Raw genomic sequence first — 144,179 nt, forward strand, 5'->3', positions numbered from 1 at the left:
CCCTGAGGGGCCCCCGTGTTGAGGATCAGTGTGGTAGATGTGGTGTTTCCTACCCTTACTACCTGGAGGTGGCCCGTCAGGACATCCAGATGCAGATGGAGGTGTTTAGTCCCAGGGTCCTTAGCTTAGTGATGAGCTTTGTGGGCATTATGGTGTTGAACGCTGAGCTGTAGTCAATGAACAGCATTCTTACATAGGTGTTCCTTTTGTCCAGGTGGGATTCAATCTTAGTCCTGTATTGACACTTTGCTGTTTGATGGTTTGTCTGAGGGCATAGTAGGATATTTTTATACACGTCCGGATTAGTGTCCCGCTCCTCTAGCCTTTAGTTCGGTGCGGATGTTGCCTGTAATCCATGGCTTCTGGTTGGGATATGTGCATACGGTCACTGTGGGGACGACGTCGTCAATGCACTTCTTGATAAAGCCGGTGATTGAGGTGGTATATTCCTCAATGCCGTTGGATGAATCCTGGAACGTATTCCAGTCTGTGCTAGCAAAACCAGTCCTGTAGCATTATTATTTTATTTCAGCTTTTATTTAACCAGGTAGGCCAGTTGAGAACAAGTTCTCATTTACAACTGCGACCTGGCCAAGATCAAGCAAAGCGGTGCGACACAAACAACAACAGAGTTACACATGGGATAAACAAACATGGTCAATAACACAAATGCAAATGTAGTAAGATTAGGGAGGTAAGGCAATATATAGGCCGTAGTGGTGAAATAATTACAATTTAGCATTTAAACACTGGAGTGATAGATGTGCAGAAGATGCATGTGCGAATAGAGATACTGGGGTGCAAAAGAGCAACAACAAAAAATACCAATATGGGGGTGAGGTAGTTGGGTGGGCTATTTACAGATGGGCTGTGCACAGGTGCAAGGATCGGTAAGCTGCTCTGACAACTGATGCTTAAAGCTAGTGAGGGAGATGTAAGTCTCCAGCTTCAGTGATTTTGCCATTTCAATCCAGTCATTGGAAGCAGAGAACTGGAACGAAAGGCGGCCAAAGTATGGCTATGGCTTTGGCTTTGGGGATGACCTGTGAAATATACCTGCTGGAGCGCATGCTACGGGTGAGTGCTGCTATGGTGACCAGTGAGCTGAGATAAGGCGGGGCTTTACCTAGCAAAGACTTGTTGATGACCTGGAGCCAATGGGTTTGGCTACGAATATGAAGCGAGGGCCAGCCAACGAGAGCATACAGGTCGCAGTGGTGGGTAGTATATGGGGCTTTGATGACAAAACGGATGGCACTGTGGTAGACTACATCCAGTTTGCTGGGTAGAGTGTTGGAGGCTATTTTGTAAATGATATCGTCAAAGTCAAGGATCGGTAGGATAGTCAGTTTTACGAGGGTATGTTTGGCAGCATGAGTGAAGGATGCTTTGTTGTGAAATAGGAAGCTGATTCTAGATTTAATTTTGGATTGGAGATGCTTAATGTGAGTCTGGAAGGAGAGTTTACAGTCTAACCAGACACCTAGAATATGTGGACAACTACAAATACCTAAGTCAGAACCGTCCAGAGTGGTGACGATAGACGGGTGGGCGGGTGTTGGCAGCGATCGGTTGAAGAGCATGCATTTAGTTTTACTTGCATTTAAGAGCAGTTGGAGGCCATGGAAGGAGTGTTGTATGGCATTGAAGCTCGACTGGAGGTTTGTTAACACTGTCCAAAGTAGGGCCAGAAGTATACAGAATGGCGTCATCTGCGTAGAGGTGGATCAGAGAATAACCAGCAGCAAGAGCAACATCATTGATGTATACAGAGAAAAGAGTCGGCTTGAGCATCCATGTCATCTGACCACTTCCGTAATGAGCGAGTCACTGGTACTTCCTGCTTTAGCTTTTGCTTGTAAGCAGCAATCAGGAGGATATAATTATGGTCAGATTTGCCAAATGGAGGCCGAGGGAGAGCTTTGTACTCGTCCCTTTGTGTGGAGTAAAGATGGTCTTGATTTTTTTTACGCTGGTTGCATTTGTGACATGCTGGTAGAAATGAGGTAAAACTGATTTAAGTTTGCCTGTCACTAGGAGCGGCACTTCTGGATGAGCATTTTTTAGTTTGCTTATGGCATTTTACAGCTCGTTGAGTGCGGTCTTCGTGCCAGCATCGATTTGTGGTGGTAAATAGACGGCTATATAGATGAGAACTCTCTTGGTAGATAATTTGGTCTGCAGTTTATCATGAGGTACTCTACCTCAGGCAAGCAATACCTCGAGACTTCCTTTATTATTAGACATTGCGCACAAGCTGTTATTGACAAATAGGCACACACCACCACCCCTTGTCTTACCGGACTTGGCTGTTCTGTCCTACCGATGCATGGAAAACTCAGCCAACTATATTATCCGTGTCGTTGTTCAGCCACGACTCTGTGAAACATAAGATATTACAGTGTTTAATGTTCTGTTGGTAGGATAGTCAATAGCGGAGCTGATCCAGTTTATTCTCCAGTGATTGCACATTGGCAAATTTAACGGAGGTTGGAGGCGGGATACACACAGGCCGACGAATTCTTACAAGGCACCCGGATCTGCGTCCCCTGTATCCGTCTTTTCTTCATGCGAATGACAGGGATTTGGGCCTGGTCCGGGAGCAAAAGTATATCTTTCGCGTCAGACTTATTCAAGAAAAAATCTTCATCCAGTTTGAGGTGAGTAATCGCTGTTCTGATATCCATAAGCTCTTTTCGGTCATAAGAGACGGTAGCAGCAACATTATGTACAAAATAAGTTAAAAACATTGCACAAAAACACAAAATAGCAGAATTGGTTAGGAGCCCGTAAAACGGAAGCTATCCCCTCGGCACCATTATTATTTGTCATAAAAATGTTGTTTGGCATCATAACTGTCTGGTTGAATAATGAGTGTCTGGTCCTGTCCAAGTTGTCAATACTGCCTCTGGGTAGACATTTTTCCTCAGACACAGATCTAGGAGCAGCTAACCATTCCTCAGTCATAACTTCATCCAATTCCTCAATGCTGTAGATCAGAATTCTGAAAAGGTACTAAATACTACTGCACAGATATGAACTGGTGATTCACACCCATTGTTATTAAGAAAGCTTTTTTTAATGCACTGGCAATGAGATGACTTATTTAATTGTTTTTGTGACTTCACATGTCAGTGTTGTGAAATATTTACATTTTGTATAATAAATACAAATGTATATGCAACAAGTATTAGTGTCAAGTGATTTGAAGTGTACTATTGTGTTTAATTAATTTAATCATTCTTTGTGATATATATGTGTGGGTTTTAATTTTTTTGCAAGAAACCACGTCTCCTGTTCCCAGACCAATGTGATTGTTTTGAATGCATTCTGTCATGATACAAATGTGTAAAGATCAAGTCTGGTTAATTTGCATACGTACAGTTTTCTGATTTTGAAGAATGGAGGCAGGACTCCAGTCCAAATACTCCTGTCTTCCCCATTCACAGCCACCCCTGGTAGACCAATCACAATCACAGCGGTCTCTTCCTTGCCTCTGTCCAACACCACACCTTGTAAAGGTATGAGTACACCTACTTAACCAGGAAATATTCCCATTTATAAGCACAGACACTCCTAGAGAAACAGAAAGTATCTCTTTATACTCAGCTGCTCAGTCTGGTAGTGTCAGATCCAACATGGCAAAATCCAAGGATTCCATCAGTTGTCCCATCTGTCTGGATCTACTGAAGGATCCTTTGGGTATTCCCTGTGGACACAGCTACTGTATGGGCTGTATTAAGGACTGCTTTGATCAGGATGATCATAAGGGTATCTACAGCTTTCCCCAGTGCAGACAGACATTCATCCCAAGGCCTGTTCTGAACAGAAACCCTCTGCTGGCTGAATTGGTAGAGAATCTGAAGAAGACACGACTCCAAGCTGCTCATCCTGTTCACTATTATGCTGGACCTGGAGATGTGGCCTGTGACTCCTGTACTGGGAGAAACTCAAAGCTGTCAAGTCCTGTCTGGTATGTCTGGCCCACACTCTTTCTCCCACTCACACACACATACACACGCACAATACCTGCTCACTCACTCATACTCTTTCCCTTCCATGAGTCCTACCACCTACTCTTGGTTTCATGTTGTTTTGTTGACATTTTTGTTTGTTTCTTCTCTAGAATTGTAAAGTGACTTTGGGTCCTTGAAAAGCCCTATATAAGTAGCTTGTATTATTATTGTTATTATTCATGTTATTATCAATATCGTTGTTGTTGTCATAGTCATCATCATATTAATATTATCACTGTCATCATTGTTATAATTATTGTTATTCTGATTATTATTATTATTCAGGGATGCAAACTGGTGAAGACCCAAAAAGGTGACCGTTTTTTTTTGTTGCACTGAAACATGCAAAAAAATCCCTGCTAGGAGGAAATGCAGGGTTTAACTAATTAAACAACAAAGAATATGATCTACATGATCAGTCTGTGTGTAGAAATAAGTGGTTCATGTGATCCTAACTCGGCTAAAAAAATGTAAAGAAAGCAATTTATTTGTTGCTTAGACTTTACTGAGAAAAAAACAATACACTTATATTGCAGTTAGCCATGAGAGCCTTTATAATAGAATTTATAACACACACATATATAAATATTGCACTTATTTTTGCTCTATTATAGTGGCCACTATAGTAGACATCAATCAAGTGCACAATGCTACATGTGTGCAAAAATAACGTTCACTGAGTAAAATGTTTTATAATCCTCACTCACAAGTGTTACTGTCAAGTCCAACACAACAAAAGCAATATTTTTGGGCTACACTGCACATTATTACATTGTACACTTTCTGCCTGTGGACATCTGTCCTACAATGTGCCAGGAGAGCAAGATACCCTTTGTTGGCATAATTGATCTCTTTCAGACAGAGAGTACACCTGGCATATCCCTTTTTATCCACTGTATTTTAAAGGTGAGAAATAGGGAAAGTATGTGGTGTTCCTTTCACCTCAATAGTGACATCCAGCTTAAACCAGGCCCAGCTCCAGCTACACTTGTTTAACAAGCATGCCTCATTTTCACCTAATTCTCTCATTCTGAAAATGAACCACATACTGTAGAGGGAAAACATTAATTCACAGATAGTAACGTTAGCTAGTTAATTAACATTTCACACAGATTGCCAGGGTCCAGTAAGCAACTAACGTGTTATAACTTGAGGAACGGCAAGGAGTCATATGACGTTACCAGTTAATACTATACCGAATTGGTTTGGTTACTAACATTTGCTCATCTGATGTTGTAACGTTAGCTAGCTAACTAACATTACAGTAGCTGTCTGACATTATTAGTCAGATAAGTTTCTCACCATAAACTCAATTATTTGATCAGTTAAGTTGGCTATTGTTGCTCAACATTTCTCTGGCTAGCTAACAGATAATTTGATCCAGCTAGCAAGATACTTAACAATGCTAACAATACTTGTTCCACCACACTTTCTCCCTCATCTCACACTTTACAAATGCCAGTTGTTTTTTTCGGTTACAGTTCATGAAGTACGCTTCATCACTTTCTCGCCCCCATCTGCATAGTCAGGCTTCTCCCCTACCTCTTTGTTATCGTTCAGGGGACGCGCTGCTGTAAGTTAACTGGCAAACTGCCTTTCTACTCTCCCGCTGTCTTTCCAGAGCACGTGCTGATGTGGTAACGAGCAAATTGGTTGTCTCTTCTCTCTTCAGTCACGTGCTGCATTCTGTTGTTATGTGAACGATTGGCAAACAGCAAGTATTGCTCCAAACGCACATCACTCGTTCGCATACAGCCAGTATTGATCCAAAGCCCCTCGCCCAAGAATTTCTCATCGGATCTACACAAATCACGTAGGTCACCTATTTTGGATTCAAAACGGCAAATTTCGCCGAAAGGTGACTAGATTGCATCCCTGATTATTGTGTTTCTCTACAGAGGCAGCTGAGGGAGACACAGCAGAAATTCAAACATAGAATCCAGATGAGAGAGAAAGAGATTCAGGAGGTGAGACAGGCTGTGAAGTCTCTCAAGGTGAGTGTTGTTGACCATTACGTGGATTCACTTAACAGATAATCCTCAGTAAAAGGATTTACAGTCCATTCAGGAAGTTTTCAGACCCCTTGACTTTTTCCACATTTTGTTAAGTTACAGCCTTATTCTAAAATGTATTTAATTGTTAGTTTTTCTCATCAATCTACACACACAATACCCCATAATGACAAAGCAACAAAAAAAATGTGGACCCTTTACTCAGTACTTTGTTGAAGCACCTTTGGCAGCGATTACAGCCTCGAGTATTTTAGGGTATGACGCTACAAGCTTGGCACACCTGTATTTGGGGAGTTTCTTCCGTTCTTCTCTGCAGATCCTCTCAAGCTCTATCAGTTTGGATGGGGAGCATCGCTGCACCACTATTTTCAGGTCTCTCCAGAGATGTTAAATCGGGTTCAAGTCCGGGCTCTGGCTGGGCCACTCAAGGACATTCAGAGACTTGCCCCGAAGCTACTCCTGCATTGTCTTGGCTGTGTTCTTAGGGTTGTTGTCCTGTTGGAAGGTGTACGTTCAAGCTCTGGAGCAGGTTTTCCTTAAGGATCTCTCTGTACTTGGCTCCGTTCATCTTTCCCTCGATTCTGACTAGTGTCCCTGTCGTTGAAAAACATCCGCACAGCATGATGCTGCCACCACCATGCTTCCCCGTAGGGATGGTACCAGGTTTCCTCCAGACGTGACACTTGGCATTCAGGCCAAAGAGTTCAATCTTAGTTTCATCAGACCAGAGAATCTTGTTTCTCATGGTCTGAGAGTCTTTAGGTGCCTTTTGGCAAACTCCAAGCATGCTGTCATGTGCATTTTACTGAGCATTGGCTTCCGTCTGGCCACTCTATCATAAAGGCCTAATTGGGGGAGTACCGCAGAGATGGTTGTCCTACTATAACCTGTTAGGGATAGGGGGCAGTATTTACACGGCCGGATAAAAAACGTACCCGATTTAATCTGGTTATTACTACTGCCCAGAAACTAGAATATGCATATAATTATTGGCTTTGGATAGAAAACACCCTAAAGTTTCTAAAACTGTTTCAATGGTGTCTGTGAGTATAACAGAACTCATATGGCAGGCAAAAACCTGAGATTCCTTACAGGAAGTGACCTGTCTGACAATTTCTTGGGCTTCTTGACTCTCTTTATTGAAAACTTAGGATCTCTGCTGTAACGTGACACTTCGAACGGCTCCCATAGGCTCTCAGAAGGCGGGAAAAAGCTGAATGATGTCTTTGCAGCCCCTGGCTGAAAAACATTAGCGCCTTTGGTAAGTGGTCTATCAGAGGACAATGAGACTGAGGCGCGTTCACGAGGCGACCCCATGTTTTTATTTTCTCTCTCTTTGAACTAAAACAGGGTTTCCCGGTCGGAATATTATCGCTTTTTTACGAGAAAAATGGCATAAAAATTGATTTTAAACAGCGGTTGACATGCTTCGAAGTACGGTAATGGAATATTTCGATTTTCTTTGTCACGAAACGCGTCGGGCGCGTCACCCTTCTTTACCCTTCGGATAGTGTCTTGAACGCACGAACAAAACAGAGGATATTTGAACATAACTATGGATTATTTTGAACCAAACCAACATTTGTTATTGAAGTAGAAGTCCTGGGAGTGCATTCTGACGAAGAACAGCAAAGGTAATCAAACTTTTCTAATAGTAAATCTGACTTTGGTGAGGGCTAAACTTGGTGGGTGTCTAAATAGCTAGCCCGTGATGGCTGGGCTATCTACTCAGAATATTGCAAAATGTGCTTTCACCGAAAAGCTATTTTAAAATCGGACATACGATTGCATAAAGGAGTTCTGTATCTATAATTCTTAAAATAATTGTTATGTTTTTTGTGAACGTTTATCGTGAGTAATTTAGAAAATTCACCAGAAGTTTGCGGTGGGTATGCTAGTTCTGAACGTCACATGCTAATGTAAAAAGCTGGTTTTTGATATAAATATGAACTTGATTGAACAAAACATGCATGTATTGTATAACATAATGTCCTAGGATTGTCATCTGATGAAGATCATCAAAGGTTAGTGCTGCATTTAGCTGTGGTTTGGGTTTATGTGACATTATATGCTAGCTTGAAAAATGGGTGTCTGATTATTTCTGGCTGGGTACTCTGCTGACATAATCTAATGTTTTGCTTTCGTTGTAAAGCCTTTTTGAAATCGGACAGTGTGGTTAGATTAACGAGAGTCTTGTCTTTAAAATGGTGTAAAATAGTCATATGTTTGAGAAATTGAAGTAATAGCATTTCTAAGGTATTTGAATAATGCGCCACGGGATTCCACTGGCTGTTGAGTAGGTGGGACGATTTTGTCCCACCTAGCCCAGAGAGGATAAGTTCTCCCATCTCCACAGAGGAACTTTGGAGCTCTGTCAGAGTGACCATCTGGTTCTTGGTCACCTCCCTGACCAAGGTCCTTCTCCCCTGATTTCTCAGTTTGGCCAGCTCTAGGAAGAGTCTTGGTGGTTCCAAACTTCTTCCCTTTAAGAATAATGGAGGCCACTGTGTTCTTGGGCACCTTCAATGCTGCATTTTTTTTGGTACTGTGCTTCAACACAAGCCTGTCTGAGTCTGATAGAAAAATTATATATTTACCTGATTTGTTGGATATTTAGCAATTATTTACTTAACTAATACTGTAGTAAGACATTTCTTTCCTTCATTCTGAGTGAACTGAGAGCAGTTTTCTGAAGCTAGGGCTGGCAACTGATTAAGCGATGGCTAGGTGAAAACCTACAGCTGGCATTCCATAGATAAGATGTCGTGGGTGTCACAGAGAGAGAGAGAGAGCCTAGAGGAACATAACAAAGGCCTCAGTATTCCTAATCTTCCTGGCATCTGGGGGACAGCATCAGAGGCAGATGACCAGAGGATGAACCCAAAGTGGCTTATGGTGCCCCCAATCTATATGGGGGGGGGGCGTTGAACCAGCTATGACTGAGCAATCTTGTTATGAGGTATATAAGGAATAGCATGGTCTGTAAAGGATAGATTGTTGGGCTGATGGTTTCATTATTGCAATAAGGTGATTTGTATTTATTTTTTACTAGGATTTTTTGTGAAAAACTGAGTTTTTAAATGTATTTGGCTAAGGTGTATGTGAACTTCCGACTTCAACTGTATGTTTATGTCATGATCGATGTGGACCAGTCCACACACACACACACACACACACACACACACACACACACACACACACACACACACACACACACACACACACACACACATGCCATGTAACTAGCCATGATCAATGTGGACCAGCGGCATTTGATGTTTAATGTCTCCTTAGTGGAAAAAAGTCCATTGTTCCACCTCCTGAACCAAAGACCAGAGAGGAGTTCTTGGAATGGGAGTAAAATGTGCATGTTCATTTGATGATACAGCAGGAGCAATACAAGGATATACCATCTATAGAAGAGACAGGAATGCTTATGGGGGAGGTGTTACTGAATATATTCAAATAAATATCCCTGTAATGCATAGAGAATATCTAATGTCAAGTGTTTTTAAAGTGTTGTGGTTGCAGGTTCACCTGGCACATCTAAAACCTTTTCTTTTGGGATGTTGCTTTCGGCCACCAAGCGCTAACATTCAGTATCTAAATAGTATGGGTGAAATGCTTGATATTGTATGTGATGTAAACAGAGGTCTACTTTCTTGGGGACCTGAATATTGACTGGTTTTCATCAAGCTGTCCGCTCAATAGGAACCTTCTCACTGTAACCAATGCCTGTAATCTGGTTCAGGTTATTAATCAACCTACAGTACCAGGGTGTTTACAAACACCACAGGAACAAGATCATCCACATGTATCTATCACACTTTCACTAATACTGTAGAACTTTTCTCTACAACTGTATCCATACCCAATAGATGCAGTGGTCACAATATAGTGGCTATATCCAGGAAAGCCAGAGTTCCAAAAGCTGGGCCTAAGTGTGTTTTATTTTTTTGTTTTTATTTCACCTTTATTTAACCAGGTAGGCTAGTTGAGAACGAGTTCTCATTTACAACTGCGACCTGGCCAAGATAAAGCAAAGCAGTGCGACACAAACACAGTTACACATGGAATAAACAAACATACAGTCGATAATACAATAGAAAAAGTCTATATACAGTGTGTGCAAATGAGGTAGGATAAGGGAGGTAAGGCAATAAATAGGCCATAGTGACGAGATTATTACAATATAGCAATTAAACACTGGAGGGATAGATGTGCAGACGATGAGTGTGCAAGTAGAGAGACTGGGGTGCAAAGGAGAAAGATAACAGTATGGGGATTAGGTAGTTGGATGGGCTATTTACAGATGAGCTATGTACAGGTGCAGTTATCTGTGAGCTGCTCTGACAACTGATGCTTAATGTTAGAGAGGGAGATATGACTCCAGCTTCAGTGATTTTTGCAATTCGTTCCAGTCATAGGCAGCAGAGAACTGGAAGGAAAGGCGGCCAAAGGACGTGTTGATTTTGGGGATGACCAGTGAAATATATCTGCTGGAGCGTGTGCTACGGGTGGGTGTTACTATGGTGACCAGTGAGCTGAGATAAGGCGGGGCTTTACCTAGCAAAGACTTATAGATGACCTGGAGCCAGTGGGTTTGGCAACGAATATGTAGTGAGGGCCAGCCAACGAGAGCATACAGGTCGCAGTGGTGGGTAGTATATGGGGATTGGTAGGATAGTCAGTTTTACGAGGGTATGTTTGGCACCATGAGTGAAGGAGGCTTTGTTGCGAAATAGGAAGCCGATTCTAGATTTAATTTTGGATTAGAGATGCTTAATGCGAGTCGATGTGGGAGAGGTGGAAAAAAATATTGTTATCGATGGTACTGAGGTTACTGAGGATGGTAGCTGACTCTATAGCCACTCCTATCTGTCATCTTTATTCTAAGCCTAGAGGAAAGTCTTTGTCTTCAGGCCTGGAGGGAAGCCAAAGTCATTCCGCTACCCAAGATTGGTAAAGCGGCCTTTACTGATTCTAACAGCAGACCTTGCTGTCAGCTCTTAGCAAACTGTTGGGATTTTGTTTTTAAATCAAATACAACACTATTTCTCCGTAAACAAATAAACAACAGACTTTCAGCATGCTTATAGAGAAGGGCATTCAATATGTACTGCACTGACACAAATGACTGATGATTGGTTGAAAGAAATTGATAAGAAGATTGTGTGAGCTGTACTGTTATATTTCAGTACAGCCTTTGATATTATTGTCCATAACCTGTTGTTGAGAAAACATATATGCTATGGATTTTCAACCTCTGCCATATCGTGGATTCAGAGCTATCTGTCTAATCAAACTCATAGGGTTTCTTTCATGGAGGCTTCTCTAATGTCAAACGTGTAAAGTTTGGTGTAACTCAGGACAGCTCTCTAGGCCCTCTACTCTTTGCTATTTTTACCAATGACCTGCCACTGGCAATAAACAAAGCATTTGTGTCCATGTATGCTGATGATTCAACTATATAGGTATCAGCAACCACATCTAATGAAGTCACTGAAACCCTTAACAAAGAGTTGAACTCTGTTTGGAATGGGTGGCCAGTAATAAACTGGTTCTGAACATCTCTAAAACTGAGAGAATTGTATTTGGTACAAATCATTTCCAAAGTTCTAGACCTCAGCTGAATCAGGTAATGAATGGTGTGGCTGTTGAACAAGTTAAGGTTAGAATGTGTTCTTAATTGACTTGCCTAGTTAAATAAATGTTAAATCTAAAATAAAAATACCTTAGATTGTAAACTGTCATGGTCAAAACATAGATTCAATGGTTGCAAAGATGGGGAGAAGTCTGTCGTAATAAAAATATGCTCTGCTTTTTTTTAACAGCAACCTGGTTTCAAAAACAAATCAACACCTCACGGTACAACAATAGGAAAACTATTTGATCAGGTGTAAAGATATGTGTCGTCAAGTTGCCGTTTGTTTTACACAGAGGAAAGCACTCCTTAACTGTCCACAGAGGTGTCTACTCTCACACATACAACCCTGCTCCCTCTCAGTCCTGTTTGCTTGAGTTGATACAGGACTCAAAATAGCCTGTACTGTGAATATGTGGCTCTGGGTTGAAGTTGCCCTTAGGTACAGATCTAGGATCAGTGTTCCCGCCTCAAATCGTAACGTTGACCGTTACAGAGAAAAAACACTTGATCTTAGATCAGTGTTAGATCAGCCTTTAAATGGCATCAGATCGAGGCTCTGCATCTGACCTCGTCCTCCTAGACCTTAGTGCTGCTTTTGATACCATCGATCACCACATTCTTTTGGAGAGATTGGAAACCCAAATTGGTCTACACGGACAAGTTCTGGCCTGGTTTAGATCTTATCTGTCGGAAAGATATCAGTTTGTCTCTGTGGATGGTTTGTCCTCTGACAAATCAACTGTAAATTTCGGTGTTCCTCAAGGCTCCGTTTTAGGACCACTATTGTTTTCCTGTGTTTCAGACTTAAGGAAGTGGATGGCGGAAAATGTTCTACTTTTAAACTCGGACAAAACAGATATGCTTGTTCTAGGTCCCAAGAAACAAAGAGATCTTCTGTTGAATCTGACAATTAATCTTGATGGTTGTACAGTCATCTCAAATAAAACTGTGAAGGACCTTGGCGCTACTCTGGACCCTGATCTCTCTCTTGACGAACATATGAAGAATGTTTCAAGGACAGCTTTTTTCCATCTACGTAACATTGCAAAAATCAGAAATTTTCTGTCAAAAAATGATGCAGAAAAATGTATCCATGCTTTTGTCACTTCTAGGTTAGACTACTGCAATGCTCTACTTTCCGGCTACCCGGATAAAGCACTAAATAAACTTCAGTTAGTGCTAAACATGGCTGCTAGAATCTTGACAAGAACCAAAACATTTGATCATATTACTCCAGTTCTAGCCTCTCTACACTGGCTTCCTGTTAACCTCTTACATCTAGATGTTCCGCTAGCGGAACACCTGCTCCAATATCCAATGATGGGCGTGGCGTGAAATACAAATTCCTCTAAAATCCGAAAACTTCCATTTTTCAAACATATGACTATTTTACAGCATTTTAAAGACAAGACTCTCGTTAATCTAACCACACTGTCCGATTTCAAAAAGGCTTTACAGCGAAAGCAAAACATTAGATTATGTCAGCAGAGTACCCAGCCAGAAATAATCAGACACCCATTTTTCAAGCTAGCATATAATGTCACAAAAACCCAGAAGACAGCTAAATGCAGCACTAACCTTTGATGATCTTCATCAGATGACACACCTAGGACATTATGTTATACAATACATGCATGTTTTGTTCAATCAAGTTCCTATTTATTTCAAAAAACAGCTTTTTACATTAGCATGTGACGTTCAGAACCAGCAAACTTCCGGGGAATTTACTAACAATTTACTAAATTACTCACGATAAACGTTCACAAAAAGCATAACAATTATTTTAAGAATTATAGATACAGAACTCCTCTATGCACTCGATGTCCGATTTTAAAATAGCTTTTTGGTGAAAGCACATTTTGCAATATTCTAAGTACATAGCCCAGCCATCACGGGCTAGCTATTTAGACACCCGGCAAGTTTAGCCTTAGATTTACAATAAGAAAAATGTTATTACCTTTCCTGTTCTTCGTCAGAATGCACTCCCAGGACTTCTACTTCAATAACAAATGTTGGTTTGGTCCCAAATAATCCATCGTTATATCCAAATAGCGGCGTTTTGTTCGTGCGTTCTAGACACTATCCGAAATGGTAAATCAGGTTTGCGCGCATGGCGCATTTCGTGACAAAAAATGTCTAAATATTCCATTACCGTACTTCGAAGCATGTCAACCGCTTTTTAAAATCAATTTTTATGCAATTTATCTCGTAAAAAAGCGATAATATTCCGACCGGGAATCTGCGTTTCGGTAAATAGAGGGAAAAACAGAAAGACGGGGGCGGCCAGTGCACGAGCCTAAGCCCTTTGTCCTCTGATAGACCACTTAGCAAAAGCGCTCGTGTGTTTCAGCCAGGGCTTTGAATTACGTCATTCAGCTTTTTCCCGGGCTCTGAGCGCCCATGGAAGCCGTAGGAAGTGTCACGTAAGAGCAGAGATCCTTTGTAATGGATAGAGATAATCAAGAAGGGGAAGAAATGGTCAGACAGGGTACTTCCTGTACAGAATCTTCTCAGGTTTTGGCCTGCCAAATGAGTTCTGTTATACTCACAGACACCATTCAAACAGTTTTAGAAACTTTGGAGTGTTTTCTATCCAAAGCTAATAATTATATGCATATTCTAGTTTCTGGGCAGGAGTAATAATCAGATTAAATCGGGTACGTTTTTTATCCAGCCGTGAAATTACTGCCCCCTAGCCATAACAGGTTAAGGCAAGGGCTGATTTCAAGGTTTTATTGCTAACCTACAAAGCATTACATGGGCTTGCTCCTACCTATCTTTCCGATCCTGCCGTACATACCTACATGTATGCTTCGGTCACAAGACGCAGGCCTCCTTACTGTCCCTAGAATTTCAAAGCAAACAGCTGGAGGCAGGACTTTCTCCTATAGAGCTCATTTTCCATGGAATGGCCTGCCTATCCGTGTGAGAGACGCAGACTTGGTCTCAACCTTTAAGTCTTTATTGAAGACTCATCTCTTCAGTAGGTCCTATGATTGAGTGTAGTTTGGCCCAGGAGTGTGAAGGTGAACAGAAAGGCACTGGAGCAACGAACCATCCTTGCTGTCTCTGCCTGGCCGGTTCCCCTCTCTCCACTGGAATTCTCTGCCTCTAACCTTATTACAGGGGCTGAGTCACTGGCTTACTGGTGCTCTTCCATGCTGTCCCTAGGAGGGGTGCGTCACTTGAGTGGGTTGAGTCACTGATGTGATCTTCCTGTCCGGTTTGGCGCCCCCCTTGGGTTGTGCCGTGGCGGAGATCTTTGTGGGCTATACTCGGCCTCGTCTCAGGATGGTAAGTTGGTGGTTGAAGATATTCCTCTAGTGGTGTGGGGGCTGTGCTTTGGCAAAGTGGGTGGGGTTATATCCTGCCTGTTTGGACCTGTCCGGGGGTATCGTCGGACGGGGCCACAGTGTCTCCCGACCCCTCCTGTCTCAGCCTCCAGTATTTATGCTGCAGTAGTTTATGTGTCGGGGGGCTAGGGTCAGTCTGTTATATCTGGAGTATTTTTCCTGTCTTATCCGGTGTCCTGTGTGAATTTAAGTGCGCTCTCTCTAATTCTCTCTTTCTCTTTTTCTCTCTCTCTTTCTTTCTCTCTTTCTTTATTTCTTTCTTTCTCTCTCTCGGAGGACCTGAGCCTTAGGACCATGCCTCAGGACTACCTGGCCTGATGACTCTTTGCTGTCCCCAGTCCACCTGGCCGTGCTGCTGCTCCAGTTTCAACTGTTTTGCCTGAGGCTATGGAACCCTGACCTGTTCACAGGACAGGCTGTTTTCAACTCTCGAGAGACAGCAGGAGCGGTAGAGGTACTCTGAATGATCGGCTATGAAAAGCCAACTGACATTTACTCCTGAGGTGCTGACCTGTTGCACACTCGACAACCACTGTGATTATTATTATTTGACCCTGCTGGTCATCTATGAACATTTAAACATCTTGGTCATGTTCTGTAATAATCTCCAACCGGCACAGCCAGAAGAAGACTGGCCACCCCTCATAGCCTGGTTCCTCTCTAGGTTTCTTCCTAGGTTCTGGCCTTTCTAGGGAGTTTTTCCTAGCCACCCGTGCTTCTACACCTGAATTGCTTGCTGTTTGGGGTTTTAGGCTGGGTTTCTGTACAGCACTTTGTGACATCAGCTCATGTAAGAAGGGCTTTATAAATACAATTGATTGATTGATTCACTGTTTAGGGGCAATTTCACCTTACTCTGTGAAGTGAATAATGTGACAAATAGACAGTCTGGTTATGTTTAAAGGAGGAATGAATCTATTTATTATGTTCCTGAAAATGTATTATTTATTTACAGACAATTCAAAATAAAAGGATCATAGTACTCACTTTAAATCTAAAGGTATCACATCGCAAAAAAACAATGTAGCAAATTAACTAGTGCATTTCTGCAATTCTGAACTGTAACTGTTTGTCTACTTCTGGTGGTGAGATACAAAACTGCAGTCTTCTCCATCATGACGTTTTTGGAATGCATAGCGACTGTGTGATTGAATAATATGTCTCTGAGCCTGTCCAATGTGTTTTCCTCAGGCACAGATTTAAGATCAGCTAACCATTCCTCTATCCTAACCTTGGTGGCAGGTAGCGTAGTGGTTAGACCGTTGGGCCAGTAACCGAAAGGTCAGCTCGGGGATTCAATCGAGCAACAAGGTGAACATCTGTCGTTCTTCCCCTGAACAAGGCAGTTAACCCACTGTTCCCCGGTAGGCCGTCATTATGAATAAGATTTTTTTCTTAACTGACTTGCCTAGTTCAATACAGGTAAAAAAAAACATTAGGGGGGGATTCACAAAACGGATCTTATATCAGGGTCTAGGTAAAGGTTCCTCCTATTCCTCTATCCTGATTATCAGAATTCTGAAAAGGTACTAAATACTACTGCATTGATATGAACTGGTGATTCAAACACATTGTAATTAAGAAGAAAGCTTTTTTGAATGCCCTGGCAATGTACTGTAAGATGTATAATGGTTTATTTGTTTATTTTTTATGACTTCACATGGCAGTGTTGTTCAATAAAAAAATTGTATAATATGTCTAATTGATTTAATCATTCTTTGCCATGGGTTTTCATCTTCAGCAAGAAACCATGTATCCTGTTCCCAGACCAATGTGATTGCTTTGAATGCATTCTGTCATGATACAAATCTGTAAAGATCAAGACTGGACTCGTCTTCCCCTTTCATAGCCACCACTATTTGTCCAAACACAATCACAGCTCTCTGTGAAAGCAGGATCAATGTGTTAGCCAGCTAACAGTCCTAAATATCCTGAGATAAATCCAACTTTAAAAAAAATATACAGTTGAAGTTGAAAGTTTACATACACTTAGGTTGGAGTCATTAAAACTTGTTTTTCAACCACTCCACAAATTTCTTGTTAACAAACTATAGTTTTGGCAAGTCGGTTAGGACAACTACTTTGTGCATGACACAAGTATTGTTTCCAACAATTTTTTACAGACAGATTATTTCAATTATAATTCACTGTATCACAATTCCAGTGGGTCATACATTATGTTGACTGTGCCTTTACACATCTTGGAAAATTCCAGAAAATGATGTCATGGCTTTAGAAGCTTCTGATAGCCTAATTGACATCATTTGAGTCAATTGGAGGTGTACCTGTGGATGTATTTCAAGGCCTACCTTCAAGCTCAGTGCCTCTATGCTTGACATCATGGGAAAATCAAAAGAAATCAGCAAAGACCTCAGAAACAAAATTGTAGACCTCCACAAGTCTGGTTCATCCTTCAGAGCAATTTCCAAACGCCTGAAGGTACCACGTTCATCTGTACAAACAATAGTACGCAAGTATGAACACCATGGGACCAGGCAGCCGTCATACCGCTCAGGAAGGAGACGCATTCTGTCTCCTAGAGATGAACGTACTTTGGTGTGAAATGTACAAATCAATCCCAGAACAACAGCAAAGGACCTTGTGAAGATGCTGGAGGAAACGGGTACAAAAGTATCTATATCCACAGTAAAACGAGTTCTATATCGACATAACCTGAAAGGCCGCTCAGCAAGGAAGAAGTCACTGCTCCAAAACCGCCATAAAAAAGCCAGACTATGGTTTGCAACTGCACATGAGGACAAAGATCGTACTTTTTGGAGAAATGTCCTCTGGTCTGATGAAACAAAAATAGAACTGTTTGGCCATAATGACCATCGTTATGTTTGGAGGAAAAAGGGAGAGGCTTGCAGGCCGAAGAACACCAACCCAAACATGAAACACGGGGGTTGCAGCATCATGTTGTGGGGGTGCTTTGCTGCAGGAGGGACTGGTGCACAAAATAGATGGCATCAGGAGGTAGGAAAATGATGTGGATATATTGAAGCAACAACCTTAAAGGTCCTCACCATTGCCCTTGATTCTAAGCAATGTTGTGCTGCTATTTTTATTGACTTGGCCACAGCTTTTGATACGGTAGACCATTCCATTCTGGTGGGCCGGCTAAGGAGTATTGGTGTCTCTGAGGGGTTTTTGGCCTGGTTTGCTAACTACCTCTCTCAAAGAGTGCAGTGTATAAAGTCAGAAAATCTGCTGTCTCAGCCACTGTCTGTCACCAAGGGAGTACCCCAAGGCTCAATCCTAGGCCCCATGCTTTTCTCAATTTATATCAACAACATAGTTCAGGCAGTAGGAAGCTCTCTCATCTACTTAAATGCAGATGACACAGTCTTATACTCAGCTGGCTCCTCCCCGGATTTTGTGTTAAATTCTCTACAACAAAGTTTTCTTAGTGTGCAACAAGCTTTCTCTACCCTTAACCTTGTTCTGAACACCTCCAAAACAAAGGTTATGTTGTTTGGTAAGAAGAATGCCCCTCTCTCCATAAGTGTGATTACTACCTCTGACGGTTTAGAGCTTGAGGTAGTCACCTCATACAAGTACTTGGGAGTATGGCTAGACGTTACACTGTCCTTCTCTCAGCACATACCAAAGCTGCAGGCTAAAGTTAAATCAAGACTTGGTTTCCTCTATCGTAATCGCTCCTCTTTCACCCCAGCTGCCAAACTAACCCTGATTCAGATGACCATCCTACCCATGCTAGATAACGGAGACATCATTTATAGATCGGCAGGTAAGGGTGGTCTCGAGCGGCTAGATGTTATTTACCATTCGGCCATCAGATTTGCCACCAATGCTCCTTATAGGACACATCACTGCACTCTATACTCCTCTGTAAACTGGTCATCTCTGTATACCCGTCGCAAGACCCACTGGTTAATGCTTATTTATAAAACCCTCTTAGGCCTCACTCCCCCCCCATCTGAGATATCTACTGCAGCCTTCATCCTCCACATACAACACCCGTTCTGCCAGTCACATTCTGTTAAAGGTCCCGAAAGCACACACATCCCTGGGTCGCTTGTCTTATCAGTTCGCTGCAGCTAGCGACTGGAACGAGCTGCAACAAACACTCAAACTGGACAGTTTTATATCCATCTCTTCATTCAAAGACTCAATCATGGACACTCCTATTGACAGTTGTGGCTGCTTTGAGTGATGTATTGTTGTCTCTACCTTCTTGCCCTTTGTGCTGTTGTCTGAGCCCAATAATGTTTGTACCATGTTTTGTGCTGCTACCATGTTGATTAATTAGTTACTTAAAAATCATGCAGTGTGATTTTCTGGATTTTTGTTTTAGATTCCGTCTCTCACCGTTGAAGTGTACCTATGATAAAAATTACAGACCTCTACATGTTTTGTAAGTAGGAAACACTGCCAATTTTGAAGGTTATCAAATATACTGCTCAAAAAAATAAAGGGAACACTTAAACAACACAATGTAACTCCAAGTCAATCACACTTCTGTGAAATCAAACTGTCCACTTAGGAAGCAACACTGATTGACAATACATTTCACATGCTGTTGTGCAAATGGAATAGACAACAGGTGGAAATTATAGGCAATTAGCAAGACACCCCCAATAAAGGAGTGGTTCTGCAGGTGGTGACCACAGACCACTTCTCAGTTCCTATGCTTCCTGGCTGATGTTTTGGTCACTTTTGAATGCTGGCGGTGCTTTCACTCTAGTGGTAGCATGAGACGGAGTCTACAAGCCACACAAGTGGCTCAGGTAGTGCAGCTCATCCAGGATGGCACATTAATGCGAGCTGTGGCAAGAAGGTTTGCTGTGTTTGTCAGCGTAGTGTCCAGAGCATGGAGGCGCTACCAGGAGACAGGCCAGTACATCAGGAGATGTGGAGGAGGCCGTAGGAGGGCAACAACCCAGCAGCAGGACCGCTACCTCCGCCTTTGTGCAAGGAGGAGCAGGAGGAGTACTGCCAGAGCCCTGCAAAATGACCTCCAGCAGGCCACAAATGTGCATGTCTGCTCAAACGGTCAGAAACAGACTCCATGAGGGTGGTATGAGGGCCCGACGTCCACAGGTGGGGGTTGTGCTTACAACCCAACACCGTGCAGGACGTTTGGCATTTGCCAGAGAACACCAAGATTGGCAAATTCGCCACTGGCGCGCTGTGCTCTTCACAGATGAAAGCAGGTTCACACTGAGCACATGTGACAGACGTGACAGAGTCTGGAGACGCCGTGGAGAACATTCTGCTGCCTGTAACATCCTCCAGCATGACCGGTTTGGCGGTGGGTCAGTCATAGTGTGGGGTGGCATTTCTTTGGGGGGCCGCACAGCCCTCCATGTGCTCGCCAGAGGTAGCCTGACTGCCATTAGTTACCGAGATGAGATCCTCAGACCCCTTGTGAGACCATATGCTGGTGTGGTTGGCCCTGGGTTCCTCCTAATGCAAGACAATGCTAGACCTCATGTGGCTGGAGTGTGTCAGCAGTTCCTGCAAGAGGAAGGCATTGATGCTATGGACTAGCCCGCCCGTTCCCCAGACCTGAATCCAATTGAGCACATCTGGGACATCATGTCTTGCTCCATCCACCAACGCCACGTTGCACCACAGACTGTCCAGGAGTTGGCGGATGCTTTAGTCCTGGTCTGGGAGGAGATCCCTCAAGAGCCCATCCGCCACCTCATCAGGAGCATGCCCAGGGATTGTAGGGAGGTCATACAGGCACGTGGAGGCCACACACACTACTGAGCTTCATTTTGACTTGTTTTAAGGACATTACATCAAAGTTGGATCAGCCTGTAGTGTGGTTTTACACTTTAATTTTGAGTGTGACTCCAAATCCAGACCTCCATGGGTTGATAAATTGGATTTCCATTGATTATTTTTGTGTGATTTTGTTGTCAGCACATTCGACTATGTAAAGAAAAAAGTATTTAATAAGATTATTTCATTCATTCAGATCTAGGATGTGTTATTTTAGTGTTCCCTTTATTTTTTTGAGCAGTGTACTTGTTCTCCCCACTGTATATATATTGTTTTTTAACCCAGTCCCCACAGGAGGCCTTTTGGTAGGCCGTCATTGTAAATAAGAATTTGTTCTTAACCAAACCCATATGTCCAAGTTTTATGTCCAACAGGTGAATTACAGGAGAAGGTGATTCACTCAATCCAACCAGGAGACTGGGTGTGGATCCAGTCCCTGAGGAGAAAAAACTGGAAGCAGCCCCGTTGGGAAGGCCCATACCAGGTTCTGTTAACTGATTTGCCTAGTTAAATAAAGCAGCTCAATATTCGGTACTAAAAATATTTACTTGGATCTACATTATGGATACAGTTCCGCGTAATGGATACAGATTGTTTTAGATGACATTACCTTCTTACTTAAATCACTGTTGCTACCCATAGTATAGAATTGAGAAATAAATTGTCAAAAACGTGTCTTATTCAGACCTCTGTCCCAAATGTATTTATTGTTCCACAGGAAGCTTATTTAACAGATGACTTAAACACGAGAGCAGTTTACCAGGCTTTGATGCTCAATCCCTGTTTGTCATGTGACCTTATATTGAAACATTTACTTCTTTAAATTACTAAGACATTGCATTATTAGAATTCTAACTGAAAGCCGATTACCATTCACTTTGTTACTTTCACTGGTCTCCATATCTGTTTCTTTCAACTAGGACTCCCTTCTTCCCAGTAGGAAGACCTCAATCACTACTGCTAATACACCCGGATCACTCTCAAACAATGTTCTGCTTTTCCCCCAATTGCAAGGTTTAAAACAAAACAACACAAACATGATAACTTTCTCCATACTGGAAGGCACTGTTTTCATTTTAGTCTACCCTAACAATGTTACTCTATATATGTATTTCAAATTTCTGTTGGATATTCACTTTCTGCTTCCACTTATTAAACGTCTATTATTTTAAGATTAGCATGTAATACTTAGGAGGGATCAATATGTATTAACGGGGTTGGCACTGTCTGACAGTCCCCTGTAGATGGTGATCACGGTCCATAATAAGTCTGGCACCTGAGACAGCACAGACAGGGAAACAGATGCAGTTTCCATTTTGCAAGTTGTATATTATTATTTTTTCGATTGTTACTTCATCAGATCTCTAGTAATCCATTATACTCAATATTCTGTTACTTTATCTCTAGTAACCATTATACATTTGTGTTACATCACAAATTCCTCTACACAAGTGTTCTGTTCATACAGGTGTTTGAATATTCACTCTAATGTTCGATTTAACAGCATATTCGGAAATAGTACTTTCTCCTTTCATATATCCACATACATTATACCATCAAACTCCACTGAGTCATGTTATCCTCATGTAATCTAAAGTCATGTTACCCTCAGACATGTTATCCTCATTACTAATGAGACGTGTGATCATGTTATCCTCTAATGAGACATGTTATCTTCATTACTAATTAGACATGTTATTCTCAGAAACATGTTACCCTTGTATGAGATCTCTGAGACATGTTATCCTCTACCTGTAGATCCGACGGGCGGTGGTGGACAGAACCGTAAATAACGTTATAGATTTAAAAACTCAGCTCACACAGAACTGGTTGGGGTATTCATTCACCTCTTTCGCATATGAGCTAGTCCCCTGACAGCTCTCATTCACTCAGTGATTTATAGCTACATTTCAATCTCTTATTATCCAATTTTCAATCAGTAGTTTAAATCCAAATTTCTATCTTAATAGTTCTAATTTCAATCAGCTTAATATGTCATATCTCACAATCACACAACTTTCAAATCCACATTCACTTAGTACTATTCCCAAACACACTCTGCAATCTCCTTATTACCCCATGTGGATCTTCAACGATTCTCTTGTCGTTACTTGCTATGCACCATATGCATCTTAAATGGTTCTCTTGCCACTACTTCCTATACATTTAAATAACACCCCGTGTTCAAAAACACCTTGTGTTATTTTGCAGTGGCTGCAGGCCACGTAGACATTTCTTATAAATGCTTACAGACAGCTGTCAGCGGGGCTTTCCATGTGGTGTCAGGAAAATAACCTCACTCTCAATGTAAACAAAACAAAGAAGATGATCGTGGACTTCAGGAAACAACAGAGTGAGCACCCCCCTATCCACATCGATGGGACAGTAGTGGAGAAGGTGGAAAGTTAAGTTCCTCGGCAAATACATCACGGACAAACTGAAATGGTCCACCCACACAGACAGCATGGTGAAGAAGGCGCAACAGTGTCTCTTCAACCTCAGGAGGCTGAAGAAATTTGGCTTGTCACCTAAAACTCTCACAAACTTTTACAGATGCACAATCGAGAGCATCCTGTTGGGCTGTATCACCGCCTGGTACGGCAACTGCTCCGCCCACAACTGTAAGGCTCTCCAGAGGGTAGTGAGGTCTGCACAACACATCACCGTGGGCAAACTACCTGCCCTCCAGGACACCTACACCACCCGATATCACAGGAAGGCCAAAAAGATCATCAAGGACAACAACCACCCGAGCCACTGCCTGTTCACCCCGCTATCATCCAGAAGTCGAGGTCAGTACAGGTGCATCAAAGCTGGGACCGAGAGACTGAAAAACAGCTTCTATCTCAAGGCCATCAGACTGTTAAACAGCCATCATTAACATTGAGTGGCTGCTGCCAACATACTGACTCAAATCTCTAGCCACTTAATAATTAAAAAGTGTATGTAATAAATGTATCACTAGTCACTTTAAACAATGCCACTTTATGTAATGTTTACATACCCTACATTATTCATCTCATATGTATATACTGTACTCTATACCATCTACTGCATCTTGCCGATGCCATTCGGCCATTGCTCATCCATATATTTATATGTACATATTCTTATTAATTCCTTTACACTTGTGTGTATAAGGTAGTTGTTGTGAAATTGTTAGATTACTTCTTAGACATTACTGCATGGTCAGAACTAGAAGCACAAGCATTTCGCTACACTCGCATTAACATCTGCTAACCATGTGTATGTGACCAATAACATTTTATTTGATTTGATTACTGTTACGCCCTCACTCTAGTCTTCCCTTAGACTAGTGAATAGACTTCTCATACATTCTTAATTACGTCTTAATTCGATTTTTTACCATTTATTTATATTTTTATACAGATTGATTAAAATTCATTTAAATGTCGTCCCTTAATTGTTTGCGGATGACGTCTCCTCCTGGGCAAGTCACAGTCAGGGTCTGGGCGGGTCTCGTTGTCTTTTGGTCAGATGGGAATTTCCCTCACACTTCATAAAATGCGCCACCGGTTTTCCTCGCAGACCCCCACTGGAAAGCTCCGCAGGTAGAATCAATCATTCTGTTCATTGACATCAAATTGCTGTGGAAATTCTTACACATGGGACACTCAGAGTCAATCTTGTATGAATCATTGTTTATTATCAGCATGCTGAAGAGGTTCCAACCAACTCAATGCACACATGTCGATCAGGAGCGCTATCAGGGCAGTCCCGTTAGTTCTCTTATATGCAGACAAGTTATATTTGCATGATTTAGCTTATTCGTTCATAATTAATTCATCACTAACGTTTGCTTCATTCATGTGACTGACCAGTACTGGGTCATGCATGTGACAGACCAATACCTCATGCGGCTTCTTCTCTCTAAGCTGAGACATTGAAACAGATATCTGTCGTTCTCAAAACAAGGGTCTGGACGTACTGCCAAACTGCAGATACTGATAGTGAGGGTTCGTTCAGTCAGTCACTTGCATAAACACAGAAAACGGTTATTAGAAAAGCACAAATATAGAACACAGAAATTGGTAAATAGAAAAGAACCAGCATAAAATGTTCCATCACAGTTATTTCAGTTTTTATACATTTGCAAAAATTTCTTAACTTTTTTCGCTTTGTCATTTTGTGTAGATTGCTTTGGAGAACATTTCATCCATTTTAGAATAAGGCTGTAATGTAATGAAATGTGGAAAAAGTCTGAATACTCTCCGAATACACTGTACTTTATGTAGGTCTAAAACACAGGTCTAATACATGTACTGTATGTCTAAATACACAGGTCTAATACATGTACTGTAGACCTAAAACACAGGTCTAAAACACGTACTGTAGGTCTAATACATGTACTCTAGGTCTAAAACACAGGTCTAATACCTTGTCTTGAGTGACTTGTGTTTCACTTTAATTAATATGAATCAATACATGAATCAAAGGACAGCGAAGAGAGCTTCTTTACATGCCAAACTAGTTGGGGGCAACCTCTAGGAAGGGCAGGCTGCTTTATTCACCAGGAAATCAACGTTACCAACAGCCTCCCATAGTGCCTCCTCTGTGGCCCCCCAGTTCCCTGGGTCCACACACACTGGCCTGATTGATGGACACTGCAGGCAACAACCAGAACCAGACATCAGAACCAATCACACAGAGAGAACGGACCACCAGAACCAATCACACAGAGAGAACGGACAGCAGGAGAATCACCACAACGAATCTCTCATCTCTCGTCATGGAGCGGAGCAGAAACAATGGGCCAGGGAGATGAAGAGAGCAGCGGGGAAACTAGTCAGCCTCTGGTATGTGTATAGGGCTGGTAGAGAGGAGGTCCTATAGAGGGACAATAGAGCAAGCAACGGGTGGTGCAGGGGGTGGGGTACCTCCAGCAGAATGCTGTCCAGGTCAGCCTGCGTGCTTGTGACAGCCATGACCTCTGCCCCGCAGTGCGCCAGAGCGAGTGCCGTGGCCTGCCGATGCCTGTGTGAAAATATCCATAAACACAATGCCCATTATTCACCGGAGCTCTCTGTGTGACGGCCAACCTGACACACACATTCCATTCGTCTATAAGCTCTTCGGCCACACAGACACACACACACTGTAATTAAGGCAGCGAGTCTTTCAGGACACACTGGATGTCTCTTAGTTTGTGCTCAAAACAAGATGGAGAAGTTTGGTTTACTTATTGTAAGTGCATTTGGAGGTGTTGTTGCTGCAAACCAGACGGTGTCACTATCTTTACATGTGGTGAAAGTTGTCTTACTTTTTCATGCTCCCGCTTACCTGCAAAATATATTTCCATGGTTCTTCAGATCTTCACGGTGAATTTACGGGTCCGGGTCCTCTGAATTCAGCTAAATGTTGCACAAAAGGGAGCACAAAGGGTGAGAGACAATGTATCGTGCAACACAAGAGACAATCTCCCAATGGAGAAAGATACTACAGGCCCTCCTCACTTTCAAATTGTTAGAAATGTTGCATTCAAGTAAATAATCTTCATTCTAATTGTTTTATGAACAGTGCAACATCTATTGAGATCTAAAAAGTAATTGACCCAGTCTTTCCTTGCGGATGTGGTGTGTAGGGAGAGTGGACAGCAAGAAGTTCAGTTTAGGACCAGTCCTCTCGCATGAATAAAAAAGATAATGGTTACTATTCTTAGTTGAAGCACTTACATAACAGATTATTCAACAAACATCAAATTAGCTAAATATTACAATAGAATAGATATACATTGTAAAGTCTATTGTAAGATTCAACACACATTTTGGGTGGGTTTAGATTTTAGATAAAATTATTTTGCCCCCTTATATCTAATAGTCGAGTTAGCCAAAGAAGACACCGATGATAATTATTCATGCTGCTTCACATATCATTTTCAATTTCCCCAGTCTCTCAAGGCAGGCAGGGATCATGCACCAGCAGCCAGTTGAGTCATTGTTGTGTTGGGGTCTATGTCATAAAGATTGATAGAGGACTCATCTTTATATTTGTGATATTAAAGCACATGTGACAGCATGGGCAGCGCCATTGAGACTACAACCCATAGGAATCCCCACTCTGTTGACTATTTTGAAGGTCCTGAACAGTAATTCTGGCTAACTACCAGGAAATTGGAAAAGACAGGCTGAGTTGGCAGGTAGCTTATAGTCATGAGCTCGCCTTGACAGCTCTTTGAAACTCCTATGTAAAGAAATGTGGTTGCAGTGTTGGAGTATAATCATCTCAAGCGAATGTGGTGATACACAGAGCATCTCAAACAACATTGAAATTGCATCAATGACATATTTTATTATCTCCCGTTTAGCTTGTGATGCAGTTCACAACATCACTGACATGCCCCCCCATTTTGTTCCATGCTGGCTGAAGACCTAGCTAGCCAGAAACTAGCTAAACACAAAATACAGATGAAAGGGGAAACATAGAAGTATCTTTACCATAGATGAATAGGGCAAATCTTTAATAATACTGAACAAAAATATAAAAACGCAACATTTTCAACAATTGTACCGAGTTACAGTTCATATAAGGAAATCAGTCAATTGAAATTAATTAGGCCCTAATCTATGGATTTGAAATGACTTGGCAGGGGCACAGCCATTGGTGGGCAGAGGCCCACCCACTTGGGAGCCAGGCCAGCCACCAAGACAGCTGATGAAACTGAGGAGTATTTCTGTCTGTAATAAAGCCCTTTTGTGAGGAAAAACTCATTCTGATCAGCTAGGCCCTGCTCCCCAGTGGGTGGGCCTATGCCCTCCCAGGCCCACCAATGACTGTGCCCCTGCCCAGTCATTTGAAATCCATAGATTAGGGTCTAATTAATTTCAATTGACTGATTTCCTTATATGAACTGTAACTCAGTACAATTCCCACTGGGGAGCAGGGCCTAGCTGATCAGAATGAGTTTTTCCTCACAAAAGGGCATTATTACAGACAGAAATACTCCTCAGTTTCATCAGCTGTCTTGGTGGCTGGTCTCAGATGATCCCACAGGTGAATAAGCCAGATGTGGAGGTCCTGGGCTGGCGTGGTTATAATTGTGAGGCCAGTTGGACGTACTGCCAAATTCTCTAAAACTACGTTGGAGGCGGCTTATGGTAGAGAAATGAACATTCACTTCTCTGGCAACAGCTCTGGTGGACATTCCTGCAGTCAGCATGCCAATTGCACACTCCTGCAAAACTTGAGACATCTGTGGCATTGTGTTGTGTGGCAAAACTGCACATTTTAGAGTGGCCTTTGTCCCAGCACAAGGTGCACCTGTGTAATGATCATGCTGTTTAATCAACTTCTTGATATGCCACGTCTGTCAGGCTGATGGATTATCTTGACAAAGGAGAAATGCTCACTAACAGAGATGTAAACAAATTTGTGCAAAAACAATTGAGAGAAATACGCTTTTGTGCGTATGGAAAATTTCTGGGATCTTGATTTTAGTTCATAAAACATGGGACCAACGCTTTACATGTTGCGTTTATATTTTTGTTCAGTATATATTTGCTGACACCCCACAGTCAAATTTTGGCAGTAGTACATCAGCTAGCTAGCTAGATAAACCACGCTACTCTGCAAACATGCGTTCTCCAATGTTGGTTACAACACCAAGTTTTTTACATTGGGGATGGGACCAGTAACTTTATAACAAACCTTTATCAATGTAGAAGCAACAGTCATTTTCGTACTTTGGTCATCATACTTTGATCTAGTTTTATTCAAATATCATCCAATTTCCTGAAAAACATGATTTTGACTGTACATGATCTTTAAAATGGAAGAATGGTGGAAGTCCTCAATGGCAACGTCCATGCTAAAACGGGCTGTATCTCTTAGAATGGAAATGCAGATTTTTTTATTTTACCTTTATTTTACTTGGCAAGTCAGTTAAGAACAAATTCTTATTTTCAGTGACGGCCTAGGAACAGTGGGTTAACTGCCTTGTTCAGGGGCAGAACGACAGATTTGTACCTTGTTAGCTCGGGGATTCGATCTTGCAACCCTTTCTGTTACTAGTCCAACGCTCTAACCACTAGGCTAGGATCAGGTCCCCACCTGTCTTATTCATTACTCAGGCTAAACTGATCCTAGATCAGCAATCCTACTCTGACATGTTTTATGAATACGGGCCATGAGCAATCGTCTCACTAATCACGTTTTCATCCAGTTATAAAAGAAATCACTACAGCTTTTATGGAAACAGGAAGTTTCGGTACAATTTTATAAATGTGTTTTGTATGGTGTTTATTCTATATCAGAGCAAGGTCATTTTGATTATAAAGTCAGAGTGCGCAGCTGAACATGGAATTCTGGAAAACACTCGGTTTGTTATTTTTGATGAAAACTAAACCACTATTCATTAAATACGAATACTGAACTTGTTTGTGTGGATTCCACAACGTGGTTAGCTTTTCACAGCTAGGACCTCTGCAGTGGCTTGCGAAAGTATTCACCCCCTTGGCATTTTTCCTATTTTGTTGCCTTACAACCTGGAATTAAATTAGATTTTTTTGGGGGGGTTTGTATCATTTGATTTACACAACATGCCTACCACTTTGAAGATACAAATATTTTATTATTGCGAAACACAATAAATAAGACAAAAAAACAAAACTTGAGCGTGCATAACTATTCACCCCCTCAAAGTCAATACTTCGTAGATCCACCTTTTGCAGCAATTACAGATGCAAGTCTCTTGGGGTATGTCTCTATAAGCTTGGCACATCTAGCCACTGGGATTTTTGCCCATTCTTCAAGGCAAAATTGCTTAAGTTCCTTCAAGTTGGATGGGTTCCGCTGATGTAATTCAATCTTTAAGTCATACAACAGATTTTCAATTGGATTGAGGTCTGGGCTTTGACTAGGCCATTCCAAGACATTTAAATGTTACCCATTAAACCACTCGAGTGTTACTTTAGCAGTATGCTTAGGGTCATTGTCCTGCTGGAAGGTGAACCTCTGTCCCAGTCTAGAATCTCTGGAAGACAAACAGGTTTCCCTCAAGAATTTCTCTGTATTTAGCGCCATCCATCCTTCCTTCAATTCTGACCAGTTTCCCAGTCCCTGCCAATAAAAAACAACCCCACAGCATGATGCTGCCACCACCATGATTCACTGTGGGGATGGTATTCTCGGGGTGATGAGAGGTGTTGGGTTTGCGCCAGACATAGCGTTTTCCTTGATGGCCAAAAAGCACAATTTTAGTCTCATCTATCCAGAGTACCTTCTTTCATGTGTTTGGGGAGTCTCCCACATGCCTTTTGGCGAACACCAAACATGTTTGCTTATTGTTTTCTTTAAGCACAGGCTTTTTTTTTTATGGCCCTCTTCCATAAAGCCCAGCTCTGTGGAGTGTATGGCTTAAAGTGGTCCTATGGACAGATACTCCAATCTCCGCTGTGGAGCTGTGCAGCTCCTTCAAGGTTATCTTTGGTCTCTTTGTTGCCCCTCTGATTAATGCCCTCCTTGCTTGGTCTGTGAGTTTTGGTGGACGGCCCTCTCTTGGCAGGTTTGTTGTTTAATAATGGATTTAATGGTGCTCCGTGGGATGTTCAAAGTTTCTGGTATTTTTTTATAATCCAACCCTGATTTGTACTTCTCCACAACTTTGCCCCTGACCTGTTTGGAGAGCTCCTTGGTTTTCATGGTGCTGCTTGCTTGGTGGTGCAGATCGTGTTGCATACTCTGTGGCCTTTCAGAACAGGTGTGTATATATACTGAGATCATGTGAAACTTAAATAAAGTCCACCTGTGTGCAGTCTAACTAATTATGTAACTTCTGAAGGTAATTGGCTGCACCAGATCTTATTTAGGGGCTTAATAGCAAAGGGGTGAATACATATGCATGCACCACTTTTCCGTTTTAATTTTTTCTGCATTTCTTTAAAACAAATAATTTGTTTCATTTCACTTCACCAATTTGGACTATTTTGTGTATGTCCATTACATGAAATCCAAATAAAAATCTATTTAAGTTACAGGTTGTAATGCAACAAAATATGAAAAACTCCAAGGGGGATGAATACTTTTGTATTTCTTGTCCCGGAATCCCGCATAACAGACAGGTTGAAGCCTGCTTGACAGAGAGGCTAAGCTGCTAGCCATCAAGCTAATGAAGTTGGTAGCAGATGAGTTTTGCAATGGAGTCATCTTTGTCTGGAGAAATAAATGAACGGTTCCTGCACTGTAGGAGCAGTATATCCTACACTTTGTTTAGCGAAAAACCGGATCAGAGTTCCAATGCGGCAATTGTTTACTTGCCGAGGATCTTAGGCTTAAGGTGGCTTCCTTGATTACGCAGGTCACCAGCCTATGTAAGAAATTGGGGAAAACGCAGAGTGGAATATTTACATTTTCTACGCCGGTGGTTGGACAGAGTTAGAGCTTGTTGGATGCATCTCCGCCTTGTCGTTTGTCGTTATCCAACTGGCCGGTGTTGCCTGGAGCTCCCCATCTGATAGTTGAGTCGAAGGAGCACAGCAAGAGGAGCAAGGCAATCAACGATGGTCGCATATCACGAGCCGTGGAAGCCGAAGACAGTGGCCTCCCCCAAAACAGTCTACACTCCCAACGAGAGGTCCGGAGCGAATACAAACAACATTGTTTTGCCGTTCTGGAGCCTGATCTTCCTGCACCTTCGTCTCTGGGGGTGCCCGTGTCTGCGGCCGCAGTGCCTACTACTACGACTTCGAAGTCGACGTCGACAACCTTCCTTCTCTGAATCGAGCGGAACCTCTCCATCTGTCGGAGGCCTGCACCAGGAGCAATGGGCTCAAGTTATCCTGCCTCTCGCCCGTCCATAAAGGGTTCTCCTGTATGTGTTATGGCTTTACACCCACTGCTATATTGTGGATAAAGAGTTAGTGCCCTCCACTAATTTTGGAACCCTTGGTAAATATGAGCTAAACGGACTGTGAAAAAAATATGTATTTATCCTCAAATGTACTGTATGTGTGCCACAATTATTGGCACCCCTGAATTCAATACCTTGTGAAACCTCCCTTTGCCAAGATAACAGCTCTGAGTCTTCTCATATAATGCGTAATGAGCTTGGAGAACAAATGACCAAGGGATCTGAGACCATTCCTCCATACAGAATCTCTCCAGATCCTTCAGATTCCGATTAGGTCAAATTAGGTCAGGAGACTGGGATGGCCATGGCAAAACCTTTATTCTGTGGTCAGTGAACCATTTGTGTGTTGATTTTGAGGTGTGCTTTGGATCATTGTCCTGCTGGAAGATCCAACCATGGCCCAGTTTAAGCTTCCTAGCAGAGGCAGTCAGGTTTTAATTTAATATCTGCTGGTACTTGGAGGCCACGATACCTTGTATCCTAACAAGTTGTCCAGGGCCTTTGGAAGAAAAGCATCCCCACAACAAAGATCCACCACCATACTTTACATTGGGGATGAGGTACTTTTCTGCATGGCTATCTTTCTGTCTATGACAAAAACCCACCTCTGATGTTTGTTTCCAAAAAGCTGCATTTTGTTCTCATCTGACCATAGAACCCGGTCCCACTTAAAGTTCCAGAAACTTTTGGCAAAATGTAGGGGCTTGAGTTTTATGACAGCAAAGGCTTTTTTATGGCAATCCTCCCATACAACTTGTGGTTATGTAGGTGGCATCTATTCGTAGTTTGAGACTTTCTGACCCCAAGAACCTACTAACATCTGCAATTCTCCAGCTGTGATTCTTGGAGATTTTTTGGCCACTCAAACCATCCTTCTCACTGTGCTTGGGGTCAATATAGACACGTCCTATTTCAGGCCGATTGTTAACATCTCCAGTTGCTTTACACTTCTTAATTATTGTCCTGATAGTGGAAATGGTCCTTTTCAACCATTGAGCTATTTTCTTATAGCCATTCCCTGATTTGTGCAGCTCAACAACATTTTGTCACACATCATTACTGTATTCTCAGGTCTTTCCCATAGTGATGGGTGACTATGGGAACTTGGCCTGTATGTCACCTCATATTTATACCTAAATGAAACAGGAAGTCATGGCTTTCCACTTAAATGTTCATAATCACTCAGGTGAACATATACACATACACATTTTAATAGGAATATACTTCAGTTAGATTTTACTCAGAAGAATTTCTAGGGGTGTCAATAATTCTGGCACACGTTTCGGAGAAAATGATTTATTTCACATGCATTTTTAAAAATCATTTTACTTCAATGAAGGTTCTGTTTTTGTGAATATTTTGAATGAAAGACCAAGAGAATAAACAGCAAATTTTTTCACAGCCCGTTTTGGTCATATTTACCAAGGGTGCCAATATTAGTAGAGGGCACGGTACCTGTCTAACAGAACACAGAGGGTGTACTTTAATGGAAGCCACTCCAACATAATCCAGGTAGAATCAGGAATTCCCCAGGGCAGCTGTCTAGGCCCATTACCATTTTCAATCTTTACTATTGACATGCCACTGGCTTTGAGTAAAGCCAGTGTGTCTATGTACCCAGATGACTCAACACTATAGAAGTCAGCTACTATAGCAACTGAAATGACTCCAACCCTTAAAGAGTTGCAGTTAGTTTCAGAGTGGGTGGCAAGGAATTCAGTTAGAAATATTTAGGACTAAGACTAAAAGCATTGTATTTGGGACAAATCATTCACTAAACCCTTAACCTCAACTACATCTCGTAATGAATGTGGAAATTGATCAAGTTGGAGGTAACTAAACTGCTTGGAGTAACCCTGGATTGTAAACTGTCATGGTCAAAACATATTGACACAACAGTAGCTAAGATGGGGAGAAGTATGTCAATAATAAAGTGTTGCTCTACCTAAATAACAGCACCATCAACAAGGCAGGTCCTACAGCTCCGTCGCACCTGAACTGCTGTTCAGTCGTGTGGTCAGGTGCCACAAAAAGGGACTTTGCAATTGGCTCAGAACAGGGCAGCACGGCTGGCCCTTGGATGTACACAGAGAGCTGCTAATAATAATAATAATATGCATATCGATCTGTCCTGGCTCAAACTGGAGGAGTGATTGGCTTCATGACTACTTGTAGTTATGAGAGGTATTGACATGTTGAATGCGTCGAGCTCTCGGTTTGAACTACTGGCGCACAGCTCGGACACCCATGCATACCCCACAAGACATACCAGAAGAGGTCTCTTCATAGTCCCAAGTCCAGAATAGACTATGGTAGGCACACAGTACGACATAGAACCATGACTACATGGAACACTATTCCACATCAAGTTTATTTTTGTAAAAACGTTTTATTTAACCTTTACTTAACTAGGCAAGTCAGTTAAGAACACATTTATATTTACAGTGATGGCCTACCCCAGCCAAACCCGGACGACGTTGGGACAATTGTGCTCCCCCCTACGGGACTCTCAATCACGGCCGATTGTGATACAGCCTGGATTCAAACCAGGGACTGTAGTGACGCTTCTTGCACTGAGATGCAGTGCCTTAGAACGCTGTGCCACTCGGGAGCCCTGACGTAACTGATGCAAGTAGTAGAATACATTTAAAAAATATATTAAAAAAACACCTTATGGAACAACGGGGACTGTGAAGCAACAAATGTAGGCACAGACTAATGCATACACACGGTAACATACGCACTACACACACACATACAGTGGGGGGGAAAAGTATTTGATCCCCTGCTTATTTTGTACGTTTGCCCACTGACAAAGAAAGATCAGTCTATAATTTTAATGGTAGGTTTATTTGAACAGTGAGAGACAGAATAACAACAAAAATATCCAGAAAAACGCATGCCAAAAATGTTAAAATTATTAGCATTTTAATGAGGGAAATAAGTATTTGACCCCCTCTCAATCAGAAAGATTTGACTCCCAGGTGTCTTTTATACAGGTAACGAGTTAAGATTAGGAGCGCACTCTTAAAGGGAGTGCTCCTAATCTCAGTTTGTTACCTGTTACCACAAAAGAACTGTCAATCTCCCTCGGCCTGGGGCTCCATGCAAGATCTCACCTCGTGGAGTTGCAATGATCATGAGAACGGTGAGGAATCAGCCCAGAACTACACGGGAGGATCTTGTCAATGATCTCAAGGCAGCTGGGACCATAGTCACCAAGAAAACAATTGGTAACACACTACGCCGTGAAGGACTGAAATCCTGCAGTGCCCACAAGGTCCCCCTGCTCAAGAAAGCACACATACATGCCCGTCTGAAGTTTGCCAATGAACATCTGAATGATTCAGATGACAACTGGGTGAAAGTGTTGTGGTCAGATGAGACCAAAATGGAGCTCTTTGGCATCAACTCAACTCGCCGTGTTTGGAGAAGGAGGAATGCTGCCTATGACCAAGAACACACTCCCCACCGTCAAACATGGAGGTGGAAACATTATGCTGTGGGGGGTGTTTTTCTGCTAAGGGGACAGGACAACTTCATCGCATCAAAGGGACATTGGACGGGCCATGTACCGTCAAATCTTGGGTGAGAACCTCCTTCCCTCAGCCAGGGCATTGAAAATGGGTCCTGGATGGGTATTCCAGCATGACAATGACCCAAAACACATGGCCAAGGCAACAAAAGGAGTGGCTCAAAAAGAAGCACATTAAGGTCCTGGAGTGGCCTAGCCAGTCTCCAGACCTTAATCCCATAGAAAATCTGTGGAGGGAGCTGAAGGTTCGAGTTACCAAACATCAGCCTCGAAACCTTAATGACTTGGAAAAGATCTGCAAAGAGGAGTGGGACAAAATCCCTCCTGCAATGTGTGCAAACCTGGTGGCCAACTACAAGAAACGTCTGACCTCTGATTGCCAACAAGGGTTTTGCCACCAAGTAATAAGTAATGTTTTGCAGAGGGGTCAAATACTTATTTACCTCATTAAAATGCAAATCATTTTATAACATTTTTGACATGCGTTTTTCTGGATTTTTGTTGTTATTCTCTCTCACTGTTCAAATAAACCTACCATTAAAATGATACTGATCATTTCTTTGTCAGTGGGCAAATGTACAAAATCAGCAGGGGATCAAATACTTTTTCCCCCTCACTGTATACATAACAGCTGCGCCATCTATTGGCTTGGCGACATTTCGTAACATCTTCCTTTACCCAACAAATGAAGAGGACTTATAAACAGGAGATCTGGGGTTAGACCCTTGCCTGTGAAATCATTACACTGGTAACAAAAACATATAAAGTGACAAGAACAAGTATGTGAAACCTTTGGAAGTACCTGGATTTCTGCATAAATTGGTCTAAAAATTTGATCGGTACTTCATCTAGGTCACAACAAGAGACAAACAATCTGCTTTAACTAATAATACAAACAATTACTTTTTTCATGTCTTTATTTAACACACCATGTAAACATTCACAGTGCAGGGTGGGAAAAGTATGTGAACCCTTGGATTTAATAACTGGTTGACCCCCCTTTGGCAGCAATAACCTCAACCAAACATTTTCTGTAGTTGACCTGCACGATCAGACCTGCACAACGGTCAGGAGGAATTTTGGACCATTCCTCTTTACAGAACTGTTTCAGTTCAGCAATATTCTTGGGATGTCTGGTGTGAACCACTCTTGAGATCATGCCCCAGCATCTCAATTGGGTTGAGGTCAGGACTCTGACGTATTTCCTTCTGTTGAATCCATTCTGTTGTTGATTTACTTCTGTGTTTTGGGTTGTTGTCCTGTTGCGTCACCCAACTTCTGTTGAGCTTCAATTGGCAGACAGCCTAACATTCTCCTGCAAAATGTCTTGATAAACTTGGGAATTCATTTTTCCGTCGATGATAGCAAGCTGTCCAGGCCCTGAACAGCAAAGTGTCTGGAGTATCTCACACACGGCCTGATATTTGTCCTGGTTCTGGTGCGTCTCAGAGTTATATTTTCAGGCAGTGGTTCTGCTTCCATATCAGCAGCGTGTCGTTCACCACCTGCTTGGATGGCAGGTTCGGGCCATGGTCCCCAGTCATCCTCATCCATGATTGTTTGGTAGTCGTTCGGGGGGGATCCTGAGTCGTTTAGTCACTGGATGAATGTCTTTTCTGTTTCTGCTGTATTTTTTACTGTTAACTAGTACTTCATACGACCGGTCACTGAGTTAATCAGTGCATATGCCCAGCGTCCAAGTGCTGGCTGAGTTGTTGGGTGGAGAAGAACCCTTACTGTTTGTCCTTGGATGATGTTGGGCATGTCACAGGCATGTGTCATAGTGGTGTTTTGCTGTCAGCCCTTTGGCTTGTTTTCTTGGAATTACATGGGGTTTGAGCAGTTTCTTCATGGTGGGTAGGATTGTGTGCATCTGGACATGAGTCACTGTACCGGAGAACTGTTAAGTCCCTCTGTTGGAGTATTCCGCCATGCCAACACTGCTTTCCATGGTCTTCACCATCCATCGCAGCCTTTTTTTAGGAGCGTTTTGGCCATTTTCACCGCTGATTCCGCTTTTCAATTGCTTTGGCTGTGACACGGTGATGACGTCACGTTTAAAGTCCCACTCATCAACTAATTTCAGTCCATTCTGGAGGATTGTCCATTATCAGAAACAGTGTGGACAACACCATGTCTGCTGAACTGCTTTTTGCAGCATTCAATGATGGTGTCTGATGTGTCAGTCAGCTCGTTGAGCTCCCAGTAGTCTGAGTAATAAATCAACCATGAGGTAGTTGCTTTTGTTGACTGTAAGTAAGTCCATCCCGATCTTGGACCACGGGAGGGGAAGGATTTGGTGGGGGACGAGGGTCTCCTTTTGTTGTCTCTTCTGGATGGAGTTGCATGTTGCGCACATGCTGATAAAGATCTTTATGTCCTCCGAAACCATGGCCAGAAAATAGCATTCTGAGACTGGCCTCTATGCCTGAGTGGCCAGAGTGTATTTTGTGTAGAAAGTCAACACGTAACATGTTAGGGATGAAGACCCTGTTTCCTTTCTGCGGTGATCTCCTCTTTGTACATCCAGAAATCTTTCAGTGTGTGACTCACAGCCTGTTTGGTTCCAGGCTAGCTGTTGTTGATTTGAGTACAGAGCCTGAAACAGTGGGTCCTGGGAACAGTGTGCTTTGATTGACTCCATTGTCTTAGTTGAGATGTTGACATCACTGGTGTGATCCATTTGTTCCAGGTCAGTTGTGGCTAGACTCATAGCGTAGACCATGGCTGGAGTTTGCATTTGTCTGTGCTCTGTGGTTGATTGAGCTGTACTGGACAGCTACATGTAGTTCTTTGCCTTGTTTGTATTGCACATGGTGTTGGTATCTTTGTAGCCTTAGCAACATTCTCTGCAGTCGCTTGGGTGCTGTGAGTAGGGATTTCTTAAAGATCGTCTCATGCGGTTTGTGGTCGCTGTGTATTGTGAGGAACTCTGCCATGCAGGTACTGGTCAAACTTATCACATACAAAAAAATGGAGAGCTATTCTTTCTCAATCGGTGCATATCCTTGTTCTGTCTGAGTCAATGTTCTGAAGGCAAATGCAACACGTTGTCCTTTCTGTAGAAGGGCTGCGCCCAAACCTGTCTCACTGGCATCACACTGCAGTATAACTGCATCATTCAGATCTCAGTATTTGAGCACTGGGTGTTGTGTGACTAACTGTTTGGTAGTCTCAACTGCTGCGTCATGCTGTGGTAGCCATGTTGATTCAATGTCCTTGTCAGTCTTCTAAGCGGCTCACGCACATCTGATAGGCGGGGCATGACATTTGCAGGACGGTGTACCCATGTTCCGAATGGATTGTTATTTTCTCTGGGTCAGGGCAAAGGCCCTCTGTGAGAAGATGACCCATGTATGTTACACTAGATAGCTTTAACCAGAGTTAATTTTTGTTCAGCTTCAGGTTGACATCTCTTGCTCTCTGAAGGAGCGCTGTGAGGTTTCTGTCATGATCTGCCATCGCTTCTTCGTGTGTGTGTGTCACCACATCTATAGGGTAGAATGTCATCTGTGATCTCACACACTCCTTTAAGTCCCTGTAGTGCTTCACACTGTTTGCGCTGGTATTCTCCAGCTGCTGGCTTGATTCCAAACGGCATTCTCAGCCATCGATACCTTCCTACAGGTGTCCAGAAATGTGTTAGATAGCTGCTCACTTAATCAAGTTTGACTTGTCAATATCCATCTTTGGCATCGAGTACCTTTGCGTTGGACCCTGTCTGAGTCTAATACCAACATGTTTCAAGCAACATGCTGCTACTTAATTTGTTAATTTTATTTATTTTTTGTTTTGTATTTTTGTCTTAAAACTGCATTGTTGGTTAAGGGCTTGTAAGTAAGCATTTCACTGTAAGGTCTACACCTGTTGTATTCGGCGCATGTGACAAATAAAATTCGATATCTCTGGTAGAATCACCAATTGTGGGCATCCCCATAGCGACCGTATGTACATATCCCAACCAGAAGCCATGGATTACAGGTAACATCCGCACTGAGCTAAAGGCTAGAGCTGCCGCTTTCAAGGAGCGGGACACTAGTCCGGACACTTGTAAAAAATTCCGCAATGCCCTCAGACGAACAAACAAACAGGCAAAGTGTCAATACAGAACTAAGATTGAATCCTACTACTCCAGCTCTGACGCTCGTCGATGTGGCAGGGCTTGCAAACTATTACGGACTACAAAAGGAAACCCAGCCGCAAGCTGCCCAGTGATGAGAGCCTACCAGATGAGCTAAACATATTTTTATGCTCACTTTGAGGCAAGCAACACTGAAGCAAGCATAACAGCACCAACATTTCAGGACGACAGCGTGATAAGACCTTTGTAAGACCTTTAAACTGCTCAACATTCACAAGGCTGCCTACCCAGAGCATGCGCATACCCAGAGCATGCGCATACCCAGAGCATGCGCATACCCAGAGCATGCGCATACCCAGAGCATGCGCATACCAACTTGCAAGTGTCTTCACTGACATTTTCAACCTCTCCCTGACTGAGTCTGTAATACCTAAATGTTTCAAGCAGACCAACATAGTCCCAGTGCCCAAGACTACGAAGGTAACCTACCTAAATGACTACCGCTCCGTAGTACTCAAGTTGGTAGCCATGAAGTGCTTTGAAAGGCTGGTCATGGATCACAACACCATCATCCCGGAAACCCTAGACCCACTCCAATTCTTATACCGACCCAACAGATGAGGCAATCTCAATCGCACTCCATACTGCCCTTTCCCACCTGGACAAAAGGAACACCTGTGAGAACGTTGTTCATTGACTACAGCTCAGCGTTCAACACCATGGTGCGCACAAAGCTCATCACTAAGCTAAGGACCCTGGGACTAAACACCTCCCTCTGCAACTGGATCATGGACTTCCTAATGGGCCACCACTAGGTGGTAAGGGTAGGGCAACAACACATCTGGTACGCTGATCCTCAACAACGGGGCCCCTCAGGGATACATGCTTAGTCCCCTCTTGTACTCCCTGTTCACCCACGACTACATGGCCAAGCACGACTCCAAAACCATCATTAAGTTTGTTGACGATACAACAGTGGTAGGCCTGATCACCGACAAGACAGCCTATAGGGAGGTCAGAGATCTGGCCGTGTGGTGCCAGGACAACAACCTCTCCCTCAATATGAGCAAAACAAAGGAGATGATTGTGGACTACAGGAAAAGGAGGGCCGAACAGGCCCCCATTAACATCGATGGGGCTGTTGTGGAGCGGGTCAAGAGTTAAGTTCCTTGGTGTCCACATCAACAAACTATCATGGTCCAAACACATCAAGACAATCTTGAAGAGGGTATGACTTCTTGCCATCCAGGACCTACTTTTGAAGTCAGAAGTTTACATACACCTTAGCCAAATACATTTAAACTCAGTTTCACAATTCCTGACATTTAATCCTAGTAAAAAGTCCCTGTCTTAGATCAGTTAGGATCACCACTTTATTTTAAGAATGTGAAATCTCAGAATAATAGTAGAGAAAATGATTTATTTCAACTTGTATTTATTTCAACACATTCCCAGTGGGTCAGAAGTTTACATACTTAATTAGTATTTGGTAGCATTGCCTTTAAATTGTTTAACTTGGGTCTAACGTTTCAGGTAGCATTCCACAAGCTTCCCACAATAAGATGGGTGAATTTTGGCCCATTCCTCCTGACAGAGCTGGTGTAACAGTCAGGTTTGTAGGCCTCTCCACGCATATTCAGTTTTGCCCAGAAATGTTCTATAGGATTGAGGTCAGGGCTTCGTGATGGCCACTCCAATACCTTGACTTTGTTGTCCTTAAGCCATTTTGCCACAACTTTGGAAGTATGCTTGGGGTCATTGTCCATTTGGAAGATCGATTTGCGACCAAGCTTTAACTTCCTGACTGATGTCTTGAGATGTTGCTTCAATATATCCACATAATTGTCCTTCCTCATGATGCCATCTATTTTGTGACGTGCACCAATCCGTCCTGCAGCAAAGCACCCCCACAACATGATGCTGCCACCGCCATGCTTCCTGGCTGGGATGGTTCTTTGGCTTGCAAGCCTCCCCCTTTTTCCTCCAAACACAACAATGGTCATTATGGCCAAACAGTTCTATTTCTGTGTCATCAGACCAGAGGACATTTCTCCAAAAAGTATGATCTTTGTCCCCATGTGCAGTTAAAAACCGTAGTCTGACTTTTTTTTAATAGCGGTTTTGGAGCAGTGGCTTCTTCCTTGCTGAGCGGCCTTTCAGGTTATGTCGATATAGGACTCGTTTTACTGTGGATATAGATACTTTTGTACCTGTTTCCGCCAGCATCTTCACAAGGTCCTTTGCTGTTGTTCTGGGATTGAGTTGCACTTTTCGCACCAAAGAACGTTCATCTCTAGGAGACAGAACGCGTCTCCTTCCTGAGCGGTGTGACGGTTGCGTGGTCCCATGGTGTTTATACTTGCGTACTATTGTTTGTACAGATGAACGTGGTACCTTCAGGCGTTTGGAAATTGCTACCAAGGATGAACCAGACTTGTGGAGTTCTACACATTTTTTCTGAGGTCTTGGCTGATTTCTTTATGGTTTTTCCATGATGTCAAGCAAAGAGGCACTGAGTTTGAAGGTAGGCCTTGAAATATATCCACAGGTAGACCTCCAATTGACTCAAATGATGTCAATTAGCCCATCAGAAGCTTCTAAAGCCATGATATAACCTTCTGGAATTTTCCAAGCAGTTTAAAGGCAGTCAACTTAGTGTATGTAAACTTCTGACCCACTGGAATTGTGATACAGTGAATTATAAGTGAAATAATCTGTAAACAATTGTTGGAAAAATGACTTGTGTCATGCACAAAGTAGATGTCCTAACCGACTTGCCAAAACTATAGATTGTTAACAAGAAATGTGTGAGTTTTAATGACTCCAACCTAAGTGTATGTAAACTTCCGAGTTCAACTATACAGTATATACTACACAGGTTCAGAGGAAGGCCCAAAAATGTGTCAAAGACTCCAGTCACCCAAGTCATAGACTCATCTCTGATACCGCACAGCAAGCGGTACCAGAGCACCAAGTCTAGGTCCAAAAGGCTCCTTAACAGCTTCTATCCTCAAGCTATAAGACTGCTGAACAATTAATCAAATGGCCACCAGGACTATTTACATTGACCTCCCTTTGTTTTTACACTGCTGCTACTTGCTGTTCATTATCTATGCATAGTCACTTTACTCCTACCTACATGTACAAATTACCTTGACTAACCTGCACATTGACTCGGTACCTGTACATCGCCCTGTTATTGTTGTTATTTTATTGTGGTACTTTTTATTACATTTTCTTTACCTTACTTAGTAAATATTTTCGTAATTCTATTTCTTGAACTGCATTGTCGGTTACATGCTTGTAAGTAAGCATTTCACAATAAGGTCTACACCTGTTGTATTCGTCGCATGTGACAAATAAAATTTGGTCTGGAAGTGCAATCTCATTAAGGCTTTGTTGAGTGCACTTTGGGCCATGCATATTCATGGTTTATCAGGTTTTTCAAAGACAAACATGTTGGTGATCCATGGTGTTGTCTGACTTTCGTGATGTCTGCATTGAAAAGAAACTAGCAGGCCTCTCAACACCAGACACATCTGCTTGCAGCAAAACTGCACCTGCCCCCACATGACTAGCATCCACCTGCAAGGTAAATGACAAATCCACGCGAGGAACAGCCAACACCGGAGTTGAGGTAAGCAACCTCTTTGCATCTTCAAAAACCTGTTGACAAGGAAGAAAAAAAAAGCATCAATAGCTACCACCTTAGCCCGAACAGGACGACCTTCACCTTGCCCAACCACCTTGCCAAGGTATGTAACGGTCACCTGAGCAAACTCACATTTAGCCAGATTGATCGTGAGGTGACCCGCAGCTAGGCAGTCAAACAAGGCTTAAATACGGGACAGATGTTCCTCCCAACTATCTGCATATATCATTACATCGTCCAGATAAACGGCGCACCCGGCCAGACCGGAGACAACCCTGTTCATAAAATCGCTGGAAAGTGTCAGGTGCATTACGCAGGCTGAAACTCATAACCGAATACGAGTACAGACCAGAGGGTGTAATAAAGGCAGAGATTTCACGTGCCCTACTCGTCAGTGGCACCTGCCAATACCCCTTTAACCTCTATGGGCTAGGTGGGACGCTGGCGTCCCACCTACGTAACAGCCACTTGCAGCCTGTGGCGCGATTTTCAAAATCTTAAAAATCCTATTACTTCAATTTCTCAAACATATGACTATTTTACAGCTATTTAAAGACAAGACTCTCGTTAATCTAACCACACTGTCCGATTTCAAAAAGGCTTTACAACGAAAGCAAAACATTAGATTATGTCAGCAGAGTACCAAGCCAGAAATAATCAGACACCCATTTTTCAAGCCAGCATATGTCACCAAAACCCAGAAGACAGCTAAATGCAGCACTCACCTTTGATGATCTTCATCAGATGACAACCCTAGGACATTGTTATACAATACATGCATGTTTTGTTCAATCAAGTTCATATTTATATCAAAAACCAGCTTTTTTCATTAGCATGTGACGTTCAGAACTAGCATACCCCCCGCAAACTTCCGGGGAATTCGCTAACATTTTACTAAATTACTCACGATAAAAGTTCACAAAAAGCATAACAATTATTTTAAGAATTATAGATACAGACCTCCACTATGCACTCGATATGTCCGATTTTAAAATAGCTTTTTGGTGAAAGCACATTTTGCAATAATCTAAGTACATAGCCCAGGCATCACAGGCTTGCTATTTAGACACCCGGCAAGTTTAGCACTCACCATAATCATATTTACTATTATAAAAGTTTGATTACCTTTTGTTGTCTTCATCAGAATGCACTCCCAGGACGTCTACTTCAATAACAAATGTTGGTTTGGTCCAAAATAATCCATCGTTATATCCGAATAGCGGCGTTTTGTTTGTGCGTTCCAGACACTATCTGAAATGGTAAAGAAGTGTCGCGCGCATGGCGCAATTCGTGACAATAAAATTCTAAATATTCCATTACCGTACTTCGAAGCATGTCAACCGCTGTTTAAAATCAATTTTTACGCCATTTTTCTCGTAGAAAAGCGATAATATTCCGACAGGGAATCTCCTTTTCGGCAAACAGAGGAAAAAATCACAAAGGCGGGGGCGGTCGGGTCACGCGCATAAGGCCAGAGTCCCTTGATCGGCCACTTGAGAAAGGCGATAATGTGTTTCAGCCTGGGGCTGGAATGACGACATTCTGTTTTTTCCCGGGCTCTGAGCGCCTATGGACGACGTGGGAAGTGTCACGTTAGAGCAGAGATCCTTAGTAAAAGATAGAGATGGAAAAGAAGTTCAAGAAATGGTCAGACAGGCCACTTCCTGTAAAGGAATCTCTCAGGTTTTGACCTGCCATTTGAGTTCTGTTATACTCACAGACACCATTCAAACAGTTTTAGAAACTTTAGGGTGTTTTCTATCCATATGTAATAAGTATATGCATATTCTAGTTACTGGGTAGGAGTGGTAACCAGATTAAATCGGGTATGTTTTTTATCCAGCCGTGTCAATACTGCCCCCTAGCCCTAACAGGTTTTAACAGGTCAAATTTGCTCACAAACTTAGCTGCGCCGACTTGATCAACACAGTCCTTTATCCAAGGAAGAGGAAATTAATCTGGCTTAGTGACATTACCTTACGGTAGTCCGTACAAAATCTGTTTGTCCCATCCGGTTTACTGACCAAGATACAGGGAGAAGCCCTACTGGAGAAAGAAGACACTGCTATCTAATACGGGGCTCTGCAAAGACACTTGTGAGTCAAACCATACTCGTCCGCCAAAAACCGCAGCTTCAGTCTTTACTTTTCGTTCATGGAAGTGGCTATACGATCAGGGATTGTGTCCTTAAATTGCTCTAACATAATCAGATCACACAACCCTTGGAAAGTCATAACTGCAGAGGCAGAACACCAGCGATTAAACTGTGAAGATAATTCTCGCGCAGTCTGTTTGTCATCCCTTTTTAAAGTTCTAAATCATTGCCGGTAAGCCTCAGGAACCAATTCGTAAATCGGTAACACAGCCGTTTTAACCGTATCATAACTGATACTATCGGCTACACTAAGAGCTGAATACGCTTCCCGCGCTTTACCAGTCAGCACACAATGCAACATTAAAGTGCGGTCAGAATCAGTCCAACTCCTAGCGTCAGCAACACGCTCAAACAACGAAAATAATGTATCAGGGTCTTTAATTAAATTGAGGCAACAACCGTAAGTTCCCAACAATATCAAATGTGTCCAGGGCACGACCAAAAGAGGAACGACCCCTAGGTAAATCTGGGTCACCTTCACAGAGCAAACTCTCCCCTGAGAGATTTCCTTCCCTAACCAACTCTAGCCGCTCTTGTTACAGCTTGATTTTAGCACGCGCCATATCCTGTTTAGAATGCCAATTCCTTTTCATATTTTACACGATCATGCTCTAGCTTCTCACGATCATGCTCTAGCTGTAACCAAAGCAGTTCTTTCTGCTGTTCAAAAAGAAGACTACTAGGACTAACCGATGGAGGGGTCATTGTAACGTTACGGGGAGATGGCAAGTCTTCAGAGACTGCCCCAGTGGTAACTTCAAGAATACCACTCTCCATCAGATTGGCCTTCAATATTAACCTAATAGAATTTCAGACGTTTATCACTAATTTCAACCTTGTAGTGTTGAACTTTCAACAGCTGTTCTTTAGTACATCATTCTAACAGTTCCTCTGATGGAAAGCGAATGAACTCGTCTACGTAAGACACCATAGTCCCAAGAATATATATCTCGCTCTTCCCCTCTGCTGAGCACACCAGACCACAACCAGAGAAATGACAATCACACTGGGCACCACAGAAGAGAGATGAGATATATATGGAGCTTCCTCAAAACCTATAGTAACTCAACCCTAGTCTTCGTGCTGATTTACGGTGGGTAATTACGCACTGTAGCCCGCTGGCATGGAAATAAACCCCCCAGCATGCTGGCAGGTTCCCCAAGCTACGGCTGTGCCCCCGAGACAACTGCTCAGTCCACAGACACCACACAAAAATAACAAACAAAATAACCATGCCCAAAGTATTCCAAAGTGAAACACGTCACTAAGCCTAACAGAGGAAAAAAAACTATAGCTCCGAGTATCTAGTGTCACTACCCTACCCAAATCTCCCACTGAGGTACACAGCCGATTGTACTCACCTCCTTGGACCGATGTCCCAACAGCGAGTAGAGCCGGAGTCTTCAGCCTGGGCAGGGGCCTGGAAACTAACCAATGTACTTTCTCCAATGCAGAACACAACGAACTATCCACCGCAGTGGCAAGTTTACCAAACAAACGAAACCAGTACCGGACACCAAACATTATAACTCAAACAAGCTGTAACAAAAGATGCAAAACAAAGCACCTACAGAGTTGAACATTAACTCCACGTTTTCTCCCAAACACAACACACATACTAGTAAGCCAAACGACACTAGTATTAGTCCTTCATAATGTAACAAAGTGCTATACGCCAAAATGTCTAGGAACCAACCTTAGGATCCTGGACGAGCCCCCACTTGTCACGAACCGGCTCGAAGCCCATAACAAAAAGTGAGACAACGTGGAGATAAAGAATAACAAAATATATTTATTAACTGAAGTAAAGTAAATACAATTAACAATGGTGAGTGTTTAGTCAGCAGTGTAAATGAGTGGTCGCGTGTATACATGTGGGAATTAGGGGTGTTGAAAGGTGCCAACGCAAACAAACCAAATAAGCCAAATAGCCACAAAAAAAATGGCACAACCAAAATCCGTCTGTGTCTGCACGGAGAGAGTTTCCTCAATGAATGGGGAAGAGGTGCATTTATCCTGGGACACACCCGAGCCCATGTGTGTCCCATTTCACTGACCTCCCTCCCGGCTCCGCCCACTGAGATCCTATTAGGGAAAACAAGAGCAAAGAGAAAGAATTCTGCAGACAGAGTGGGAGGGTCGTCACACTTGAACTACACATGTCAGTGTCGGCCCTCTGAACATTCGCACAACTATATCTTTAGTGCCTATGACACAGTGTTGCCAATTTAGCGACTTTGTCGCTATATTTAGAGAGTATTCAGACCCCTCTAGCGACACATTTTTAAAAAAGTGACAAGCGACAAATCTAGCGACTTTTTCTGGTGTTATTGGAGACTGACGTGAAAGCACGTATCGTTCTTACTCTTCTCAACGAGCAGCAGGTGCTGCAGTGGGCCCCACCCCGTCCCAAAGCACTCACAGGCGGCCCAGTCCTCACGCAGCAGTCCCTCCCAGCTGCTCAAACTGTTTCTGTATCATTTTTACTGGGTCAGTTCTCTGCTTCGGGCATATGAAGATGACGCTGTAAGAGATGTCATTCCTTTCCCATCACACTTAGCAGAGTTGCTATGCAGACTTTGTATTCTTTTTAGTCCAGACCGGTAGCTTTCTCATAGTTTTCCTATTGCGCTGGAAAGAATGTCCAGTTGTTGTATGTATCGCCTTTCATGTCCATAGGCTCTGGTACTGGAATTACTGGGTAAGCCATTGTTGTCATTATTTTGTGTAGCTGGTTAGCTTGTCCCTTCCTACTGTGCATTTATCCCTGTGTTGTTTTGATATTTTGATTCGTCAAGGATATACCTATGTGGTTCTGACTTCTGACACCATGTTTGTTTTGAATGGTGTTTATTCTATACAAGAGCAAGGTAATGTTGATTATAAAGTCTTTACTTCATCATCACTCTGTAGCATGCATACAGCTCCATTCAGTGCATAGTAAGTAATGCCTAACTTGGCTCACTAGTACTATATAGTATCACACTCAGATATACATAACAGCAGCGTCATCTATTGGCTTGGCGAGTTCTCGTAACAAAATGCAGACAGATCGTTTGTTAGACATGATGGGATCTTTTTTTCTGTAAAATTAATTATGTGAGAAATGGTGGTGGGAACGCATTAATGTGCAAATATTGATATACTAACCATCATAAAAGTACATTTGGGAGTCACAAGATGACATGGTTTTACTAAACACAGTTTAGTCCTCCGAGTTTGACTCAGCGGTTGGCAAGAGCGCATGTACCAATACCAGAGTGGGCGCACTCGCTATAGAACGCAACATTTTTTGTGAGAAAACTATCAGTAGAAAATGCAATAGAAGTCAATTTCACTTGTTTTTTATTCGGTACATGTGTAACTGCAAAAGGTATTTTTATGTGCACTACCTCATCACGCACAAACTTTTACCCGCAGCAAGTCAATTTGACGGAAACATCTCTGGCGGAAAAATGTGCATATTTCTTTATGCCGATATTAGAATATTCACATGAATATCTGTCGTCAATTGGATGGAAACCTAGCTCGTGAGGGAGAAATTACTACCCCAGTGCATAAAGCAATTATCTCGAGTAATCGTCCCACTCTGCTGAAAATGAGGTTGGATTGATGGCAGCTTATGATAGTGTGAAGTAATCAGGCATAAATCTAATGCCATCTGGACCATTATGTTCCAGTCAAACATTACATAGGCCTCAATGCACTAACTCAGTTTTTCCTAACTCCAGTTCTCAAGAATCCCCAACAGCACACATTTTTGTCGTGGCCCTGGACAAACACACTTGAATCCCTCAATGAGTTGAATCAAGTTTCAATGTCACGTGCACAAGTACAGTGAAATGCCTTTCTTTCAAGCACTAAACCCAACAATGCAGTAATTAGTAAATGTAATACAAAACAATTACATAAGGTAAAACAAAAGCACACAAAAAAATAAGAACAGGAGAAAGTAAGTAAGTATACTATATACAGGGTCAGTTCCAGTAGCATATTTACAATGTGCAGGGATACTGGAGTGATAGAGGTAGATATGTATAGAGGTAAGGCTTGATGGTTAGTTGACAAGTGGAATCAGGTGTTTGTCAGGGCTAAAATGTGAATGTGTACTGTCTGGGGAGTTGGGAAACACTGGATTAGCTCACTGACAAATTTCATGGGCCAAGCACATGTTGTTCCAAAGGGTGAGAACCAAGCTGATTATGTAACCTCAAAACAGATCTGCCTCTTTCATTAGTATTTTCTGTAATAAGAACAGTAAGTACACCAGCATTGTTCCACTGTCCTGTTGTACATCACTGTGTATGTACTTGAGATTGTCTTAATTATGATAAAAACAACTATGAATCTGAAGCAAAGAGACTAGAGAGTAGTGGTGTTGTTTTGTAATGCTGCAAAACATGCTTTATTCAACACAAAATAATACATCAATGGTAAAAAGGAGGACAGAAGATGAGGAAAAATCACATCCTAACTGGAGTCTGACTCTCCCTCTGACACTGACCTGCAGCGGGGAAAGAGAGATTCTGTATTTGGATTCTAGTGTTTCTGTGCAAAAAGGAAAAGACATGTACTTCCAGCTCAAGCATTACAACACTACCGTAAGTTTTATTACACACAGGAAATTGAGATGAGTGCAAAACGTGTAGTCTTTTTGACAGAGAAATAACTTGTAACATGCATTGTGGGAAACACTTCGAGGCAACAACAATATCTAATGCATGATCTTTAAGATAGTGTGCTCATGTTCAGAGTCTGTTTTGGTTACTGCAGGGCTGTGTGTATTATTCATACATTTATTCATACAGTACTCTCACAGTTTCATTCCTATAAAACATTTGTCATGTGCATTTCCAAAGTCCAGTTGACTGAAACATAAGGCACTGGCATCTTTGGCTATAAGACGTTAAAATCATTCTGACTGAGTAGTTAGGTTGCACACACACATGTACACACACCAGTTTGAAACCTCTTCTGGTAAGAAATTAACTTCAGGACATGAGGGGCACAAGGGTTGTCTGTAAAGTGAAACTGATGTCAGTATGCTGCTAACAGTATGGCTTCCTCCACTGTCCCTGTCCCCATACCAGGGGACTAGCAATCCTCTGCTCACAAACACACGTTTGACCTATGCAAAAGGATCATTTCAAGCAAGCTGTGGAGTGAGCTTACGCTACGTTCTTGACTCCGTTAAACAGTCACAAACGACTCTCAGGCATTACTTAATGTAACACTGATATCAGATATTCACCTCTGATGATTTCTGGTCATGGGCCCTCATAATAAAACACCAGTCCAGTACATTTTTGGGACCAAAAAGCAAATACATTTCACCATGTTCAGCGTCTTAAGGTACCTTTTCAACAGTCATTTAAATACATTAATACTTCTTCAAAGACATCTCTGGACCACAATAGTGTGTTTGGGATTCAAAGCTACAACAAAAGCAATGAGTGGTGAAACATCGCTACGGCAACAGCCAACAGCGACAACTTCCTGCGTTGAGTGGAGGGTACAGGAGTGATAAGAAAGAGTAGTGGGGTGTTTCTTCATCATCCCACCATGACCAAAGTGATCCTCACTCCAGTTACCTCATCTTGTCTCGCCTCATGTCCTCTCAAAGACCCACAGACATCTAGCCATTTGATCTGAGGAAAGTGGTTCTGTAGGGGTTTGGCCTTGACATTATTTTGCCATGGCAATGATATAGCTAGCATACACAGGGACACCAGTCAACCAGGCCGGTAGGAAGTAATGTAGATATGCTGTACTGTAGTGGCCATCAATGGTGCCCCTTACTAGGACACCAGTCAGTCTCTGGGTAGAGGAGGCAGTGGACAGTCTTAAATCTAGAGAGAGAGACAGAGGGCAGACGGAGGGAGAGAGGAGAGATGGAGCCAGAAAGAGATTGAGGGAGAGAGATATTGAGGGGAGGGAGAAAGAGAGAGAGAGGGCAGATGGAAGTAGAGAGAGGGGATACGGACGGGGAGAGAGAGGGAAATGGTATGACAAAGAAAAGAGTTGGTGGAGAGAGAGGGGATAACCATTCACATGTCACTCACAATTCAGCAGAGGTTAAGCAAACCAGTGTCATGTAATTTTCTTGTGCCAGACAATGTTGGGTAAATGTTCAATGGATGTTAGGTGGATGTTGGGAGAATGTGTGTTTACCGTGACGGGTCCTCCACCAGAGAGAAGGCTCCTCCAATGCTGATCACATTCCTCCTGTTCTCAAAACCCCCGTAGCTCAATGTGACCTAGACACACACACACAGTTTGTCTTTGATGACTGAAAACAATTGGGAGCTGTTGTATTTCTTTCTCTCTCTGTCTCCCTCTATTTCTCTCCCCACCCCTACCTGCTCCAGCACGGTGTCCGTGGGAAGCCTCTGCAGGTTCTCCAGGTGGGAGTGGAATAGGTGTGTGTGTGTCAGTGTCACCTCCAGCAGCGCCTCGATGATGTAACCCATGGTGCAGTCGTCAGGGAGACGGATCTTCTCCGCCGTGCTGATGAAGTTCCCCAGACTGGGGGGAGGAGGAGGGGAGAGGAAAAGAAAGGAGAGAGAGAAGGAGGGAAGAGGTAGTGAGTGAACTGCTCAAAACAGTTTGGCGTAATAGCTTAAAGGAAAGATTCCCCCATTTTGAATGTTGTAATATTTGTGTATCTCTGAGCGATGTTCTATCGATTCCCAAGGTCTTTTCATGTTTACTGTATCTACAGTATATGTAGCAACGGTTTTAACAACAATTCTAATGGATGCAGCAGTTGGAAACTACCCAACAGGGGGGTAAAAATATGACAAAAGCAGGTATACTGAGAAAGAGGCTTTGGAGGAAATGTTTTGGGAGTCAGACACAGATGCTGAGGGCGACCTGGACCAAGATTACTGACTCGGCTGAGAAAAATGTTTTCTAGAAGGATTGGATTCCGTTTTAGATCTGTAAGTAAATTATTTTGTAAACTTTCTATACTATATGTATTTAGTATGTTTTATATAGTTGTGGTCTGCTTATTTGTGCTTTGTATTTACAGTATAGCGGTGTCCTGTCCTGTGTATCCTATATCCTGTCTATCATTCCAAAGTACTTACATGTTTTATACACACTAATCGCTCAAAAGTTTGGGGTCACTTAGAAATGTCCTTGTTTTTGAAAGAAAAACAATTTTTTTGTCCATTAAAATAACTTCAAATTGGTCAGAAATACAGTGTACACATTGTTAATTTTGTACATTTTTATTATTTTTTATTTTACCTTTATTTAACTAGGCAAGTCAGTAAAGAACAAATTCTTATTTTCAATGACGGCCTAGGAGCAGTGGGTTAACTGCCTTGTTCAGGGGCAGAACGACAGATTTTTACCTTGTCAGCTCAGGGATTCGATCTTGCACCCTTTCAGTTACAAGTCCAACGCTCTAACCAATAGGCTACCTGCCGCCCCAAAATGACTATTGTAACTGGAAACGGCTGATTTTTTTAAAATGGAATATCTACATAGGCGTACAGAGGCCCATTATCAGCAACCATCACTCCTGTATTCCAATGGCACGTTGTGTTAGCTAATCCAAGTTTATAATTTTAAAAGGCTAATTGATCATTAGAAACCCTTTTGCAATTATGTTAGCACAGCTGAAAACTGTTGTTCTGATTAAAGAAGCAATAAAACTGGCCTTCTTTACACTAGTTGAGTATCTGGAGCATCAGCATTTGTGTGTTCGATTACAGGCTCAAAATGACCAGAAACAAAGACCTTTCTTCTGAAACTCATCAGTCTATTCTTGTTCTGAGAAAGGAAGGCTATTCCATGCAAGAAATTGCCAAGAAACTGAAGATCTTGTACAACGCTGTGTACTACTCCCTCCACAGAACAGAGCAAACTGTCTCTAAACAGAATAGAAAGAGGAATGGGAGGCCCCGGTGCACAACTGAGCAAGAGGACAAGTACATTAGAGTGTCTAGTTTGAGAAGCAGATGCCTCACAAGTCCTCAACTGGCAGCTTCATAAATAGTACCCACAAAACACCAGTCTCAATGTTAACAGTGAAGTTGCGACTCCGGAATGCTGGCCTTCTAGGCTGCTAAAAGTTGGATATATTCTGTGTAACCAAATTCTCATGACCTTTGCTTTCCAAAGGTAGGCTACCTGTGTCCCACTGTTTGCTTTGTATAGGCTAGTATATTGCTTTTACAGAACAGTAATGTTGTTTTGTTATGGTCTACTTTTTGGTGTTTTGAACTGTATGTATAGCCTACACACAGTATAGGTCTATGTAACTGTGTCCTGTTTGTGCCATATAATTCAAATTAGTTTTCCACTAGGAGGCAGGGGAGTACTGTGCCCACCCCTGCCAGGCCCACCCAAACAGATTGAGCAAAAACACATTATTGATGGCTGAAAACAAAAATACTACTCTGCCTTGGCCCCCCCCCCCCCCCCCACACACTATTTGCATTGTGTCTGTGTGTGTTTCACACCTCTGTGTGAGGCACTTTCCAGACAGTGTCCAAATAATCTTATTCATTATGATCTAAAAAGCAAAACTGCTCCTAGATCAGCACTCCTACTCTGAGATACTTTGTGGACAGAGGTGAGCTTGCTGCACTCACCTGGCCAGTTGTGAAGGGCCAGTCTACAATCTCGCTGGCCTGTATACTGAAGAAGTTAGACATTTAGAGTTAGTCTCAGAGAGGGCTGTGAGATGCCAAAAGTCACCAGCAGGGAATGTGTAACACAGTTTAGGCTGGGTGTCATCTTTCAGTATATTGCTTTTATATTAGAATAATGCAGTTTTGTAAAATTTGTCAACTGCAATATTGATCCTATTATATTCCTGTATTTTATTCCCCACAGAGAGGATGATCAGGATGATGATGTTTGGGAGGTTGAAAGGACACTTGGATGTCCCCTGACACCACCACAATGTTTGGAAGAAGTTGATATGGTAGAAATGTTGTTTTTATACCTCTTATTAAAACATCTGTAAAGTTATAGCTGTTGTTTCTATCAATCACATTTGTTTCCCAGAAGTGTTTGACTTGTTGTGGAAGGCATCTGATGAGTTTCCATCTCTATTCATCAATCATTTACTTATAGCTTGTCCATGAAAGATTACATAAAAAAACACTAAAAAAACAGTTACTTTGTGTGTGCTTGATCTTGTGTGATCTGAACTGTGCCATTCCTATGTTCTGACCATGTCCTTATCAGGTGTGATACCAAGTTCATGCATGTCCTTATTTAACTGCTCATTAAAAGCAGTTACTTTTGGGTGTGTCTATTTAGGCGGAAATCTACATTTTTGCCTTTACATTTAATTAACCTTTAACAGCCACAATAATATGTGCATCTGAAGAACATTGAAAATGTTAAACTGTTAAAACTCACCTAGCCCATGGACTCATCTTGAGGGCCAGACCACGACTGATACAGAACCCTGCTCCTCCTGTAGCAAACCAGAACTTCACTGACACCTGGGAGAAGAAAACAAGGGTCAGAGAGAACGAGAGAGGGTCAGAGAGAATGAGAGGGTTAGAGAGAGACAGGAAGGGAGGTATAGACAGAACGACAGATGGAAGGAATGGAGAAAGAGACAAACGGACTGACACTGGATGTACTCACAGATCCGTCACTCTTGACCCTCTCTGCGGCCTCTATGGGGTGGTCGAGGCTGGGCCTGCCCAGGTAAACATCCTGCGTGTGATGGTAGGAGGACAGCAGCTTCAGCAGACTGGGTACAATCACATAGTTATCATCATCCATATGGCAGAACCACCTGGGGGGGGGGGTAGATGCAAGCCATTACATAAACAGTTATTATAAAGTTATAAAGTGTTACTGACACAGTGATGGTGTTCATCAAGTAACAAGTACAGGACATGGGACTGGAACAAATGTGTCCATGTTTTCAAATAATGCCTATGATTGGCAGAGGGATGTGGAGACATATAGTCCTATTCATCTGTTGGCCTCCTTAACCAACCACACAGAGAATCTAAGATATACACTACATGACCAAAAGTATGTGGACACCTGTTTGTCGAACATCTCATTGCAAAATCATGGCCATTAATATGGTTAGTCCCCCCTTTGCTTCTATAACAGCCTCCACTCTTCTGGGAAGGCTTTCCATTAGATTTTAAAACATTGCTGCGGGGACTTCAATTTCAGCCAAAAGTGCATTAGAGCACTGATGTTGGGCGATTAGGCCTGGCGCACAGTCAGTGTTACAATTCATCCTAAAGGTGTTTGACGGGGTTGAGGTCAGGGCTCTGTGCAGGCCAGTAAAGTTCTTCCACACCTATTTGTATGGACCTCGCTTTGTGTGCGGAGGCATTATCATGCTGAAACAGGAAAGGGCCTTCCCCAAACTGTTGTCACAAAGTTGGAAGCACAGAATGGCCTAGAATGTCATTGTATGCTATAGCGTTAACATTTCCCTTCACTGGAACTAAGGGGCCTAGCCCGAACCTTGAAAATCAGCCCCAGACCATTATTCCTCCTCCACCAAACTCTACAGTTGGCAATATGCATTGGGGCAGGTAGTGTTCTCCTGTCATCCGCCAAACCCAGTTTCCACTGCTCCAGAGTCCAATGGCGTCAAGCTTTACACCACTCCAGCCGACGCATGGTGAACTTAGTTAGGCTTGTGTGCAGCTGCTCAGCCATGGAAACCCATTTCACGAAGCTGCCAACAAACAATTCTTGTGCTGACGCTGCTTCCAGAAGCAGTTTGGAACTCAGTAGAGTGTTGCAACCGAGGACAGACTAATTGTATGCGCTAAGCACTACAGCAGTCAGCGGTCCTGTTCTGTAAGCTTCTGTGGCCTACCACTTTGCGGCTGAGCCATTGTTGCTCCTAGATGTTTCCACTTCACAATAACAGCACTTATAGTTGACTGGGGCAGCTCTAGCAGGGCAGAAATTTGACGAACTGACTTGTTAGAAAGGTGGCATCCTATGACGGTGCCATGTTGAAAATCACTGAGCTCTTCAGTACGGCCATTCTACTGCCAATGTTTGTCAATGGAGATTGCATGGCTGTGTGCTCTATTTTATACACCTGTCAGCAACGGATATGGCTGAAATATCCGAATCCACTAATTTGAAGGGGTGGCCAAATACTTTTCTATATACAGTACTGGTCAAAGGTTTGGACACACCTACTAATTTAAGGGTTTTTCTTTATTTTTACTATTTTGTACAGTGTAGAATAATAGTGAAGACAAACCCTATTAAATAACATAAATTAAATCATGTAGTAACCAAAAAAGTGTTAAACAAATCAAAATATATTTTATATTTGAGATTCTTCAAAGTAGCCAGCCACCCTTTGCCTTGATGACAGCGTTGGACACTCTCGGCATTCTCTCAACCAGCTTTACCTGGAATGCTTTTCCAACAGTCTTGGAGTTCCCACATTTGATTTCATATGCTGAGCACTTGGCTGCTTTTCCTTCACTCTGCGGTCCAACTCATCCCAAACCATTTCAATTGGGTTGAGGTCAGGTTATTGTGGAGGCCAGGTCATCTGATGCAGTGCTCCATCACTCTCCTTCTTGGTCAAATAGCCCTTTACAGCCTGAAGGTGTGTTGTGTCATTGTCCTGATGAAAAACTAATTATAGTCCCACTAAGCACAAACCAGATGTGATGGTGTGTCGCTGCAGAATGCTGTGGTAGCCATGCTGGTTAAGTGTGTTTTGAATTCTTAATATATCACAGACAGTGTCACCAGCAAAGCACCCCCACAACATCACACCACCTCCTCCATGCTTCACGATGGGAACCACACATGTGGAGATCATCCGTTCACCTACTCTGCGTCTCACAATGACACGGCGGTTGGAACCAAAAATCTCACATTTGGACTCATCAGACCAAAGGACAGATTTCCACCGGCTAATGTCCATTGCTCATGTTTCTTGACCCAAGTAAGTCTCTTCTGATTATTGGTGTCCTTTAGTAGTGGTTTCTTTGCAGCAATTCAACCATGAAGGCCTGATTCACGCACTCTCTGAACAGTTGGTGTGGAGATGTGTCTTGTTACTTGAACTCTGTGAAGCATTTATTTGGGCTGCAATTTCTGAGGCTGGTAACTCTAATGATCTTATCCTCTGCAGCAGAGGTAAGTCTGGGTCTTCCTTTCCTGTGGCAGTCCTCATGAGAGCCAGTTTCATTATAGCGCTTGATGGTTTTTGTGATTGCACTTGAAGAAACTTTCAAATTTGTTAACATTTTGCAGATTGACTGACCTTCATGTCTTAAAGTAATGATGGACTGTAATTTCTCTTTGCTTATTTGAGCTGTTCTTGCCATAATATGGACTTGGTATTTTACCAAATAGGGCTATCTTCTGTATTCCAACCCTACCTCGTCACAACACAACTGATTGGCTCAAACGCATTAAGAAGTAAAGAAAATCCACAAATTAACTTTTATCAAGGCACACCTGTTAATTGAAATGCATTCCAGGTGACTACCTCAAAGCTGGTTGAGAGAATGCCAAGAGTGGGCAAAGCTGTCATCAAGGCAAAGGGTGGCTACTTTGAAGAAATATATTTTGATTTGCTTAACACTTTTTTAGTTACTACATGATTCCATGTGTTATTTCATAGTTCTGATGTCTTCACTATTATTCTACAATGTAGAAAATAGTAAAAATAAAGAAAAACCCTGGAATTACATTTTAGTCATTTAGCAGACGCTCTTATCCAGAGCGACTTACAGTAGTGAATGCATACATTTCATACATATCATACATTTTTTTCTCCGTACTGGTCCCCTGTGGGAATCGAACCCACAACCCTGGCGTTGCAAACACCATATTCTACCAACTGAGCCACACGGGACCACGGGAATGAGTAGATGTGTCAAAACTCAAAATAGGCCTTTTCTCAGCATTAAAGAAAGAGACGTATTTCTTTACATTAGACAGGCAGTCTCCTGAAACTAGGGGGGCTCAGTACTCTTCACAAAGGCAGCAGGATTAAAGGCCCAATGCAGCCGTTTCCCAATATGAAATCATTTCTGGGTAACAATTAAGTACCTTACTGTGATTGTTTTCAATTAAAATCTTCAAAAGGAAACAAGAATAGCTTCTTACCAAGGAGACATTTCTCAAGCAAGAATGTTGCTAGGGCTGTCTAGAATCGGTCAGAGTGGGGAGAGGAAAACTGAAAACAAGCTGTTATTGGTGGCAGGTAGCCTAGTGGTTAGAGCGTTGGGCCAGCAACTGAAAGGTTGCAAGATCGAATCCCCGAGCTGACAAGGTAAGAATCTGTCGTTCTGCCTCTGAACAAGGCAGTTAACCCACTGTTCCTAGGCCGTCATTGTAAATAAGAATTTATTTATCTGACTTGCCTAGATAAATAAAGGTTAAATAAATAAATTGGCAGAGAGCTTTAGAACACTTTTTATTGGTCTATTAACTAATTTACTGCCTGGAATGTCACCAGTCAGGCCAAAACTCCATCCCTCCAAAACAAGCTGAAACTTCAGGTGGTCTTTTCAAACAGCTCATCATTATGTATGGAAATACAATAAATATAAAACACCGGAAAATCATGTTCTGACTGCACTGGGCTTTAAACACAAAGCAAGTGGGACTTCTTCAGGTCTCTGATCAAGGCAGGAGTAAAAATGAACTTCTTCTGAATTGGCTTCTTATTGGCCAATTATAATGAATGACTTAATCTATAGTTAAGTTGTTAGCATGTGATGGGGAATAACAGGTGTAGCAGGCATGGCTACTCATGGTCACGTAATGAGGTAGACTCGCCTGCGAGATCAAAATCAGTGTCAGCCCAAAAGGGAATTTCCTCTTGGTGTTATGGTCAAGACGTGGGTTTCTCCCGTGAGAGACCTGGGTTCAAATCCCACCGGTTACACAGGCAGTAAGGTAAAGTGTGACTGAACACTCACTTCCTCTGTGACTCGATGAACTTGTCGTATTCCACAGACATCTTACAGCACAGCGCCTGCCGTGTGTGTGCTGCTGAACAGTTAGTGTTGATGACGTTAGCCCCTGACAGAGAGAATAAGAAATGGTGTTGAGCCTACTTATCTTACTACTGAGACAGTTATAACGGAGTATCAAATACACATATCCCTGATAACATATTATGAGCCTCTCTAAGAACATCAATCACAAAGGTACAGTGACACAATAATTGCTCTCCTATTTGTACTTCCATTGTCCACCTTTGGAAGAGTGTATCGTCTTACCTGCTCTCCTCCTCAGCTCCTGATCCTCCCCATCTGTGAATATAAAGGTCTTGAGGACACAAACACAGAGAAAGAGAGATGGTGTTAAAGGAACTCAATATAAAGGTCTTGAGGACACAAACACAGAGAAAGAGAGATGGTGTTAAAGGAACTCAATATAAAGGTCTTGAGGACACAAACACAGAGAAAGAGAGATGGTGTTAAAGGAACTCAATATAAAGGTCTTGAGGACACAAACACACACAGAGAGAGAGAGAGAGAGAGAGAGAGGTGGTGGTGGTAACGGAACTCAAACGTACAACCTTGAATTTGGGCAGAAACACCTGGAAAGGATTCTTACTGCTAAAGACTGCCAAGGACTACCTAGCAACACAACAACCAGCAGGCAAAGACTGCTAAGGACTACCCAGCAACACAACAACCAGCAGGCAAAGACTGCTAAGGACTACCCAGCAACACAACAACCAGCAGGCAAAGACTGCTAAGGACTACCCAGCAACACAACAACCAGGGGATAAAGCCTGCCAAGGACTACCCAGCAACACAACAACCAGCAGATAAAGACTGCCAAGGACTACCCAGCAACACAACAACCAGCAGATAAAGACTGCCAAGGACTACCCAGCAACACAACAACCAGCAGATAAAGACTGCCAAGGACTACCCAGCAACACAACAACCAGCAGATAAAGACTGCCAAGGACTACCCAGCAACCAGCAGGTAAAGACTGCCAAGGACTACCCAGCAACCAGCAGGTAAAGACTGCCAAGGACTACCCAGCAACCAGCAGGTAAAGACTGCCAAGGACTACCCAGCAACCAGCAGGTAAAGACTGCCAAGGACTACCCAGCAACACAACAACCAGCAGATAAAGACTGCCAAGGACTACCCAGCAACCAGCAGGTAAAGACTGCCAAGGACTACCCAGCAACCAGCAGGTAAAGACTGCCAAGGACTACCCAGCAACACAACAACCAGGAGATAAAGACTGCCAAGGACTACCCAGCAACACAACAACCAGGGGATAAAGCCTGCCAAGGACTACCCAGCAACACAACAACCAGCAGATAAAGACTGCTAAGGACTAACCAGCAACCAGCAGAAAAAGCACAGCAAAAACCTAAATACCACCCAACCTACAACTGATTGAGTAGATTTCCAATCTGTAGCTACTTCCCAGGCCAATAATTAATTGAACAATATTACAATCATCTCTAGAGATTTTACTAGAAGATACGGTATTTTACTATATGAAGGCTCAAATGCTTAGTTGGGACAGGACAGACGTCCCGGCAGCAATTTCAATTTAACGGAGGTGTGAAGTGAGAGTTGCTAATGCCCTTAAATACAACAATGGCAGCAGAGCACCACAGCCTCCTCAACCCAAATGAACAGGCCTCACACCCCTACGCAGAGGCCACACCACTACGCAGAGGCCACATCCCTACGCAGAGGCCACATCCCTACGCAGAGGCCACATCCCTACGCAGAGGCCACATCCCTACGCAGAGGCCACATCCCTACGCAGAGGCCACATCCCTACGCAGAGGCCACATCCCTACGCAGAGGCCACATCCCTACGCAGAGGCCACATCCCTACGCAGAGGCCACATCCCTACGCAGAGGCCACATCCCTACGCAGAGGCCACATCCCTACGCAGAGGCCATCAAAGTACAGTTCACGCCAGAATTTAAAAATTATCCTGCATGTAAAAAGTACAAATAGAAGCTCCACAAGGAATATCCAGAGACACTATTTGCTAAACAACCTCATCTTCCACACCGACCAGTCCCTGGCACGGCACAGGGCCATAAGAGCACACTACCCCTCTGTCAAGAGAGAGGGTATTAATTCAGGGTGGAACTCAGAATACTGGACATTGAGGACACCGAGACAGCCTGTTTCAACCTGTACAAGTCTGGAACAGTTATGGTGCAGGGAAACCTCAAACCGTTTCAGCAGGACTTTCACAGGATCAAAGAGAGAGAACAGCAGGAGAAGCTCAATTGTGGTGACGAACCCACCATCCCGAGCGAGTCGGATCACACCCGCTCCTCAAACAGCCCCGCAGACGAGCAGCCCCAAGAGGAGAGCCAAAACATGCAAGCCGAGATCAACCACTCAGATTTCTTTTTACATGACTTAAAAAAACATAAGCCTATGCAACATTAACCAATTAAAAAAAGTTCTGTAGCAATGAGGTTTGTGCAGTAGGCTATAGGCCCATTATCACTGCATATTGGTTATGCTTGAATTGCCCTGCCTGTTTTTTTAGGAGAGAGTGGTCAGCTCAAGATATTTTGATTGACTGTTCTGGTTGCCTAGTGATGGACTTAAGTCCTGCTTCAGAAGTTCTTTACAGGCAAGTAAAATGTCAGTTAATATTACGAGAGAAGGTTTTGTGTCGGCATTTAAAAAAAAAAGTAGTGTAGCCTACCCTAACAGACAGACAGACAAACATGCCATAGCGCTTTCAAGGGGCCACATTCCATTATGTCTGAAAAGCGTAATTGATACAGGCTACCGGTAGCCTACTGTAATTTCATACGATGCTAAAATGAGGGTCACAATTCCAGCAGCTGTCGCACGCTGGGTCTGCACATAGTCAATGGTAGGCTTCAATAGGACTCATACAGTAGGTACACCAGACTATAGCTCATCTTTTGGCAGTAGTGCTGGAGACTACTTTATCACTGACCTCAACCCAGAGTCTCAGAGCGTTCAAGGTCAGCCAACTGACACCTATCAGACCACAGCAAAATCACAACCTACCGAAAAACTATTGGCCAACAACAAATCCAATCCCTCCTAGACAACTTCCTGGACAAAATGTTTCCCTGCTATAGTGAAGGAGTAAACTTAGCAGTAGGAAGCCTGAACAGTATATTTGACCTATCAGCTAACATATCACATTTAAATATTCAAGCAGAAAACCTAAGAAAACTAACAACAATTAAAAATGGTTTGCTGAAGAATGCTTCAAACAAAACATTTTGAAAACTATCCAACCAACTACCCAGAAAAACATAGCTTAGTCCTTCACTATGGTGAAGCACTAGAACAGGCCAGAAATACACTAAGAAAGAACAAGGAACAACATGACAGATAACAGCTCAATGTGACTGAAGAAAAAAAACTACGAAGAGCTACAGTGAGGGGAAAAAAGTATTTGATCCCCTGCTGATTTTGTACGTTTGCCCACTGATAAAGAAATGATCAGTCTATAATTTTAATGGTAGGTTTACTTGAACAGTGAGAGACAGAATAACAACAAAAATATCCAGAAAAACGCATGTCAAAAGTGTTATAAATTGATTAGCATTTTAATGAGGGAAATAACTATTTGACCCCCTGTCAATCAGAAAGATTTCTGGCTCCCAGGTGTCTTTTATACAGGTAATGAGCTGAGATTAGGAGCACACTCTTAAAGGGAGTGCTCCTAACCGCAGCTTGTTACCTGTAAAAAAAGACACCTGTCCACAGAAGCAATCAATCAATCAGATTCCAAACTCTCAACCATGGCCAAGACCAAAGAGCTCTCCAAGGATGTCAGGACAAGATTGTAGACCTACACAAGGCTGGAATGGGCTACAAGACCATCGCCAAGCAGCTTGGTGATAAGGTGACAACATTTGGTGCGATTATTCACAAATGGAAGAAACACAAAAGAACTGTCAACATCCCTCGGCCTGGGGCTCCATGCAAGATCTCACCTCGTGGGGTTCCAATGATTATGAGAACGGTGAGGAATCAGCCCAGAACTACACAGCAGGATCTTGTCAATGATCTCAAGGCAGCTGGGACCATAGTCACCAAGAAAACAATTGCTAACACACTACGCCGTGAAGGACTGAAATCCTGCAGCGCCCGCAAGGTCCCCCTGCTCAAGAATACATATACATGCCCTTCTGAAGTTTGCCAATGAACATCTGAATGATTCAGAGGACAACTGGTGAAAGTGTTGTGGTCAGATGAGACCAAAATGGAGCTCTTTGGCATCAACTCAACTCACCGTGTTTGTAAGAGGAGGAATGCTGCTTATGCCCCGCCACCCCCACCGTCAAACATGGAGGTGGAAACATTATGCTTTGGGGGTGTTTTTCTGCTAAGGGGTCAGGACAACTTCACCCCATCAAAGGGACGATGGACGGGGCCATGTACCGTCAAATCTTGGGTGAGAACCTCCTTCCCTCAGCCAGGGCATTGAAAATGGGTCGTGGATGGGTATTCCAGCATGACAATGACCCAAAACACACGGCCAAGGCAACAAAGGAGTGGCTCAAGAAGAAGCACATTAAGGTCCTGGAGTGGCCTAGCCAGTCTCCAGACCTTAATCCCATAGAAAATCTGTGGAGGGAGCTGAAGGTTCGAGTTGCCAAACGTCAGCCTCGAAACCTTAATGACTTGGAGAAGATCTGCAAAGAGGAGTGGGACAAAATCCCTCCTGAGATGTGTGCAAACCTGGTGGCCAACTACAAGAAACGTCTGACCTCTGTGATTGCCAACAAGGGTTTTGCCACCAAGTACTAAGTCATGTTTTGCAGAGGGGTCAAATACTTATTTCCCTCATTAAAATGCAAATCATTTTATAACATTTTTGACATGTGTTTTTCTGGATTTTTTAGTTGTTATTCTGTCTCTCACTGTTCAAATAAACCTACCATTAAAATGATAGACTGATCATTTCTTTGTATGTGGGCAAACGTACAAAATCAGCAAGGGATCAAATACTTTTCCCCCCCACTGTACCTATCCAAAATGGAGATGTACGGATAAACCCCTTCTCCAACCCTTTCAGCCACATAACAAAGAACCAAGAACAAAAGCATATAAATGATAATTTACTAAACTTAGAATCAGTAATTAAAGACTACGAAAACAAACTGGATTCTCTAATTGCATTGAATGAGCTACAGGATAAAATACAAACCCTCCAACCCCAAAAGTCCTGTGGTGTTGATGGTAACCTAAACAAAATGAGAAAATATAGAGACCACAAATTCAAATTGGCTATTCTTAAACTCTTCAACATTATCCTCAGCTCTGGCATCTTCCCCAATATTTGAACCAAGGTCTGGTCACCCAAATGAGGAAATGTTGGAGTCTGCTGTTGATGATACTGCAAAGGATTATTCCGAGATTGGAATCTGTATCAACAGCACTGTCACTATTGGGATCAAATTTGTCTCAACTTTGTTTGGAATTTGTGGTTTGTATATTTTCCTATTTAATTGAGTTTACCATCAACACCACAGACCTTTTTGGGTTGGAGAGTTTGTATTTTGTCCTGTCCTGTTGTAAATACTTGTACAGTCGCCAGTTTATCTTCACGTTTGCTTATAAAAAACACATCTTCCTCATATTGGCTCCTCACTGTTCCAATCCAAACGCATGGCCAACCTCACACTGTACGACAGAGCACGTATACACCCTGCACACCCTTATTGACTAACAAACAAAAGCAAAGACTTCTCATGCTTTGTTGATTAAAAAAATAAGTTGACTCCATTTGGCATGAGGTTCTGCTATACAAATTGACACAAACAACAAGTGAGCAGTTAAAATGGCAATAAACACAGGGGGTGAGACAGAGACGCAGCTTGAGCCCCACCCTCTTCAACATATACACTGCGTGTACAAAACATTAGGAACACCTTCATAATATTGAGTTGCACTCCCTTTTTCCCTCAGAACAGGCTCAATTCATCAGGGCTTGGACTACAAGGTGTTGAAAGCGTTCCACGGGGATGCTGGCCCATGATGACTCCAATGCTTCCCACAGTTGTGTCAAGCTGGCTGGATGTCTTTTGGGTGGGGGACCATTCTTGGTACACACAGGAAACTGTTGAGCGTCAAAAACCCAGCAGCATTGCAGTTCTTGACACATTCAAACCAGTGCACCTGCCACCTACTACCATACCCCATTCAAAGGCACTTAAATATTTTGTCTTGCCCATTCACCCTCTAAATGGCACACATACACAATCCATGTCTCAATTGTCTCAAGGCTTAAAAATCCTTCAATAACCTGTCTCTTCCCCTTCATCTACACTGACCTCAATAAGGAATCATAGCTTTCACCTGGATTCACCTGCTCAGTCTATGTCATGTTTTGTACACTCAGTGTATATCAACGAATTGGCAAGGGCACTAGAACAGTCTTCAGCATCTGGCCTCACCCTACTGGACTCAGAAATCACATGTCTACTGTTTGCAGATGATCTAGTGCTTCTGTCCCCAACCAAGGAGGGCCTACAGCAGCACCTAGATCTTCTGCACAGATTATGTCAGACAAATCTCAGTAAGACAAAAATAATGGTGTTCCAAAAAAGGTCCAGTGGCCAGGATAACAAATACAAATGATAGAGACACCGTTGCCCTAGAGCACACAAAGAATTATACCTACCTCAACACCACAGGTAACTTCCACAAGGCTGTGAACGATCTAAGAGACAAGGCAAGAAGGGCCTTCTATGCCATCACAAGGAACATAAAACTCGACATCCCAATTAGGAACTGGCAAAAAATTGCTTCAATCAGTTATAGAACCCATTGTCCTTTATGGTTGTGAGGTCTGGGGTCCGCTCGCCAACCAATAATTCACAAAATAGGACAAACACCCAATTGAGACTCTGCATGCAGAATATACAAAAATATACTTTGTGTACTACGCAAAACCCCAAATACATGCAGCGCAGAATTAGGACTATACCCACTTGTTATCAAAATCCAGAAAATATTCGTTAAATTCTACAACCACCTAAAAGGAAGCAATTCCCAAACGTTCCATAACAAAGCCATCACCTACAGAGAGATTAACCTAGAGAACAGTCCCCTCAGCCAGCTGGTTCTGGGGCTCAGTTCTAGGGCTCACAAAAACAAACAGACCCCACAGAGCCCCAGGACAGCAACATAATTACACCCAACCAAATCATGAGAAAACAAAAAGACAACTATTTGACAAACTGGAAAGGGTCAACTAAAAAAACAGGGCAAACTAGAATGCTATTTGGTCCTAAACAGAGAGTACACAGTGGCAGAATACCTGACCACTGTGACTGACACACAATTAAAGAAATCCTTGACTATGTACAGACTCAGTGAGCATAGCCTTGCTATAGAGAAAGGTCGCCGTAGGCAGACCTGGCTCTCAAGAGAAGACAGGATATGTGCACACTGTCCACAAAATGAGGTGGAAACTGAGCTGCACTTCCTGACCTCTTACCAAATGTATGACCATATTAGAGACACATTTCCCACAGATCCACAAAGAATTTGAAAACAAATCAAACACTGATAAATTCCCATTTCTGTTTGGTGAAATACCACAATGTGCAATCACAGCAGCACGATTTGTGGCCTGTTGCAATGAGGAAAGGGCAACTACTGGAGCACAAACAACAATGTAAATACCGCCAATATCTATCTGTTTATCTTCCCCCACAATTCGTACTACAACTATTTGCACATTTCTAAAACACTGTACATAGCTGATAATAGAACACTTGAAATGGCTATCTTTTTCAACCTTTTAGAGAGAGAGAGGAGAGAGGAGAAATGTGGCTTGCACAACCATGTCCTAGACCTGCTGATTCATGGGTCAAACAATACCCAGACTATTCTAAGTCAGACAACACTGGCCCCTTTCTCTCTCTCTCCTTTACCCTGCTAGCCTCAACCATGTCTCTCTCTCTCTCTCCTTTACCCTGCTAGCCTCAACCATGTCTCTCTCTCTCTCCTTTACCCTGCTAGCCTCAACCATCTCTCTCTCTCTCCTTTACCCTGCTAGCCTCAACCATGTCTCTCTCTCTCCTTTACCCTGCTAGTCTCAACCATGTCTCTCTCTCTCCTTTACCCTGCTAGCCTCAACCATCTCTCTCTCTCTCCTTTACCCTGCTAGCCTCAACCATGTCTCTCTCTCTCCTTTACCCTGCTAGTCTCAACCATGTCTCTCTCTCTCCTTTACCCTGCTAGCCTCAACCATCTCTCTCTCTCTCCTTTACCCTGCTAGCCTCAACCATCTCTCTCTCTCTCCTTTACCCTGCTAGCCTCAACCATGTCTCTCTCTCTCCTTTACCCTGCTAGCCTCAACCATGTCTCTCTCTCTCCTTTACCCTGCTAGCCTCAACCATCTCTCTCTCTCTCCTTTACCCTGCTAGCCTCAACCATCTCTCTCTCTCTCCTTTACCCTGCTAGCCTCAACCATGTCTCTCTCTCTCCTTTACCCTGCTAGCCTCAACCATCTCTCTCTCTCCTTTACCCTGCTAGCCTCAACCATGTCTCTCTCTCTCCTTTACCCTGCTAGCCTCAACCATCTCTCTCTCTCCTTTACCCTGCTAGCCTCAACCATCTCTCTCTCTCTCCTTTACCCTGCTAGCCTCAACCATGTCTCTCTCTCTCCTTTACCCTGCTAGCCTCAACCATGTCTCTCTCTCCTTTACCCTGCTAGCCTCAAGCATGTCTCTCTCGCTCCTTTAGCCTGAACCATGGTTCCTCTTTCCTTTCCTCCTCCCTCTCTCTCCTTATTGTCCCTTACCCCTTCCTACTGTCATTTATTCTTCCCTCCCTCCCTCTTCTCAGTCATCTTCCCTTCATCCTGTCCCTCATCCCCCCTTCTTTTATAATTCAGTTGTCTCATCTCTGCCTCGGCTCAGAGGCATGCCCTCTTTTTCCTGTGTGCCCTGAGAGACGGAACTGGTGGAAAACTACACAGGACACCACAGGACACCACAGGCACACACACACACACACACACACACACACACACACACACACACACACACACACACACACACACACACACACGAGCCAGGCCTGGCCATGCCAGGCAAACAAAGGGATTTCACCATTAGGACAATGGTGGCTTTAAAACAGTAAAAGAGTTTAATGGCTGTCATAGGAAAAAAAACTGAAGATGGATCAACATTGGAGTTACTCCACAATTCTAACCTAATTGTCAGAGTGAACAGAAGAAAGCCTGCACAGAATACAATGATTCCAAAAGATGCATCCTGTTTGCAACAAGGCACTAAAGTAATACTGAAAAAAAAAAAAGTGTCAAAGCAATTCACTTTTTGTCCTGAATACAAGGTGTTATGTTTGGGGCAAATCCAATACAACACATTACTGAGTACCACTCTCCATATTTTCAAGCATAGTGGTGGCTGCATCATGTTATGGGTATGCTTGTAATCGTTAAGGACTGGGGAGTTTTTCAGGATTAAAAAAATAAACAGAATGGAACTAAGCACAGGCAAAATCCTAGAGGAAAACCTGGTTGTCTGCTTTCCACCAGACAGTGGGAGATTAAGTCACCTTCAGCAAGACAATAACCTAAAACACAAGGCCAAATCTACGCTGGCATTGCTTAGCAAGAAGACAGTGAATATTCCCACATAAAATTGAAATAATTCTTAAAACTATCATTATGGGGTATTGTGTGGAGATGGGTGATATATATATTTTTAAATCCATTCTGAATTCAGGCTGTAATAAAATGTGGAATAAGGGCTATGAATACTTTCTGAAGGCACTGTACATTCTCTGACAGGCTGTTGAAACAACTCACATGCACGCACCCACACACACACGTCTTTCAAAGTTGCTATACCGTGCAGGTGAAAGCTTCCAATCCCTTCATTCTACAGTAACTTTCATCCTTCTCTCAAGTCCTTTTCCACCAACTTTATTATGAACACTGTAGAAGGATTCCTAGAAAAAGTTTCCACATTTGAAAGACCCAGAGAGTAAAGCTGTGACTCAGTGTGGTTCCATTTCTCTTATTTCTTCAGGGAAACCCTCCCACTTATACAGAGAGAAGGTTAGCCTTGAGATTGTGTTCACTCAGCAAGATAGGGGCTGTAGAGAAATGGCTGCTCTCAATGGGTTTTAACAGGCCCAAATAAACCCAGCAGGCATCCTTTAAACGTTCTAGGTAGATATTGCCCATAGTCACAGATCTAGGATCAGCTTACCCACCATAAATCCTAACCTTAACCATTAGTGAGGAGAAACACAAAACATACCTTAGATCAGTGTCTTGTAGCAACTTCATACTACTCCATAAACCCTGCATGAGCCAGACTGACTGAAAGCTCCCTCTATAGATCCCACTACTCTTCAAACCATCTGGGTTTCCAAACAGTAAAACAACTGAAGAGCCTGACAGATCCACATGATCTACAAATTAGTAGAACAACCCAGCTGTTGCTCTTAACAGATGCTCCTAAAATTGCCTGTTGAGTGGCTCAACCTTGTTGACCTAAAGCCTATGAGAACTACACCAGTTTGAGCCAACAGTTAAAATGGTAGGTAGGTTGTCACACTTGGGCAACAAGACTTTTAGTCAATAGTTGTGCAGGTGGTTAGTAGACAGTAGACACACAGTGGGCCTTCAGCACAATGCAGTCTTTGAACAGTCATCTTCTGGGCTGTCCCAAATGGCATCCCTACGGCCCTGGTCAAAAGTAGTGCACTATAAAGGGAATAGGGTGCCATTTGGGACACACAGCTGGAGCATCCTGGGAGGTAGAACCTTTTTATGTCAACACAAAAGGAGCTGGTTAGAGACGGTGGTCCAACATCTGTGACGTTAGTTACTGAGCAAATTGGGCCACTGTGTTTGGTCCTGTTAATGTGCAGCTGAACACTGGAGCTCTTTGTGTTGTAGGGCCTCACTGCTGATCTGTTTTATAGGCTCAGAACAGAACGGTGATATTAACCACAGTCACATTCTCTCTCTGACTCAAATGGTACCCTATTCCCTATATAGCGCACATGTAGTACATCAGGGTCCATATGGTGCTATTTGGGACGCACATCGGTTTCTGGTTGGTCCCTAAACTTCAGTGGCTGTGCTAACACCCCTGCTGTTTACTCAAGCAGTGCAAAAGTGTGCTGGCATAAAAAGGTAGCATAGGTGTGAAGCAGAGTACTTTATGTGCGTTTCAAGATGCAGTGTGTTTAAAGTGTTCTGGGTGTGAAATAACCATAAGTGTGAAAGTGTGTTTTAATGTGACTTATGTTGGCTATGGAAAGAGTATGAAGTAGCCCTTCACTCCTTTCTCTTCAAGTTAATCAGAACGGACAAATGGGAACCCATTCCAACTTTAAACACAACTCTACGCTACACACCATTTAACACATGGGAATCTTTCATTCATGGAAAACTTCTGGATCTACCCCATGACACAGTTCTGGATCTACCCCATGACACAGTTCAGGATCTACCCCATGACACAGTTCTGGATCTACCCCATGACACAGTTCTGGATCTACCCCGTGACACAGTTCAGGATCTACCCCGTGACACAGTTCTGGATCTACCCCATGACACAGTTCAGGATCTACCCCATGACACAGTTCAGGATCTACCCCATGACACAGTTCAGGATCTACCCCATGACACAGTTCAGGATCTACCCCATGACACAGTTCAGGATCTACCCCATGACACAGTTCAGGATCTACCCCATGACACAGTTCTGGATCTACCCCATGACACAGTTCTGGATCTACCCCATGACACAGTTCTGGATCTACCCCGTGACACAGTTCTGGATCTACCCCGTGAAACAGTTCAGGATCTACCCCGTGACACAGTTCAGGATCTACCCCGTGACACAGTTCAGGATCTACCCCGTGACACAGTTCTGGATCTACCCCGTGACACAGTTCTGGATCTACCCCGTGACACAGTTCTGGATCTACCCCGTGACACAGTTCAGGATCTACCCCTTGACACAGTTCAGGATCTACCCCTTGACACAGTTCTGGTTCTACCCCTTGACACAGTTCTGGTTCTACCCCATGACACAGTTCTGGTTCTACCCCTTGACACGGTTCTCCCCAGCTGTGCTCTTTAGCCTGTTGATATACACACCTATATGTACAAATTACCTTTACTAACCTGCACCCCTGCACATTTACTCGGTACCGGGCTCCCTGTATATAGCCTCGTTATTGTAATTCTACTGTGCTACTTTTACTTTATTTAGTAAATATTTTCTTAACTCTATTTCTTGAACTGCACTGTTGGATAAGGGCTTGTAAGTAAGCACTTCACAGTTGTATTCCTGTTGTATTCGGCGCATGTGACAAATAAAATTTGATACAGTACCAATCAAAACTTTGGACACACCTACTCATTTAAGGGTTTTTCTTTGTTTTTACTATTCTCTACATTGTAGAATAATAGTGAAGACATCAAAACTACGAAATAACACATATTGGAATAATATAGTAACCAAAAAAAGTGTTAAACAAATCAAAATATATTTTAGATTCTTCAAAGTAGTCACACTTTGCCTTGACAGCTTTTCACACTCTTGGCATTCTCTCAACCAGCTTTACCTGGAATGCTTTTCCAACAAGGAGTTCTCACATATGCAGAGCATTGTTGGCTGCTTTTCCTTCACTCTGTGGTCCAACTCATCCCAAACCATCTCAATTGAGTTTAGGTCGGGTGATTGTGGAGGCCAGGTCATTTGATGAATGGATCCCTGGGTGTGGACCGCTGATATATAATATATTCTACAGCCTCCTATAGATCCCTGGGTGGGGACCGCTGATATATAATATATTCTACAGCCTCCTATAGATCCCTGGGTGGGGACCGCTGATATATAATATATTCTACAGCCTCCTATAGATCCCTGGGTGGGGACCGCTGATATATAATATATTCTACAGCCTCCTATAGATCCCTGGGTGGGGACCGCTGATATATAATATATTCTACAGCCTCCTATAGATCCCTGGGTGGGGACCGCTGATATATAATATATTCTACAGCCTCCTATAGATCCCTGGGTGGGGACCGCTGATATATAATATATTCTACAGCCTCCTATAGATCCCTGGGTGGGGACTGGGGAGCCCCTGTGTTTGGAGAGGGATTACACCAGAGAATTTTCCCCCTTTCTCTCTCCCTCGCTATTCACCCTGACTTATCCACTAAACACATTTCTCCTGACCCCCAGCCCCCCGCTCATTCTTCCTGCCCCTATCCCAACCCCTTTACCTAAAGACATGTCCCCTCTCCCCAACCCGTCCAGCACCCTCTCCCCCTCCCTTCCCAGTTCACCCACCCAACCCTTCTCCCACAGATTCCCAATGCACCCCTATCATCTGAAGTGGAGGTGGGGGTGGTGGAGGAGGAGGGGGGCAGATTCCTGTAGAGTGAGAGAACAAACACAGCAGTGTGTTCCTCCTACTCACGTCTCCTGCTCTCCTCTAGTTGCTCAGGAACTTCCTCCCTCTGGGAACCCAGGGTCTACCACCACACACACATGCTTCCCAACCCTACTGAGACACACCCAGGGCATACAACCAGCAGCTGCCATGCCTTTCCACCATTCCTACACATACACAAGCTGTCATGTGCTTAACCTTTCCATATCCCCTGCCAGCCATGGTTCCTCCACACACACACACACACACACACACACACACACACACACACACACACACACACACACACCACACACACACACACACACACACACACTTCAGATCCTATGGCCACTGAGCCACCGTTCAGTAGAACATCTGTCCTTCTATACCATCTCTACTCCAACATCTGTTCTGTCCTTCTGTACCTCTCTACTACTGTCTACTCCAACATCTGTTCCTTCCTTCTATACCATCTCTACTACTGTCTACTCCAACATCTGTTCTGTCCGTCTGTACCACCTCTACTACTGTCTACTCCAACATCTGTTCTGTCCTTCTATACCACCTCTACTACTGTCTACTCCAATATCTGTTCTGTCCTTCGGTACCATCTCGACTCCAACATCTGTTCTGTTCTTCTATACCATCATGTGGTTTGCTAGAAGTTATAGAACCAGATCCAAAGAGTCAATTGATTCCAAATGGCCTCTATGCTCTTGACGCGCTTATTTTCGTTCTGAACCACATGAGCCGATACTCTTGGCAATGGGCAAGTCCATGTCAACAGAATTATGCTGACTCAAAAATGTATACCAAACAAAAATAACCTCTATATGATATGTTCTATATGATACAGTATGTTCTATATGATACAGTATGTTCTATATGATACAGTATGTTCTTTATAATACAGTATGTTCTATATAATGTGTTCTATATGAGACAGTATGTTCTATATGATATGTTCTATATGATACAGTATGTTCTATATAATGTGTTCTATATAATACAGTATGTTCTAAATGATACAGTATGTTCTATATGATGTGTTCTATATAATATGTTAAATATGATACAGTATGTTCTATATGATACGTTCTATATGATACAGTATGTTCTATATGATACAGTATGTTCTATATAATGTGTTCTATATAATACAGTATGTTCTAAATGATACAGTATGTTCTTTATAATACAGTATGTTCTATATAATGCAGTATGTTCTATATGATATGTTCTATATGATACAGTATGTTAAATATGATATGTTCTATATAATACAGTATGTTCTATATGATACAGTATGTTATATATGGTATGTTCTATATAATACAGTATGTTCTAAATTATACAGTATGTTCTTTATAATACAGTATGTTCTACATAATACAGTATGTTCTATATGATACACAATGTTCTATATATGTTCTAGATGCTACAGCATGTTCTATATGATATGTTATATATGATACAGCATGTTCTATATGATACATTCTTTATAATACAGTATGTTCTATATGATACAGTATGTTCTTTATAATACAGTATGTTCTATATGATATGTTCTATATGATACAGCATGTTCTATATGATACAGCATGTTCTATATGATACAGCATGTTCTATATGATACGTTCTATATAATACAGTATGTTCTATATGATACAGTATGTTCTTTATAATACAGTATGTTCTATATGATACGTTCTATATGATACAGTATGTTCTATATGATACGTTCTATATGATACGTTCTATATGATACAGTATGTTCTATATGATACGTTCTATATGATACGTTCTATATGATACAGTATGTTCTATATGATGTGTTCTATATGATACAGCATGTTCTATATGATATGTTCTATATGATACGTTCTATATGATACAGTATGTTCTATATGATGTGTTCTATATGATACAGTATGTTCTATATGATGTGTTCTATATGATACAGTATGTTCTATATGATACAGTATGTTCTTTATAATACGGTATGTTCTATATAATACAGTATGTTCTATATGATATGTTCTATATGATACAGTATGTTCTATATAATGTGTTCTATATAATACAGTATGTTCTAAATGATACAGTATGTTCTTTATAATACAGTATGTTCTATATGATATGTTCTATATGATACAGCATGTTCTATATGATACAGCATGTTCTATATGATACAGCATGTTCTATATGATACGTTCTATATAATACAGTATGTTCTATATGATACAGTATGTTCTTTATAATACAGTATGTTCTATATGATACGTTCTATATGATACGTTCTATATGATACAGTATGTTCTATATGATACGTTCTATATGATACGTTCTATATGATACAGTATGTTCTATATGATACGTTCTATATGATACGTTCTATATGATACAGTATGTTCTATATGATGTGTTCTATATGATACAGCATGTTCTATATGATATGTTCTATATGATACGTTCTATATTATACAGTATGTTCTATATGATGTGTTCTATATGATACAGTATGTTCTATATGATACAGTATGTTCTTTATAATACGGTATGTTCTATATAATACAGTATGTTCTATATGATATGTTCTATATGATACAGTATGTTCTATATGATACAGTATGTTCTATATGTGTTCTATATAATACAGTATGTTCTAAATGATACAGTATGTTCTTTATAATACAGTATGTTCTATATGATATGTTCTATATGATACAGCATGTTCTATATGATACAGCATGTTCTATATGATACAGCATGTTCTATATGATACGTTCTATATAATACAGTATGTTCTATATGATACAGTATGTTCTTTATAATACAGTATGTTCTATATGATACGTTCTATATGATACAGTATGTTCTATATGATACGTTCTATATGATACGTTCTATATGATACAGTATGTTCTATATGATGTGTTCTATATGATACAGCATGTTCTATATGATATGTTCTATATGATACGTTCTATATGATACAGTATGTTCTATATGATACGTTCTATATGATACGTTCTATATGATACAGTATGTTCTATATGATACGTTCTATATGATACGTTCTATATGATACAGTATGTTCTATATGATGTGTTCTATATGATACAGCATGTTCTATATGATATGTTCTATATGATACGTTCTATATGATACAGTATGTTCTATATGATGTGTTCTATATGATACAGTATGTTCTATATGATACAGTATGTTCTTTATAATACGGTATGTTCTATATAATACAGTATGTTCTATATGATATGTTCTATATGATACAGTATGTTCTATATGATACAGTATGTTCTATATAATGTGTTCTATATAATACAGTATGTTCTAAATGATACAGTATGTTCTTTATAATACAGTATGTTCTATATGATATGTTCTATATGATACAGTATGTTCTATATGATATGTTCTATATGATACAGTATGTTAAATATGATATGTTCTATATAATACAGTATGTTCTATATGATACAGCATGTTCTATATGATACAGTATGTTATATATGGTATGTTCTATATAATACAGTATGTTCTAAATTATACAGTATGTTCTTTATAATACAGTATGTTCTACATAATACAGTATGTTCTACATAATACAGTATGTTCTATATATGTTCTAGATGCTACAGCATGTTCTATATGATATGTTCTATATGATAGAGCATGTTCTATATGATACGTTCTATATAATACAGTATGTTCTATATGATACAGTATGTTCTTTATAATACAGTATGTTCTATATGATATGTTCTATATGATATGTTCTATATGATAGAGCATGTTCTATATGATACGTTCTATATAATACAGTATGTTCTAAATGATACAGTATGTTCTTTATAATACAGTATGTCCTATATGATACAGCATGTTCTATATGATACGTTCTATATTATACAGTATGTTGTATATGATATGTTCTATATGATACAGTATGTTCTAAATTATGTGTTCTATATGATATGTTCTATATGAGGTATTCCCAAACTCGGGGGTACACGCAATGCCGTCGGGGGTACGCCAAATAAAAATGTGATTCACAAATTTTGTCAAAAATAAAATAAAAATCTTCACATTTTCAAGCAGTACATTGATACTTTCCAACGGAGCTATACATACAGGGTTTTTTTCTCGCCAGAGTAGCCTTGTTTCACTGCCAAAAATTATACCATCTAGTGTTCAGCGAAATAACAACACAATGTCAATTACAGGTAGCCTAGTCAAATAATTAACATCCAATCACATTAACCGTTACTCTCTCACGGAAACCTTCACTCTTGCACAGACATTTAGAAACGAAACATGACTGTTTGAAAATAAGCCACAGGAGTTTTTGGAGTGAGAATAAAGAAGACTTTCAAGTAGTAAGACATGTATAAAAGCATCAGATACCATTAATAAGAAGGGGCTAGAAGCCTCTTATTTGGTGAGCTACCAAGTGGCTGAGAGAGGCAAGCCCCATACTATTATGGAGGACTTAATTCTTTCGGATATGGCTGGGACAATGCTGGGAGAAAAGACCAAAACAACTATACAGACAATGACTTCATCAAACAACACTGTTTCACGACGCATCAGTGCCATGGCAGGAGATGTTTTAAAACAATTACTGCTTCGCATACAAGCCAGTGAATTATAAGCGTTACAGCTGGATGAGTCAACAAACGTGGTGGGCCTGGCACAGCTCCTGGTATATGTCCGCTACGTTTATGGGGGGTCAATTTACATTTACATTTACGTCATTTAGCAGACGCTCTTATCCAGAGCGACTTACAAATTGGTGCATTCACCTTATGATAATTAAGGAAGACATCCTCTTCTGCAAACCACTAGAAACCAGGACAACATGAGAGGATATTTTTAAAGTACTGGGCAGCTTTGTGACATCCAATGGACTTTGGTGGTCAAGATGTGTTGTACTGTACTGATGGCGCAAAAACCATGACAGGAAGATATTGTGGAGTGGTAAAGCGCGTGCAAGCAGTTGCTCCAGACGCCACTTGGGTACACTGCAGCATTCACCGAGAGGCTCTTGCTGCCAAGGGAATGCCTGACAGCTTGAAAGATGTTTTGGACACTACAGTGAAAATGGTTAACTTTGTTAAAGCAAGGCCCCTGAACTCTTGTGTATTTTCTGCATTATGCAATGATACAGGCAGCGACCATGTAACACTTTAACAACATACAGAAGTGCGCTGGTTATAATGGTTATAATATTGGTTATTCTTCAGGATTGGTGGGTCCCCTGCGGGACGGTTGAGCTAACGTAGGCTAATGCGATTAGCATGAGGTTGTAAGTAACAAGACAATTTCCCAGGACATAGACATATCTGATATTGGCAGAAAGCTTAAATTCTTGTTAATCTAACTGCACTGTCCCATTTAGAGTAGCTATTACAGTGAAAGAATACCATGCTATTGTTTGAGGAGAGTGCACAATTTTGATCATGAAAAGTTATTCATAAACAAATTAGCCACATTTGGGCAGTCTTGATACAATATTTTGAACAGAAATGCAATGGTTCATTGGATCAGTCGAAAACTTTGCACATACACTGCTGCCATCTAGAATCTAAATTGCACCTGGGCTGGAATAATACATTATGGCCTCTCTCTTGCATTTCATAGAAGGTACAAAACAAAATACAAGAAAATGGTTGGTTGTTTCTTTGTATTATCTTTTACCAGATCAAAGGTGTTATATTATCCTACATTCCTTTCACATTTCCAAAAACTTCAAAGAGTTTCCTTTCAAATGGTACCAAGAATATGCATATCCTTGCTTCAGGGCCTGAGCTACAGGCAGTTAGATTTGGGTATGTCATTTTAGGCTAAATTGAAAAACAGGGTCCGATCCTTAAGAGGATTTATCAAGAGGTAAAGTACTGACACGTTTTTTAAATTGAGAGACAAGCTTAAAGTTCGCTTTACTGACAATCATTTTCACTTGTCTGACCGCTTGCATGATGACGAGTTTCTCAAACGACTGGCCTATCTGGGTGATGTTTTTTCTTGCCTGAATGATCTGAATCTAAGATTACAGGGACTCTTCGCAACTATAATCAATATGCGGGACAAAATTGAGGCTATGATTAAGAAGTTGGAGCTTTTTTCTGTCTGCATTAACAAGGACAACACACAGGTCTTTCCATCATTGTATGATTTTTTTGTGTGCAAATGAACTCAAGCTTACGGACAATGACAAATGTGATATAGTGACGCACCTGAGTGAGCTGGGTGCGCAATTAAGCAGGTACTTTCCCGAAATGGATGACACAAACAACTGGATTGGTTATCCCTTTCATGCCCTGCCTCCAGTCCATTTACCGATATCTGAACAAGAGAGCCTCATCGAAATTGCAACAAGTGGTTCTGTGAAAACTGAATTTAATCAGAAGTTATTGCCAGATTTCTGGATAGGGCTGCGCTCAGAGTTTCTTGCCTTGGCAAGTCGCGCTGTTAAGACACTGGTGCCCTTTGCAACCACGTACCTATGTGAGAGTGGATTCTCGGCCCTCACTAGCATGAAAACTAAATACAGGCACAGACTGTGTGTGGAAAATGATTTAAGACAGACTCTCTCCAATACAACCTAACATTACAACCTAACATGTCAAGCACACCCTTCTCATTAACCTGAGCAAAATTATTGATTATTATTTTATTATTATTTGTGCCCTGGTCCTATAAGAGCTCTTTGTCACTTCCCACGAGCCGGGTTGTGACAAAAACTCACACTCATTCTATGTTTAATAAATGTATGGTAGAGTGTGTGTGTGTGTGTGTGTGGCAGGCTTACAATGATGGCAAAAAACTACATTTGAGAGTGCGCTGACCCTGGTGCTAGAGGGGGTACGCAGCTGTAGGTTGAATGTTTGAAGGGGTACGGAACTATAAAGTTTGGGAACCACTATTCTACATGATGTGTTCTATATGATATGTTCTATATGATACAGAATGTTCTATATGATACAGTATGTTCTATATGATATATTATGATACAGTATGTTCTATATGATACAGTATATTCTATATGATATGTTCTATATGATACAGTATGTTCTATATGATTTGTTCTACATGATATGTTACATATGATACAGTATGTTATATATGATTTGTTCTACATGATACAGTATGTTCTGTATGATACAGTATGTTCTATATGATATGTTCTATATGATACAGTATGTTCTATATGATATGTTCTATATGATGCAGTATGTTCTATATGTGTTCTATATGATACAGTGTGTTCTATATGATGTTATATTATATATGATACAGTATGTTCTATATGATATGTTCTATATGATGCAGTATGTTCTATATGTGTTCTATATGATACAGTGTGTTCTATATGATGTTATATTATATATGATACAGTATGTTCTATATGATATGTTCTATATGATGCAGTATGTTCTATATGTGTTCTATATGATACAGTGTGTTCTATATGATGTTATATTATATATGATACAGTATGTTCTATATGATACAGTATGTTTTCAATGATTTGTTCTATATAATACAGTATGTTCTATATGATGTGTTCTACATGATGTGTTCTCTATGATTCAGTAGGTTCTATATGATAGTGTGTTTTATATGTGGTCTTTTTTTATTTAACTAGGCAAGTCAGTTAAAAACAAATTCTTATTTTCAATGACGGCCTACGAACAGTGGGTTAACTGCCTTGTTCTGGGGCAGAACGACTGATTTTTACCTTGTCAGCTCAGGGATTCAATCTTGCAACCTTTCGGTTACCAGTCCAAAGCTCTAACCATTAGGCTACCTGCCAACCCATGATACAGTATATTCTATATGATGTGATCTATATGATACAGTATGTTCTATATAATATGATCTATATGGTAGAGTATGTTCTATATGATATGTTCTATATGATGTGTTCTATATGACAGACTATGTTCTATATGATGTGCTCTATATGACATGTTCTATACGATACAGTATGTTCTATATGATACAGCATATTTTACAGTTGAAGTCAGAAGTCTACATACACTTAGCTTGGAGTCATTAAAACTCATTTTTCAACCACTCCACAAATGTCTTGTTAACAAACTATAGTTGTGGCAAGTCGGTTAGGAGATCTACTTTGTGCATGACACAAGTAATATTTCCAACAATTATTTCACTTATAATTCACTGTATCACAATTCCAGTGGGTCAGAAGTTTACATACACTAAGTTGACTGTGCCTTTAAACAGCTTGGAAAATTCCAGAAAATCATGTCATGGCTTTAGAAGCTTCTGATAGGCTAATTGACATCATTTGAGTCAATTGGAGGTGTACATGTGGATGTATTTCAAGGCCTACCTTCAAACTCAGTGCCTCTTTGCTTGACATCATGGGAAAATCAAAAGAAATCAGCCAAGACCTCAGAAAAGAAATTGTAGACCTCCACAAGTCTGGTTCATCCTTGGGAGCAATTTCCAAACGCCTGAAGGTACCACGTTCATCTGTACAAACAATAGCACGCAAGTATAAACACCATGGGACCACGCAGCCGTCATACCGCTCAGGAAGGAGATGCGTTCTGTCTCCTAGAGATGAACGTACTTTAGTGCGAAAAGTGCAAATCAATCCCAGAACAGCAGCAAAGGACCTTGTGAAAATGCTGGAGGAAACAGGTACAAAAGTATCTATATCCACAGTAAAATGAGTTCTATATCGACAACCTGAAAGGCCGCTCAGCAAGGAAGAAGCCACTGCTCCAAAACCCATAAACTATGGTCTGCAACTGCACACGGGGACAAAGATAGTACTTTTTGGAGAAATGTCCTCTGGTCTGATGACACAAAAATAGAACTGTTTGGCCATAATGACCATCATTACGTTTGGAGGAAAAAGGGGGAGGCTTGCAAGCCGAAGAACACCATCCCAACCGTGAAGCACGGGGGTGGCAGCATCATGTTGTGGGGATGCTTTGCTGCAGGAGGGACTGGTGCACGTCACAAAATAGATGGCATCATGAGGTAGGACGATTATGTTATTATGCAGCCGAGCGGAAATGGAGGAAAACTCGCCTCCCTGCGGACCTGGCATCCTTTCACTCACTCCTCTCTACATTCTCCTCTTCTGTCTCTGCTGCTAAAGCCACTTTCTACCACTCTAAATTCCAAGCATCTGCCTCTAACCCTAGGAAGCTCTTTGCTACCTTCTCCTCCCTCCTGAATCCTCCTCCCCCTCCCCCCCCTCCTCCCTCTCTGCGGATGACTTCGTCAACCATTTTGAAAAGAAGGTTGACGATATCCGATCCTCGTTTGCTAAGTCAAACGACACCGCTGGTCCTGCTCACACTGCCCTACCCTGTGCTTTGACCTCTTTCTCCCCTCTCTCTCCAGATGAAATCTCGCGTCTTGTGACAGCCGGCCGCCCAACAACCTGCCCACTTGACCCTATCCCATCCTCTCTTCTCCAGACCATTTCCGGAGACCTTCTCCCCTTCCTCACCTCGCTCATCAACTCATCCTTGACCGCTGGCTACGTCCCTTCCGTCTTCAAGAGAGCGAGAGTTGCACCCCTTCTGAAAAAACCTACACTCGATCCCTCCGATGTCAACAACTACAGACCAGTATCCCTTCTTTCTTTTCTCTCCAAAACTCTTGAACGTGCCGTCCTTGGCCAGCTCTCCTGCTATCTCTCTCAGAATGACCTTCTTGATCATAATCAGTCAGGTTTCAAGACTGGGCATTCAACTGAGACTGCTCTTCTCTGTGTCACGGAGGCTCTCCGCACTGCTAAAGCTAACTCTCTCTCCTCTGCTCTCATCCTTCTAGACCTATCTGCTGCCTTTGATACTGTGAACCATCAGATCCTCCTCTCCACCCTCTCCGAGTTGGGCATCTCCGGCGCGGCCCACGCTTGGATTGCGTCCTACCTGACAGGTCGCTCCTACCAGGTGGCGTGGCGAGAATCTGTCTCCGCACCATGCGCTCTCACCACTGGTGTCCCCCAGGGCTCTGTTCTAGGCCCTCTCCTATTCTCGCTATACACCACGTCACTTGGCTCTGTCATATCCTCACATGGTCTCTCCTATCATTGCTATGCAGACGACACACAATGAATCTTCTACTTTCCCCCTTCTGATAACCAGGCGGCGAATCGCATCTCTGCATGTCTGTCAGACATATCAGTATGGATGACGGATCACCAGCTCAAGCTGAACCTCGGCAAGACGGAGCTGCTCTTCCTCCCGAGGAAGGACTGCCCGTTCCATGATCTCGCCATCACGGTTGACAACTCCCTTGTGTCCTCCTCCCAGAGTGCTAAGAACCTTGGCGTGATCCTGGACAACACCCTGTCGTTCTCCACTAACATCAAGGCGGTGACCCGATCCTGTAGGTTCATGCTCTACAACATTCGCAGAGTACAACCCTGCCTCACACAGGAAGCGGCGCAGGTCCTAATCCAGGCACTTGTCATCTCCCGTCTGGATTACTGCAACTCGCTGTTGGCTGGGCTCCCTGCCTGTGCCATTAAACCCCTACAACTCATCCAGAACGCCGCAGCCCGTCTGGTGTTCAACCTTCCCAAGTTCTCTCACGTCACCCCGCTCCTCCGCTCTCTCCACTGGCTTCCAGTTGAAGCTCGCATCCGCTACAAGACCATGGTGATTGCATACGGAGCTGTGAAGGGAACGGCACCTCCATACCTTCAGGCTCTGATCAGGCCCTACACCCAAACAAGGGCACTGCGTTCATCCACCTCTGGCCTGCTGGCCCCCCTACCTCTGAGGAAGCACAGTTCCCGCTCAGCCCAGTCAAAACTGTTCGCTGCTCTGGCACCCCAATGGTGGAACAAGCTCCCTCACGACGCCAGGACAGCGGAGTCAATCACCACCTTCCGGAGACACCTGAAACCCCACCTCTTTAAGGAATACCTAGGATAGGATAAAGTAATCCTTCTAACCCCCCCCCCATTAAAAGATTTAGATGCACTATTGTAAAGTGGTTGTTCCACTGGATATCATAAGGTGAATGCACCATTTTGTAAGTCGCTCTGGATAAGAGCGTCTGCTAAATGACTTAACCTCTTACATCTAGACGTTCCGCTAGCGGAACACCTGCTCCAATATCCAATGATGGGCGTGGCGCGAAATACAAACTCCTCTAAAATCTGAAAACTTCCATTTTTCAAACATATTACTATTTTACAGCATTTTAAAGACAAGACTCTCGTTAATCTAACCACACTGTCCGATTTCAAAAAGGCTTTACAGCGAAAGCAAAACATTACATTATGTCAGCAGAGTACCCAGCCAGAAATAATCAGACACCCATTTTTCAAGCTAGCATATAATGTCACAAAAAACAAAACCACAGCTAAATGCAGCACTAACCTTTGATGATCTTCATCAGATGACAACCCTAGGACATTATGTTATACAATGCATGCATGTTTTGTTCAATCAAGTTCATATTTATATCAAAAACCAGCTTTTTTACATTAGCATGTGACGTTCAGAACTAGCATACCCCCCGCAAACATCCGTTGAATTTACTAAATTACTCACGATAAACGTTCACAAAAAACATAACAATTATAGATACAGAACTCCTCTATGCACTCGATATGTCCGATTTTAAAATAGCTTTTCGGTGAAAGCACATTTTGCAATATTCTCAGTAGATAGCCCAGACATCACGGCTAGCCATTTAGACACCGACCAAGCTTAGCCCTGACCAAACTCTGATTTACTATTACAAAAGTTTGATTACCTTTGTTGTCTTCGTCAGAATGCACTCCCAGGACTGCTACTTCAATAACAAATGTTGGTTTGGTCCAAAATAATCCATCGTTATATCCAAATAGCGGCGTTTTGTTCGTGCGTTCTAGACACTATCCTAAAGGGTAAATAAGGGTGACGAGCATGGCGCAATTCGTGACAAAAGATTTCTAAATATTCCATTACCGTACTTCGAAGCATGTCAACCGCTGTTTAAAATCAATTTTTATGCCATTTTTCTCGTAAAGAAGCGATAATATTCCGACCGGGAATCTGCGTTTAGGTGAACAGAGGAAAGAAAACAAAGCATTCGGTCGACGCGGGCACGCGCCTGAGTCTCACAGTACTGTAACCAGCCACTACCCAAACGCGCTACTTTGTTTCAACTAGAGCCTGCAAAGCCACGATTCAGCTTTTTGCCGCCTTCTGAGAGCCCATTGGAGCCGTAGGAAGTGTCACGTAACAGCAGAGATCCTTTGTAATGGATAGAGATGGCAAAGAAGGCCAAGAAATGGTCAGACAGGGTACTTCCTGTACAGAATCTTCTCAGGTTTTGGCCTGCCAAATGAGTTCTGTTATACTCACAGACACCATTCAAACAGTTTTAGAAACTTTGGAGTGTTTGCTATCCAAAGCTAATAATTATATGCATATTCTAGTTTCTGGGCAGGAGTAATAATCAGATTAAATCGGGTACGTTTTTTATCCGGCTGTGAAAATACTGCCCCCTATCCATAACAGGTTAAATGTAATGTAAATGTAAATGTGGATATATTGAAGCAACATCTCAAGACATCAGTCAGGAGGTTAAAGCTTGGTCGCAAATGGGTCTTCCAAATGGACAATGACACCAAGCATACTTCCAAAGTTGTGGCAAAATGGCTTAAGGACAACAAAGTCAAGGTATTGGAGTGGCCATCACAAAGGCCTGACCTCAATCCTATAGAAAATTTGTGGGCAGAACTGAAAAAGCGTGTGTGAGGAAGGAGGCCTACAAACCTGACTCAGTTACACCAGCTCTGTCAGGAGGAATGGGACAAAATTCACCCAACTTATTGTGGGAAGCTTGTGGAAGGCTACCCGAAACGTTAGACCCAAGTTAAACAATTTAAAGAAAATACTACCAAAAACGAATTGAGTGAGTGTAACTTCTGACCCACTGGGAATGTGATGAAAGAAATAAAAGCTGAAATAAATCATTCTCTCTACTATTATTCTGACATGTCACATTCTTAAAATAAAGTGGTGATCCTAACTGACCTAATACAGGGAATTTTTACTAGGATTAAATGTCAGGAAGTGTGAAAAACTGAGTTTAAATGTATTTGGCTAAGGTGTATGTAAACTTCCTTCTTCAACCTGTATATGATACAGCACCAACTGTCAGTAAGAGTGATCATGATTGAGTCTTTGAATGAAAAGAATGAGATAAAACTGTCCAGTTTGAGGTTTTTTTGCAGCTTGTTCTAGTCGAGAGCTGCAGTAAACTGAAAAGACGAGCGACCCAGGGATGTGTGTGCTTTGGGGACCTTTAACAGAATGTGACTGGTAGAACCGGTATTGTATGTGGAGGATGAGGGCTGCAGTAGATCTCTCAGTTAGGGGGGAGTGAGGCCTAAGAGGGTTTTATAAATAAGCATCAACCAATGGGTCTTGCGACGGGTATACAGAGATGACCAGTTTACAGAGGAGTATAGAGCGCAGTGATGTGTCCTATAAGGAGCATTGGTAGCAAATCTGATGGCCGAATGGTAAAGAACATCTAGCAGCTCGAGAGCACCCTTACCTGCCGATCTATAAATGATGTCTCCTGTGCGGCAGCGTAGCCAAGCGTTGGACTAGTAACCGAAAGGTTGCAAGTTCAAATCCCCGAGCTGACAAGGTACAAAATCTGTCGTTCTGCCCCTGAACAAGGCAGTTAACCCACTGTTCCTAGGCCGTCATTGAAAATAAGAATTTGTTCTTAACTGACTTGCCTAGTTAAATAAAGGTTAAAGAAAATATATATAAAATCTAGCATGGTCATCTGAATCAGGGTTAGTTTGGCAGCTGGGGTGAAAGAGGAGTGATTATGATAGAGGAAACCAAATCTAGATTTAGCTTTATCCTGCAGCTTTGATTTGTGCTGAGAGAAAGACAGTGTAACGTCTAGCCATACTCCCAAGTACTTGTATGAGTTGACTACCTCAAGCTCTAAACCCTCAGAGGTAGTAATAACACCTGTGGGGAGAGGGGCATTCTTCTTACCAAACCACATGACCTTTGTTTTGGAAGTGTTCAGGACAAGGGCAGAGAAAGCTTGTTGGACACTAAGAAAGCTTTGTTGTCGAGCGTTTAACACAAAATCCAGTGATGGGCCAGCTGAGTATAAAACTATCATCTGCATATAAATGGATGAGAGAATATATATGATATATTCTATATTATAATCTGGGTGGTTCGAGCCCTGAATGCTGATTGGCTGACAGCTGTGGTATATCAGACCGTATACCATGGGTATGACAATACATTTATTTTTACTGCTCTAATTACGTTGGTAACCAGTTTATAATAGCAATAAGGCACCTCGGGGTTTGGGGTATATGGCCAATATACCACGGCTAAGGGCTGTATCCAGGCACTCTGCGATGTGTCGTGCATTAGAACATCCCTTAGCCATGGTATATTGGCCATATACCACACCCCTCTCGTGCCTCATTGCTTAATGATATATTCTATATCATCATGTGGTTTGGTAAGAAGAATGCCCCTCTTCCCACAGGTGTTATTACTACCTCTGAGGGTATGTTCTATATGATATGTTCAGAGAGAGAGAGAGAGAGAGGAGAAAGAGAAGAGAGAGAGAGAGAGAGAGAGAGAGAGAGAGATGTCCTTGTGTACTTTGGAAAAATGCTCTGTCTGGAGGACTTGGTAACAGTACAAGACAAAGGAGATGATCTACCCTGTGGACAAAACGTGTGTGTATATGTATGCCTACGTGTGTGTTCCTCCCTACCTGTTCTTTGGCTTTGGACACCCAGGTCTGGAACAGCAGATCCAATCTGGACTTGTGGTACTTCCTGGTGGTCTTCACCGCTATGAAAATGTCTTTCAGCTCCAGAGGGTTCCTGGGCTGAGACCCTCCAGCCCCCGTCACACCCCCAGCTCTGTGGAGGAAGTCCCCCTCTGACCCTGTCTGAGAGTCTGTATGCTTCCCAGTGCCCTGGGTGTCAGCTCGACGAGCTGTATACACCCAGTCCCCATCCACAGTCCTCTTGGTCTCTCTTGGTGTGCTCTGCCCCATAGAGTCACCATCAATCCCATTACGCCCCACTGTCACTTTCCCCATATCTGCCTGGAGAGGAACCACCAGACGTCCAGGGTGCCGGGCAGGCTTGTTGTGGGCCCTGGGCTGGGGCAAGTCCCCCTGATGCTGTGAGGGCTGGAGGGTGGGGATGAGGAGCAACAAAGCACAGAGAGCCAGGGAGAACAGGAAGCAGAGCTTGCTGACACCCATCGAGGAGACATGCATCCTGATTGGCCACTGAAGGGGCCTGTCAGCCGCCAGCGCCAGCTTTGCTCCACACACCGCCGCGTCCCATCTTCATAACCTCACACGGGAACCTGAAGAGACTTCAACACACAACATCATCATCGCCCCCAAGCCATTAGACTGATTCATAAAAATTGCCACAGGACAATTCACATTGACAACACCCCCCCGTACACTGCTGCTACTCGCTGTTTGTTTGTTACCTATGCATAGTCACTTCGCCCCCACCGACATGTACAGATTACCTCAACTAGCCTGTACCCCTGCACACTGACGCGGTACTGGTGCTCCCTGTATATAGCCTCGTTATTGTTATTGTTATTGTGTTACTTTTTATTTTTGGCTACTTGGTAAATATTTTCTTCTTCTTGAACTGCACTGTTGGTTAAGGGCTTGTAAGTAAGCATTTCACGGTAAAGTCTACACTTGTATTCGGCGCATGTGGCAAATAAAGGTTGATTTGATTTGATCATAAAATGACAGTGACACACTTGAGAAGATAATCTAGCTGGAAACTGGCTCCTGTACTGGGTTTACTGTAGCCTGGATGACAGACAGATCAGACTGTTTCTGCGTAAAAGGACCAAGTTTTCACTGTACAACTGTATAAATATTCTGTCCATCTCAAATGGCAGACGCTATTTCTTCTGTCTGACAACTAACTTTTGCTGAATTGGCAAAAACAGGCATGTAGAGTCTGGAAGTTCTCCTCTGTGCACATCGTCACTCATGCCCTGCAATTTGTCAGTCAGTTTATACGTGTCACATTAACTAGCAAGACTTACCTTCAGTGTGTGAGCAATTTCCTGTTTGCTGCTATTTTCAGAGGGAATGATACTTCAACTGGTAACAGATGTCAGTTGTAGGAAGCAGAGTGATGTAATCCAACCCTTTTTTTCTTTACTAAAATTAGCCTCCTTAGAGAAATATGAGCTCTTAGCACATATAGATATGTGGATATAGCATGAAGGAGAAAGAATGGTTTATGAATTAGATATTAATAATTTACAGGAGGGATGTAAATAAATAACCCTAATGCATAAAACAAATGTTAATGTGCCTAGTTTGGGTTTGTCTAAAACAGTCAAAAATAGAAACATCGTTTTTTTTCTCTGAAGATTATGCATCGAGAATCTGGCAGATTGGGGCACTGCCAATAGAAACAGGTCTGACTGCTGTGGGTTTGGTGATTTAAAAAAATGATGAATGCAAAAACCATGCGATTTAGCAACATTATTGGCTATTAAAAAGTCAATTTAAAGTTTAAAAGGATGTTTAGGAGTTGTTTTGTGTCCATTTCGTGCATGTAGGCTGTCCTACGGTAAACAAGAGAGGCAAGAGTCTGTGGTCTAATAAATTATTTAGAATTAGGCTACATTATATGAAAATGTAGCACTTCCTAGTCGATCTTGTGGCAATAATGTAAAATAACCCTAAGTATGCCGATTTACTTAAAACACGTATTCTGTGATGAAGAAAATAGCTACATTGTAGGCCTAATAACTTACATGGAAAGAAAATAAACCACATGGCTATGGTTTTACATCTTCCTCTGATGTGCAACTGCAACAACAAAACACCAGGGAACTGGTCACCAATAATGAATTAAGTGAGCAGAATCTGATCAAAGAAGAGATAAATAAAGGTTTCCGGGCGCTTTTAATCCTCTTCAACGATCGTCTCTTTTTTGTCTCATCGTCTTGACTTTAATTCGATCGGTCTCAAACTTTAACCATCGCTTTCAGTAGCTCGCTTATACGACCGCGATAAAAAAGTAGCCAAGGTGTGCACTCCGCAAGTCAAATGCAAGTGAATCAAACAACATCATGTGTTTCCATTGCGATTATAAACGGCTTCTGTTTCTCCGATTCCTCTCAAACCACCTACTATTAACTTCCTCTTCAAAATAAAATCATCTGAAACTGAGCGCCCTCTGGCTGGTGATGCTGACCTGGCCCTTGTTACAATATGTAACTTTTTGGGAGACCCGAACAAATTCACATAGAAATATGAGTTATAGATATTTCATTCACATTGAAAGCAAGTGTAAGAAGCGGTACTTCTGTTCTATGTGTGTTACTTCTATGCTTCCCGTGCTGACGTTTCGTTTTTGCGTCTTTTACATTCGGTTTTACACGCCAGCTTCAAACAGATGAATATACAATATTATTGTTTATGAAAATATACATTTCCCCGCGGTTTAGATCGTACACTGATTCTCTACCCGATGACTGCTTGTTTTGTCACAAACTGAAATTAGGCGAACTATCAGAATTTTTGCAACCAGGAAATGGCGGATCGATTTCTGCATAATAAATCTGTCCCTGTAGCGTAGTATCCTAGGGGTGTATTCATTACGCCGATTCTGTTGCAAAACTTGTCTTACACGGAAGCAAACTGTTTGGACAAATGATTACACCCCAGGCTACAGCTGTTGCCACTGTGTTGCTATTTTCGCTCTGGGTGGAAGGCTGTCGTAAACTATTTTGTGCTGACAATAGAGAAGTTGTAAGACCAAAAACTCGCGACAAAACCCCTAAAGTAGCGTGAAAAGTAAACATGTATTCATCGCAAGGTTGATCTCAAAATGTTATTATTTATCAATGTAAGTTATTCATGTCTTCCTTTATGAACTAATTCGTATCTTAACGGTTACAGATTAGGCTACCTATCAGTTTTCGACCATGTTTAATCTTTTTTTCGTCGGTATCTGACACATCTGGAGCGGAGCAGACGTCTTTACGTAACGATCCCTGCTGTGAACCCATGCGCCGGATGTGATAACCGCTGTTGATGCAGAACGACAGCAACTGGAAAAGATGCCTTTGCCTGTGCAAGTATTCAACTTTCAGGTAATTAATAATCGATTTGGATGCATTTTTACACAGCAACGGTGTGGCGGGGATGCACTTGGAGAAGGCTGTGCCCGCGTTTACCTGGGAGCGAGGAAAATTCGTTAAGCACGAGAGCCTCCTTGCAATGGTCAGTCGAGTAGCTAGTTAGGGCCGCTAGCTGTACTAGCAAGCTAGGCTAACTTTCGCAACTTCATATAGCTAAATATACAGCGTTATATTTCCATTAATTGTTATTCTATACCAACTAGGTGTTAGAATGATCTACTCGATTTTGAGAAAGGTGCCTATGCATTTCAGGAAGCTGTTCGCTGGTAATTTATGGCTTCAGTGCAGACACTTTTGACAGTCATGGGGTATTTAACTAGCTAGCTCGTTAGCTAAGTCAGCTAGTAGTTTAGCAAACCCTTTTTTAAATTGTACATTGTGTCTCCAATGTAAATATCCAGTAGGACATGAGCGACCTGGCCATTGTGGGAGTGTAACGTTAGTGTTAGTGTACCTTGTTAACCTGGTTGCAGACTAGGGCTCACCCCATTTAGTCGACTGGTCGAATGTTTGGTCAATAGGCTGTTGGTCGACCGACATGTAGTAGAGCAGCAGCAAAAAAAAAAAAGAAAATTGTGTGTGTGTGTGTGTGTGTGTGTATATATATATATTTATATTAGTACCAGTCAAAAGTTTGGACACACCTACTCATTCAAGGGTTTTTCTTTATTAGTAGTCTTTTCTACATTGTAGAATAATAGTGAAGACATCACAACTATGAAATAACACACATGGAATCATGTAGTAACCAAAAAAGTGTTAAACAAATGAAAATATATTTTATATTTGAGATTCTTCAAAGTAGCCACCCTTTGCCTTGATGACAGCTTTGCACACTCTTGGCATTCTCTCAACCAGCTTCACCTGGAATGCTTTTCCAACAGTCTTGAATGAGTTCCCACATATGCTGAGCACTTGTTGGCTGCTCTGCCTTCACTCTGCAGTCCAACTCATCCCAAACCATCTCAATTGGGTTGAGATTGGGTGATTGTGGAGGCCAGGTCATCTGATGCAGCAATCCATCACTCTCCTTGATCAGCCTGGAGGTGTGTTTTGAGTCATTGTCCTGTTGAAAAACAAATGATTGTCCCACTAAGCGCAAATCAGATGGGATGGCGTATTGCTGCAGAATGCTGTGGTAGCCATGCTGGTTAAATATGCCTTGAATTTTAAATAAATCACAGACAGTGTTACCAGCAAACACCATCACACTTCCTCCTCCATGCTTCATGGTGGGAATTACACATGCGGAGATCATCCGTTCACCTACTCTGCGTCTCACAAAGACACGGCGGTTGGAACCAAAAATCTCACATTTGGACTAATCAGACAAAAGGACAGATTTCCACTGGTCTAATGTCCATTGCTCGTGTTTCTTGCCCCAAGCAAGTCTCTGCTTCTTATTGATGTCCTTTAGTAGTGGTCTTTGCAGCAATTTGACCATGAATGCCTGATTCATGCAGTCCTCTGAACAGTTGATGTTGAGATTTGTCTGTTACTTGAACTCTGTGAAGCAATTATTTGGGCTGCAATCTGAGGTGTAGTTAACTCTAATTAACTTATCTTATGCAGCAGAGGTAACTCTGGGTCTTCCTTTCCTGTGTCGGTCCTCTTGAGAGCCAGTTTCATCATAGTGCTTGATGGTTTTTGCAAAATTTTCTCATGGACTGACCTTCATGTCTTAAAGTAGTCTTTCCTGTGGCTCAGTTGGTAGAGCATGGTGTTTGCAACGCCAGCATGGTGTGTGTGCAACGCCAGGGTTGTGGGTTCGATTCCCACGGGGGGCCAGTACAACAAAAAAAAAATGCATGAAATGTATGCATTCACTACTGTAAGTCGCTCTGGATAAGAGCGTCTGCTAAATGACTAAAATGTAAATGTAAAAAATGTAATGATACATTGTCATTTCTATTTGCTTGTTTGAGCTGTTCTTGTCATAATATGGACTTGGTCTTTTACCAAATAGGGCTATCTTCTGTATACCACCCCTACCTTGTCACAACACAACTGATTGGCTCAGACGCATTAAAAAGGAAAGAAATTCCACAAATTAACTTTTAACAAGGAACAACTGTTAATTGAAATGCATTCCAGGTAACTACCTCATGAAGCTGGTTGAGAGAATGCCAAGAGTGTGCAAAGCTGTCATCAAGGCAAAGGGTGGCTACTTTGAAGAATCTCGAATATAAAATGTATTTTGATTTGTTTAACACTTTTTTGGTTAACACATGATTCCATGTGTTATTTCATAGTTTTGGTGACTTCATTATTCTACAATGTAGAATTTTTTTTTTAAATAAAGAAAAACCCTTGAATGAGTAGGTGTGTCCAAACTTTACGCTGGTAATGTACATGTACATAAATAAGACAGATCCTGCTTCTGTTGCCTGTTTGAGTGTTTGTTTAATGTGACATTTTTTCCACACATCTGACTTCCCCATTTACCTCATTAGCAACCAGTAAACATACCCCTGTTTCAAGTTTGTCATGTCCTCTGCATCCATTTTGCTGTTACGGCGTTCCGAGTTTGTTATAACCAATTTATTGATGTGATTATGATGGGCTATAGGTCAGGCCCTATTGGTCACATCCATGCAACGCTTACATGTGTCATGTAATGAGAGCAAAAGTTGAAGGAATAGGGAATGTTTTTCCTAAACAAATGAGGGATTTCAGTAACAGAACCTTTCAGTCAGAAATGGCTGTAATTATGTTGCGGCTTCAGCAACACGGACAGCACGATTAACACTGGTGGTCACTGCAGCAGGGAGGAAAGAGTGACAACGGGTGCTAGTCACACAGTCACTCGCTGTCTTTTTTTTTTTTTACCCAGAGCAGCAAGTCTGAGCCCAGACCGGTGCAATCAAATCAACTGCTTATCAGACTCCAGACTTTTTTAGTCGGGGACAGCCCTATTGCAGTCAGTATTCCCCTCATTGATTGTTCCACACTGTTATATGACACTTTTCAGTGTATGTCCTCTCTTCCTCAGGGGGTTGTGGAGCCCATGCAGATAGATGCTGACCCACAAGAGGACCAGCAGAATGCACCAGATGTCAACTATGTGGTGGAAAACCCCACGCTGGTATGAATCTACCCAGGGTTTCCCCCTACTAATATTGTAAAGGCCCACTTGTTTCATGTAGACTGGACTCCAATACAACACAAATTACACGTTTCTACTGAGATAAAATGAATCTCACTGAGGTGTGTGTGTGTGTGTGTGTGTGTGTCGGTCTTTCTCTCTCTAGGACCTGGAGCAGTATGCGTCCAGCTACAGTGGTCTGATGCGCATTGAGAGGCTGCAGTTCATAGCAGAGCACTGTCCCCAGCTCCGGGCTGAAGCCTTGAAGATGGCCCTGTCCTTTGTCCATAGGACCTTCAACGTTGACGTGTATGAGGAGATCCACCGCAAACTCACAGAGGCCACCAGGTACGTGTAGCTGTAGCTCGGGCCTAGCTTAGCCTGTTGTTGGAAAGTGTCTTCAGTTGTTTTCGTTGAGTGTTTGATTCATTTGAGGTGTGTGTGTGTGTGTGTGTGTGTGTGTGTGTGTGTGTGTGTGTGTGTGTGTGTGTGTGTGTGTGTGTGTGTGTGTGTGTGTGTGGTGTGTGTGTGTGTGTGTGTTCAGAGAGGTCCAGGTGGCTACAGATGCCGTTGTGGAGGGCGGGGCAGTGGATCCCCCTCCTCTGGACACAGCGTGGGCCGAGTCGACCAGGAAAAAAGCCCTGCTCAAACTGGAGAAACTGGACACTGACCTGAAGAACTACAAAGGCAACTCCATCAAAGAGAGCATCAGGTGGATTGGAGAAGCTACGGTTGTTAACACCAAGTAGATAATAAACCCGATTTGAATAATCCTCACCTCCGAGAGGATCGGCCTGAGTAAGGTGCTGGATTGATTTCTAAATATTGATCACTTAGAAGTAATCACTGAGTAGTTGACAAGTAGTACTAGTTTTTAATGTAAGGTAATTTGCAATGAAAAGTTGTAAAGTTCATTTGTAGAGCAGTCACTCTGCATAGTGTTTTGTTCAGGCCAAAGGGGGAGAAACAGACATTTTCCCTTCCTGCCTATATTTGACATTTAAGTCATTTTGCATATGCTCTAATCCAGAGCGATTTACAGGAGCAATTAAGGTTAAGTGCTATGTTCAAGTGCACATCGACAGATTTTCCACCTAGTCGGTTACTGGCCCGACGCCCTTAACGGCTAGGCTACCTTCCACCCCTCTGGTACTGACCCGAACCCTCTCAATACTATTTATGTTCCCTTCAGGCGAGGTCATGATGATCTTGGGGACCACTACTTGGACTGCGGTGACCTCAGCAATGCCCTCAAGTGCTACTCCCGAGCCCGAGACTACTGCACTAGTGCCAAGCATGTCATAAACATGTGTCTTAATGTCATCAAGGTATGTCATCATTATAGTTAGTGGTCAATGTTCTGATGTATTCTTTTTTGTCCAGAGAGCAGAAGGGCTATATTGTTTTTAAGGGCGCCGATAGAGAGGGCAGCCGAGCTTCTAGCCCCAAGGCAATTTTTTTTACAAGAATTTCGCTTCACATTTCGCTGCAATAACATCTGCTAAGCAGGTGTATGTGACCAATAAGATTTGATTTGATATTCCTCTCTCATTCTCTCTCCCTCACTCGCTTGAACTCTTGCTTTCTCTGTGATCTGATTAACTCCACTGACAAACAGTAGAGGGCAGTCTTGAAATTTGTGTCCTATAGGGTGTCTTACTGAAATGTGTGTTTTCATCTATCAGGTTAGCGTCTACCTCCAGAACTGGTCCCACGTCCTTAGTTATGTGAGCAAAGCTGAATCCACTCCAGAGATAGCAGAGGTAAGTTATGGGTTCCTCTGAGAGAACTTAAGTCTTCTGTCTTCTAAAAGACAAACCCAGAAGTGTTCTTCTTTACTGAAGGAATGTCTTCTTTACTGAGGGAATATCTTTGTTCTTTTTGTTTCAGCAACGAGGGGAGAGAGATTGCCAGAGTCAGTCAGTCCTCACCAAATTAAAATGTGCTGCAGGTAATTCACTCTTTGTTGTGCTACAAAGAGATGTACAGAGAATTTTCCAGTGTTAAATTAACAATGAGGGCTCTATTTTCAAACATACTGTTATCAAACGCATGCTCTTTGGCAATTTCGACTTGTAAAAGCCAGCGCTCTGTTATTTTCCTATTCTGGCACCAGGGTTGGTAAGTCACCGGTCATATCAGCTTGCTTGCGCTAGGGTTGGAGTGGTGGAAATATTTGAGGTGTGTCCTTAAATGTGCGCCAATGTGCCAATTTCAAGCGGCGCTACTGGTGATATTTAAGACTCACCAAAAGCTGGTCTTAGCTGTAACGCAATTGGTTATGGCATCAATTTTGCCAGCGGAGGCGCACAGTAGCCTAGTCTTCCACTTTCCTCTTTTGCACCTAACTGTCAAATCACAGGAATTACGATCACTGTCATTGGTGCTGAATCCACTTGTAGACATGGCTATTAGCCTGTTCGTTTGTTTACCTTTCACGTGGCGATGTCACTAACAGGCCATATCAACGGCTATGGTAGCCTAATCTTATTATAACATTTGGGCAATGTCCAATTGTCCATGGCTCGAACATGTGGTGCATTTTCAAAATGCGAATGCAATGTGTGTAAGCTAATATTTTCATATGGAAGCCAATTGGCTACATGTTTGTTATAACTATGCCTGTTGAAGGGTTAGTGCATACTATTGAATAAGCTATATTCAGTGGATAGGACAAGCATCCATGCCTCCTGCCCAAGCTCTTAGGGCTACGTGTGCACACAGTGCCTTATGCTCATGGCACAGGAGATGTGATTTATGACATCATGCTTCTGACACGATCCTATTTAAAAAATATTGTTGTTCATTTAAAAGACTGATTGCTTTTGTTTAATTTGATTAACTTATAAGAAAGATTTACCATCCATGGGTTTATGGTGAGAACATACATGGCTCGAATGCAATGCTATTTCTGGAGAAGTACAAATATGATCGCCAAGATGGTTCCATGATGTTTATAAAACATACATTTATAGCAGTAAATGAGTGGACGTTCCCCCGTTCTCTTTATATTGGCTCTTTATCCAGCTCCTGTGAAATGTTTGGCTGTGCATAAAACCCTTCATAGTCTGCCTTTATGGTGTCTAAATACAGTTTCAGTCATTACCTTTAAACAACTTAAATATTTATTATAATTTGATTATAATTGTACACTGTTTTTTTAGGCCTTATCAATAGCCTAGTGAATTTAATCTTACTTATTGACTATGTTTGCCATGTCCAGACTACAATTTACCACAGGACTAGCCCTTATATCAGTGTGAATGCAATTAGAACAATGTGGACTGCAAACATGTTCAAAATATTTTGCAAATATGGGGCAGGCTATTTAACGAACTAGGCTATAATGGACTAACATTTGAATTGGAGTTGATGACAACGCAATACATAAGACTGTAAATGCACAACTTGAAGCAACCACATATTTAGCCATGGAGCACGTTCTGATTGGCCACTGAGGGGCCAAACCTCGACACACCTACAACAACTTGTTTATTCATCAAAACCCAGCCCTTTCGCACCACCGCCAACTTACCTACCCAGAATTCCGGTTGCAAAAATAGCTAAAATATTTGGGTATCTGTACTTCACCATTTACATTTCTGACAACTTTTACTCTTACTTTACTACATTCTTAAATAAAAGAATGTACTTTTTACTCCATACATTTTCCCTGACACCCAAAAGTACTCATTACATTTTTTATGCAAAGCAGGACAGAAAAGTGTCCAATTCACACAGTTATCAAGAGAACATCCCTGCTCATCCCTACTGCCTCTTATCTGGTGGACTCACTAAATACAAATGTTTCGTTTGTAAATGATGTCTGAGTGTTGGAATGTGCCCCTGGCTATCCGTAAATTTAAAAAAAGAAGAAAAAAAATTCTGACTACTGGTTTGCTTAATATAAGGAATTTGAAATGATTCATACTTTACATTAATACTTAAGTATATTTTAGCAATTACATTTACTTTTGATACTTAAGTATATTTAAAACCAAATACTTTTAGACTTTTACTCAATTAGTATTTTACTGGTTGACTTTCACTTTTACTTGAGTAATTTTCTATTCAGGTGTCTTTGCTTTTACTCAAGTATGACAATTGGGTACTTTTTCCATCACTGACTAAGTCAGATCCTAAGCTATTATGTCAACATTAAAATGCTATTCTTTAAAGGCCCAATGCAACCATTTGTATTTCAAATCGTTTCCAGATAACAATGAAATACCTTACTGTAATAGTTTTCCATTTAAAATAGACAAAAATTAAAAAATTAAAATAAACAAAGAGTTAAAATATATATATATATATATATATATATATATATATATATATATATATATATATATATATATATTTTAACTCTGTTTATTAAATTTTTTTATTACATTTCAAATTACAATACAATAGCAAATAAAAATAGGACATCACTACAAGTATATATTTTACTTAAGAAACATACCATAACATTCAAATAAAGCAAATAAATAAAAATCACTACGCGTTTCAAAGTTAAAGTACCTCAAATAAAATAAATATAATAAAGTCAGGTGTTACAGTGGTATACACCTATGATAGAGTTGTAAGAATACGTAGATGTTTTGTTATTGACTAATTCTAGAGATTTTACTAAATATTTGATTTCAAGTCAAAAATATATTGCATTTCGGGACAGATTTCAAATGTTTGTTTTTGTGTATGTAAAATTTACCAGAAAGAATGAAGAACATAATGACTAATTCAGTAGCTTTGTCATTTGAATAATAACATATTACAAATGTTATTTATTAATCAATTTACCGCCTGGTGATGTCACCAGGCAAGCCAAAACTCCCGGCCATGCAAACAGGCTGATTAGAAGGTTCTTTGTACATTTTATTTTCAACCAGCAACTCTCAGGAAATAACACTGATCTAATCTTTTCACACTTTTTAAAGTGTTAGTTTCATCAGCTGTTGCACAATTTTATACAAAACACAGGAAAAACTGGGCCTTTAACACAATAGAATACTTATTTAATATGCCTTAATTTTAGGTCCTAGTTTTACCCTAATAAAGTGGCCTGAAATTCATGTCTTACAGGCCACAGCATGCCTGCAAGTCACATTATGCTGGTTTGCAAATTGATGTGTAATTCCTATTGAAATCCAGCCAGAGTGGGGATATCTAAACTTTGGCAAAAATTACCCACAACCTGCATTCACAATGACGGCCAGGGTTGGGAAGACTAATATATGAGACTACCTAAAGCATCTAAACTGGAACAACCATTTCAGTAACAAGTAATATATTGGATTAGTTAAGAAAATGTATGTCCTTTTTATATTTGAGTAGCAAAAGATTGAGTAATTAATCAATGTGCAAAAACATTGATATTGAAACAAACAATAAAAAAAAATCTACCTGCAAAAGAGCATGCTGGGAAATATGACAATGATGCGTGTAGTTTTGATTCAACTCTAGTATTAACACCAAAACTGGGGTTATTTTACACCAATGAGTGTTCATTTAACACACTGAAAAATCAACACATCGGTAACAATGGCCAATTTGGTGTGTACAACAGTGGAAGTTTACATACACTTAGGTTGGAGTCATTAAAACTCGTTTTTCAACCACACCACAAATTTCTTGTGAACAAACTATAGTTTTGGCAAGTCGGTTAGGACATCTACTTTGTGCATGACACAAGTCATTTTTCCAACAATTGTTTACAGACAGTTTATTTCACTTATAATTCACTGTATCACAATTCCAGTGGGTCAGAAGTTTACATGCACTAAGTTGACTGCCTTTAAACAGCTTGGAAAATTCCAGAAAAACATGTCATGGCTTTAGAAGCTTCTGATAGGCTAATTGACATCATTTGAGTCAATTGGAGGTGTACCTGTGGATGTATTTCAAGGCCTACCTTCAAACTCTGCCTCTTTGCTTGACATTATGGGAAAATCAAAAGAAATCAGCCAAAAAATTGTAGACCTCCACAAGTCTGGTTCATCCTTGGGAGCAATTTCCAAACGCCTGAAGGTACCACGCTCATCTGTACAAACAATAGTACGCAAGTATAAACGCCATGGGACCACGCAGCCGTCATGCCGCTCTGGAAGGAGATGCATTCTGTCTCTTAGAGATGAATGTACTTTGGTGCGAAAAGTGCAACTTAATCCCAGAACAACAGCAAAGGACCTTGTGAAGATGCTGGAGGAAACGGGTACAAAAGTATCTATATCCACAGTAAAACTAGTCCTATATCGACATAACCTGAAAGGCCGCTCAGCAAGGAATAAGCCACTGCTCCAAAACCGCCGTAAAATAGCCAGACTACGGTTTGCAACTGCACATGGGGACAAAGATCGTACTTTTTGGAGAAATATCCTCTGGTCTGATGACGCAAAAATAGAACTGTTTGGCCATAATGACCATCGTTATGCTTGGAGGAAAAAGAGGGAGGCTTGCAAGCCAAAGAACACCATCCCAACTGTGAAGCACGGGGGTGGCAGCATCATGTTGTGGGGGTGCTTTGCTGCAGGAGGGACTGATGCACTTCACAAAATTGATGGCATCATGAGGGAGGAAAATGATGTAGATATATTGAAGCAACATCTCAAGACATCAGTCAGGAAGTTAAAGCTTGGTCACAAATGGGTCTTGCAAATGGACAATGACCCCAAGCATACTTCCAAAGTTGTGGCAAAATGGCTTAAGGACAACAAAGTCAAGGTATTGGAGTGGCCATCAGAAAGGCCTGACCTCAATCCTATAGAAAATGTGTGGGCAGAACTGAAAAGGTGTGTGTGAGCAAGGAGGCCTACAAACCTGACTCAGTTACACCAGCTCTGTCAGGAGGAATGGGCCAAAATTCACCCAGCTCTGTCAGGAGGAATGGGCCAAAATTCACCCAACTTATGGTGGGAAGCTTGTTGAAGGCTACCCGTTTCGGGTAGACCCAAGTTAAACAATTTAAAGGCAATGCTACCAAATACTAATTGAGTGTATGTAAACTTCTGACCCACTGGGAATGTGATGAAAGACATTAAAGCTGAAATAATAATTATTCCTACATTTCACATTCTTAAAATAAAGTGGTGTTCCTGACTGACCTAAAACGGGGACTTTTTACTAGGAGTAAATGTCAGGAATTGTGAAAAACTGAGTTTTTAAATGTATTTGGCTAAGGTGTATGTTAACTTCCGACTTCAACTGTAAGTGTTTTCACCCGTTGTTCTCTAGAAGGTGTAAAAACACTAACAGATGCCAACCTTCAACAAACACGCTAACAGATGCCAACCTTTAAAGGTTGCAGACGCTCATGCTAATCATTTGTTTAAATGAAAATGGATTAGTTTTAAACCGACTAATCCATTGTACTTTTACCCGGTATTCTCCCCACACACTCTTCAGGTTAATTTGATCTCTCGTTGTTCCTCCTCCCCGTCTGTCTGTGGTTCTGTCCCCCAGGCCTAGCAGAGTTGGCCTCCAGAAAGTACAAACAAGCAGCCAAGTGCTTCCTGCTGGCCTCCTTCGACCACTGTGACTTCGCTGAGGTTAGTCTGCCTGTCTGTGACTTCGCTGAGGTTAGTCTGCCTGTCTGTGACTTCACAGAGGCCTGTCGGCTTGCCTGTCGTCTGTCGGCTTGCCTGTCGTCTGTCGGCTTGCCTGTCGGCTTGCCGCGCTGTCGGCTGCCTGTCGTCTGTCGGCTTGCCTGTCGTCTGTCGGCTTGCCTGTCGGCTTGCCTGTCTGCAACTGCCTGTCTTTCTGTCTGTGTAGTACCTTAAAGGTGAAGTCTGTGACTTCCCTGAGTTGTCTTTTTAAAAGTGTACTCTGTACCTTCGCAGTCCCCTGTGGCCGGAGAAAGTAAGAACATGCATAAAAAACGAAATGTTGCTGTTGATGAATGTAGAGTTTTCCATAATGTGTTACTGTTTATCAACAATTGCTACTAGACAAATGCTGATTATTGTTTCTGTTGATGTACCAATGTCCTGTACTGCATGGCGTTATTGATTGCGTGTGTGCGTGCATCTCCAGCTCCTGTCCCCCAGTAATGTAGCTGTGTACGGAGGGATGTGTGCCCTCGCCACCTTCGACAGACAGGAGCTGCAGAAAAACGTCATCTCAAGCAGGTGTGTGCGTGTGTACGCCTGTGTTCTTCTGTATAAACTGTGTGGGTTCATGTATAGTATTGAGATGTCCTACCATCCACCATCTTTGATTCATGTCTTTATGTCCTCCCAGCTCCTTTAAATTATTCCTAGAGTTGGAACCTCAGGTCCGTGACATCATCTTTAAGTTCTACGAGTCAAAGTACGCTTCCTGTCTCAAAATGCTGGATGAGATCAAGGTGAGATTGATGTTTTAAAGATCTAAGATCAGTAATCAATACTAATGATGCATTGATGTGAATAACATAAAACAGGTAGCGTAGTTGGAAACAGGAATGAAACAAAGTAACTAAAGCAGGTAACATGATTTGATACGTTGAAAACAATGATGCATTTTCATTATGTTGATGATGTTCATAACACGTGTTTGAAAGCTGTCCTAAATTCAGACTGCCACTCTCTTTTCTCTCAGGATAACCTGCTGTTAGACATGTATCTGGCCCCCCACGTACAGACCCTCTACACACTGATCAGGAACAGAGCTCTCATACAGGTGAGACGGACGGGACAGAAACATTTTTCTTACAGTACTCCATATAATACTGGGGTATTCTGTTGTCTTCCTTGTACACTCACAACTACGTTTGAGTTCTAATAATCAATTTGTCAATCAAGGGTTCCCCCATCGACTTAAAAAATAGGTAATGATGCGTCTGGAGGGAAAGAATCAGATACCAAACTTCTCTCTCTGTCATACTTCTAGCTCAGGCAGTGATCAAAACTACATTTAGCTGAGGATTCTGAATGACTCTGACCCCGAGCGGCAAACATCTACAGGGGATAAGTCCCAAATGGCACCCTATTCCCTATATGGTGCACTACTTTTGATCATAGCTCTAGCTTGTCAATTGGCTGCCACTTTGGACAACCAGGGTTAACTGGACCAGCAGGTAGAGGATGGATAACCAGGGTTAACTGGACCAGCAGGTAGTGGATGGATAACCGGGGTTAACTGGACCAGCAGGTAGTGGATGGACACCCAGGGTTAACTGGACCACTATGCACTAAATTAGTTCTACTTGACATCTTGGTGTGCCTTTTCTGTTTTACCACAGTGGGGTGAGGGTGTGAGTTACGCTGGTGGAATGTTATAAATATGTAGTCAAAAAATGAACATGAACCATTCAGAGCAGGTTCTGTCCCCTGCTCCCATGGCCAGTATTATTGGGTGTGTTTGCAGGAAGGTCTGCTCTAATCTATACTGTTGTTTTGTTTAGGTATAGTGGTTTGGGTGAGGGGCGTGTGTGTGTGTGTGTGTGTGTGTGTGCCGACAGTATCTCTGTACTTTTCATGCGGATGTATGAATAAGATGTTAATGTGTGTGTGTCAGTACTTCAGCCCGTACGTGTCTGCAGACATGACTAAGATGTCCCAGTCCTTCAACACCACAGTGTTAGCTCTGGAGGATGAACTGACCCAGCTCATACTGGAGGGACTGATCAACGCACGTATAGACTCTCACAGCAAGGTAACGCACACGCACGTATAGACTCTCACAGCAAGGTAACGCACACGCACGTATAGAGTCTCACAGCAAGGTAACACACACGCACGTATAGACTCTCACAGCAAGGTAACGCACACGCACGTATAGACTCTCACAGCAAGGTAACGCACACGCACGTATAGACTCTCACAGCAAGGTAACGCACACGCACGTATAGACTCTCACAGCAAGGTAACGCACACGCACGTATAGACTCTCACAGCAAGGTAACGCACACGCACGTATAGACTCTCACAGCAAGGTAACACACACGCACGTATAGACTCTCACAGCAAGGTAACACACACGCACGTATAGACTCTCACAGCAAGGTAACACACACGCACGTATAGACTCTCACAGCAAGGTAACACACACGCACGTATAGACTCTCACAGCAAGGTAACGCACACGCACGTATAGACTCTCACAGCAAGGTAACGCACACGCACGTATAGACTCTCACAGCAAGGTAACACACACTCAAGAGTCAAGACACATATCCACCCCCCATCTCTCTCACACACACATGCACACAAAATGAGCTCAGATCACGCTTTCATTGTCTTCTAATGCAAGACTTGTAATGCAACACGGTATGTTGATTTGACAGTGACACAAATGGTTTGTCACATCGCTCTTATCCCCAGCCTGTCTCTCTCCACCCTTCTCTCTTTGAGATGCCAAGCACGTTTCTCTACAGACAGACAGACAATGAAGTACTCTCTCTCCTCATCTTAGATCCTGTATGCGCGGGATGTCGATCAGCGTAGCCACACGTTTGAGAAGTCGATCCACATGGGCAAAGAGTTCCAGAGACGAGCCAAAGCCATGATCCTACGAGCTGCCGTGCTGCGCAACCAGATACACGTCAAGGTACCGCTGTGCATGGTATCTCGCAGGGGTTTTCTGACGGCCTTCTCTTTGCTCTTCTCCCTCTGGGATATGGACATCCCTCATAACAGCCTCAAACAGCCTCCCTTTCAGTGTACTATCTTTCTGTCTCTTTCCCCTTTCCCATCTCTGCTTGCCCTCTGGTCCACCCCGTCCTCTCTCCAGGCTGTCCTCCCCCTCTCCTCTCCTCCTCCTCTCAGCCACCCACCACAGCTCCTTTCCACACGTCAGGGGTTCTGAAATAAAATACCTTAGATTCAGAGGAGTCTCTGTTCCTCCCCCCCCCAGTCGCTCCAAAAAATTTGCGCAAGTTATAGTCGCCTTCCGTCGAGGCTGCTAGCTAAATATGCTAACGAGCGTTTTGTAAACTGATCTAAAATGCTTATTGTTATTTCTGCTCGGCATCAGACTCATTTTGTGCTTCTGTTGCACTTCTCCACTCTGAGAATTCACAAACGGACATTCTATCAGCTGCCACCTGATGTACAGGATGAACAAGGGTTTAGGGAGTACCATTTTCACTGCATAGGAACCATTTACCGGTGCTGCCTGTATATAGCTTTATTATTGTTATTCTTATTGTGTTACTTTTAATTATTACTTTTTATTTTAGTCTACATGGTAAATATTTTCTTAACTCTTCTCGAACTGCGCTGTTGGTTAAGGGCTTGTAAGTAAGCATTTCACGGTCAAATCTACACTTTTTGTATTCGGCGCATGTGACAAATAAAGTTTGATTTGGATTGCCTCAGATATATACTATATTAAATCAATGGCAAAAATGTAGGCTATTTTTAGGGCATAATCATTATTTATCTACTTAAATTGTAAATTATTAGGTGTATCACTTTGCGTCATTCTCAATTATGTAAATCCATTAAGTCCACGTGGCTGTTTTGTTTTTAAATTGGCAAATACGTTTAATCAAATTAAAATCACAACAAATGTAAGGTGTTTATAGAAACAACAAAAACAGCTCTGAGTGGAGGCTAAACGCCAGAGATGCAAAAGCAGCCTGCCGAGGGCTTAGCAGTCCACTGAATGGGGGCTACTCAGAGATGCAAATCACGTCTTGAACGGCAAACTGCACTCACCCGCTGGCGGTAGGAATTTATAGCCTTGGGCATAGCGACAGCGGAAAATAGCAAGCGCGGGGAAACTTATACTTTTTTTTTTTTAACTGGGTAGCTACACTGAACAAAAATAAAAGCGCAACATGTAAAGTGTTGGTCCCATGTTTTATGACCTGAAATAAAAGATCCCAGAAATTTTCCATATGTACAAAAACATAATTTTTCTATACTTTTGTGCACGGATGTGTTTACATCCCTGTTAGTGAGCATTTCTCCTTGCCAAGATAATCCATCCGCCTGACATTTGTGGTATATCAAGAAGCCGATTAAACAGCATGATCATTACACAGGTGCACCTTGTGCTGGGAACAATAAAAGGCCAATCTAAAATGTGCATTTTTGTCACAAGTTTTGCTGTGAAGTATATCTGTCTGTAATAAAGCCCTTTTGTGGGGAAAGACTCATTCTGATTGGCTGGGCCTGGCTCCCCAGTGGGTGGGCCTGGCTGCCAAGTGGGTGGGTCTATGCCTTCCCAGGCCGACCCATGGCTGCACCCCTGCCCAGTCATGTGAAATCAATAGATTAGGGCCTAATTACTTTTATTTCAATTGACTGATTTCCTTATGAACTTTAACTCAGTAAAATCGTAGAAATTGTTGCATGTTGCGTTTTGTTCAGTATATTTTCTGCCGATTGTGTTGCACTAATGTATTTTCTGTGAAGGAAAACGCCCCTCATAACTCTATTATGAAGAGAAAAAAAACACTGACTTTCAATATAAAACGCGACCCCTGTCAATACACAGCTGGACTCATCTGCTCCTGCGTTCTCCCATTGTGCTATTTAGTTCTGGGGAACTATGGAAAGCTTCATAATGTGACAGGTGAAATGAAGAACAGGATTTGCTTTATCTCCTAACGTATTGCCCAAGTTGACTTTAGGTATTTATTTAAAAAGTAGCTATTAATATCATTCTTTTTTGGGAAAACATCAAATAAATAGTTTCAGCGGTTTTGACAGTATTGAAAAACCATCGTGTGGCTATTTCCAAATACCCAAGCCTAATAACCATGGTAGCCAAAATAATGGCCCGCCCAGCAATTTTATACATGACCCTTAGCATGATGGGATGTTTATTACTGAACTCAGGAACAACACCTGTGTGGAAGCACCTGCTTTCAATATACTTTGTATCCCTCGTTTCCTCAAGTGTTTCCATTATTTTGGCAGTTAACTGTATGTGTTCTTACGTCTGGAAACTGGTAAACACATCAGCGTGCAAGATGAGAATTAAGATATCTTTTTCCCTGCTTTGCTTATAGAGAACGTCCACCACTCAACCTTGTTTTTCCCTTCTCCTCTCTTTCTCTCCCCCTCTCTCTATCTCCCTCCAGTCTCCTCCCAGAGAGGGAAGCCAAGGCGAACTTAACTCTGCCAACAGCCAATCACGAATGAGCACCAACATGTGAACCTTCCCCTGAGACCTCTGTCTTACAGGAAGTTACCATGTCAGTGGGTTCCGCCAGGGGGACCTAGCACCCCTCCACCCCATCCTTCCATCTCTGAGGCTCCTCCTCCGACTCAGTGCTGCATCTGCCTGCTGAACGAAACATACAAACTGAAACGTCAACTTTAATAGGTTGCAGCTCAAATGGCACCTTTATTCAATATATAGTGCACCATGTTTGGCCCATAGAGCTCTGGTCAACTGTAGTGCACTATATAGTGAATAAGGGTGCCATTTTGGACGCAGCCTAGGACTTTGTTCATGTGAGAAGTGAACGTGATCGTCCGTGTAGACTGAAGACTTGATGAGCAATCGGTGTGTTAATGTTATAGTGGGAAGTCTGTGTGCGTGTGTGGCGCTATCTCTTCTCAGTAGTGTCCTCTTTTTTTTTTCCTTTGTATGAGATGCACTTTCATTTTTCTTTCTGATGATGACAGACTTTGAATTCACCGACTGAAGATTAAACAGAACACACACATACCTAAGAACCAATGTCCACAAGATCTGATTTTAAAATAAATATGTATGATAATCAGAAGCTTGGTCAGGACTTTTTGTCTTCTCTCAATGTCTTTTTTTACAATTTGCACAATAAGCCGATTTCTCTCACACACACACACACACACAGACCCCTCCTTAACATTGTTTATTTATGACCACTAAAGCACAGAATGCTGATACTAATAAAAACAATTTTTGAGGAAGATTGCAATGACTTTCAATGTTATGATTTGATTTGTTTTATTCGGATCCCCATAGTGACGCCTAGTCTTACTGGGGTCCGACATATAACGAAAAATACCTTACGGATAAAAGACTTTACAATTTACATACATTTTAAAAAGCATGAACATGTAGTGAGTGTGCATCTATCAGTTGCCGGTGCTTAATTTGAGCCGGATCCCGCACTGTTTTGTTCTGGGACATATTTGGCTGGATCTGGTACCTCTTGGTTTGAAAAATAATTTAGACTTTTTGCAATGTAAAAATTCTAATAAAAGTGATCAAAGTTCATTTCGAGTAGCCTCTGTTCATTTGTAAAAAAAAATTTTTTTGAAAAAATGTATATGAAAAAGTCGATTTTCAGCCCGGGACTGCTATTTTAAGGCAGGGTTTCAAACTCAAAGTAGACAGCCCTCGGCCCTAAACCCTCAACCCTTGAATGACGTTTTACATCGTCACATCTGAGTGTATCTCAAATGTCCCTTACCCAAGCAAGGGAGAGTGACGATCACAGAGGAAACGTCCTTGGTGGAAATCTTGAAGTTTAGCTTAATAAACAACCAACCTAAAGCTATTAATGTACCTTGTAAGTTAATGTAGCTAGCTAGCAATCCTGTCAGGTAGCTAGCTACAGTTACCCATAGCTGGCTAGCTAGTTTTATAGTTTGGTCATTTATTCCAATAAATTTCAGAATTCCAAAAACATGTTTATGAATCTAACTACGTTTTATAGGCTCTTCACTATGAGACTAAGACAATTTGCCAAAGCTAAAATCAATGTCTATATATATTTTTAATCAAGCTAGTTTCATACTTTTTTCTAACATGCCAAAAATTTAGCTAAATCGAGGGCCGGTGTATGGCGCCAAATACCTGCCAAAAGGTTGAACGTATATATCGTTAGGATTGTAAGAAAATCCATACGTAAATCGTTAGGATAGTAAGAAAACTCATGAGTGAAACGTGAAAGTAAATGTGAAATTTCATCATAGCAGATGCCACATTACTAACAAAAGTTTGTAAGCATAGAAAAGTACAGCATAAAAAAGATCTGTAGCCGAGTAAAGGGAGACCTAAAGTAAGAATTGAACGTGTAAATGTTCATTCATAGTCATAACATAGGGTTTGTACATTTACAGATCTATTTTAACATTATGGTCCATGTTTCACGCATGGCTTTGCTTACGATCCTAAAAATGTATTTATGGATTTTCTTACGATCCTAACCATATGTACGTTCAACCTTTTGGCAGGTATCTGTCTCCATACCGAGGGGGCAAAGTTAGTGAATTGGACCTTGACTTAAGATGTCAATCAAACTGCATCCGGTTTCGACGTGGATTCCCCCGAGGGAAAGTGGCTAGCACTAGGGCCGAGGGGATAAAAAATAACGTGTTTGGACTGCAGCCTGACATGCTGACCAATCAGGACACGCAGGTTGAAATATCAAAACGAACTCTGAACCAACTATATTAATTTGGGGACAGGTCGAAAAGCACTCAACATTTATGGCAATTTAGCTTGCTGTTGCTAGCTAATTTGTCCTGAGATATAAACATTGGGTTGCTATTTTACAAGAAATACACAAGGTTCTCTACTCTGAGAATCCACAGATAAAAGTGTAAACCGAGTTCGTTTCTAGTCAACTCTCCTCCTTCAGGCTTCTTCTTTGGACTGTATATGGCGATTGGCAACCAACTTTAAGGTGCATTACCACTACCAACTGGACTGGAGTGTGGACCTCAGTTCATCTTTCAATCACCCACGTGGGTATATGCTCCTAAAAACCAATGAGGAGATGGGAGAGGCGTGACTTGCAGCGCGTCAAGCATCACAAATAGAACCAAGGTCTATTTTAGCGCCTGGCTACGCTGACGCTCGTGAGCAGTGTGGGTGCAATGATTGAAGAACATGTATGTGTACATTTATTTTGGAACACTCAATCACGTGCCACCATCTGTGTGGTCAGCATGTGACATGGTTAGCCATGTTGATTTTATTGATATCAGTTTGTCAGTGTCAAAGTAGCTTGTCATTTCGATCACTTGTGTGGTATTAAAAAAACTTTCTGCTAAAGTCTCCAGTCATGTAGAATTATATGAAATACCAAAATGTAGATGGCTCCACTCTACTGCTCTATGCCACTATGCAAATGCGATGATTGTTAGATTCTGGGTTAAACTTGGAACATTGTTATACTCAGCAGTATAGTATCTGAGGGGTGAAAGAGACTGGTTTTTACATCAGAAGTTAATGGTTATCTGTAGGAGCCAGATGGCTTTGGAATGTGTTGGGTGGACGGGAGGAAGTCACAGGATTGCTATAGGGGATACAGATGGACATCTGTGGATTAGGCAAATGAGGGGTTGAGGTCAGGTCAGATCCCCTTAAGGAAGAAATTATGGTTTATTACCCTATTACTTCGTCTTCCTGTCGAACCATAAAAGATGTAAGGATTGGAGAGAAGGAAGAGTGCCTAAATTGGAGTACCGTAAATTCCGGACTATAAGCCGCAACATTTTTCCCAGCTTTGAACCTCGCGGCTTAAACAATGACGCGGCTAATATATGGATTTTTCCCGCTTTCAAATTATTATTATTTTTTTAAACACATTCTGTGACGTGCTCAGTTTTTTGCCGGCATTAAGCTTTCATTAGACCAATGAAATTGCCGAACGGGTTAAGGTCAAACAACTTTTCTGTTTACTGTTTAGATTAAATCGAGAGCTCTCAAACTTCCCATCATTCTGATTACGGTAGTCATTTTGTCACCCTCATCATGGCAAAGACACGGAGAAATGCATATGATGCAGCTTTCAAGTTGAAGGCGATTGATCTGGCTGTTGGAAAAGGAAATAGAGCTGCTGCACGGGAGCTTGGTCTTAATGAGTCGATGATAAGACGTTGGAAACAGCAGCGTGAGGAATTGACTCAGTGCAAAAAGACAACTAAAGCTTACTGCTAATTTTTTATTTTTTGTTACAAGCCGTGTTTCGTTAAAACCTATTTATTTTTGTTACAAGCCGTGTTTCGTTAAAGCCTATTTATTTTTGTTACAAGCCGTGTTTCGTTAAAGCCTGTGTAAAGTTCATTTGTTTCAATGTACCGGTAGGCACCTGCGGCTTATAGACATGTGCGGCTTATTTATGTTCAAAATATATATATTTTTTTTAATTCAGTGGGTGCGGCTTATATTCAGGTGCGCTTAATAGTCCGGAAATTACGGTATATATACTTGTGGTGGTGGAAACCTGTTTTGTCTGAATGCAGCTGTATTGACCCTCCGGTAAGAAATTAACTTGGTTAAGCTTTCATAATGTCCGTTGAGTGTTTTACTCTGAGAATTAGAACCTAACAGCATTTAATGCTTTATTATGAAGCAAAAAAAATCTCATGCGTTCTGGTACCTCAGAACTCCCCAGGTCGCCCCCCCTCTTGTGCTCCCATACACACAACAAGTAGGTCACATGGAGAGAGGTGTTGTTTTATTTGTTTTTTGAAACCAGGTTTGCTGTTTTCTTGCGCTATACAAGATGGGAGTTCCATGCACTCATGACTCTTTATAATACTATAAGTTTCCTTGAATTTGATTTGGACCTGGGGACTGTGAAAAACATTTATTTTTATTTTCCTTGTACAAGGTAATTAGATGTAGATCAGGTCAAGAGTGACCATAATTTAAGCAGAGGGCATGATGAGGAAACTATCTGATTTATTTTTCTCTTAGATTGTGATGTCATCTGATTCCTGCGCTTTGTTATATCTCCCACATCGAAACCTCAGGTACAAAATCACTGATCTCTGACCACTGATGGTGTACACTTCTTTCAATTATTTAAATGTATGAGAGAGATACTTAGTATGTGTATGTTTAAATTAGTATGTGTAAATTAGTATGTGTATGTTTGATCCAATTATTTTGTCAGCATAGTTTATCGCTATTGATCTGTATCAGCAGGTGTATTGGTATAGCCTGGCTGACACGACACACATGGTTCACAGCAAGGGAGAGCTTTTCCCCACTGGTATACGGAATACCAAAACAGATAGTAAAGGATTAGTTAGACTTGTTGGAAAATTACCAAGGTTACTTTTATAAATACTGAATTTCAGTGTCTGTGAAAGCTTTGTATGTATGTGGGGGAGGTTTGTCTTCCTGTCTATCTGGGAATCGCTCTTTCTGGTCTCTTTTCATCCTTCCCGTCTGTTTGTCAGTCTTCTATCTCTCCCTCTACCTGTCCTTCTTAACTGATCTGTTTCTGCCACAAATAACTGCAGAGTCGTAATAAAACATCTAGGGGACTGAGTTACTGACCTGTCCAGAACGACTACTGACCCATAAAATGTCTACAAACTTAACTTTATGCTCTTGTCCTCCCAGGACATTATTGATTTGTTTCGGATATGTCCTTTTCTTTTCAAACCACAGAGCCTTTTACAGGGTCAGGTCCATATTAATGACTCTCCTCAGAAATAGATCATAATCATGGTTTAATTTAAGGACAACTCTCCTTCCAGACAGGGGAGAGGTCTAGAGATTAATGTGGTTGTCAGAATCATTTATTTGTACTTCTTATTTAACCTTTATTTATCCAGGAAGTCCCATTTGAGGTCAGAAAACCTCTTTTTACAAGGGAGACGTCTAAGAGGATTACACATCACCAATAGACTGTAAAACACAAATACTGGATTATATAATAGCATAACCATTGTGTAATCTTTTCACGACAGCACAATTTATTGCATTTATAGTTTTTTGTCATTTTTGTGTGAGATGTGTATTTAGTATGTACTATTCAGAGATGACAAAATATTAGGAACTTCCTAATATTGAGTAGCACCCCCTTTCGCCCTCAAAACATCCTCAATTCGTCGGAGCATGGACTCTATATGGTGTCGAAAGCATTCCACAGGGATGTTGGCCCATGTTGACTCCAATGCTTCCCACAGTTGTTGTTGACTGGATGTCCTTTGGGTGGTGGCACCTACTACCATACCCTGTTGACTTGCCCATTCACCCTCTGAATGGCACACATACACAATCCATATCTCAATTGTCTCTAGGCTTAAAAATCCTTCTGTAACCTGTCTTCTCCCCTTAATCTACACTGATTTGAAGTGTATTTAACAAGTGACATCAATAAGGGATCATAGCTTTCACCTGGATTCACCTGGTCAGAAGGGTTGGGTTAAAGGCGGAAGACACATTTCAGTTGAATGCATTCAGTTGTACAACTGACTAGGTATCCCCTTTCCTTTTCAGTCTGTGGCTCACAACCGGCCGTGATTGGGAGTCCCATAGGGCGGCGCACAATTGGCCCAGCGTTGTCTGGGTTTGGCCAGGGTAGGCCTTCATTGTAAATAAGAATTTGTTCTTAACTGACTTACATAGTTAAATAAAGGTTCTATAAAAATAAAACATTTAATGGAAAGAGCAGGTGTCCCTAATGTTTTGTCCACTCAGTGTATGTCCTATTTGTTTTCAGTGCATTCATTGTTTGTCTCCCTCGTGTTTTGTTTTATTCAACATGATCAAGGATACCCTGGCAGCCTGCCTCTATGTTTTAACATTGTTTTTTCGGTCATGTCTTATTTGTTACGGTGAGGTAGCATTGTTGAAATACAGAAACAGTCCGATACCCAGGCTACAGTTTATCCTTGCACTTCCTGATTTGGCCTCATTTTGAAGATTGGATTGCTCATGAAATGCTACCGGCCTTGACTGAAGCAAGAGATCTGTAAATAATGAGATGCTCATGTCTCCGCTCTAACAATAGGAGTCGTTGTCCCAAAGGTGGGAAGGCAGTCAACAAGCTTAAAACTTGTTGGGGCTAGGGGGCAGTATTTGCACGGCCGGATAAAAAACGTACCGATTTAATCTGATTACTACTCCTGCCCAGAAACGAGAATATGCATATAATTAGTAGATTTGGATAGAACACACTCTAAAGTTTCTAAAACTGTTTGAATGGTGTCTGTGAGTATAACAGAACTCATATGGCAGGCCAAAACCTGAGAAGATTCCATACAGGAAGTGCCCTGTCTGACAATTTGTTGTCCTTCTGTTGCATCTCTATCGAAAATACAGCATCTGTGCTGTAATGTGACACTTTCTAAGGCTTCCATTGGCTCTCTAAAGCCGCCAGAAAGTGTAATGGGGTGTCTGCTGTCTCTGGGCGAAGAACAGCAGGAGAATTTGTGAGTGGTCAGCCTGGGGACAGTGACACTGGAGATGCACGTTCATGAGAATTCTCCATTTTTTTCTTTCAGCCTTTGAATGAATACAACGTTGCCCGGTTGGAATATTATCGCTATTTTACGAGAAAAATAGCATAAAAATTGATTTTAAACAGCATTTGACATGCTTCTAAGTACGGTAATGGAATATTTTGAATTTTTTGTCACAATGTGCTCACACGTCACCCTTCGGATAGTGACCTGAACGCACAAACAAAACGGAGCTATTTGAATATAACTATGGATTATTTGGAACCAAAACAGCATTTGTTGTTGAAGTAGAAGTCCTGGGAGTGCATTCTGATGAAGAACAGCAAAGGTAATCCAATTTTTCTAATAGTAATTCTGAGTTTAGGTTGTCCCAAACTTGGTGGGTGTCAAAATAGCTAGCCGTGATGGCCGGGCTATGTACTCAGAATATTGCAAAATGTGCTTTCGCCGAAAAGCTATTTTAAAATCTGACACCGCGATTGCATAAAGGAGTTCTGTATCTATAATTCTTAAAATAATTGTTATGTATTTTGTGAACGTTTATCATGAGTAATTTAGTAAATTCACCGGAAGTTTGCGGTGGGTATGCTAGTTCTGAACATCACATGCTAATGTACAAAGCTGTTTTTTGATATAAATATGAACTTGATTGAACAAAACATGCATGTATTGTATAACATAATGTCCTAGGAGTGTCATCTGATGAAGATCATCAAAGGTTAGTGCTGCATTTAGCTGAGGTTTTGGTTTTTGTGACATATATGCTTGCTTTGAAAATGGCTGTGTGATTATTTTTGGCAGGGTACTCTCCTGACATAATTTAATGTTTTGCTTTCGCTGTAAAGCCTTTTTGAAGTCGGACAATGTGGTTAGATTAACGAGAGTCTTGTCTTTAAAATGGTGTAAAATAGTCATATGTTTGAGAAATTGAAGTTATAGCATTTTTTAGGTATTTGTATTTCGCGCCACGCGATTCCACTGGCTGTTGACTAGGGTGGGACACTAGCCCAGGGAAGTCAACTCCAAAATAAGCCCATAGCAATGCAACAGAGCTTCTGATAAACCTGTACGGTGTGCAGAGTTTGTTGTAACCTCTCCAGCTTGCTGATAATAAAGAGTGATTCATTTTAAGATTGGTTTCAGGTGTCCCTGGTGTTGAATTTCCACCACACATGTCTACAACTTCATCTGCAAGCTGTCAAACTATCGTAGATAAAGCACAAGCTAGAGTGCCCAAAATCACTTGCTAGCTAGCTAAGTTGCAACTCTGTGTTTGTCAATAAAGCTAGCAAGTAGTAGCTAGTGGGCACGTTGAAAAGCCAGACCACAATCAGCTTATCAAGTCACTGGCGAGTGGCAAGCAATAATTTATATATATACACTAGATGACATATAGGGGGCGCTGTGTTGAAGCCACTGTGCCTCCATATTGGCAAAACACGATTTGTGAAAAAATATATATTTAGGAAGTTATAGAAATGCATTTATTAATATCTACATTTGTTTTTGCCACATTTATTCTATTACAGAAAAATGCATATTTGTTTATTATTTTATGTGAGCTAATCTTAAGGATTAACCCCTTTTTTCAATTTTTTCCTAAAATGACATACCCAAATCTAACTGCCTGTAGCTCAGGCCCTGAAGCAAGGATATGCAAATTCCTGGTATGATTTCAATGGAAACACTTTGAAGTTTATGGAAATGTGAAAGGAATGTAGTAGAATATAACAAAATAGATCTGGTAAAATATAATACAAAGAAAAAACCAACATTTCTTTTGTATTTTTTTTGTACCATCATCTTTGAAATAAAAGAGAAAGGCCAAAATGTATTATTCCAGCCCAGGTGCAATTTAGATTTTGGCCACAAGATGGAATCAGTGTACAGTTGAAACCAGAAGTTTACATACACTTAGGTTGGTCATTAAAACTCGTTTTTCGACCACTCCACAAATGTATTGTTAAAGTAGAATTTTTTGGAGAGTACTAATGTTACTATCCCCACTACAACAAAAACATACTTTAATATATGTAATTTTGTCCTTGAAGCATTTAATTGAAAAAAACTGTAGAATTCCATTCATTCTACATTTTAACAGATGCTCTGATCCAAAGCGTCTTACAGGAGCAGTTAGGGTTAAGTGCCTTGCTCAAGGGCACATCGACAGATCAATTAGTTGGCTACTGGATTCAAACCAGCGACTTTTCGGTTACTGGCCCAACGCTATTAACAGCTAGGCTACCTGCCGCGCTATTCCTATGGAGAACTGCTCCTAATGGGGAGTGCCAATATTGCTGATTGGTGGATTCAAAGCCTCTCAATGGCCAAAACATACACTACATGACCAAAAGTTTGTGGACACCTGCTTGTTGAACATCTCATTCCAAAATCATGGGCATTAATATGGAGTTGGTCCCCCTTTTGCTGCTATAACAGCCTCCACTCTTCTGGGATGGCTTTCCGTTAGATGTTGGAACATTGCTGCGGGGACTTGCTTCCATTCAGCCACAAGAGCATTAGTGAGGTCGGGCACTGATGTTGGGAATGCAGTCGAGCCAGTCCAAGCACACCAAGACAGTCGTGAAGAGGGCACAACAAAACCTATTCCCCCTCAAGAGACTCAAAAGATTTGGCATGGGTCCTCAGATCCTCAAAGGTTCTACAGCTGCACCATCGAGAGCATCCTGACTGGTTGCATCACTGCCTGGTATGGCAACTGCTTGGCCTTCGACCGCAAGGCACTCCAGAGGGTAGTGCGTACGGCCCAGTACATCACTGGGGCCAAGCTTCCTGCCATCCAGGACCTTTATACCAGGCGGTGTCAGGGGAAGGCCCTAAAAATTGTCAAAGACTCCAGCCACCCTAGTCATAGACTGTTCTCTCTGCTACTGCACGGCAAGCGGTACCGGAGTGCCAAGTGTTACTTTTATCTCTTGATCTTATCTGTATTGTTTTTTAACTGCATTGTTGGTCAGGGGCTCGTAAGTAAGCATTTCACTGTAAGGTCTACACCTGTTGTATTCGGCGCAAGTGACTAATACAATTTGATTTGATATACTGGAAAGATGGGAACTATAAAAAGAAATCTAAACTCTGCTTGCCACTGGGTCGGGCACACATCTGAATATCTCAACCATTAGTTTGCCTAGAGTAGAAAATACATTTTCTGTTCTCGTATTCATGTAAGGTAGGCAGAATTATATATCATTTTTCATAATTACACCTGCTCTTATATTTTTGGGGCTTGAATTACTCCAGAGACCATGGGAAGCCAAATAGCAGATAAACCATTAACATATCACATACAGTTGTTATTTTAGCAATCAAACTTGTTCTGACCTGCCTTGAGAATAAAGCATTAAAGCACTGATTGTCCCCCCCGCCCACATTTTCAATTTGTTTGTTTTTTCCCTGAGCACTTCTCATGAATATGAGAGAACACAATATGCAGGCCAGTGTGGTGGAAGAAAATGTGGGCAGCACTCAGCTTCACCACCAGCATAATAATAAAGAACATTATGCTGGTTTCATTATTCTATGGATTGTTTTTTTTTATGTGGAAACCTACATAAAAAGTTCTGGGAAATGGGAGATAACTCTGAGAGATGGAGTTAGGTATAAGATGGTAAACAACGTAAGTATAGCAGGACTTGTAGGAGAAGCTGTCTACTGGCTGGACAGTGAGGTGGACAAGGTAATACCATTAGTTGAAGCTGTATGAAAAAGACAGAAAGAGAGAGTGAGAAGAGAGAGAGAGAGACTTGGAGTGAGAGAACTAGACAGTCAGGGAAACTGCAGAAGAAACTGGCCAGAAGAGAGAGAACGAGAGCGAAAGAGAGTGTGTGTGTGTGTGTGTGTGTGTGTGTGTGTGTGTGTGGGGGGGGGGGGGGGAGGAGGGGGAGGGGGAGATAGAGCAGACAGGTAATGAAAGCTGTGTGTTGGCATCCCAGGCCAGTTGAGTGTTTCACATCCAGCCCCTTCTTCCACTTTTCCAGCCTGAGAATAAATAGCATGATGAGAAGTCATAATGAGTCTAGTCAAATGTGCCAAGCTAGGCTTCTAGAGAAGACACACTTTGAATGCATATAATCCAACTCACAAATCAAACATTGTTGCATGAGTATAATGAATCCCAATCACTAACACTGTCTGTGTCCAGGGGCGAGTAGGAGGAAGTATCCCCTGGACTCTGGATCTGAAGTCAGTGATGCATTTCCCCTCCTAATGGTTAAGGTTAGGATTTGATGAAAGTAATTTGATCCTAGATTGTTTTGTACCTGCAGTATTCACCATGGAGAGAACAGTGAGGAGGACCAAAGCTTTGATATCTTCCTTGTTAGCCTGGGTGCCAAGTCTGGTTCTGCTCTAACCAACTTGTCTTTAGACAGGAAAACATGTAGCGATGTTGAATACAGAAATCGTCAGGTATCCAGGGTGATTAATGGTTATAGCTTGCTTTTATACAAAACATATTTGCTTTGAAAGTATTTTTTTGAAAGTAAATTCATTAGGCCCTAATATATGGTTTTCACATGACTGGGAATACAGATATGCATCTGTTGGTCACAGATATCTTAATAAAGGTAGGGGCGTGGATCAGAAAACCAGTCAGTATCTGGTATGACCATCATTTGCCTCATGCAGTGCGACACATCTCTTTCTCATAGAGTTGATCAGGCTGTTTGATTGTGGCCGGTGGAATGTTGTCCCACTTTTCTTCAATGGTTATGCAAAGTTGCTGGATATTTGCAGGAACTGGAAAGCGCTGATGTACATGTCGATCCAGAGCGTCCTAAACATGCTCAATGTCTGATGAGTATGCAGGCCATGGAAGAACTGAGACATTTTCAGCTTCCAGGAACTGTGTACAGATTCTTGTGACATGGGACCGTGAATTGTCATGCTGAAACATGAAGTGATGGAGGCCGATGAATGGCACGACAATGGACCTCAGGATCTCGTCACTGTATCTCTGTGCATTCAAATTGCAATAGATAAAATGGAATTGTGTTCGTTATCCGTAGCTTATACCTGCCCATACCATAACCCCAACGCTACCATGGGGCACTCTGTTCACAACGTTGAGATCAGCAAACCGATCGCCCACATAACGCCATACACACTGTCTGCCATCTTCCCAGTACAGTTGAAACCAGGATTCATCCATGAAGAGCACACTTTTCCAGTGTACCAGTGGCCAAACTGCAATCAGGTCAAGACCCTGGTGAGGACAACTTCTTTGGTTGTGTAAACCCACAGTTTCATCAGCTGTCTGGGTGGCTGGTCTCAGAAGATCCCGCAGGTGAAGAAGCCGGATGTAGAGGTCCTGGGCTGTCCTGGGTACACGTGGTCTGCTGTTGTTAGGCCGGTTGGAGGTTCCGGACTGTGGACCGCCGCCGGAAGCTCCGGACTGGGGAGGCGCACTGGAGGCCTGATGCGTGGAGCCGGCATAGGTTGCACCGGACTGGTGACACGCTCTTCAGGGCGAGTGCGGGGAGCAGGCACAGGACGTACCGGCCAGTGGAGGCGTACTGGAGGTCTGGTGTGTAGAGCCGGCACAAATTGTCCCGGACAGATGACACACTCCGCACGGCGAGTGCGGGGAGCTGGCACAGAACGTACTGGGCTGTGGAGGCGCACTGGAGACCTGGTGCGTAGAACCGGCACAAATAGATCACCCACCCTAGTCACACACCGACCTAACCAAAATAGAGAAAAAAAGGCTCTCTATGGTCAGGGTGTGACACCAACACTTTACATGTTGCATTTATATTTTTGTTCAGTGTATAAGAGCTTGCACCAACATGAGTTTTCAATTAATAAAATGTGTGGGATAAATTGCCACAGTTGATTTGCTGTGGTAAACGAAGAAATTAAATACTTTATTTCAGTTGTAATGAATGATTGTCAAATAGTTTAATCTAAAATAGGCTACAACACAATCATGATTTAGTTTCAAATGTCAAATGTGTAGCCTACAGTTAAGGGATATTTCCTTTTACCCTCTTGATCAGAAAGGGCCGTGATTTATTAAAGGTCCCAAACAGTCATTCTGATTCCCATGTAAAACGTCCTTTTGAGTGATTAAAATATCACCCATAATATTTTGGGGGGATAGAAATGCTAAAGATGTGAGAAAATATATATTTTCTCTCATGGCTAACTACCAGGACGTTTGAAAAGACAGGCTGAGTGCACATGGAGCTTATATTCATGAGCTCGGCTTGCCTGACAGCTCTTTGAAATGGCTATGTCAAGAAACTTGGATGCAGTGAGCAGAGTAAAATTATCTCAAGCAAATTTGGTGATACACAGAAAAGTCAACTCAACATTAAAATTGCATCAATGATGTAAAAATGTCTATACATCTCCCGTTTGGCATGTTTTTTGTGGCGCTGTTCACAGCAGCACTGAGGGATGTGTTGATATGACAACTGCATCAGAGTTTTGAACAACCCTCTCCCCTTTAGAATCATGCTGGCTGAAGACCTAGTTAACCAGTAACTAGCTAAAATTAGGTAAGAGAATATCATGTTACCATTGGTGTATTAAATGAATGTTAGGTAATGTCACCTTATCCCCCTAACCCTCTTAAGGATCTGATCCTTTTTTCAATTTTTGCCTAAAATGACATACCCAAATCTAACTGCCTGTAGCTCAGGACCTTTGATACCATTTGATACCAGGATCCTTGATACCATTTGAAAGGAAACACTTTGAAGTTTGTGGAAATGTGAAATTAATGTAGGAGAATATAACACATTAGATCTGGTAAAAGATAAAACATGCATTTTCAAATTAGTATTTTTTTTCATCATCTTTGAAATGCAAGAGAAAGGCCATAACATAATTTTGCAGTTTAGGCGCAATTTAGATGTTGCCCACTAGATGACAGCAGTGTGTGTGCAAAGTTTCAGATTGATCCAGTGGAGCATTGCAATACTGCACAGTACTTTGTATCAAGTCTGCCCAAATGTGCCAAATTGGTCAATTTATACATTTTCAAGTACATAACTATAGAGAACATACAAAAAGGATATGGTAATACAACATTTAAGTTGACACTCTCCCAGGAATGTCTTACATCATTAGCTTATACACAAACTTTCACACATCTAGATGGCCGGGCGGGGTGGGTGTGGAGCCAGAGAGAGCAGGGGTTCAAACTGTAGAACCCAGTTCCTACATTTGAATATAAAAATGTATTTTATCAAACAAAACTATGCTATATTTTATCTCTGGGAACATCAAGATGACAAATCAGAGCAAGATTACTGAATGTAAGGACATTATTTACCTTCAGAGGTGAATGTATCAAATCAGTTGCCGTGATAAAAGTTTTTTATTGTTGTACACTCTCAAGCAATACCATGGTATTTTTTCACTGTAATAGCTACTATAGTTAGATTAACAAGATTTTAAGCTTTCTGCCCATATAAGACATGTCTATGTCCTGGAAAGTTTGCTGTTACTTACAACTGTCATGCTAATCACATTAGCACACGTTAGCTCAACTGTCCCGGTATAGGGACACCGATCCCGTTTAAGACAAATAAAAGCATTCTTCTGTTGAACTTTCTTTATTGTGATAAATTATGATTGAAGGGCAAACAGGCTGACGCCAATTTATTAATGCGGACTTCAATACTTCTAGCAGTTTTTATCAACACAAGATAGTTAAATGGAAACACCCTAGCAGGCAACTGTCGCATCTATTAGCTGGCTATAATCTGGTGCCCATTGATGGTTGCAATTAGCCCTGTAAATGTATCCATCACCCTTAAAAGAAGCAAAATAAGTAACACTTTTCCAATATATCCAGTGATGTTGCTCCATGTTGTGTGTAGATAAATTTGGCCTCAGTAGGCAGATTTCCATTGACCCACACATCAATTAGATTATTATGGACAAAGTATAGATTATTTTTGTTTGTCAAATGGCAGCCAAGCATAGATGATCATGTCACCAGAATTGATTAGACTCTTGATATTTATTGGAAAGGAGCATCAAGCTTATCTCCTTGCACTTTCACAACCCTGCGGAATTCATCAGAATTTATTTCATCTGTTGCCTAATAAACTGCACGCTTTCCCGACGAGTCGTAGTGGGAGGACCTCAAACCATGTCATCGTGTAACTCCAAATGTACTTCAATATGATGGTTGTTATATCAATATTTTCGCATAAAAGTGTTTCCACCGACATTTCTCACATAATACATTTGACCGACACAAAAAGATTCCACCTCGTGTAGCGTATTTTGTTTTGCCGTCAGTTGGAAAGTTTTCAGCCAAATGTTCTGTTTCATTTACATTACATTTACGTCATTTAGCAGACGCTCTTATCCAGAGCGACTTACAAATTGGTTCCCATCAGGCCTGTCATGCTATCCGACATGTAGGCTACTTTACACGCATAGAAAGGTTGGATGGAAACCTTGTTAATTACATCATTTTTATCCATTCAACAAAGGTGGATTTTAATTTTGTCTAACTGTTTTTATTGCGACAAATGATGATGGTTAAATGAATAAATGATGATTGCCGAATAATTTGAAGGTACATGTCAACATGTAGGCCAAACTATGAAGCTCCACTCCACACAAATGTGAAGCTCCATTTACATTTAATTCTAAATGCCTACAGTCTGCTAAATCTATTTTTCAACTATAAAAAATAATGTTTCTTTGCATGATCCTTGTCCTGACTTTCAAGAACGGCTGAATTGCTTTTCTGGTTGGCCGGATGCAGGTTTCACCATCCAATTATTTCAGATATACAGAAGTGCAGAGGGCAAGTTTCCCCATGGCATGGACCATGGGGAAACTTCTAATTTCCTTAATTTTGTCACTAGAGACATACTTTCTGTGGCACACGCTACTGGTCAACATGAGCTACCAAAATTATTATGAAGGGTGCCAGGCCTTGCAGTCCCAAAATAAAAGGGGGTAGAATTTCGGCACGAAAGAAAATGGCCTTGCCGAAACCCCCCCCTTCTAATTTCCTTAATTTTGTCACGAGAGTCAAATACTTTCTGTGGAACACATCCGAGTCAAATACTTTCTATAGAACACACTTCACGTCAGGATAGGCAACCGAAATGAATAATTAATGTATGCGTTATTTAAACATAGAGGAGGGAGTAAAATGTAGGCAAGCAATAAACATTTCAGAACAACTACTAGTCGAATAAGACATGGGAGAGATGACGAATATAGACTAATACACTTGAAACAAATAGCCAAACCGAAAACTGCACACATTACTAGCATCGCAATCAAACCGCCCTAAAAAAATTAAACAAAATGAAACGCAGCCTAACGTGATCATTGACAGCTGCCTTGAAGGACACAAATAAAAAAAGCTTTATGCTACTAAGATCAGTGAAATGTAGGCTAAACTGACAACGGGGTGAAGAGTAGAAATCTCAACTAGCAAGCAAATTGCAGTAATAAAGAATTGAGTGTGTGCGCGTTCACGCGAAGAGCGGGGAGAATTCTGACAGGGGGAAGATTTTCGATTTTAAAACAGATAGTGGGGGGGAATACAGGCTGTTTCCAGTTTATTAATGCACAATTTGCCTAAATGGGAAATGGACACAACCACTTCATTATTATTCGACACTGTAGGTTTTTGCGAGTGTTTTTGTGTGTAACATCATTACGTCTATAGTTGTTTTTAATCTACACAAGATTGTTACATGGAAACGAACCGTAGCAGTTGTCGAATCTATTTTCTATGCGAACTTTCTACAAAAAAATCACTGGAAAAGTTCATGGGAACATAGCTAATAACTGCAGATGGTAGGAGATTGTTTTTGGTGCCAGGGCTCCGCTATATGCGTCAACATGGGATTGTCGTTGGGCAGCGATAGACAACCACAGACCAAGGATCAGGCCGTCTCACCAGTACCATTAATCCGGACATCGGGCTCCGTGTCCCGGCCGCCAGCGGGGCCACATCACACCTCGCGACGGAGCCAACTCAACTCGTCATGGTGCCATTCAGCAGGGAACGATCCGTTTGCCAAGAGACCCGCATCACAGCCTCGCCAGAGAAATAATGAATGGAGATATCCATCTAGATTCGAATCTAGACCCTCTACCGTCCATTATGGAGGCAATTTGAATGGACTTGGAATAATTACATAATAATAATGTCATTTAACACAATTATGGAAGCAATTTGAATGGATTTATAACTGCAGATTATGATGATAGTCATACAATATTAGCCTTATAATTGAAATAATGCATAATGGTTTCATTATAATCTACGAGATTTAAGTTTTGAATACAGCTCATTTTGTTCTTGACTTTGGAATGGAATGAGTTCTACTTCATAGGACTTAGGGATACATTAGAAATATAATAATACCATTTAAACAGGGAATAGGCTAGACATTGTAGCCTACACATACAGTATAAATATGATTGTTATTTTAAATCACGAAATAAAGGCAACTAGCCTTTTGCACAAATATTTAATGAGATGTACGTCATTATTGTGTACACTCCATGAGAACAACATCAAATATCTTTAATTTAAAATTGGATTCAGTGAAACCAAATTCCCAAAGAGCATTAGGTATACAGTGGCGGTTCTAGACCATTTCAACTGGGGGGGGGGGGCAAGCTGGGGCCAGTTGTACTGTTAGAGGGGCCAGTTACATTAGACGTTATTGTTGTCATATCGTTTTCTTCACTGCATTGCAGGCATTAGCAGGCAAAAGACCATGTTCATAATCATCATCGTTACCACTGTCTAATTATGGATGTAAAAAAAGAACGATAGCAAAAATGTGTTATGTAAAAATTATTTCATACTCCACATTTAGGGGGGCCACAAGGGGGTCTAAAATTGTTGTCACAGGGGCACTGGCCCCCCCTGCCCCCACCCCCAGAACCGCTAGTGGGGCACACACTCCAACACACTCCAACACACTCCATAATAAAGACGGCACCACACTTCATAATTAAAAGAGCAACACACTCTTATGGCAAATATCTCCATTTGCTTCAGAGGTTTCGTTTGAAAACAGACACATTTTCACAGAATATCCTATTTTGAACTCTAGGACGAACGTTTTCCTGTCCATTGGTGAAATAAGTATGACATATACCAAGTAGGCCTACATTTGATCTGTCTGTCTGTCAATCAGTCAAAAACAGTTTCACACACTGTCACAGACGACAGGCTCTTGCTTTTGGTTAGTTTGTTGCCTGGATTGGCATATCTGCTCGATGCGCGCCTATCTGCGCCGCGCTTCTCTGATTGCGCCCTGCTATAGGGCACGAGCTTGGGCACTGAGGTGCTGCCCATAGGCATAGAGGACTGCTGTGGCGACAGACTTAACAATGACGACAGTTTCTGTCTGTAGCTTTTCCTGAATCGTTTTGCAGACCTGTGTAAGTTACCCACGAAGCAATAACAGAGCGGGTTGAGAGCGGAGTTGGTTAGACCCAGCCATAGCGCGAAGGGTCTCCCCTGTAGAATCCACTCGTGGTATACATGGTTCACATCATCCTCCTCTTCCTCTAAAGATGAAGTCATGTTAAAGTCTAACCATATGTCCACTACATACAGAGGTAGCCAAGACAGGGTGAAAAGCATAACCAGCGACAGCACCATCTTGGCGATCCTTTTACGCACTTTCAGACGGGACAGTGAAAGCGTAACGCCAAATGTATTCGAATCTTGCGTCCGTTTTTCGTCGGTGCCCCACAGCTTCCAGCCAGTCAGCACGCTGATGACCAGGTTAAACAACACGGGGAATCCATAGAGAGAGCAGAAGAGCAGAAAGCTATATCTCTGTTTCAGTTTGACTTCGTTCCAGCTCTCCACGCACACAGTGAGGGTGATGTCCAGCAGCGACAGAGTTTGGGTGGTATTCATGAAGAGGAGCGGTATGCACAGCCCCGACGACACGATCCACACCACACAGATCATACACAGTATCCGCCGCCCAGTAAAAAAGGTCCGTGCGTGTAGAGGGTTGTGCACGCTGTAGTAGCGGTTCAGACTGATCACGGCCAGGCTCAGGACGCTCGCAGACACCGACACAGCCTGAACGAACGGCACGGTGCGGCACAGAAACTCCCCAAACACCCAGGCGTTGTAGACCTGGTGTCCCAGGTTAACTGGCATGCACACGCACACCACCATCATGTCACACACCGCCAGATTGACCAGCAGTCTGCGGGTCGCCGACACCCCCGCCAGACCCGTCCTCTTTCGGGTGAGGACCAGGAGAGCCATGATGTTCCCTCCGAGCCCGGTGAGGAAGGACAGGGAGTACATAACCACCAACACGATGGTACTCGGTTCGTGTCCCGAAAATAAGAACAAGTCCGGGTAGGGTTTGGTATCCTCCGGTAAACTCCAGTTGTTGTGCTCATGTTGTGGTCCCCCAAGTGAAATATTCGTAGAAAATAAATGTCCAAAATATGAGTAAAAATTCGTTAGATTCATCTCCCGCTTGTTCTTACATCGTTTGCGCTGTGTGGTGTGTCCAAATCAGACGCGCACACAGGTGAGACAGAGAGCTGAGCTGCGCGCAGCCCGTTTCTGTGGTGATATGAGGATTTCACCAACACATCTTTGACGCCTTGTCGAAAGAGATCATACTTATCTAATACCCACTGCGATTAACTGAAAAACAGGATACATTTCCCCCACTGAAGAAGTGCGGTCCTCATCGATATAACTCCGCTGGAGCGAGCGCTGTAGTTCACTCGGACCCCGGTCAATGGAATATTTATCCGTGTGACTACAGGAAGCAAGAGCTGCGCTATCCCGCGCACGCACTCAGCCCTGGCCACATCTCATTCCAAAAGTTGTCGCATCCTCTCTGTCCTCGTCCCCTCTCTTATATCGTACATAGGTAAGGATAGATGACAGCTAACTAATTTCACTGGATCCATTGACCTCACCTAAGATACTAATTCTGATCAGTGAAGGGAAAGTGAGTGGACGAGGGCCGATGGGAGGTGGCAAGCTTTTGCAATGGAACGCAGCCAGAAATTAATAAAACCCTCACTCCGAATGAAGGGATAGGATTTTTTCTCTCTCTCTCTCTCTCTTTCTCTCTCTCTCTCTCGCTCGCTCGCTCGCTCTCTCTCGTTGCGGTAGCTCATCCTCTTATCCTATAATGTAGGCACCGGAAGTGACGCACATGCATCTTTTACACTGTAGCTTGGTGATGATGGTGCTGTAAAAATATTTTCACACTTCAAATCATCATGGGTGTTGAGCCATAAGATTTGGATGATATACAAGAAGACATAGGCTATAAGAATGCAATCAAACTGTAGTCTGCGCCATGGCAACCACTGAAATCTTAATGAAGTGTCTAGAGATTATGTTAGAGGGATGCTGTGCTTTCCTCATGCCCAAACTCTGGTCCGTCAATCACACACACCACCATCATGTCACACCGCCAGATTGACCAGCAGTCTGTGGGTTGTTGACACCCCCGCCAGACCGGTCCTCTTTCGGGTGACGACCAGTGGAGCCATGATGTTCCCTCCGAGCCCCATGAGGAAGGACAGGGAGTACATAAATGTTTTAGGCCTACCCACACACCAGCAAGCCCACACAGGTGTGTAGAATCCACAACTGCTGTGCTTGGCAAGGCTCACTTGGAGTGGCGCTCTTCACCAGTGGTGGTGCTGAAGTCGCAGTCAGTGCTTATCTTGCACTGAGTTGCAGTGATTTTCCAAGGTCCTGAAATCGGATCTTCGGGCGCCATTTGATAGGCAGGCACACAATTAAAGTTACCACAGGTTAAGTCTCCATTTTACCTTGGCCTTGTCCCATAGACGGGTTGCCTGAAAATGATGCGCAGGCATCAATGTTGCAGAGGGCCTGTTGTTATGATCATATAAATAGAATGAATAGAAGCTCAGAAGCTCTAACCCTGTCAATTTGACTGGTAAAATCATGGGTACACTCGCAATGGATACCTGGTATTGTGATACAATAATTTCCAAGGTAATGTAGAATGTTCATTCAAATGATATTAACTGATGTGGCTCTTGTGATGGAATGTATTTTTTTGTAATGTCAGTTGAGTTAACTCAACAAATCACAGCACAGATTGAATGGTACACTTCCCGGTTTTACTTCCTGGCATCGGTACACTCAAAATGGCTGCCACTCTACCCATAGATGCGGTAAAGAGGTAAATGGAACTCGACCCAAACAATGGCAATGCTATGGAAACTCATGGGGAAAGATGCTGTGAGGGAAAGATCCCAAATCTCCTCATTCGCCCCCAGCAAAATTTGCCTACATTTAGGCTATTGTTTATATGTGTATTTCACATTATGTTGATGTAAAAATCGGAGTATAATGCTTCTATGGATGTCAACCCCAATACATGTTCATGTCATCTTCACCAATCAACAGTACTGCAGTTAAACATTACTTTGACTAACACCACAAATTCCTGTATGCTAGCTATGCTACCAGCTTTTACAAACAGGAATTAGCATTTAGCAGTCACTTTCTATAAACCTGTAAAGGAACAACTTCTAAAATGTTATGCAGTGAAACAGCCCAACATATCAAAATTGTACTTTAGTAACCACATTGTGGGCCTGTTACAATACATTTTTTAGATCAAATCGGTTGTTAGATCAAATTGGTTGAATGTGCGTCAATCTGGTGTCCTTCTTCTGTCCCCCACGGTCCGCGTTAGACTGACATCTTTACGGCATATTTTATGCCATCATTGACCTGAAAGGGGCAAATCCAATACAACACATTACTGAGAACCACTCTCCATATTTTCAAGCATTGTGGTGGCTGCATCATGTTATGGGTATGCTTGTAATCGTTAAGGACTGGGGAGTTTTTCCAAGATAAAAAATAAACGGAATGGAGCTAACCACAGGCAAAATCCTAAAGGAAAACCTGGTTCAGTCTGCTTTCCACTAGACACTGTGAGATTAATTCACCTTTCAGCAGGACAATTACCTAAAACACAAGGCCAAATCTACAGTGGAGTTGGTTACCAAAAAGACAGTGAATGTTCCTGAGTGGCCGATTTACAGTTTTGATTTAAATCTTCTTGAAAATCTATGTCAACATTTTTTTGTCAAGAACCAACTGAATAATTGTGTAAACAATAATGGGAAAATATTGCACAATTCAGGTGTAGAAAGCTCTTAGAGACTTACCTAGAAAGACTCACATCTGTAATCACTGCCAAAGGTGGTTCTACAAAGTATTGACTCAGAGATATTTCTGTATTTTATTTTCAATAAATTAGCATATGTCTTAAAATTATGTTTTCACTTTGCCATTATGGGGTATTGTGTGTAGATGGGTGAGATAAAAAAAATCTGTTTAATCCATTTTGAATTCAGGCTTTAATGCAACAAAATGTGGAATATGTCAAGGGGTGTGAATACTTTCTGAAGGCACTGTATATATACACTGAACAAAAAATGAACGCAGCATGCAAAATGTTGGTCCCATGTTTCCTGAGCTGAAATAAAAGATCCCAGAAATTTTCCATAGGCTCAAAAAGCTTATTTCTCTCAAACTTCCATGTGGCTCAGTTGGTAGAGCATGGTGTGTGCAACACCAGGGTTGTGGGTTTGATTCCCATGGGGGGCCAGTACAAAAAAAAATGCATGAAATGAAATGTATGCATTCACTACTGTAAGTCCCTCTGGATAAGAGTGTCTGCTAAATGACTAAAATGTAAACAGACACAGTGCTACACTGGGACTAGGGGGTGCAATAACCATGTCACAAATCTGCATAGCCCCAGTTAAGCCTCCTCAAGCACTTTAGTTTTTTATTATTTTTAAATAAAGAAATTTGTAAAAGTGAATAACCAGCCATTCTGTTCCAATCCTATCCCTGGCTGTGCGCTCGTGCCGCCCGTGTACCCTATGATGTGTGTGTGTGGGGGGGGCTAGTCGCCCTTCTTGCCCAGTTGCGATGGACCGTTTTCTGATCGAGAGAAGAGCGCGGGTAGAAAATACAAATCCAGACCTAGACCCTGTCTCCGAGGGGGCCATAGAAGAAGAGGGAGATAAGAAAGATGAGTCGGAGAGAGAAACTCGTGAGCCACGACATGAGGGAACACCAGAGCAGTTCGTCGCTGCTAGCTGTTCCACAGCCACCGCTCACTCTGATTTAAGCCTATTGAAGAACCAAGGAGCTCTCTTCTTCGGGGTTAACCAGCCACAAAAGTTGGACAGCAGGATCGCTGTTTCAATCGTAGATGGTATGAGGATTACAAATGGCTGGAATGTTCTATTTCAAAGGACCGTGCTTTCTGCTTTGCATGCCACCACTTTCAACGTCCAGGAAACCATGGTGGAGAGAAGGCAGCATTTACCCACGATGGCTACCAGAACTGGAAGAAGGCGACAAGTTTGTTCAAGACGCACAACGCTAGTGTGGAGCATAAATATTCAATGACAGTGTGGAATGAGTGGACTATTCAGAAAGAGTCTGGCTCAACAATATGCAATGCTCTAAGTGATAGACATTCGAAAATAGTCTGAGAGTACAGAGAGTATATGAGAGCAGTTGTGGAGTCATTCCGTTACACTGAATACCAGGGAGTTTCACAGAGAAGAGACATAGAAAACGACCAGGGAAACTTCCTTGAACTTTTACAGGTCATAGGCAAATTCAACAAAACAGTTGCACAGAAAATCTCAGATTATCCTAGAAATGCTAAGTACACACATCATGATATACAGAATGAAATACTAGACATTATGGCAAATATGATTATGGATCAGATGAGTGGTGAAATACAAGAGGCTGAACTATTTGCATTGATGGTAGATGAGAGTAAGGACCTCAGTAAAACGGAACAAGTGTCTGTGGGGGTGCGTAACGTAAAAAATGATGAAGTTATGGAGGAATTTCTTCCTTTCACTCCAGCTGACAGATTAGATTCTGAATCCCCTTTCACTACGATCAAAGAAACTCTTAGTAAATGTAACATTGATCACACTGCCTGTATTGCTCAGTGTTATGACGGTGCAATCTACATTCATTGCCACGCACACCGTCTTGATCTTGTTTTGGTGGACTATATCAGAAACATGAAGCCAGCGGGGGATTTCTTTGTTATTGTGCAAGACATGTACAAGTTTTTCTCAGGCTCATTTGTCCATGCCCATTTCAAAGGCTAGGGGGTAGTATACTGAATTTCCGGATGACTGACGTGCCCACAGTAAACTGCCTGTTACTCAGGCCCAGAAGCTAGGATATGTATATAATTGGTAGAATTGGATAGAAAACACTCTGAAGTTTCTAAAACTGTTAGAATGTCTGTGAGTATAACAGAACTGATATGGCAGGCAAGAACCAGAGGAAAATCCATCTGGAAATGTTTCTTTTTTGTGGTCACAGGCCTTTTCAATGCTAGCCTATGGGATATACAAAAAATAAGACCCAGATTGCAGTTCCTATGGCTTCCACTAGATGTCAACAGTCTTTAGAAAGGGTTTCAGGCTTGTTTCTTGAAAAACGAACAAGTAGTTGTAGTTTATCCAAGGTGTTCTCATCAGGACAGGTAGACTTTTGGCGCGTGTGAACAAGGGCGCGCTCTTCTTATTTTCCTTTTCTATTGAACACCCTTCTTTCCGTCTGAGATATTATAGTTTATTTACATATAAGGGTACCTGAGGATTGATTAGAAACATTGTTTGACTTGTTTGGACGAAGTTTACCGGTAGCTTTTTGGATTCCTTTCTATGCATGTTGAAGGAGTGGATTACTGTAATCAATGGCACCAACTAAACAGACTTTTTGGATATAAAGAAGGACTTTATTGAACAAAACAAACAACCATTGTGTAGCTGGGACCCTTGGGATTGTAAACAGAGGAAGATCTTCAAAGGTAAGTGATTTATTTTATTGCTATTTGTGATTTTTGTGAACCCGGTGCTGGTTGGAAAAGTATTTTGATGTGGGGCGCTGTCCTCAGATAATCGCATGGTATGCTTTCGCCATTAAAGCCTTTCTGAAATCTGACAACGTGGTTGGATTAACAAGAAGTTAAGATTTTAAATGATGTAAGACATTTGTATGTTCATGAACGTTTAATATTACAATTTTGTCATTTGAATTTGGCGCGCTCCAGCTTCACCGCATCCGAGCTCAAAGAGGTTTTTAAGAAGCAAAGGGAACTTGAGCCTTCACAGCAGCCCATTGAAGTCAAGAAACTGTCTGATACGCGATGGTCCTGCCAGTACTACTCGCTGTGGGCAGTGCAAAAAACCCTCCCAGCCATCATTGCAACCTTAAAGGACATTAAGTTTCAGCCAAATTCATGCAGATCGACTGACATGCAGTCACTACTCACACTCATTGATGCTGAATTCATCCTCCACCTCATCCTGTTTGAGGATCTGTTCCACACAGCAAAGTTCATGTCTCACACTCTACAGTCTACAGTCACACCCTGATCTTTTGTTCGAGACTGCCACTGATCTTGCACACTCGGTCATCATGAGGATAAAATAAAATCGCACGGAGGAATCTTGGAGAGCAATATGAAGCAAGGCAGAGGCCCTGTGTACAAAGGTCGGTGTCACCGTACAACTGTCGCTGCCCCCACAAAAGAAGAGACAATCCCAACAGCCTCACTATCTACAGGACTTTATAGTTGAAGCTCCAAGTCAAACCAAACATCCATCCATGTCCTCTCCGGATGAATTCTGAACGTCCTCGTTCTACCCTGTCATTGACCGACTGGTGAATGAAATGACCCAACGCTTTTCCACAGAAGCAGGTGCAGTTCTCATGGGAACGTCAGCCCTCAACCTCAAGCATGCCACATTCCTTGAAAAGAACAGCCTTGTGCCCATGGCACAGCACTATGGAATCAGAGAGGACAATCTGCTTGCTGAGGTGCACCAAGTGCGCCGGCTCTTGGAAAGAAAAAAGAACAGGGCGAAACAGTTAACAGCACACTGGAGTTCCTGTCCATGCTTAAACCTTACAAAGACTCCTTCGTGGACATCTATAATCTTTTACGCATATCTGTCGCACTGCCAGTAACCGCAGCGTCATGTGAGCGCAGTTTTTCCTGCATGCGGTGTGTAAAAACCTACCTGAGAAACAGAATGGCAAACCCTCAACTCAGCAACCTTGTCTGCTTGTCTATACACGTAGAAAGAACCAAGGCCCTGGATGTCCAGAAGATTATAGACTAATTTGCACTGAACCACAACAGACGCATCGTCCTCCTATAAAACAACACTTGGTGAGTAACTGAAAGGCCTTTTATTTATTGACAGAGCACGCCTGTCCGGTGGTGGGAACATGATTCAATCCGCTGATCTGGATCTGGATGGAACAAGAAGACGCATGCATATTGTCGGCCAATCGGCCTACAAATATTTTTACAATAGAAATATAATCGCTAAGATTGTGATGATAGCCAGCTCATTTTACACCATGTGTGCAATGTTGACAGGCATAGGGTAAATGCACTTCTTGTTGTGGCTGCACTGTGGATATTATTAATTTAATTTCTGACGTTGTGATAGCCATTTCATCCCGAGACATTATTACCAATGTTGTCTGATTATGCATATGGAATAAATGCATTTGTTGTTGTTGTCACATTTTAGATGTATTGTGTTGTTATTGCTGAAAGACTTCAGCACCGGACAGCACCCATGCAGTGCATGGGCGCTGTCTGGTCCTGAAGTCTTTCAACTTTGCACGTGAAAGACATTTTTGTCATTGCCTTGTGGTCACTTGTATTAGGCTTATAGCTATTTTGTTGAATATTCTTTGGCCATATTCAATTAAAAACAACATTTTATTGAATGTGCTGTGTGCCATATCTGCTTTTATTGAAAAAACGAGAACTTCCTTATAACTCTGAAGTCATGAAAATTGACTCTTTTCTTAGCACCCCCACGTATTGGCCAAGCTCCCCCTTAGCACCGGGAGAGAGAAAATCCTGGCGCTGTGCCTGCTCTCAAATGTAATGCTTAAATTAGTTTACATCCCTGTTAGTGAGAATTTCTCCATTGCCAAGATAATCCATCCACCTGACAGGTGGGGCATATCAAGAAGCTGATTAAACAGCATGATCATTACACAGGTGCACCTTGTGCTGGGGATAATAAAAGGCCACTTTAAAATGTGCAGTTTTGTCTCACAACAAAATGCCACAGATGTCTCAAGTTTTGAGGGAGCATGCAATTGAGATGCTGACTGCAGGAATGCCCACCATAGCTGTTGCCAGAGAATTTAATATTAATTTCTCTACCATAAGACGCCTCCAACGTTGTTTTAGAGAATTTCGCAGTACATCCAACCAGCCTCATAACCTCACAATGGCGTCATGTAGGTGAGCTGTTTGCTGATGTCAACGTTGTGAACAGAGTGCCCAATGGTGGTGGTGGGGTTATGGTATGGGCAGGCATAAGCTACGGACAATGAACACATTGCATTTTATCGATGGCAATTTGAATGCACAGAGATACCGTGATTTACATTTTTACAGTTTAGTCATTTAGCAGACGCTCTTATCCAGAGCGACTTACAGTAGTGAATGCATACATTTCATACATTTTTTTTTCTTCTACGTACTGGTCCCCTGTGGGAATCGAACCCACAACCCTGGCATTGCAAACACCATGCTCTACCAACTGAGCCACACGTGATGAGATCCTGGAGGTCCGTTGTCGTGCCATTCATCCGCCGTAATCACCACGTTCCAGCATGATAATTCACTGCCACATGTCGCAAGGATCTGTACACAATTCCTGGAACTTGAAAATGTCCCAGTTCTTCCATGGCCTGCATACTCACCAGTCATGCCACCACCCATTGAGCATGTTTGGAATGCTCTGGATTGACGTGTATGACAGCGTGTTCCAGTTCATGCCAATATCCAGAAACTTCGCACAGCCATTGAAGAGGAGTGGGACAACATTCCACAGGCCACAATCAACAGCCTGATCAACTCTATGCGAAGGACATGAGTCATGCTGCATGAGGCACACCTGCACGTCATCACACACCTGCACGTCATCACTTACGTGCACCTGCACGTCATCACTCACCTGGACTCCATCACCTCCCTGGTTACCTTCCCTATATATGCCACTCCCTTTGTTCCTTCCCCATGCATTAATGTTTCTGTTCTAGTGTTTAGTCTGTGTGTTGTTTGTGTTTCTTGTTTTATGTTGCATTTATTTATTAAAACACTCACTCCCTGAACTTGCTTCCCCACTCTCAGCACACATCGCTACAGAATAACGCCTCACCTAAGGGAAGCATCAGCGAGTGGGTTTTTTGTGTCAGGTGGAATGACGTCGGGTCCGGGAGCCGCTACAGGCCTTCATGCCTCAGCCAGATCGCCAGGCTCCCCTGCCTCATCTAGCTCATCAGGCTCTCGTGCCTCAGCCGGATCGCCAGGCTCCCCTGCCTCATCTAGCTCATCAGGCTCTCGTGCCTCAGCCAGATCACCAGGCTCCCCTGCCTCAGCCGCCTGTCAGGTTTCCATATCCCAGCCGGCAACAGGTTCCCGTGCATCAGCAGGGGTGACTGGTCCGCTCCTGATCCCTGGGATCATCCCCCGGGTCAGCGTCCTGCGGCCGGAGCCTCGCGTTGGGGAGGGGGCACTGTCACATGTGCTCCCTCTCCGGCCTCTAGTTCACCATGCTGATGCTGTCCCCCACGACACACCTCCACCCGGACATCAAGGGGGGCCCGGCGTATGCTGTCAGATCCCTACTGGACTACCAACGTCATGGGGGTCAGTATCTGGTGGACTGGGAGGGGTATGGCCCAGAGGAGCAGTGTTGGGTTCTGGTGGAGGACATTCTGGACCCCAACATCATCCCTGATTTCCACCTTCGCCACCCAGACCGACCCGCTCCTCGTCCTCGGGGTCGTCCCCCTGGTCGGCGTCATCCTGCGGCTGCAGCCGCACGTCAGAGGGGGAGGTACTGTCACGTCTGCTCCTTTTTCTCCCCTCCGGCGTATGACGTCGCCAGAGTACTACCCACCGGTCCTGGGATTCGTCATTACGCACACCTGTTAATCATTATGATTCACATCTGGACTCCATTACCTTCATATATCTCCCATGTTCACTCACCAGTTGGTATTGTTCTTGTATATCGGCGTTCTGCCTTATGTTAGTTTCGTGTTCTTGGTTTTGTTGTTTTATTAAAACATTTCCCCTGCACCTGCTTCCCGACTCACTGGCCCATCATTACATATAGCTAGGTTAATTTCCATCTGTGCTGCTTGTTTAAATGAGAGGTGTCTGATTGGAGCTTATCAAGGCTGATCCCACTGTGATCCCTGGTTAATGGAGTCGGTGGGGGTCAGTGTGTGTGGCGTAGGGTGTGTGTGTGTTTGAGTCTGTGATTACCTAGGCGTGCATCGGTATATGTGTTTGTGTATTTTAGTGTGTGTGTGGACAATGTAAGATGCCGACCAGACATTAACTGTATAACCTTCCTCTTCAGACCATTGTTTGTTTAGAAATAGTTGCAGTGAGACACACAATTACACAGTGAGTCATTACCACTGTCTACACCACCCCCCTTCCTCCCCCTGCTCTTATTATGCATTTTAAGCCCTTTGTCTGCATGCGATGTGAGAGGGTGAAGTCATTATGCATTTTAACCCCACTGGCTGCAGGCGATGTGAGAGGGTGAAGTTATTATGCATTTTAACCCCGCTGGGAGCATGCGATGTGAGAGGGGGAAGTTATGCATTTTAACCTCACTGGCTGCAGGCAATGTGAGAGGGGGAAGTTATTATGCATTTTAACCCCACTGGCTGCAGGCGATGTGAGAGAGGGAAGTTATTATGCATTTTAACCCCACTGGCTGCAGGCGATGTGAGAGAGGGAAGTTATTATGGGCCACTGTCCTGGTCATCTAGTCATTCAGTGGGTTGGAATGGATTCACATAATCTTCAAAGATAACTAAAAACTAACTCGGGGGGGCACTGTCCCCTTTTATCTGTGGATGAATTGTTGTAGAGAAAAGTAGAGTAGAGAAACACAATTTTGTATGACTCCAGGTCAAAATTCTACAAAGAACAAGCTAGACAGAGAACCATATGCATGTCAGGTAAAATAAGAAGCCAATTAATCTCTCAGGACAAACTGCTAGCAACAACTATCTAGCTAAACCTCAATGAATGTTTCACAGTTGATTTTGGATATTTTCTCTTTTAAATATTTTATTGAAGGTATTTATTTTTGTGGAAGACAAAACAATACATGCCATCTGGTGGTACACGAGCCACACGGGCCACACAAGCCATCTGGTGGTACACGAGCCACACAGCCATCTGGTGGTACACGAGCCACACAGCCATCTGGTGGTACACGAGCCACACAGCCATCTGGTGGTACACGAGCCACACAGCCATCTGGTGGTACACGAGCCACACAGCCATCTGGTGGTACACGAGCCACACAGCCATCTGGTGGTACCACGAGCCACACAGCCATCTGGTGGTACACGAGCCACACAGCCATCTGGTGGTACACGAGCCACACGGGCCACACAAGCCATCTGGTGGTACACGAGCCACACAGCCATCTGGTGGTACACGAGCCACACGGGCCACACAAGCCATCTGGTGGTACACGAGCCACACAGCCATCTGGTGGTACACGAGCCACACGGGCCACACAAGCCATCTGGTGGTACACGAGCCACACAGCGATCTGGTGGCCACACGGGCCACACAAGCCATCTGGTGGTACACGAGCCACACAGCCATCTGGTGGTACACGAGCCACACGGGCCACACAAGCCATCTGGTGGTACACGAGCCACACAGCGATCTGGTGGCTACACGGGCCACACAAGCCATCTGGTGGTACAAAAGCCACACAGGCCACACGAGCCACACGGGCCACATGGGCCACAAGCCACATGGACCACACAAGCCATCTGGTGGTACAAAAGCCACACAGGCCACACGAGCCACACGGGCCACACGGGCCACACGGGCCACAAAAGCCACATGGGCCACACGAAGCACACGGACCACACAGCCATCTGGTGGTACACGTGCCACACGGCCCAAATGAGCCATATGAGCCACACGGGCCAGCATTAGTAGACAACACTAGTAACATTAGTAGACAACACATTCATACAATGCGAAACAAAACAACACTGACAACAAAAACAAAGAGCAATACAAGAAAAACCAAGAGGATCATTTAACCTGTGTGTCATGATCACATCTGGTGGGGGTAGACAAAATGATCATGCACATAATTTGGTCATGGTGTGAAATACTGTACAGACACACGCACACATTCAGAGACCAATTCAGAAACATGCCCAAATCTTAACCAATAGCGACAGGGAGAAGACATGAAAAGGAAGGATACAAAGCCCGAACCCTGTATGCCCTACAGACAGACCACAGGAGGTTGGTGGCACCTTAATTTGGGAGGACGGGCTCCTGGTGATGGCTGGAGCAGAATGAGTGGAATGGTATCCAATACATCAAACACATGGTTTGATGCCATTTAATTTGCTCCGTTCCAGCCATTATTGTAAGCTGTCCTCCCCTCAGAAGCCTCCACTGAGACACCCAAACACACACTCAAACACACAACAAACTCATACTGAGACCATTTCAGAAACATGCACAAAACTTGATCAAAATAGACAGGGAAATGGGAGGAGTGTCCAGAGGAAGGATATACAGAACGCCCTCCAACCCTGTGTAATTTTAATCCCAATTAGACAGTTCTTCTACCCAGGGTGCTAAGATAACTCTACCCATAGGACAGTTGAGACAGTGAGTAGACATGGCAGCTCTGGAGTATTTCCAGCAGAAATATGCTGATGAGATGACCAAGGGCATGGCCATCTGGTGTGTGTTAGGATGTTCAAGCTGAAACCATCTGCGCTATCACTTACTTAAACATGTCAGGGTATAGCAGGGTATAGCAGGGTATGGCAAGGTATGATAAGCTATAGCAGGGTATGTCAGGGTATAGCAGGCTAGAGAAGGGTATGTCAAGGTAAAGCAGGCTAGAGCAGGGTATATCAGGGATATAGCAGGCTATAGCAGGGTATGACAGGGTATGGTAGGGAAAGGCAGGGATGTAGCAGGCTATAGCAGGGTATGTCAGGGTAAAGCAGGCTATAGCAGGGTATGGCAGGGTATAGCAGGGATATAGCAAGCTATAGCAGGGTATGGTAAGGTATAGCAGGGTATGGCAGGGTATGGCAGGGTATGGCAGGGTATGAGGAGGCTATAGCAGGATATGACAGGGTATTAGAGGGCTATAGCAGGGAATGTCTGGGTATGGCAGGCTATAGCAGGTTATGGCAGGGTATGTGAAGGCTATAGCAGGGAATGGCAGGGTATGGCAGGCTATAGCAGGGTTCGACAGGGTATGAGAGGGCTATAGCAGGGAATGGCAGTATATAGCAGGCAATAGCAGGTTAAGGCAGGGTATGAGAAGGCTATAGCAGCTTATGGCAGGGTATGAGAAGGCTATAGCAGGGAATGGCAGTGTATGGCAGGCTATAGCAGGGTATAGCAGGGTATGACAGGTTATGGCAGGGTATAGCAGTGTATAAGCAGGGTATGACAGGTGACGGCAGGGTATGGCAGGCTATAGCAGGTTATGGCAGGGTATGAGAAGGCTATAGCAGGGAATGGCAGGGTATGGCAGGCTATAGCAGGTTATGGCAGGGTATGAGAAGGCTATAGCAGGGAATGGCAGGGTATGGCAGGCTATAGCAGGGAATGGCAGGGTATGGCATATTATAGGGAAGGGTAAGCGAGGAGAGGGGGGGTGTGGGTACTTTAGATGTTCTGTAGAGCACTGCAGCCGGATGCTGTTGAGGGAAATATCAGTCTGTATGAGTTACTGTCTGTATGAGTGATGTGTGAGATACTGTCTGTATGAGTGATGTTGTGTGAGGTATTGTCTATGAGTGATGTTTGATCAACTTGGGAGGTGAAATAAATATTGTTCTCAAGTTCATTTTGGAGTACATCTTTGCCACCCTAACTGAATCCTGGACCGTGCAGTGCTCCTGACTGAATCCTGGACCATGCAGTGCTCCTGACTGAATCCTGGACCAAGCAGTGGCTGGATCCTGGACCATGCAGTGCTCCTGACTGAATCCTGGACCAAGCAGTGGCTGGATCCTGGACCGTGCAGTGCTCCTGACTGGATCCTGGACCATGCAGTGCTCCTGACTGGATCCTGGACCATGCAGTGCCTGGATCCTGGACCGTGCAGTGCTCCTGACTGAATCCTGGACCGTGTAGTGCTCTTGACTGAATCCTGGACCGCGCAGTGCTCCTGACTGGATCCTGGACCGTGCAGTGCTCCTGACTGAATCCTGGACCGTGCAGTGCTCCTGACTGAATCCTGGACCGTGCAGTGCTCCTGACTGAATCCTGGACCGTGCAGTGCTCCTGACTGAATCCTGGACCGTGCAGTGCTCCTGACTGAATCCTGGACCGTGCAGTGCTCCTGATGAATCCTGGACCGTGCAGTGCTCTTGACTGGATCCTGGACCGTGCAGTGCTCTTGACTGGATCCTGGACCGTGCAGTGCTCCTGACTGGATCCTGGACCGTGCCGTGCTCCTGACTGGATCCTGGAACATGCAGTGCTCCTGACTGGATCCTGGAACATGCAGTGCTCCTGACTGGATCCTGGAACATGCAGTGCTCCTGACTGGATCCTGGAACATGCAGTGCTCCTGACTGAATCCTGGAGCATGCAGTGCTCCTAACTGGATCCTGGACCATGCAGTGCTCCTGACTGGATCCTGGACCATGCAGTGCTCCTGACTGAATCCTGGAACATGCAGTGCTCCTGACTGGATCCTGGAACATGCAGTGCTCCTGACTGGATCCTGGAGCATGCAGTGCTCCTAACTGGATCCTGGAGCATGCAGTGCTCCTGACTAGATCCTGGATCATGCAGTGCTCCTGACTAGATCTTGGATCATGCAGTGCTCCTGACTAGATCCTGGATCATGCAGTGCTCCTGAAGAAATTACACATTACATTCTAATTTGATTCGACCCGTGACCTCGCTGCCCATCATAACCCACCTGCTGTAGGCTACACTGTGCAACCCCATTCCAAGCTGTCACCAAGGCCTCATTGACTGGAGTACACACATACTACATAGATTAACACCGTTTGGCAAACTCAGTTTGAGATTAACACGGCTCTAATGCGGATCATTCTGAATCCTGGTCTATGTATTTGCCGGAATTCGATTTTTTGACCGATCTTATTCTATGGTTCAAATTAGAATGTGATTGTAATGAAACGTTTGGTCTATTTGGAGGGTGTGGAGTTAACCTCTGTTTGAACTCTTGGAATTGCTTTTCCTGTCTGGTGAAAAACAGGTTCAGAAGGTGAATAGTTAATAAATATACCACTCTAGCATGATAAAGAACCTGAGCTCCTTTCTCTCTCTCTCTCTCTCTCTCTCTCTCTCTCTCAGAGTCAACACAAACGTTGAATCATGAGACAGCCGGAGTGAGAGGGTCAGGTTAACACAAAGTACAACCCACCATTAGAGACCTGGCCTTATCCCTGGGTGTACTTTATGTCAACCCAATTACCGTGACATCGCCAGCCTGTTCTGGTGAGGCGTTTCTAATAACACAGACGCACACCTCACCAGAACAGACTGATGATGTCACAGTGACTGGCTTGACATTTACATTTGAGTCATTTAGCAGTCAAGTGTTAGTGCAAGAAAGTCAAAGATGCTTGTTTTTTTGTGTTTTTTTTCTTAAGGCCAAGTCACTACTGGCAGTTCACAGACTTCTTTTAATGTAGCATGTCTTGTGTTTGTGGTGTCCGATTTTTAAATGCTTTCTTAATTGCACTAATGGAAATGTGGATTCATATTTAGGGTATCCAGAATAATAATAGATTATGGTTTACCACAGGTTCTCTGTCCTTTTATCCCTGATCATCCCTGATAATCATGGGAACCTATTCAATCAACTCAAATGTCCATTCTAACAGCCCTAGACTGAGAGCTATGTTCAAGTCTGTCTTAACTTTTTTCTGTAAGCACAACCTGTAGTACAAATCTCAATTTCAAACGCCAATGGGCTCAATATAGCCAAACACCTGCTGTTAAGTGAAACACCAGTCAGACTTTGAATACGTTCTCTGAGGTAGTCTAATCTTAAAAGTCATTTTGGACACGATGCAACTTAACAGGAACAACAAATACTTTCTAGAGATTAGAAGCCACATGATGTCTTCAGTTATAGGCAATTCTCTTCTGTAGTTTTCCTCAATAAGGCAGGTTTTTTGCAGGGATCAGTTAAGGTTAAGAAACCCAATGGAAAGCCTGGTGCTATTTATCTACCTACCATACCACTCAGGGTCTGTCAATCAGAGACTGAATGTACTTGATATCTGAGAGAGTGAGAAGGAGAGAGAAAGAAGGAGTGAGAGAATGGGAGAGAAAAGGAGAAAGAGAAGGAGAGAGAGGAGAGAGAGAAAGAGGGAGAGAACGAGGGAGAGAGAGAGGGAAATTGAATACTCTTCACCTCCTCAAAACAAATTGGAGAAGGTCGGAGGGGTGGGACCAATGGGTTTTGAGAAGGAGGCAAGGAGAGAGGACACGAGGACTATGCAATTGAGATTCTCCCTCTGTCCTCATTACCAAGACCTGGAGTTTTTCCTGTTTCTTTGACATGGTCAGAAAAAAAAACTCCTGGCCCTAGTTAAGACTCAGACCTCAGCAGTTTGAGGATTCATTGCAATCAAAGCATTTTATTACTTCCATTTGATGATTGGACCTTTCAGAGGGAAATGGGCTTGGGCGATATCAGCGCTGTCATCTCAGTGATGAGCGGAAGATTTATCATTCATGTTCTCATTGATTAGGCTGAGAAATCTGGTTCAGAATATTGAGAGCTGCCAATTGTAATAATCAAGAGACCATATGTCCCCAATCATGGACAGGCCTACATTACCTACCTACTGTCAGTGATAAACATGTACCACTACCTACTGTCAGTGATAAACATGTACCACTACCTACCTACAGTCAGTGATATGTACTCTACCTACCTACTGTCAGTGATATGTACTCTACCTACCTACCTACTGTCAGTGATATGTACTCTACCTACCTACCTACTGTCAGTGATATGTACTCTACCTACCTACCTACTGTCAGTGATATGTACTCTACCTACCTACCTACTGTCAGTGATATGTACTCAACCTACCTACTGTCAGTGATATGTACTCAACCTACCTACTGTCAGTGATATGTACTCAACCTACCTACTGTCAGTGATAGATATGTACTTTACCTACCTACTGTCAGTGATAAATATGTACCTCTACCTACCTACTGTCAGTGATAAATATGTACCTCTACCTACTGTCAGTGATAGATATGTACCTCTACCTACCTACTGTCAGTGATAGATATGTACTTTACCTACCTGCTGTCAGTGATAAATATGTACCTCTACCTACCTACTTACTGTCAGTGATAAATATGTACTTTACCTACCTACTGTCAGTGATACATATGTACCTCTACCTACCTACTTACTGTCAGTGATAAATATGTACTTTACCTACCTACTGTCAGTGATAAATATGTACTTCTACCTACCTACTGTCAGTGATATGTACTCTACCTACCTACTGTCAGTGATACATATGTACCTCTACCTACCTACTGTCAGTGATATGTACTTCTACCTACCTACTGTTAGTGATAGATATGTACCTCTACCTACCTACTGTCAGTGATAGATATGTACCTCTACCTACCTACTGTCAGTGATAGATATGTACCTCTACCTACCTACTGTCAGTGATATGTACCTCTACCTACCTACTGTCAGTGATATGTACCTCTACCTACCTACTGTCAGTGATATGTACCTCTACCTACCTACTGTCAGTGATATGTACCTCTACCTACCTACTGTCAGTGATATGTACCTCTACCTACCTACTGTCAGTGATATGTACCTCTACCTACCTACTGTCAGTGATATGTACTCTACCTACCTACTGTCAGTGATATGTACTCTACCTACCTACTGTCAGTGATATGTACTCTACCTACCTACTGTCAGTGATATGTACTCTACCTACCTACTGTCAGTGATATGTACTCTACCTACCTACTGTCAGTGATATGTACTCTACCTACCTACTGTCAGTGATATGTACTCTACCTACCTACTGTCAGTGATATGTACTCTACCTACCTACTGTCAGTGATATGTACCTCTACCTACCTACTGTCAGTGATATGTACCTCTACATACCTGCTGTCAGTGATAAATATGTA

The 144,179-nt window shown here is 42.4% G+C and overlaps 4 protein-coding genes across 7 annotated transcripts in view; 2 read left to right on the forward strand and 2 right to left on the reverse strand.

Moving 5' to 3' along the window:
• The window catches only part of LOC106610298 (ras-related C3 botulinum toxin substrate 3), an 18,403-nt gene extending 15,216 nt beyond the window's left edge, over positions 1-3,187 (forward strand). For both annotated transcript variants that reach the window (XM_045724415.2, XM_014209578.3), the window contains exon 6: positions 1-3,187. This exon is cut by the window's left edge and continues 2,722 nt beyond it. The gene's annotated coding sequence lies outside the window, so the exon portion shown is untranslated.
• A 46,260-nt stretch (positions 3,188-49,447) lies between these two features.
• LOC106610281 (beta-1,3-N-acetylglucosaminyltransferase radical fringe) lies at positions 49,448-90,086 on the reverse strand. Of its 2 annotated transcripts, XM_014209550.3 has the most exons (10): positions 89,302-90,086; positions 88,579-88,728; positions 87,257-87,873; positions 59,292-59,340; positions 58,989-59,091; positions 54,688-54,841; positions 54,454-54,539; positions 51,429-51,594; positions 51,241-51,326; positions 49,448-50,918 (listed from the first exon to the last, which is right to left on the reverse strand). In XM_014209550.3, exons 3-10 carry the CDS (start codon positions 87,770-87,772, stop codon positions 50,852-50,854), a joined length of 1,227 nt encoding a protein of 408 aa, XP_014065025.1. In that variant the 5' UTR covers positions 87,773-87,873; positions 88,579-88,728; positions 89,302-90,086; the 3' UTR covers positions 49,448-50,851. The 2 variants fall into 2 exon arrangements, with proteins under 2 accessions (XP_014065025.1, XP_014065034.1); XM_014209559.3 differs by lacking the exon at positions 88,579-88,728.
• Positions 90,087-90,357: 271 nt separating this feature from the next.
• On the forward strand, positions 90,358-107,917 carry csn1 (COP9 signalosome complex subunit 1). Of its 2 annotated transcripts, none has more exons than XM_082955537.1 (14): positions 90,358-90,645; positions 93,686-93,778; positions 93,945-94,126; positions 94,323-94,490; positions 94,971-95,106; positions 95,464-95,541; positions 95,669-95,729; positions 101,240-101,355; positions 101,810-101,904; positions 102,017-102,122; positions 102,356-102,436; positions 103,274-103,411; positions 104,171-104,305; positions 106,791-107,917. In XM_082955537.1, the coding sequence occupies exons 1-14, from the start codon at positions 90,613-90,615 to the stop codon at positions 106,863-106,865; spliced, it is 1,497 nt and encodes a 498-aa protein (XP_082811663.1). In that variant the 5' UTR covers positions 90,358-90,612; the 3' UTR covers positions 106,866-107,917.
• A 17,094-nt stretch (positions 107,918-125,011) lies between these two features.
• LOC106610130 (galanin receptor 2a-like) lies at positions 125,012-126,154 on the reverse strand. Its single transcript, XM_014209304.1, has one exon. It carries the CDS (start codon positions 126,152-126,154, stop codon positions 125,012-125,014), a length of 1,143 nt encoding a protein of 380 aa, XP_014064779.1.
• Between the last annotated feature and the right edge of the window lie 18,025 nt (positions 126,155-144,179).

This window comes from Salmo salar, chromosome 01 (genome assembly GCF_965601325.2).
Source record: "Salmo salar chromosome 01, fSalSal1, whole genome shotgun sequence".
NCBI lineage: Eukaryota > Metazoa > Chordata > Actinopteri > Salmoniformes > Salmonidae > Salmo > Salmo salar.

Excerpts from the sequence above, each read along its gene's own strand:
- LOC106610281 (XM_014209559.3), bottom strand. The coding sequence starts at position 87,772 with ATGCATGTCTCCTCGATGGGTGTCAGCAAGCTCTGCTTCCTGTTCTCC. Across the intron at positions 54,842-58,988 it reads TTCATCGAGTCACAGAGGAA|GTGGTTCTGCCATATGGATG; the intron begins GTGAGTGTTCAG and ends CCCCCCCCCCAG. Across the intron at positions 54,540-54,687 it reads GGGTCAAGAGTGACGGATCT|GTGTCAGTGAAGTTCTGGTT; the intron begins GTGAGTACATCC and ends TTCTTCTCCCAG.
- csn1 (XM_082955537.1), top strand. The coding sequence starts at position 90,613 with ATGCCTTTGCCTGTGCAAGTATTCAACTTTCAG. Across the intron at positions 94,127-94,322 it reads AAACTCACAGAGGCCACCAG|AGAGGTCCAGGTGGCTACAG; the intron begins GTACGTGTAGCT and ends GTGTGTGTTCAG. Across the intron at positions 95,107-95,463 it reads TGTGTCTTAATGTCATCAAG|GTTAGCGTCTACCTCCAGAA; the intron begins GTATGTCATCAT and ends TTCATCTATCAG.
- LOC106610130 (XM_014209304.1), bottom strand. The coding sequence starts at position 126,154 with ATGTACTCCCTGTCCTTCCTCACCGGGCTCGGAGGGAACATCATGGCT.